The sequence below is a fragment of the Aethalodelphis obliquidens genome, unplaced genomic scaffold (genome assembly GCF_003676395.1).
Source record: "Aethalodelphis obliquidens isolate GAN/ISIS:26980383/991018 unplaced genomic scaffold, ASM367639v1 scaffold6, whole genome shotgun sequence".
Lineage (NCBI taxonomy): Eukaryota > Metazoa > Chordata > Mammalia > Artiodactyla > Delphinidae > Aethalodelphis > Aethalodelphis obliquidens.
This window is the reverse complement of record NW_020837950.1, coordinates 759,587-903,765: the sequence shown is the minus strand read 5'-3', so window position 1 is coordinate 903,765 and position 144,179 is coordinate 759,587. Positions and strand designations below refer to the sequence as shown.

Sequence of the window (144,179 nt, the reverse complement as noted above, 5' to 3'; positions counted from 1 at the left end):
TTCAATACAATATATTTTATTCTATTAAGTCCAGAAATGTGCTTACTTCTTAAACTTACAAATGAAAAAAATCCTGTAAATTTTTCCTAGCTAAATATGGTTATACTTATATCAGGATGTTACTATGTTTTTTCTGTTTTCATTTTAGTGGAGAAAGTAGCTAATGAAAGCCAGAAGACGCCCAGGGATGTAGTCATGATGGAAAACTTCCACCATATTTTTGCAACACTTTCTCGTTTGAAAATCTCATGTCTAGAAGCTGAAAAAAAAGAAGCCAAACAAAAATACACAGATCACCTTCAGTCTTATGTCATTTACTCTTTAGGACAACCTCTTGAAAAACTAAATGTAAGTATATTTTCATTCAGTATATATTTCCTGGTTTTGAACCTGTGTACATATGAATAACACAACAGACATTTGTTTTAAATTTGCTCATATATTGATGCAGGAGGATAAGGAAGGAGAGACTCAGATACTTAAGCTGCCAGTGTGCCCAGACACTGCTAGATGTTTTATATACATTATTTCTTTTAATTCCTATGAACAGTGATGTGGAGTAAGATGGTATTATCCCCATTTTACAAACGAAGAAACTGAAAGTAAATGAAAAGTTATAATAACTGGAAAGTAGCAAAGCTGGGGGGTGAACCGTAGATTTAGGCTTTTCCATTATACCAGACTTTTATTTCTTACCTCATAAATGGCTAACCTTTATCCCTAGTTCAGATGAAGATTTTGAAAACTTTATCAAGATAAAAGGAAAACAAAAAATTGTTTGGTTCGTTGCCTTTTCTTTTCGCTTCTTTTCTTGACTTCTCATTCCCCAGAGCAAGTCTGATCATTAAAAGTGAGAAATGAGGGACTTCCCTGGTGGTCCAGTGGTAAAGAATCCGCCTTCCAATGCAGGGGTCACGGGATCGGGGAACTAAGATCCCACATGCCACGGGGCAACTGAGCCCGCGTGCCACAATTACTGAGCTCGTGCACCTCAACTAGAGAGCCCGAGTGCCGCAAATTACAAGAGCCCACGTGCTCTGGAGCCTGTGCGCCACAACAAAAGAGCCCGCATATCACAACTAAGACCCAACACAGCCAAAAAATAATAAACAAAATAAATATTTTTAAAAAGTGAGAAATGATAGTTTTAGAGAATTGTGCAACATAGTAGAAGCTTAAATGAACCCTTCTAACTAACTTTGTCCACAGTATGATTAGTCATTTTCTATAAGTTTTTAACTTGAAATGAGTCAAATAAAAATTATGTATCTGTTGTCAATAATTCAAATAATTGTTTTGATTAAAAGACATTTAATCAGATGCAGAACCAATTCTTTCTAAAATTTAAGAACTGACAGATATTCCTTTAGGGTAGAAGGTTGGTCTCAGACCTAAAGCCTGCATGATACTTACCTGCAACATAGAGGCACTTCCTTTGAAATCAAATTTAAAGCAGAAACATTGATAGACCCCTTATTATTTAACATCGTTATGGAAGATTTAGCCAATGCAATAAGACCGAAACATAAAGATATACAAAGGAGAGTCAAGGTTATAATTACCTGTATATAATATGTTGGAATTATTTTATCTGGTAAAGTAATAGGATTCAAGATACATATATCAAAAAATAGTTTATTTCCTATATGTTATAATAACCAATTAAAAGTCTCTGTAGAAACAAAATTTTAAAATTACCAGGGATAGACTTGTCCAAAAATTACTGTCAAAAAATTAATAATTTATAAGAATAAATAAATAATAATTGCTAAGAAAATTTTAGAGAAAAGTAATGACTGGATTTGGCTTGTCGGTATTAAGTCATATTGTGCTCAAATAAAGACTTGCCAGTCAATATGCATATTAAAAGACCAATTATAATTAAAAGACAACCTGAGGAGAATATTTGTAACACCATGTCAGTATATTTAATCTAAAAGATCTTTTTAAAATCAATGAGGAAAGCACCAAGACCTCAACATATAAATGGGCAAGGGTTCTGAATGTACCACTAAGCATCTGAAAAGCAGGTTAACTTCATTTATAGCCAAAGAATTGTGAAATAAAATGACAAACTTTTTTCACTTTTTAAAGTGGCAAAGATTTGTTTTTTAATTGTGCTAATGCTGATGATAGTATGGTAAGGTAAAAGTCTCATATACTGTTGACAGAAATATAAACCGATTGATATATAAATATAAACTTTTCTGGGAAGCAATTTGTGTATGTATATGAAGAGTCTTCAGAATGCTTAACAATTATACTCCTCAACTGAGGAATTATAGTCTAGAAATTTATGCTGGGTAGTAATCAGTAATGTGGGTGAATACTTACGTATAAAAGTTATTTGTGACAACTGTATTTATAAGAGATTTTTTTTTTTTTTTTGATGAGTAGATTTTGCCAACTCCAAGAAAAAAGAGTGAAAAATATTAAATACCCAATACTGGAGGAATGAATAAACAAATTATAGTTCAGTCATTGGATGGAACATAATGCAGCCATTAAAATGTATACTTTGGGAAAACATATAAAATATTAAGTGGAAAAGCAGCGTGCAAAATTATAATCTCATTTATGTACTCACATCAAAAGACTAGCAGGAAATCTAAAATGTTGATAGTGGTTATCTCAGAGTGGCATGATAATAGCTGATTATTATTTTATCCTTTATATTTTCACACACTGATTTTTACATAATGAATATATACTATTTTATAATCAGATTTTTTTTTAATTTAAGTGGTAATGAAAGCAGTTCTTAGCCATTATTTCTTTTCATTTCCTCGAAGCATTTCTTTGAAGGCGTTGAAGCTCGGGTAGCACAGGGTATAAGAGAAGAGGAAGTAAGCTATCAACTTGCATTTAACAAACAAGAACTCCGAAAGGTTATTAAAGAGTATCCTGGAAAGGAAGTAAAAAAAGGTCTAGATAACCTCTACAAGAAGGTTGACAAACATTTATGTGAAGAGGAGAACTTACTTCAGGTATGCTTTAGTTTTTTGAACCATCCTAGATTGCACATCCTTACATATGTCGCTTTTCTCCAAAATATTCCTCTAGAAATACTATGCATTTTCTAATTTTAGGAAATTAGAAAAGGAGGAAAGTTCCACAAGGTACAGACCAGATTAATGAATTGTGAGGGGAAGAAAGGAATAATATTTATATAAGTTTATATGACTATTCCTGTTTATTTTGTATTTCTTTCTTATTGTTTTGAGGCATTAAGTTGTTTTTCTTTTGTTTGGGGATGGGTTTTTTCGTTGCTTTTTTGTTTTGTTTTAGTTTTGAGGGTGGCAAGGAAATGGAATGGTGTATAGTACAGTGGAGTGATTCTGAGCATAGGGGTTGGAGCTGGAAATGGTTTCATAATCTGGCTTCAGATAAAGCTTCATGGTTTGGGGCAAATTACTTCACCTCTCTGAGCCTCAATTTCCTTATTTGAAAAGTAGAAATAATACCTCTCCTGTATACTGGCCACTACTATTACTGTCATTGCCATTTTATACATGAGAAAATCAAAGCTAAGAGAGGTGGAGTAATATGACCATGATCCTATAGCTAATGAATGGTAGAGTCAGATTTAAACTGCCAACTGAGCCATCATTCTTTATAAGTCGTACTAAAAGGCCCAGAGATGAGTGAGAATAATTCTGATTTTAACACCATGGAAGGCTTCATGAAGGAAAGCATTTGCGTTAGCCTCTGAAAGTCAGATACTAACTTAACAGATAAAGTAGGAGAAGTGGCCTTCCAGGTGGATGAAATACCATGAGCTAAAAGATGAGAAGCAAAAAAGTGTAAGTAGAACTGTTTAGTAAATCATCTTAAGTTGTCTATTAGGAATTTAGGGTTTATGAGATTTAGGGTTTATAAGGAAAAATCCCCTCAACTGGCAGATAGGGATGATTTCATAGTACCCACCCTCACCAGGTTGTCATGAGACTTAAAAAGGATAATGTATACATAAAGCACTTTGTACTGTGCTGATATGAAATAAGTCAATAAATATAACCTATTAATATTAGCTCATATGTCAATGTGTGTATCAGATTCTATCTTGATAGTTGTCTGCATCGTGATTTCCACTTCCAGATTATAAATTCCTTTGATGGCAGATGATTGGTCTGACTCATCTTGGTGTCCTCCATGGCATCGAGCAGTGTTTTGCATCATCAATTTTAGATAAAGAAATTGTTAAACTTTCATATGAAATGAAATTCAGGCATTCAGTGTTGCATTTCATTGAATCATTAGTCTTAGTTTCATACATAGTTGTGCATATCCACATCGGTGTTGGATATTGGAGTAAATATAATAACAGCTAGATGTAATGAGTGCTTACTGTGTCACACTGTTCTGAGCACTTTACATGTATCCACTCATTTAACCTCACCTGAAGCTTGTGAGGAAGGTATTATTATCATTACCCCAGTTTACAGATAAGGACCTTGAGGCACAGAGCAATGATGTAATGTACTCAAGGTCACAAAGCTTATAAGTGGAAGGAACCAGTTTCTATCTCCAGAATGTATGTTTTTAACTATTATTCTAAATCCTTAGAATATATCCTGACATTATTTCTACATACTTGACTGTATTATTTCCATTCATAGTTTAACGACTCTTATTTTCATTTTTATTATAGGTGGTGTGGCACTCCATGCAGGATGAATTTATACGCCAGTACAAGCATTTTGAAGGTTTGATAGCTCGCTGTTATCCTGGATCTGGTGTTACAATGGAATTCACTATTCAGGACATTCTGGACTATTGCTCCAGCATTGCGCAGTCCCACTAAACCTTGCAAAAGAAGAAAAGATAAATGAAAAAAGCACTCTGAGTACACCAGACACTATTCAAAAACATCAAGCAACCGTTTTGAGAACCAGACTTAAAATTTTATGTATGAATGTCAGATAAATGGGTAATACCATACCACAAATATTCAAATGCGAAAGTACCAACCTATGTGGCAGTTTCATTTGCCCAATAGGTTGTGTACTAAAAGCATTTATCTCGGGCTTCCCTGGTGGTGCAATGGTTAAGAATCTGCCTGCCAATGCAGGAGACATGGATTCAAGCCCTGGTCCAGGAAGATCCCACATGCCGTGGAGCAACTAAGCACGTTTCCCACAACTGCTGAAGTCTGCACACCCTAGAGCCCATGCTCTGCAACAAGAGAAGCCACTTCAATGAGAAGCCTGCGCACCACAACGAAGAGTAGCCCCTGCTCGCTGCAACTAGAGAAAGCCCACATGCAGCAACGAAGACCCAGCGCAGCCAAAAATAAATAATTAAAGCATTTATCTCATCATAAATGCCTTTATCATTTTTCCAGACTGTCCAGGAAATTTTCCTGTATTGCCTCGCTTCTTATATTTAAGAGTGGTTATCCTGGACTTCCCTGGTGGCGCAGTTGTTGAGAGTACACCTGCTGATGCAGGGGACGCGGGTTCGTGCCCCGGTCCTGGAAGTTCCCACATGCCGCAGAGCGGCTGGGCCCGTGAGCCATGGCCGCTGAGCCTGCGCGTCCAGAGCCTGTGCTCCGCAACGGGAGAGGCCACAACGGTGAGAGGCCCGCATACCGCCAAAAAAAAAAAAAAGAGTGGTTATCCTATGTGTAATGCATTGGGAGTTCTTCAGCTTTCACTAATTCAGTATTGCTTACAAATGTTACTACTAAAATTTTGTATAGAACTTTTTCCCTCTAACTAATGTATATATGGATAGGGATCTTGTGATGATCAGTTGTAAACTTGGAATTTGAGGATTATGTGACTCTGTGTAGCAGTGAATCTAAAATAAAGAAGTTTTCAAAAAAATTAAAATTTTGTTGTATTATTCTTAGATCTATCATGCTATCATTTGTATAAAAGCAAGTTCTTATAAAATCAGTATATAAAAATGAATTACATGTCCATTTACCATAAACCACTTAAAAGTATAATAATAAGAAAAATAAAGGCATTTATAATAGCATTAAAAACATTTAGTATTTAGGACTAAGTCTAACGAAACATGTGCTATGGACTGAATTGTGTCCCCTCAAAATTGCTATATGGAGGCCCTAACCATGCCCTGCCGTGTGACTGTATTAGAGATAAGGCCTTTAAGGGGGTGATTGAGGTTAAATGAGGTCATAAGGGTGGACCCTGATCCAGTAGAACTGGTACCCTTATGAGAAGAGACACCAGAGCCCTCTCTCTACAATGTGAGGACACAGCAAGAAGGCAGCCATCTGCAAGGCAGGAAGAGAGAGACCACCAGAACACAGCCATTCTGGCACCCTGATCTCAGATTTCCAGCCTCCAAAACCATGAGAAAATAAATTTCTGTTGTTTAAATCACCTGATCTCTGGTATCTTGTTATGGCAGCCTGAGCTGACTAACACAAGATGAGTATAAGACCTTTATGGAGAAAATTATAAAATTATTAAAAGATATTTTAAAAGTCTTAAATAAGTAGAGGATGATTTCATGTTTCCAGATAAGAACACATAACATGGTAGAAATGAGAGTTATTCCCAAATTTAAAAATTCAGTGCAAACTTCCAGTTTCCAGTCCAGCAAGTAAGAAGCTTGAAAGTCACCTCTCCATCCTAACAATAAGTGAAAAGCTGAAAAAACTTAAAAGCAACTTCTTAGATCTGTAAGAGAAGCAAGGTCACAGGGCAAGCCACTGCCACAGTTGGAGAGATTAATAGGAGAACAGGGAGAATTACAACTTACTGAAACCTCCATAGGAACCAGTGCTAAAGTAGGAAAAAGAACTGTAATTGACAGCTTGCTGGAGATGAGTGTGGATAAGTCAGAGAAAAACTCTGGGGGAACACAGTCTTTGGGGGTAAAACTTTTGTGAGTTTTACCTCCTATAGCTCTACCAAGTTCTCACATTGAATATCGGAGAAAAATTCCCTTGTGCTTCTAGCAAAGGGAGGGAAAAAGGAACCAATTCGAAATATGCCAGAATATTCTACTCTTAACAAAGTCTGCTGTCAGGAGAAATTATTTAACCAGAGCCTAACTGATCTGGGAGAAGGGAAATACCCAAATACAGTTGGCTCAAGCCTTCCACATGGAATGGAAGAGAAATACCCAACTTCAGCCCACTCTAGTCATCCTTTCCCACCTAAAGGGGGAGAGGGCATTGAAAAGCACAGGTAAAGTTCACAGTCAAGAGTACAGGCTCATTAAAAGACTGAGACCTTATCTTAGGGCTATAGAGTGCTTCATCTCCCTCTACACCTCACCACCACATTACTAAGACCTATTTACAACATTTCTTTTTACCCAGTACATCATTATTTGACTACCAAGAAAAAATTATAAGACATACTAAAAGGCAAAAAACAGTTTGAAGAGACAAAACAAGCATTAGAACAGACTCAGATATGGCAGGGATGTTGGAATTATCAGATCAGGAATTCAAAATAACTATGATTAATATGCTAAGGGGTCTAATGGATAAAGTAGAAAACATGCAAGAACAGAAGTGAAGAAGGCCTTTGATAGGCTTACTGGCAGACTGGACACAGCTGAGAAAAGAATCTCTGATCTTAAGGATATCACAATAGATACCTCCAAAATTGAAACACGAAGAGAACAAAGATTTTTTTTAAAAAAACAAACAATGTCCAAGGACTATGGGACAGCTACAAAGGGTATAATGTGCTTGTAATGGGAATGCCAGGAGGACAAGAAATACAGAAAGGAACAGAAGAAATCTTTGAAACAATCATGACTGAGAATTAACCCCAAATCAATGTTTGCCACCAAATCACAGATCCAGGAAGCTCAGAGAACTACAAGCAGGGTGAATGCCAGAAAAACTATACCTATGCATATCATTTTCAAGCTACAGAAAAATGAAAGATAAAGATTAAAAAAAACTCCTGAAAGAAGCCAGAGGGAGAAAAACATCTTAGCTATAGAGGAACAAAGATAATTACATCCCACTTCTCAGAAACCATGCAAGCAAGAAGAAAGTGGAGTGCAATATTTAAAGTGTTGAGAAAAAAACCAACCTAGAATTCTGTAACCTGTGAAATTATTCTTCAAAAGTGAAGGAGAGGGCTTCCCTGGTGGTGCAGTGGTTGAGAGTCCACCTGCCGATGCAGGGGACACGGGTTCGTGCCCCGGTCCGGGAAGATCCCACATGCTGCAGAGCGGCTAGGCCAGTGAGCCATGGCCACTGAGCCTGAGCATCCGGAGCCTGTGCTCCGCAGCGGAAGAGGCCACAACAGTGAGAGGCCCGTGTACCGCAAAAAAAAAAAAAAAAAAAAAAAAGTGAAGGAGAGAGAAAGACTTCCTCAGATAAACAAAAATTGAGGGGATTTGCTGCCAGTAGAACTGCCTTGCAAGAAATGTTAAAAGAACTTTAGAGGGAAAATGACACAGTTCAGAAACTCAGATCTGCATGAAGAAAGGAAGAACATCAGACAAGGAATAAGTGAAGGGAAAATTAAAACTTATTTTTCGTATTCTTAATTGATCTAACAGATAACAGTTTGTTCAAAATAACAATAGCAACAATGTATTCAATTATTTATGCATATATAAATATGCTTATGTATAAGTGAAATGAATCATAGCAGTGCTAAAAAAGGATGAGAGGGAGGAATTAGGATTATTTTATTACTATAAGCTACTCTTACTATCCATGATACATTGTAGGGTTATTTGAAAGACTTGGATTAGTTGTAAATGTATATTGCAAACTCTAGGGCAAACAATAAAAAAGTTTTAAAAGAAGTATAACTGATATGCTAAGAAAGGAGAGAAAATGGAATCATATAAAGTGCACAGTTAAAACTACAAAAGACAGAAAAAGAAAGAATGACAAAGCTAGGAACAAAGAACAAGGGCAACAAATAGAAAACAGTAACATATATGGGTAGCTATTAATCCAACTATATCAAAAATCATTTTGAATATCAATGGTCTAAATGCACCAATTGAAAGACAGAGATTGTCAGAGTGGATCAAAAAACAAGACCCAACCATATGTTTTCAAGAAATCTACTTTAAATATAAAGACATATACAGAATAAAAGCAAATGGATGGGAAAAAATATACCATGCTAACACTAATCAAAAGAAAGCAGGAGTAGATATATTAATTTCCGACAGAGCAGACTGCAGAGTAAGGAAAGTTATCAGGGATAAAGAAGGGCATTACATTAAGATAAAGAGGCTAATTCTCCAGCAAGACCTAACAATCCTTAATGTGTATATGCCTAACAACAGAGCATTGAAATATGTGAGGCGAATACTAATAGAATTGCAAGGAGAAATAAACGAATCCACTATTATAGTTGGAGATTTCAGTATACCTTTATCAGAAATGGACAGATCCAACAGACAGAAAATCAGTAAGGACATAACTGAACTCAACAGTACCATCAATCAAATGGAGATAATGGACATCAATAGACTACTTCATCCACAACAGCAGAGTACACATTCTTCTCCTGATCATATGGAACATTCACCAGGATAGACCACATTCTGGACCATAAAAAATGGTTCAGAATAAATTTGAAAGAATATAAATTATCTAATGTCTGCTTTCAGATCACAGTGGAATTAAACTAGAAACCAAAAACAGAAAGATAACGGGAAAATCCCAAAATATTTGGAGATTAAAGACTCAATGCAGTTCCAGTCAAAGTCACAACTGTTTTGGTTCGGTTGGTTTTCGTAGGACCCAACAAGCTGTTTCTAAAATGTATACAGCAAAACAAAAGGCTAATAGCCAAGACACTCCTGAAGAATGAGGTAGAAGGAATTTCCTTATCAAGAATTATAATTAAAGCAGCATTGTATTGGTGCAAAGATAAATAAATAAATAAACAAGTGGAACAAAACCAGGAGTCCAGAAACAGACCCATACAAATAGAGACCCTTGCTTTATTACAGATGTGGCATGGCAAATCAATGGGGGAAAGATAGGCTTGGAATAAATAGTGCTGGAACAGGTTGTCCATAAGAGAAAAGGTAAAAATCGAGCCCTTATCTCACACCATGTACAAAATGAACTCCACGTGGATTGGATTCCTAATTGTGAAATGTAAAACTATAGAACTTAAGAGAGTATCGTTTTACCTCAGGAATGGGAAAGATTTTGTTAAACAAGATGCAAAAATGCAAATCATAAGGGAAAAAAAGTTGATAGATTTGACTATGTCCAAATTAGGAACTTGTGTTCATCTTTCATGAAAATGAAACAACAGGCCACAAACTGAGAGATGATAACTGCAACACATATGACAATCAGCATCCAAAACTTATAAGGAACTCCTAAAAATCAGTTTAAAACAAAAAAGACAAACCAGGGAATTCCATGGCAGTCTACTGGTTAGGACTCCGAGCTTCCACTGCAGCGGGGAAGGGTTCCATCCCTGGTCGGGGAAGTAAGATCCTGCAAGCCACACGGTGCAGCAAAAATAGAAAAAGACAAACCAATAGACAAAAAGGACAAAAAAAAAAACATACAGGCATTTCACAGAAGAAAGTGACAGTATGACTAATAAGCACATGAAGCGTTCACTTGACATTAGGGAAATGTTTTCCCTGATTGAATTTAAATTAAATTTAAAAGGATGTGAGGTCAACAGAACACAAATGCTTCTGGAGGAAGCATAAGTTGGTATAATCACTTAAACAATTTAACACTGTCTAGTAAAGTTAAAGATGAGTGTAACCTATGACTCAGCAATTCCACCCCTAAGTCTGTGCTCCAACGCAGTCAATCTGAATCCAAACTACACGTTAGAATCACCTGGTGTGCTTGTGTAATACGGATGCCTGGGACATTAAATTTCAGCTGAGCCAGGGTGGAGGGCAGGCATCTATAGTTTTTCAAAGCTCCCCAGTGATTCTGGTACTCAGTGTGGATTGAGAATCACTGCCATAAAGAGACTCATGTACTTAGGCATTAGCACAAAGTCTTAACAAAGACCCTATCAGTACAGTTTGTAATAGCAAAAAATTGCAAATATCCCAAATGTCCATTAACAGTAGATGGATAAATTAAGGTATCTTCATTATATGCCAATACAGTAGTGAAAAATAGTGAATTTTATCTACATACAACAGTGCAGATAAATGCCAGGAAAATAATGCCAGATTAAAAAAAAAATCAAAGAATACATACTGTATGATTCTATTATTATAAAAGTTCAAAACCCAAAATTAAACTATATGTTGTTTAGAGTTGCAAATGTGGTAAAACTGAAGAAAAGCAAGGAAATGATCATAAAATTCTGGAGAGTGATTAGGGACCAAGAAGGGAAGTTTATGGTACCTAGCAGGGACAGGATTTTTTTTTTTTTTTTTTTTTTTGCGGTACGCGGGCCTCTCACTGTTGTGGCCTCTTCCGTTGGGGAGCACAGGCTCCGGACGCGCAGGCTCAGCGGCCATGGCTCACGGGCCCAGCCGCTCCGTGGCATGTGGGATCTTCCCGGACCGGGGCACGAACCCGTGTCCCCTGCATCGGCAGGCGGACTCTCAACCACTGCGCCACCAGGGAAGCCCCGGGGACAGGATGTTAAAGGCATATTGTCATGTTCTTTTACTTACCTGGGTAGTGGCTACATGGATTTCATTGTACCATGACACTTTATACCTTACATATACCTTATAAATCTTATTTTATATTAGTTCAACATTTAATTTAAAAACAAAATCAAACTCACATATATGTGTGTATATATCTTTATTGATATATAATAAAACTTGAACATTTATAGATGGTGATCTGGAGCCAAAGAAGATCGAGTGACTTGCTCAGGGTCTAAGCCAAATATTAACAGAGCTGATATTCCACACAACAATAACCTTCCTCTCAAAGTGCTGGCCTTTCTTTTACCCTGTTGATAGCAGGAATGATACAAATATAAATATACTTACATCTAAGGACCAAACACTATCTAATATCTCCATTAGCAGGCAAAGCTTAATTTTACCTGAGGTGGTATGGCAGGTAAAAGAAAGGAAAGGCAGTGGATGACTCCCATCAGCTATAGTTTTCTGGATCTTAAAGATCTATACTATTGTATACTAGATGGGATAGGGAAGGAGAAACAGAGAACTTTTAAACAAACTACTGAAGATGATAACTTAGAGCAGGGATCCCCAACGCCCAGGCTGTGGACTGCTACCAGTCCGCGGCCTGTTAGGAAACGGGCCGCACAGCAGGAGGTGAGCGGTGGGCAAGCAAGCGAAGCTTCATCTGCCGCTCCCCGTCGCTCGAATTACTGCCAGAACCATCACTAGCATTACCATCTGGACCATCCTCCCACACCCCAGTCCATGGAAGAATTGTCTTCCACGAAACCGGTCCCTGGTGCCAAAAATGTTGGAGACCGCTGACTTAGAGAATATAAATAAATGAAAAAGTGCTGAGAAAGTAAAAATGGCTATGCCAGGAAGGTTAAATGTGCAATATTAGAGTGGTGTCAAAGACGTAAGATTATTTTCTCATAACTATCTGCTTTGGGATCCTCTACATCGGCACTTCTCAAATGTTAATGTACATAGGGAACAACCAGGAATCTTGTTGAAATGTAGTTTCTGATCCAGCAGATTTTGTGTGGTCCAAGATTCTGCATTTCTAGCAAGATCCCAGGTAATATCAATGCCGCTGGTCTACAGCCCACAGTTTGTGTTGCAAAGCTTAACAGTGATGTAGAGTTACATCATTCATACCTGTGAACAAATCAGGATAATTTGGGTTTTTTCACCTTTGGGAGACAGCTGACATCTATGCTTGTGGTTTTAAAAGAGTTCTCAGTTTGTAATGTTTGGTGGCACCGTGATACCATGGTATACTGCTCACTTAATCCCTGACTGAGTATAGTACTAAATGCATTTAGGAGGGGGAGCATTCAAAAGACAGTGGGGTAGATGGAAACGGGGAGAGGTATATATGAAAACGGACAGGGAAAGCAGGTGCTAACAATGAAGAATACAGCAAGCAAGACAAAGCAACGTCGATCTATGAGCAAATCACTTGCCCAACCATCTTGAGAAAGCAGCTTCTGTGAGATCAGCATCTCAATCAATTTCACTTGCAAGATGGTGAGTCCTTCAAGAAGTTCCAGCCTAGTTAGCTAGAGGAGAAGGTAGTGGAAAAGAAATTAAGAAATTGAAGGAATGTGCTCTAATCTGAATTTTATACTTGTCTCCATTTAATTCTAAACAGTTAGCCTTTCCGAATCTCCTGTAAATTACATTGCCCTGTAATTCTCTCATAAGAGCCTATTATTTTACTTCATGGCATTTACCATAATATGAAATATGTTTAGTTGTCTTTCTACTTCTTCAGTGTCTTATCTCCCCTACTTAGCCTGCAGTCTTTATGACTAGAATCAAGATTGTTCTGTTTACCAGTATCTATCTAGCACACGTAAGTACTTAATAAATGTTGAATTTAAAAAGTAAAAAGTGGGACTTCCCTGGTGGTCCAGTGGCTAAGACTCTGAGCTCCAAATGCAGGGGGCCCGGGTTTGATCTCTGATCAGAGAACTAGATCCCGCATGCCGCAACTAAGAGTTCACATGCCACAACTAAAAAAAGAGCCCGCACACCACAACTAAAAGGATCCCACAGACCGCAAGGAAGATCCCACATGCGGCAACGAAGATCCCATGTGCCGCAGCTAAGACCCCATGCAGCCAAATAAAAAATATTTTTTAAATAATAAATAAATAAAAAGTAAAAAGTGAACAGGGAGACCTGAATTGTTAATGCATGAAAAGAGGAAACCTTCACGTGTATTTCTTTACGATTCTCTTCCATGTTTACAGTACAACCATATTCTTGAAAGTAAGTTGCATTAGGGCAGAGGCTCTGCCTGCTTTGTTCACTGCTTGAGCCCAGCACTTAATGTGCCACCTTGCTTTAAGTGCTCAGTAACTAGATGTGGAAGATAATGTTCATTCTAGGTGCTGAGTGAAGGAACTGTTATAAGGAAATTGAGCCACAAGATAAAGCAAAAAGAAAAACTGCTCTACTCCCTGTTTTTATACAGGGTCTTGCACAGTGATATAAATTCAACAAAGACTTGATGAATTAAATTCATGGAGGACCTAAATCAACAATGTCTTCTGTAGATTTCAGATATGCTCTTTTTGGGAGGAGGGTTTTCTAGATCTACTGTCAATTCCTCTGGTAGATACTGTGGGCTATGGCGTCTGCCTACTCTTCCTTGCTAACAGAGCTCTGCTTGTTACAGAGTAGGAACATGCCAGAAAAAGTGAAAAATCAAGGTTGGCGTAAACCCTTGGATCTCAACCTGCTGCATAATACAGTTGTTGGGGAAACGTTTAAAAATACTGATATCTGCACCCCACCCCGGCCAAATAAATAAGAATCTCTGAAGGTGGAGCCCAAGTTTTTACAAACCTCCCGGGTGATTATAATGGGCAGCATGTTTGCCCTGGTCTAAGCCTGCCATGACTATCCAGCTCTCCTTTGCCTGTAGTTAATTTAGGAATATGCATCCATGCGACCCAGTTCTGGTCAGTGAGATGTAAGAGAAAAATCTGCTAAGGGGTCCAGAAAAGATTTTCCACCCTGACATAAGAGGAAGTTCATAAGATATGCAGGGTCTTTATTCTCTATGTCTTCTTCCTTCTTGGTACGTTGTGATATGAAGAGATCATGAGGTAGGATCATGAAGGTAGGAGGATTACCTGAGCCATCAAAGAAAATGTAAATCATGGAATGATACATGTCAAAAAATAATATGTATATAAACAGTAGAGAGAGTAGGTACAATTATTTGAAATTTTAGGGTATTGAATTTAATTTCTTTAATGATTATCTAAATGTTACTATTAATCATTAGAGGTTTCTATTTAATTTTCACTGCACAATCATGATCCTTTTAGCTTTGTAGACGATTTAAATAATCATATTGCAAACAGGTCTGAGAGTTCTTTGGAAGAAATTTTGTGTTGTTTTATTAGAATTTAATATTTCTTTCATTTGCTATAGTTTAAAAGAGCCCTTTATCTTTGGATATTTTTCTGGACCAACAGTTCTTATTTTACTCCCCCAGACTTTGCCAAGCTGTAACTAAGCCAATATCGATTCTCTGCAACTACTTTGAGGTCAGGTTGACAGTCAATATTGTAGCACTTAGGGAAAGAGAACTTTCTAAAAGGATTTCTAAGTAGTGGAATAATATAACATTTAATCCAAAACACCACATGCTTTTCTGAGACAGTTTGTAGGCCCTAAATTTAATTTGAAAAAACAAAAAATCTTGAAGTGGTTTGTATTAAAATTTACTCATTATAATTTTACTTACTTTTTTAAGCCAAGTTTACTTTAAATTAACTACAGCTATAAATGTACTATATCTAACTTGTGCTCATAAAAAGTCATTCCCATATTTGTTTATTCAGGAGGAGTAATCTGCTGTAAGATTGCTCAATCCATAACATTTATCACCGGGAACAGTTCTCTAAGTAGAAGAGAGAGGAGCAACAGTTAATGAGAGTGTAATAGATGAATACTTTAACCTTTACTGATGTAGCCTGAAATTATGCACCTCTCCCTAGGGCATCACCTTAAGAATTGTGATTTCTCTTCTTATTCTCAGGGTCCCTTGTCTTTTAAATAATTTCCTGCCTCTTAGCCTTGTCTTTGGACCACAGATTTTTTTTTTTCTGCCTGAAATATTATAGTATTGCTGTTCATCAGGGGGTATAAAATTTATCAAAATAATCTAGAAATGAATTGAACTGTTTCTCCTTCTATATAATAGTAGAATCATTCTGGATCCTGGTAAGACTATCCATCACAGTCTCCATGCTCTACAAAGATTAGGCAGATGACTATATTAGCTGGACCAATCAGGCTGTCTTTCTCTGCCAGGAATCTGAATCTTGGGCAGAGTGACTCTGAGTGGGATGAAGGCACTTAGAGTTAAATCATTCCAATGGTCACACCAAAAGAGACCACCCATAAATGTCTTCTATAAAGATCTCCAAAGTTGTCCTGGTTTCTATTCCTCCCAAGATCAAGTGGTTCTGTTTTCCTCTGAGTCTGTGAATCACCCAATATTCTTCCCATATTGCAGTCAGGGAGTGGTAGGGAGCCCTTAAGTTAGCTGAAGTTAGTTTCTGTAGCTTGCAACCAAAGAGCCCCAATTAATGCAGACTGAAACATGTATGTACACAAAATCAAACCAACTATATAAGACAATAAATGATAGATGCCAAATGTACGATACAGACAGTAAGTGTTGTTATAGCTCAGAGGACTTAGATATATCTGTGGTCTGATAAAGTCAAGAAAGACTTTATAAAGAAATTGGGATATGCATCACTGAGTTACCTTCACCCACCCATTGGGCAGCACCCATGAAGATAAATAGTAGTGTAACATTGAGCTAAGAGCTCAGGCTCTGAAGTCAGAGAGAACTGGACTCAAATCCTCCTCTCTCTGGCTGTATGATCTTGTTCAAGTAAGTCAGCCTTTGTGCCTCATTATCCCTATTTGTAAAATGGAAAGAGTAGTACTCCTCTCATAGGTTCATTGTAAGGATTAAACCAGATAATGTTTTTAAAATGTTTAGCACAGTACTAATAAAAATTCAATTTTAAAAGAAACAAATCAATCATGCATTTCTTTGCAATGGTTGAGAAATCGGACTCATCTCTCCAGGGTGAGTGGATGACGCACTCACATACGTTCTCAGGACAGAGGGAGTCTCATCGAGTCTTTTGTCTGTGAAGCCATTACCCACAAAGTCTTTAGTAACTTGCTAATGTTATTTCATTAGCCTTTCGCGAACCTGTGAGACAAAGCACAGAAGAAAGTTTCTAGCTTCATCCAGACTTCCAAGAAAGTGGTTTCGAATTCCCCCAAATGACATGGAAAAGAGGCTCATTCACGGATTCTGGAAACTAGATATGAACTGGGTCCTGTTTCTTATTCCTACACCAATAAGCCATTCACTAGATTGGCATGTCTCTTCTGCCATTTTAATCAGACCGCCAAAGTTACATCCTTTTTAATTTAAAAAAGAATTATATTACTACCTTTTAAAACATTGATGAATCCAATTGATCAATCGCCACAGTTCATTTTACTTGAGCACATTAGATAGCAGAGTATATACTGGCTATACTTTATAACACATCAAAAATAAAATAAACCATGAAGCTGTGGACATTACTGCTATGGTATCAGGTATTCACACAAAAACCCAAAAGCCTTGATGAATTGCCTTGTCATCATCCAAACTCCTCATTCTATTACTCAGTATAAGGTTCCTTAAGTATAATGGGAAGCATTTAAAAGAAAACTGTAAATGAAGCATCATAATTTAATTGCTGTTCTATTTTAATCAGATGTAATCCTATGAAGAAAGCCCAAAAAGTAACTAAACTAGCATCTTAACAAGTTTACATAACAGCAAAATTTTAAGACGTTTCATTTACTTATATTATTTGATAATTCATTATTCAATCATTTATTCATTCGTCAAACACTTACTAATGGCCTGTGGGGCTACAGAGACAAGATCAAAAAGCGCATAGTGTAATGGTAGAGATGGGCAAGTAAAAATATCCAACCCAAATGCTTACAGTCATTATCTTTAGAGAAAAGAGTAAAATGGGGGACCAGAGCAGGGAAAATATTAGAAGTTTCTTGTGACTTTTGATTTGTAATCTCCTGTATGGTTTGAATTCCTCTACAAGCATATACTAGTTGATAAATTTGAAACATGGTAAAATGAAATGTTAATAAGGTTAATATCCTAGACATCATCAACATAATTTCTCTCTTTTGCTTTTCCTAGCACATATTTTTCTAGTTGGCCCAAGACATCAACCAGTCTCAGAAGGAGACAAAGAGATCTGTTACAGAATGAGAACACTGATTGCTTACTGGGTGCCAGACACCGCTGTAAGCAATTTACATGTAATGCAAGGAGAAAGAATTAATACTCAGCTTCTGGCCTTCAAAATAAGATTGTGCAGCCAAACAATAGTTCAAAAGCCAGGCTATTGTATTGGGAGGGGATATTCTAAATTCTTTTATTCACCTTCAGCCCCCATCCATTAGGTACTAAGCCTGGATGCCTTGGCTCAGAGAGTTCTCACCTGGGGTAGAGAAGACACCCCTTAGAGAGGGTCTAATTACTCTATGGTGGAAGGAAGGTATGATACAGAGGGATGGGAAGGGGAGCCATTCCCCTTCAGCCCCAGGATTGTGGCAAGGAAAGAGCAAGAGAGGAACAGAGTGGTCAGACACGCATCCTGGCATGTAGTATTAGCTGGGGAAGACGTCAAAGGCGGAAGGGGGTGCTTATCTCCACTCCCCATTTGAGACTTGGAGAAGAGGCCTCATTCCAGCCTGCTTCATATCAACCCTAGTGGGGCCAGCATGACCAGGCAGAGGGAGGTCATGAGGTTTAACTTTAGAGTCAGCTATACTCTCTTCATGGCGCCCCTGTGACCAAGACTCTCCAAGAATCTGGCTGGGGACTCATAGTGCCAGTGAGGTGGGTGACGGCCTGCGACATGGGCTGGGACGAGTCACAGCCAGAAGTCAGAGGAATAAGTTGTGTTGGGAGGAGCCCCAGGGAGGCAGAGAGAGAGTGCCACCAGGGAGACAAAGAGAGACCCATGCCTCACACCAGCCACAGGCAGCTGCAATGCCGGCGACGGTAAGAGCAACCAGGCAGACAAGGGTAGAAGAGGTTCCCAAGGCCCACAGTCTTCCCTCAGCTACAAGGTGAGGCAACTCCACACCTCCCCACATGCATACACCCAGTTCAGGTCTTGGAGCCCAAAGGGTGAGAAATCTGACAGACTGAGCTTTTATTTTCCTAGACATACTAACAACCCCCTTTAAAGGAAGTGTTTAAATTACTGGGTCAGATCTAAACATTAATTATTTTTACTCCTTACCAGCAGGTGCGGACCAGGGAAGAAGGCTGGATCAGTTAACAAAGGGACCACAGTTTCTCCAAACTTCCGAGATGTGGTGTGAGTTAAATTCACAATCCTGCTAAGTCAGTCTAAAAATCAATTACAATTCAGGGTATTAAATGCTATGAAAAGACGCTGCTATGGGAGCTCTATGCAGCAGAAGTAATTAATGTATTAGATCAGACCCATAGAGCATCCCACCCAGGATTCGGTCCTCCCAGGGGAACCAGCGCACATGTGCTGAGGGGCCGAGCAAGGGAGCGTGGTTGATTTTGACTTGGCATTTCATTAACTGGAAACTTAAGGGCGTTCCTTAAAATATCACCAGTTTGGCATCCAGTGATTTCTACAACTCTCCTTGAACATTTTCATACATCTGCACCATTTCTTGGAGGCTTTAAATCTCTGTTTAGAGGCTATTTTGGAAAGTTCTGTTCGTCATCACCCAATTTTGGTGAGTTAGGAAGAGTGAGGCAAGGCAGCTTCTCTGTGTATCAGCATCTTCCTCTTCAGATGGTTTTTCCCCTACTTTGAGAAAAAAGGAAGCCACCATGTTTATTTATGTTTGAGGTTTAGATAGTAAGCATAGTTTGCTCAGAATGGCTCAAAACATAAGTTTTATTTCCTCACGTCCAGTTCTTCCTCTTGCCCCTGGATAATAACTCAGGCAGATCCCATGACTTTTTTGGTGTCTCTGAAGAAGAAGAAGTCCTTGATTAGTAATTAAAATACCCACAACAGTTCCCTGTCATAAGCAGAACATTAAACGTGGCTTGGTGGTCAATGTTCTCACCCTTTTCCAGCTTGGGTCTGCTGCTGGCAGAGAAACAAAGGGAAGTGGTCCCTTGTTTTCCTCTTTTCCCATTCCCACTTCAATTCCTCCTCTACCCAAATTGCTACAGGAGGGAGAGGAGGGAAGAGGCAGGGAAGATCTTATTGACCAGTGTTTCTGTGCTCCAACGTCTGCTCTCAGGTGTTTAAACCTGACTCTTTCTTTGTTGTTGCAGATGCTTTGGAGACCCTCCTCCCTGCTCTGTGGGTTTCTCACCTACAGCTCATTTGCCAAGAGTCAGTGCATCTCAATTCCCAGCGGGCTCTTACTTCTTCTCTGCCTCCCGAACTGGCACCAGCCCCAGCTCCCCTCAGCAGAAGACACCTCGTCTTCCTGCGGGCCTTCCTAGACAGGACCTTCTTCTATTAGGGTTTAGTTGCAGACCAGAGAAACCCCTCTAGATTGTTTCAATGGAAATGGACTTACAACCAGGTTGCAGGAGGCTTACAGAATTGTTTGGAAGGGATAGAGGAACAGGGTCTAGGCAAAGCTTCTAGAAACAGCTCTCACTCCCAAGATCACATCTCCTTTGTGGTCAGGAAAGCTTCCACCAATGCTGCCGGCAGCTCCTGAAGCTACCTGCTCCACGACCCATCCCAGCCAAGTGGATGCCTCCGGTCCCCCACTCTCCTTCCTTTATCCCATTCCTAATGTGTCTCACATGAGTGCAGATGATGGTGGAACTTCAGCTGCAGGCAATCCAGGAAAAACAACACTCAGCTTTCCAGCCTCTCAGACAGGAAGGCATGCCAGGAGCCTGGAGTTGATGCCAAGGGACCCAGTTCACAGGATCTGGTACAGGAACAGAGATCTCTCACGTGAGGCTCATACCTGATTGTGGAAAAGATACGGCAAAGTCTGAGAGGGTGCCCTTAACTCAGGATTCTCTCCTTTGTTCAGGGGACACGAATTAAGTGGTCTCTTTAAGTGCCCTCTCTCTTGATTTGAGATGAAGAGAGAAGTCCTCCAAAAATTCCTGGATCACTTCTAACATTTGGTTACACTTGTTAATAGAACCCTAATTTGGTATGAGAATAGGTCATAAATTATTCAGGCCTTCTTTGCCAGTGACTGCTCTAGGAGGGGGCCTGGAACCCGGTTCTGGCCAGTAAAGGGAACTTTACCAGTGGATTCTGGGAGATATTTCTCTTTGATGAGAAAAAGACCCATGAGGAAAAACCTTTTATTTTCTTGCCATGAAATCCCTGCTCCCTGCCCTCGCTTCTTGTTTTGGGTGTTGATGCACGTGGACCTGTTACTTAGACTCGTGGCAGCCATCCTGTGACCATGGGGCAAATGGTCTGAGGATGAAAGTCATCCACTGAGGAGAGAGAGTGGAAGCATGAAAAGTAGTCAGGTCCTTGATGGCGCCATTGAACGACAAACCAAGACAGGACTCACTTCTGTCAGGTATTTTGTCAAGTGAGACCACGAAATGCTTTTATTACTTAACCAGTTCTTAGTCAGGCGTTCTGATACTTGCAGCCAAATGCATGTTGACTGACACTCAGGGTGAATCACTGGAACCCATGATAAGTGAGAGAGAGAGAGAGTGATTCGGAGCCCAAGTCAGCAAGTGAGTATTTTCATGTTTCTGCACAGTCAGGACTTTCTGAGTAAGATTTACCAGAACCCGGGTTAAAGAACAAGGCTTGGAAGTTTAATTATGACTATGACAGAATAGATAGTGAGAAAACTCTGGAAAGAGTTACCTCCCTGGAGGTATGTGTTTACATTTCAAATGGGGGCAAAACCTGGAACTAAGGAAACCTCCCAGGATATGTAAACCAGGAGAGGTTTCACTTGTCTTCCCCGAGACATCTATTTATATTCCAGAAGGTCAGAGCCCAGGACCTTTCCCTTATCTTCTCAAGGAAAATTAGTGTTAACTAGGCAGCAAAGCTTTCTCTCCCTTTCTCAAGAGAGGAAGGAAGAGAGCTATTCCTCTCATACATAAACTGTCAGATTCTTATTTGCGGGGGGAGTTCCTCTCCTGCAGTACAGAACCCGGTACATATATGGCAGCATCTGACTCCCTTCACCTCACCCTGGGGGGTTGAGCAAGGATAATTATTGATGTAAGTAATAAAAACTGATCTCTGCACCAGAAACCTCATATTTGCATTCAGGATAATAAATATAGATATTAAAAACCGGTCAGCTGTAGAAAGAGGCTCGTGCATGGTTCTTCACTGGAGAATGTGACTCAGTTACTAAAAAGACTAATGTGATACTAAGACAGTATTAGGATACGTTGAATGTACTGTGCAGGTATCACAAGGGAAACAAATATATCCCAAGCTTCAGTCCTAATCTGATGCAACCATTTCTGGGTATAAATCTCAATAAGAAAACTGAGAAACTACAGTGTTTCTACTCCAGAGGAAGTAGCCAGATAAGTGATGGGCTTGGAGACCCTGTCATGTGAGCAAAGGTGGAAGGATATGAGTATTCTGAAAGGTCATCTCACGTATGAGGGAAAAGATTCACTTTCTTTTGATTGCTCAGAACAAATTGCTCACACACAAGGAGAGGCAGATTTTGGCATCATATAAAGAAGTATTTTTCTAACAAAGATTTCAGCAATAAAATGAGCTGCTTTGAAAAGTAGTGAGTCCTCTTGTCATTGTCAGGTGGCAGCTGGGATGGCCATCTGTTGGAGGCATTGCGGAAGAAATCTGTGTTTGATGTGGGAAGTTGGTCTAATTGACATTTTAGGACCCTGACAACTCTCTGTCTCCACCAAGTTTAACTGATCATCATCTGAATATTCTCCTTTTAGCCGTTGTCCTATAGCGTTCCCCTCCTTGATAGTCTGCCAAATTCAGAGTTGTTTTAACTTCCAGAGTTAAAGTCAAGGCTCTGTCACTTACTTTGTGACTCCTGGTAAATTACTCAATCTCATCTGTAAAATGGGGACACCAATACTTCCTGCTTCATAGGGTTAGTACGGTGATTAAATGAAATAGTACCTGTGAAGCATGCACAGCACTTAAAATAGAACCTAACAAGCACTCAATACCCAATGGTTGTTATTAGTTTCTTAGCATCTTCACTATTGTCTTTCTCCACCTTTCACTTGGCTACCTACTCATCCTTCAAGTCTCTGTTGGTTTTAATGTATATGTCTCTTATTTTCAGTGAGTTTGAGTCTCTTGTCACATGATAAAGAGCTCTTTGAGCAATTACATTTTCATACCTTTTTCATTTAAAAATTAATTTCCTGATATATTCTATCATGTGTTAGTCATTTTACTAGCAATTTGTAGGAGCTTTTTATATATTAGGTCTATGATAATAGTTGTAACATTTTCCCCAGCTTATCCTTTGTCTTTTGGCCATAGAACTTTTGAAGTTTCCTTTGAAGGTTAGAGCATGTAGAAGGTTTTTAATATGTATATTAGTATTTATTAATCTTTTTATTCATGCAGAGCCCCTGTCTTATCTCTATGCTTACTGACTCCAAAAGGTGTAGTTCCTTGCATTAAAATTATGAAATGAACATTCTGATGTCTTTGTAGACACACAAAATAAACTACTCCATCATCAAGATGCTTCAGCACTGTGCTTTTAAAAGGGACTCGCCCTTTCTTGCCAATAATTTTCCAGTGTCTCTGCTGCTAAAGAATAGCTTTTCATAGCACCTGATTATTTTGTAGCCAAGTCACTACAGAGGCTCCACTGCAAGGCTCCAGACAGACTGGAACTATCATAACCATTATCCTTATTTGCCGGTAAATAATGAACTTGCCAGCCAAACTATACACCTCTGGCAATAGGGAAATTGAGTCCCTGCTGTTTAAATAAAAGGACCTGAATTCGTTGACAGTAATGTTGATATTTCAGCCCCATCTTTAGGCCAGTCACTGAAAGGAGGCAGCTCTGTTATACTGGACTTGTATCAGAAGGCCTGGTTCATTCAGTTCAGTTCTGTTCAATTCAATTCAGTTCATACATCCTGATCTTTTGTTAAGTGCCAGACACTCTGCCTGGGTTATAGGCACAAAAAAGAACACATTAGTCTTCTGTGTACTGTCCTGAGCTCACAGTCTAAAAGGGGAAACAGGATAATCTGTGACTACAGTAGAGTGAGTTAGCAACATCCAGGTACACAGAATATGTTTTGAATATACAGAGCAGAAACCTGAAAAAGGAACCTCAAGTTATCTCTCAGTTTCTCCTAGATGTTATCTGCATACACCCAGCTGTTTCCTGGTGAATTTTCTTTACTCACAACACTTTAAACACCAAATGAGAGGGTTTTTTCCTCCTGATACCCAAATATGTGGTGTCTTTTCCAAAACCACTTCTCCAACTCTCTTGGACACCAACTGGTCCAGAATTCAACTCATTTCCTTTTTGAAAAGTATTTATTTATTTTCCTTATTTTTTTGGCTGACTCAGGTCTTAGTTGCGGCATGTGGGATCTTCATTGAGGCATACAGGATCTTCCATTACGGCACGCGGTCTCTTCACCACGGCCCTTGGGCTGTGGCATGCGGGCTTCTCCCTAGTTGTAGCGTGTGAGTTTTCTCTTCTCTAGTTGTGGCGCGCGGGCTCCAGGGCACGCAAGCTCAATAGTTGTGGCGTGCGGGCTTAGTTGCCCCGCAGCATGTGGATCTTAGTTCCCCGACCAGGGATTGAACCCGTGTCCCGTGCGTTGGAAGGCAGATGCTTTACCACTGGACCACCAGGGAAGTCCCCAGAATTCAATTCATTTCTGACACAAACCACTTACTACTTGTTAGTAGAGACCCCACAGGTTAAGGGCTCAGTCCCACAAGACTGTCCCTATTTCAGATCCCAGTCACAAGTCCCAGGCCTCCCATATTTCTGACTGACCAGCTATACGTTGGATATTCCCATAACCCCCTCTCAGGTTAGATAATTTACTAGAACAGAACCCAGGAAGACACTTTACTTACTATTACCAGTTTATTAAAAAGAATAGAATTCAGGAACAGCCAAATGGAAGAGATGCCCAGGGCAAGGAAGCGGGGAAGGGGCACAGAGCTTCTGAGTCCTCACCAGGTGCACCACCTTCCAAGCACCTGATGTGTTTACCCACCTGGAAGCTTTCTGATTCCCTTAGTTTAGGGTTTGTTTGTTTGTTTGTTTGTTTTTTAAACATCTTTATTGGAGTATAATTGCTTTACAATGGTGTGTTAATTTCTGCTTTATAACAAAGTGAATCAGTTGTACATATACATATGTTCCCATATCTCTTCCCTCTTACGTCTCCCTCCCTCCCACCCTCCCGATCCCACCCCTTAGTTTAGGGTTTTTACAGAGTTCCGGTGGGTAGTCATGATTGTTTAAGTCATTGGCCATTGGTGATTAACTCAAGCTCCAGTCCCTCTGTCCTCTTTAGAGATTGTGGGTGGGGCTGAAAATTCCAAGCTTCTAATCAAGGCTTGGTCTTTCTGGTGACCAGCCCCATCTTGAAGCTATCCAGGGCCCTGTTGAGAGTCATCTCATTAGAACAAAAGATGTACCTCTCACCCTTGTCACTCAGGAAGTTCCAAGGACTTTAGATGCTCTGTTTGGGGAAAAAGACCAAACATCTCTCCTATAATGCCACCCCAAGATACTTTTGCAATATCACCTCAAGCCCCTTATCTTACAGGCCACGCTTACCATCCACCCCTTGTCCCCTTCCTGCCCCAGCACCCTTCAAGATGGCCTCCTGATTATACACCCAGGGGTCTGCACGACAACACATTCTTCAGTCTCTGAAACTCAAAACCTTGACATTTACCTGGATTCCTTCCACTCCTTCTCTTCTAGAGGCTGGCCCCTCACTACGCCCTGCCCATTCCTCCTTTGTAATATTTCTCACATTTCCCTCAGGCCTTTATCTCATCGTTAAAATAATCTCTTGTCCTAGATAATATTGCTTTCTGCACCATTCACCATTCCATCCTTCTACTACCCAAATTAACCTTCCCCAAACTAATTTCATTGTGCAATTTTCCAGTTTAAAAGATGTTCAGTAATTCTCCATTATATACTGGATAAAATTCAAGCTCTGAAATCTAACATTCAGTGACTGTTTTAGTCTTTTGATATCACTTTTTATTTAATTCAGTGCTCATTTTCATGTCTTTTTAAATTTTATTTATTTATACAGCAGGTTCTTATTAGTAATCTATTTTATACATATTAGTGTATATATGTCAGTCCCAATCTCCCAATTCATCCCACCACCACCACCCACCCCCCGATATCACTTTTCATTTCCAGTGTTGTCATATATGCCACTCTGCCCGTCCTTGCCCCCATCAGTTTGCTGCCTTTGTTATTACTGAAGCAATCATCTTCCCCATAAGTATCTTTCTCATCATGTTATCTCCTCTCCTCCTTTTCTCCCCTCTCCAAATTTGTCTCTCCCACTTTTCTTTTCTTTTTTTTTTGCATCTTTATTGGAGTATAATTGCTTTACAATGGTGTGTTAGTTTCTGCTTTATAACAAAGTGAATCATTTATACATATACATATGTTCCCATATCTCTTCCCTCTTGCGTCTCCCTCCCTCCCACCCTCCCTATCCCACCCCTCCAGGAGGTCACAAAGCACTGTTTTTTGTTTTTTTTTTTTACCGCTCTTCTTTTTTTAATACTCAAGATCTTTATTGATTTAACTATAACAGCAACTACTGGTGAGAATTTAATTTTTTCCCTAATTTCCAAACACCTGCTGGTTCGGAAGGACAGTTACAAAAACAAGACACAAAAATACTGATCATGGAGGAGTCACACAGGACTGCCTGGTGCCCTCTGCTATCCGTCCACAACAGAGAGATGAATGGGATGGGTAGGGGAACTTCCAGATCAACAGAGATGAAGAGAAGACCAAGGAAAGTACTGGCAGTCTCTGCTTTTCCATTCAGAATGGATGGAACTGGGCCACTGGTGGCACTAAGACAGGAAAGGGTGTTTAAAAAAAAAAATCTATATATATATATATAATATTTATGGGGCTTCCCTGGTGGCGCAGTGGTTGAGAGTCCACCTGCCGATGCAGGGGACACGGGTTCGTGCCCCGGTCTGGGAAGATCCCACATGCCGCGGAGCGGCTGGGCCCGTGAGCCATAGCCGCTGAGCCTGCGTGTCTGGAGCCTGTGCTCCGCAATGGGAGAGGCCACAACAGTGAGAGGCCTGCGTACAGCAAAAAAAAAAAAAAAAAAAAAACATCTATATATATATATATATATATATATATATAAAATATTTAAAAGATGCTTTAACTGGACACCTGCAAATGAGAGTGTCCTCTAGGCTCTGCAGGACATCTTTCGGATTGATCCCTGGGGAAGCAGAGGGTCTCCTCACCCAGGTGGAAAGAGATGGGCTCCATCCTCAGGTGAAGGAGAGGCACTGGCTCCCAGTCCTCGGAGACTTGGATACAGACAATGGGTGCAGGATGGCTCACCACACTTCTTGCCCCTTATCTCTACAGTGTCCCTCCCCAGCTGTCCTGATTTCCTGTAAAATTACCCTTGGTCTGGGCTAGAGGTTTCGCTTTGTTTTGTTTTGTTTTAACATTAAGATAGAGAGTAAGTGGGTACATTGGAGCAAGAATGGATATTCTGTGCTAGATTCATGGGATTCTCTAAGTTTGAAGTGTCCAGGGATTTGGGTTTCAAGCACTGGCAAGTGCTCCCTTTGGAAATCTCAGTGTGGCCAAATGACTATCAAGCATTTCAGCTCCTCTCTGCCAGCCTCCCACTCTTAGAAAGATGGCAGGGTGAGAGTTTTTGTTTTGTTTTTTAATTGAAATATAGTTGATTTACAATTTTGTGTTAGTTTCAGGTGTACAGCAAAGTGATACAGTTATACATATATATGTATCTATATTTTTTTATTCTTTTCCATTATAGTTTATTACAAGATATTTAATATAGCTCCCTGTGCTATACAGTAAATCCTTGTTTATTTTATATATGGGAGTGTGCATTTATTAATCCTATACCCCCAATTTATCCCCGCACCCTCCCCTTTAGTAACCATAAGTTTTCTATGTCTGTGAGTCTGTTTCTGTTTTGCAAATATGTTCATTTGTATCTTTTTTTTTAGATTCTGCATATAAGCTATATCATACAATATTTGTCTTTCTCTGTCTGACTTACTTCACTCAGTATGACAATCTCTAGGTCCATCCATGTGGCTGCAAATGGCATTATTTCATTCTTTTTATTGGCCGAGTAATATTCCATTGTATATATGTACCACATCTTCTTTATCCATTCATTTGTCAATGGACATTTAGGTTGCTTCCATGTCTTGGCTGTTGTAAACAGTGCTAGCAGGCTGCATTCTAATGGAAATGTTTGAACTGAGACAGTAAATTCTGAGAGTCCCAAAAAGCTGGTAACCCAAACAGTTAAAATAAATAAATAAATAAAAGACCATCTATTTTGACTCCATCTCAAAATCAGAAGGAAAAACAAAATTTATTTAAAGGTGCTTTAAAGATGAGCTCTTGACTTGTGGAAGAAGTACTTTTTTTTTTTTTTTGAATAAGCTGCCTCAGCAGCAATGCTTCTTATTCAAGTGTATTCTAAAGCAACAAGGCTATAGATAAGAATATGGTAGGAAGAGGCAGAGCATAAATCTAAACAGAAATTTGCATCTTGAAGATGCCTGAAAGCTCTAAAAACTTGGTTGGTCACGGGTGCCAGAAATACAGTAGACATTCACTAAGAATGTGTTGAACTGACAAGCTTCATATAAGTTTCTCTTGAGGGTGAAGACAGGACTGGTTCTCTTCAAGAACACATTTCCATCAGGAAGCCCAGGACAAGGGGACCCCATAGAGTTAAACTGCACACTGGATTTAAAGGAGCAGTCAAGCACAGATAGACATTTCTAGTTCCCAGATGTTCCCTACTTTATTGAGAAGTGGCTTCTTGGATGGGAGAGCCTGCTCAAGTCCGTTTAAGCTAGTGTGGTTGGAGAGATTAAGTACCCAGCATTGATTCTGGTGGGGACCTGACTTCCAGATACTATCATCTATTTCACCCTGAATCTGAACTGTGAACTTTTCTTCAGCCCAGTAACCTAACATCTAATTCACATTTGCTCCCTTTGCTTGACAAATCCTTACTCCAATTAAATCAGCTTTAGTGGCTCAGCTAGAAGGATCCAATTCCCTTTCTTTGTCAATTCCTTCTAAGGGAGACAGCAAATAATTGAGTCTCAGAGACACCAAGCCAAGGACTAGCAAATAAGCATCTTCGGGCTGCTGGCAGTCAGGCAGATGTACCAACATATCTCTATGTATCGTCTGGTTTAAACCTACCCCTGTTGACCTGGTTTCATCCTCTATTGGGAATGTGATGGTTTTAAGAGATATCCACAAATGTTTGACACTGCTCCATTCAGTAGGTGGGGTATAATTCCCCTCCTCTTGAGTATAGGCTGGCTTAGTGGCTTGCTACCATGGAATACATGACGATGTGATGATGATGATGTGATGATGATGATGACAACGATGATGGTGACAACGATGATGGTGACGATGATGATGAAAATAGAAGAAGTGACTGTGGGTGCTTTCGGAGACTGTCATAAAAGGCAGTGCAGATTCCTCCTTGACCTCTCTCTCTCTGGCGGCAAGCCAGCTGCCATGGTGTGAGGACACTCCTGCTGCCCTACAGAGAGACCCACATGGGAAGAAACTAAGCCATGCTGCCAACAGCCACAAAGAGAGGGCTTGGAAGTGGTCTGTTCCTGTTCTCTATACATCTAAGTTCTAATTGTTTCAAGGTTCAACTCCAAGTTCCATCTGATCCATGAAATTTTGGTTGTCCTTTTCCTCAAAGGATTTTTTTTCTTTTATGAATTCCTGAGACAGTTATTCTGTGCCATCAACTGGTAGTTAAAAATATATGTATTAGTGTGCTAAGACTGCAGGAACAAAGTAGCACAAATTGGGTTGCTCAAACCACAGAAATTTATTGTCTGGAGGCTAGAAATCTGAGATAAATGTGTTGGCAGGGCTGGTTCCTTCTGAGGGCTGTGAGGGAGGATCTGCTTCATGCTGCTCTCCTAACTTGTGGTTTGTTGGCAATATTCGGCATTCCTTGTAGACAGCATTCTCCCTGTCTTCATATTGTCTTTTCTCTGTATGTGTCTCTTTCTCTTTACATAGTGTGTTCTTTTTATAAGGACACTAGGCATATTGGATTAGGGGCCCATCCTACACCAATATGAATTCATCTTAATCAATTATATGTGCAATGACCCAATTTCCAAATAAGGTCACATTCTGAGGGGGTTAGGACTTCAATATATGAATTTTGGGGAGGACACAATTCAACCCATAACAATATATAAAGTTCTAACACAAAGCACTCATTTAAATTCAGCAAAATGCTCTCAGCCAAGAACTATAAAAATAGGAAGAAAGGAAAAAGCACAATTTGAATAATCTAGGCAGCTTTACCCACTATTTTATTTATGCTCCCCAGGGGAAATTGAGATGCAAGATGAGATTCTGCTGTTCACTCAGTCAGATGCAATTTCGTTTTGCTTCTTGGAAACTCAGCATCTAGTCACTCTGAATGTGATCTAATGTTTAAAAATATGTATTTGATAATACGTGATATTTGCCCTATAGTCTGGCTTTATAATCTCACTTCCATTGAGATGCTATCTCTTATTTTGCTGGGCTGCTCTATTTCACTATACAGCAATGACAGAATAATGCTTTTACACTTCACTGAATTCTTTCACTTTTACCTGGACAGCCCTTTCCATCCCTCTCCCACCTCAGCCATAACTAAACAAATAAGCAAATATAGAAAGTTCTCAGCTTTTAAGTGAAACAGAAAGGGAGAGAGTGAGGGAGGAAGAAAGGAAGGAAACAAAAGATGAAAAACCTTATGCAAGTGTGAGGCTCTGTAGAATACATGACATGGTATTTTGTCTTTCCCCTCACCCAGACTAAATAAAAATGTCAAAAGCTAGGGGAGTGTGGTGGGTTGAATGGTAGCCCACCCAAGAGACATGTCTACACCCTAATTCCCATGACCAGCAAATGTTACCTTATTTGGAAAAAGAATCTTAGCAGGTGTGAAAAGTTAAAGACCTTGAGATGAAGAGATCATCTGGGTGGGCCCTAAATCCAATGATAAGTGCCTTTATAAAAGACACACATGGACTTCTGGCCTCCAGAGCCATGAGAGGTTACATTTCTGTCGTGGTAAGCCACCCAGTTTGTGATCATTTATAATGGCAGCTGGGAAACTAATACAGGGAGTGAAAGTAGGGGAGGGATCAGATGGACTTAACAGAATCAATATCAAAGCCCAGAGCCTAGGAAATCCCTGCCTTCCACAGCCCCACACACTGAACAAGCAAGTGCCAAGGAGCTTCTGGGGGACAGGTTAGTCTGTGCGTGTATATCACTGTGTCTAGGAGCTTTCTCAGTTGTCTTTCTCATTACTATCTGGAGAGCACCCCACATTGATAGCAGCCAGCAAATAGCTTGCTGAGGGCCGGCATGAATAATTCCTGTCTGTACCCACAGAGTTTGCTCAGCCTGCATCTGATCCATCCTGCTGGGGGACCTGTAATGAAGTAATGAAGGTGAGGGGGCAAAGCATCTACTCCTGATGAAGGTGGAGCTACATGGAACTAGCTCCAGATTGCCTACAGAGCAAGACAGTAGGAAACTACCAAGAACAAGTCTGCTGCTGTTAGCCCCCTCAGGGCTACCTGATACTACCAGTTCCTGGGTCTTTGGGGTTTCTGCAGAGTAGTTAGCTTACTTCTTAGCTTTTACCACTGCTGTTTGGGATTCAGATTTTTCAAGGCTGAGAAGTCTGTTTTCTGCTGTCCAACTGCTTGCCAGTCCCCAAATTTTACTGATCTTGTCTCCTCCACTATTCTCTTGGTTCTAAAGGCTTTTAAAAAGTACTTTTGGACTTCCCTGGTGGCACAGTGGTTAAGAATCCACCTGCCAATGCAGGGGACAAGGGTTCGGTCTCTGGTCCAGGAAGATCCCACATGCCGCGGAGCAACTAAGCCCTTGAGCCACAACTACTGAGCCTGTGCTCTAGAGCCCAAGAGCCACAACTACTGAAGCCCATGCGCCTAGAGCCCATGCTCCACAAGAGAAACCACTGCAATGAGAAGCCCGCACACCACAACGAATCGGCCTGCCAATGAGGGGAAATGGGTTCGAGCCCTGGTCCAGGAAGATCCCACATGCTGCGGAGCAACTGAGCCCATGCGCCACAACTGCTGAGCCCGTGTGCAACAACTACTGAAGCCCGCGCACCTAGAGCCTGTGCTCCGGCCGCAATGAGAAGCTCGCACACCGCAATGAAGAGTAGCCCCCGCTCGCCGCCACTAGAGAAAGCCCATGCGCAGCAACGAAGACCCAACACAGCCAAGAATAAATTAATTAATTAATGAAAGTAACTTTACTGTCATTTTAAAAGGATGAAGGAGGGAGGGAGGGCGAGAGGAAGGCTGAAGCTAATGTGTACATTTAATCTGCCATCTTTAATTAAAATGATGCAAAATTTTTATCTGAAGATTTGTACCTTGATTCAGTTCTGGAAAATTCTTAGCGATTATCTCTTCAAACATTGCTTCTTTGCTGAATTAGTTTTTCTCTTCCTACTGTAACAAGTCACCATAAACATAGCAGCTTAAGACAATACAAATTGATTATCTCATATTTCTGTAGGTCAGAAGTCTAGGTAGGCCCTGCTGCCAAAATCAAGGTGTCAGTAGCCTGGCTTTTATCTCAAGGTAGGAGAATAAAGGAGGAAATCTGCTTCCACATTCACTTAGGTTGTTGGCAGGAATTCCGTTCCTTGTTCCTGGAGGGCTGAGGTTCATGATACTCTGCAGGCTCTTAGCCTCCCTCAGCTGTCCTAGGATCCCCGCATTCCTCATCACACTGCACCCTCCATCTTCAAACCCCCAACAGCCATCAAGTCCTGCTCACACTTGTCTGTTTTTAAGGGTTTGTGCAAATGCATTGGGCCCACCTGGAATATCCAGGACAATCTCCCAGTTTTAAGGCCTTTAATGACCTTAATTATGTCTGCAAAATCCCTCTTGCCATGTAATATTCATAGGTTCCAGAAATTTGGGTGTAGACACCTTTGCGGGGGGCGTCTGCCTTTCATAGCTCTGGGGCCTTCTTTGAGTCTCTCAAGCTATTATTTGTATTTCTTAATTGCTTTCTAAATATATTCCTTTGCACTAGGTTCTAGGTAAATTTTCTAATTCTTTTCACTATATCTAATCTACAGTTCATCCCACGTAATGTAAAAAAAAAATTTGATGACTGTATTTTTAATTTCCAATTTTTCTGATTGACTCCCTTTCATATGCATCTGTTCTTGTTTCATTTAACAATTCTTGTTCTTTCTAATGGCTGTTATTCCTTCCATCTATCTAGACCAGTGGTTCTCAACCAGGAGTGATTTATCCTCCCAAGGGACAGCTGGCAATGTCTGGAGAGATTTTTGGTTGTCACAACTTGGGGGATGCTACTGGCATCTAGTGGGTAGAAGCCAAGAATGTTATTAAACATTCTACAATACACAGGACAAGCCCTCTAAAACAAAGAATTATTCAGCCCAAAATGTCGAAAGTGCCAAGGTCGAGAAACTTCGATCTAGATCACCTTACACATATTCATTTTAAAGGCTTCATCAGACTCTTTCATTTCATCTAGAGAGAATTCATGTTTTGATGTTTTATTTTGTTGGCTATCCTTGTTAGCATTAGATTTCTTCATTGTTTTTGGTTTGTAAGTGCACTTTCAGTGAAAGGTTATTTTTTTTTCTCTCTGCATCTGGCTCTCCCTCCCCCCAGTTATCAGTTTTGAGGGTGGCCCCAACAGGATTGCCCCACAATTCATAAAACAACTTATTAAAGCACGTGGGAAAACAGACAAGGCACACACAATGAAAATGTTTAAAGCAATATATGAATGAGTACAAAGTATTCACAACCCACAGAGCAGTTGGGTGATACCCAAAGATTAGGTACATTTTCAGAACGGAAGTCCTACTTGAGAGAGTAGTAAATAGAAAGGAGGAAATGAGCTTCTCTCTGATCATCTAGAAGTTTTCACGCGAGAAATGGAATTCTAGGATTTGACCATGTGTTTTCTATATATGAGCAGGCTCTCTATAACCAGTTGATTTAAATGTAATTTCATTCACACATGTTTACTGCGGTCGGTGCCAGAGAAACTAGCTGAGTAAAATAATCTTGACTCAAGGAATTCAAAATTGGAGGAGGCAGGGAGAGACATATAAACAAATAATTACCTTTTGACGGGATGAGTTTTAACTTATGGGATCAAAACATAGTGATATTATACTCATCATAATGGGATGAATATAATATAAGGGTCTACGCATCGGGGACGTGGGTGTCGGTGGTTCTCAGGGAAAGTTGCACAGACAACTGGCTATTTAAGCTGGAGTTTACGTGGTGAGTAGGCGTCCCCCTAGCAGGTGAAGGCCAATCCGCAGCAGGGACCAGGGCTGGGCAGGGTTTTAACGCCGCGTCCAGAAGGTTAAGGCACACGACGGAGAGGATGACACAGTTTCTGGCGCCCGCTGAGGTTCGGGGTTCGCCCGCCGCTAGGGGATGCCGCGGCCTCGCGCCGTGCGGGCCGTTGCGTTTCCGGGCCGGGCCTAGCGTCGCCATCTCTGTCGGGCGCGTCCCCGCCGCGCGCGGCGAAACGACTGCGGCTCCCGTTACCGAGGCAACCGCGGCGCCTCCTCCGCGCCGGCCCCGGTAGTCTCTCCGCGCCATTTTCAAACTGTCCTGGAGCCGGAACCAGTGTCTGGGGCGGAAGGAGCCAGCAAGGGAGGCGAGGCGCGAGGGAGAATGCGACCGCAGGCGGAGGGAGCAGCGGCCGGGTCTGCGGGTGAGCGCGGCGCGGGGCGGAAGGGCCGAGCTGGGCAGTGCCTCCGCCTCCCGGGCGGTCCCGGCGGGCCGGGCCGGGGCGCGGCCGGGAGGGAGGCCGCGCAGCCTTGGGAGGAAGTGGGGCCCGGGCGGGCTGGCGGTCGGGGCGCAGAGACTCCCCGCCGCCCCGCTGCTGACACCCCTTCCCTTCAACACCCGACTGCGGAGCTGCGGCCCAGAGGTCGGCCTGGGGCCGCGGGAGCCCCCTGTTTCCTCCTACCCCTCTCGCCGCGAGCGTCTGTGCGGCCCCCGCGGACCCGCCTCCTACTGACTGATGGGTTGATTTAAAAGTTAAAATGCTCTTTTCGTATAAGAATCATACAGGCTCTTTGTAAAAACAAAAGTGCCCAAAAGCGGAGGACGAGAGTCGTTTATTAACCCTTGGCTAGCACCTTAGTAAACATCCCCTCTTGCTTCCACTCTCTGAAATGAGTGAGGATTCCCGCGATAAACTCAGTTAAGGTTGGTTTGGGGGTTTGTTATGTTTTGTTTTTTTGGCCCCTGTGCATATGTACGCACAGGATATTTTTGTAAAAATAAGATGTACTGGCTTTCAGACGTCAACCCCCCAGAGTTAAGCAAGTGGCTGGTTCTAAACACGTATGTGTGGAGGACCTCCAAACCTTACCTTTTATGTTGTTTTGCTAGAAATTTTCAGTATAGCCACAGTGTTTGGGTAATGGAGATGGTGGTGGAGGACAGTAGCCTATGGGTGGGGAAAGCCTAATACGTGTTTTTTGTCCTTGTTGGGAGGATTTTAATCTTTTTCATCTGTCCTGTGTGTGGATGATTTTTTGATTCATATTCATATTCTCCCTCTCTCTCAGAAGGATGTGAGGAAGTATTATTTCTGGGTAACCAAAGTGGGTACCAGACAAAATGGAGACATGTTTGAATGTTGAGGCCCTACTAGTTCTTGGTTTGACAGGTGAATTTCTGATGTCTCCAGGACTTTTTCTAGAACACCCTGCATCAGTCAGGTCCCTCTTGTGGAAGGAACCTAGAAAGAACCTAGTATAGAATGGGGACTCCATTCAAAGAAAAGGCTAGCAAGAGTGTGGAGAAGGAAAGATTTGTAGAAAGGAGTAATCAAGGAGAGGTACTAATTTAGGAGTGATTGATAAGTTGAGGCAGCATAGTACAGAAACCAGAGTGCTGGATCAGGACTCAGGGGACCTGAATGCCCACCTACTTCGTGGCCTTGTGGTTTGAGAATATAGTTACTCTTTTTATTTATTTATTGGCTGCCTTGGGTCTTCATTGCTGCGCTCAGGCTTTCTCTAGTTGCGGAGAGCGGGGGCTGCTCTTCGTTGTGGTGCGTGGGCTTCTCTTGTTGCGGAGCATGGGCTCTAGGTGCACGGGCTCAGTAGTTGTGGCTTGCAGGCTTATTAGTTGTGGCATGCGGGCTTCGTTGCTCCGCGGCATGTGGGATCTTCCCGGACCAGGGCTCAAACCCGTGTCCCCTGCATTGGCAGGCGTGTTCTTAACCACTGCGCCACCAGGGAAGTCCCGAAAGTTACTCTCTTGAGGCAGTCTTACCTCATCTTTGAACAGGGAGGGTGTCCTGCACCCTGTCTCCCTCACAGGGTAGTTGTGAGGACCAAATTTTGCATGTATTCATATACTTGCATGTTTTATAAATTGTGAACAGTAGAGATACATAACAAAGTTTTTATTTGGTTTAGAAATATGAGTATTAGGACCATATTTACCTGGCAAAATTAGAAAAGAGCACACTTTTCTAAAGAAGTGATTTTTTTTTTGCGGTACTTGGGCCTCTCACTGCCGTGGCCTCTCCCGTTGCGGAGCACAGGCTCCGGACGTGCAGGCTCAGCGGCCATGGCTCACGGGCCCAGCCGCTCCGCGGCATGTGGGATCTTCCCAGGCCAGGACACGAACCCATGTCCCCTGCATCGGCAGGCGGACTCTCAACCACTGTGCCACCAGGGAAGCTCAAGAAGTGATTTTTGAATGACTCCATTTTAGGGCAGGTTGATAGATAATATATTCATAAATATTTAAAAAGACAAGGATAAAAACATGTACAGAGATGCTTATGCGTTTGTGTCTTTTTTTTTTTCTAATATAAGTAAAATTTACATGGTGAAATGCACAGATCTTAAGTGTGCTATTTGAGAAGCTTTGATAAATGTATACACTGATGTGACGTCTGTCCCCATCAACACAATATTTTCATTACCTCAGAAAGTTCCCTTGTAGCCCTTCCAGTCAGGCTCTCCTCACACCCGCATAGCCCTAGGCCACTGCTGTTCTCATTTCTGTGCACATAGTTTAATTTTGCCTGTTCTTGAACTTCATATAAATGGAATCATACAGTATATGTATGTTATGTAACTTATCTTTCCTCTATTGATGGATAAATAGGTTGTTTGCAGTTTGGGGCTATTATGAATAAAGCTGCTTCGAATGTTCTTGTAGAGTCTCTTTGTAGATGCTTATTTTCATTTCCTTGAGTAAATACCTTGGAATAGAATTAGAGAGTCGTAGGATAGAAGTATGTTTAACTTCATAAGAAGTTACCAGGCTTTTTCCACAGAGATTTTACACTCTTGTCAGCAATGTGAAGATTCCTGTTACTCCAAGTCCTTAATGACATTTGATATTGTACCTTTAATTTTAGCCATTCTAGTATGGGCATAATTGTATTTCATTGTGGTTTCAATTTCCCTGATGTCTAATGGTATTAAGCAACTTTTCATATGATTATTCCCATTCAGGTATCTTTTGCAAATCTTAGCCCATTTTCTTATTGGGTTGTCTTTATTATTGAATTGTAAGGGTTCTTTATCCCATATACAAATCCTTTGTTAGATATTATGCATATTTTTCTCCTACTCTTTTGTTTTTGTTTGTCAAATAAAAGGGCATATTTTGATGAGCAGACTTTTTAATTTAAAGAAATCCAATTTATCAAGTTTTTCCTTTGTATTTAATGCTGTTAAAAGAGGCTTTTCTAAGTATTCTCTGCCTGTCTCAGGCTTGGGAAAACATTTTTTTTTTCCTAGAAGCTTTATTGTTTTAACTTTTTTTAAAAAAATTATTTATTTTTTGCTGCATTGGGTCTTCGTTGCCGCATGCGGGCTTTCTCTAGTTGCAGCAAGCGGGGGCTACTCTTCGTTGTGGTGCGTGGGCTTCTCGTTGCGGTGGTTTCTCTTTGTTGTGAAGCACGGGCTCTAGGCGTACAGGCTTCAGTAGTTGTGGCACGCGGGCTCAGTAGTTGTGGCACAGGGGTTTAGTTGCTCCGCGACATGTGGGATCTTCCTGGACCAGGGCTCGAACCCATGTGCCCTGCATTGGCAGGCGGATTCTTAACGACTGCACCACCAGGGAAGTCCCTGTTTTAACTTTTCTGTATAGGTTTATGAGGAGATGTTTATTTTAATGCAGCAATGTGAATATCATAAACATTGGATTTAAATCAATCTAAATATTCCAGAAGACTGCCTACCGGAAAAGAAACAAAGAATAATTGCTTCATATTAAAAGATTCTTTTCTTCTTAACGTGAAACAATAATAATGGCTGATAGCAGAATGATGTTTCATTCTTTTCTTTTAGGATTTTAACTTTTGGAAATGAATAAAACCAGTTTGGAAGACAAGATGACTACAGCTGCAGAAAGAAAATATATGAATATTAGGAAAAGATTGGATCAGTTGGGATACCGCCAGACTCTGACAGTGGAGTGTTTACCTTTGGTAGAAAAACTTTTCAGGTAAAGATGAAAATACGGTTCTAAACCTGTGTGATCCTTAATCCCATTTATCTAGTTTCTGATTGAACTTTATCCTTCAGTAGAGAAATGGGTAGATTTTTTTAAAAGTCCTTAAGTCATCTGAAGTTTCTCTGTTCTTCTTAGATTCTACTCTGCTGTCGTCATTCAGGGCCTCCACATTGCAAAACTCTAGGGTCACCATTCACACTATACTATTCAGAGTGAATGTTTCTGCAGGTTTTGTCTGTGAGTAAAAGTACAATTTTTAATGTGATTTTCTGATCTAGTTGAGAGTTTGTAACTGCTTTATTCACTGATCATTAATTTTTTATTGAAATATAGTTGACATTATGTTAGTCACTGGTCTCTAATTACTGTTACATTTATAATGTTTCTCTAATGTGGTTGACCATGACTTTAGCTGTTACTTGTTACTTTAACTGAAAGAGTCTTTGTGATTTTTGTTCTTTTCCGCATGAATTCTAGTACTGTGATTTGAGACTAGAGCAGGGAAGTGGCCTAGGAGGCTTTTGCAGTAGGACTATAAGTGATGATGATGGAAAGGAGAGAATGGATGAAAGATACTTTATGGTCTTTAGCATGGCCTGCAGAATCCTTCATGATCGAGTACTAGATCGACAATTCGGAGTTATAGGGTAGAAGTATATTTAACTTTTCAGGAAACTGACAAACTTTTTCCACAGTGATTTTATACTCGTACACCTTCATCTCCCCTGTATTAACCACCTGAAGCTCCTAAACATGTGTTCACTTTCTCCCTTGGTCTCTCCATATGCTATTCTATCTGCCTATAAAGTCCCTTTCTCCTCTCCCTCCTGCCTTGCCCTTATGTTCAGTTAGCCATATGGCCTGCAGGACTCTGTCACATCTGCTGCATGTTATTAGCTATTATCATTGTTGGAAACTTGTTTTATCTTCCCGATAGAATGCAAACTCCATGAGACTAGAGACTGACTTTATAACTGGCATACCTAGAACAGGCTGAACACATTGTTGGCACTGAAATATTTGTTGAGGTTATCACATAGTATTATAACTTTTGACAAATTGTTAGTAGAATATAAAATCCTTGATAGTGGGTTCTTTACCATGTGCCCTGCTCAATAAATGTTGATGGAATGAATATTCCATGGTCTGTGTTCTTAGAGGTCGGGAACTGACTCATTATTTGTTGCGTCCCTGACACAGCATATAGCAGGCATTCAGTAAATGTTTGCTGAATGAACAAATAAATTTCACAGATTCCACCGGATTAGGTGACTAATTAGACATGGGGGGGTAAGTTAGAGGGGAGATTGAAAGATGATTCTGCCTGTGTGTATATGTTTCATAACTTTTTTTTTGCGGTATGTGGGCCTCTCACTGTTGTGGCCTCTTCCACTGTGGAGCACAGGCTCCGGACGCGCAGGCCCAGCGGCCATGGCTCACGAGCCCAGCCGCTCCGCGGCACATGGGATCCTCCCAGACCAGGGCATGAACCTGTGTCCCCATTGGCAGGCGGACTCCCAACCACTGTGCCACCAGGGAAGCCTGTTTCATAACTTTTAATTAATCTTGCTTTGGGACTTCACTGGTGGCTAAGTGGTTAAGAATCCGCCTGCAAATGCAGGGGGCACAGGTTCGATTCCTGGTCCGGGAAGAGCCCACATGCCGCGGAGTGACTGAGCCCACGGGCCATAACTACTAAGCCTGCGCTCTAGAGCCCGCAGGCCATAACTACTGAGCCCACGTGCCACAACTACTGAAGCCCACGTGCCTAGAGCCCGTGCACCACAACAAAGAGTAGCCCCTGCTCACCGCAACTAGTGAAAGCCTGTGCACAGCAACGAAGACCCAATGCAGCCAAAAATAAAATAAATTCATGTTAAAAAAAAATCTCTAATCCTGTTTTGAGAAGTTTTTGAGTACTTTCTGGTACCTTGAAAGACTCCTAGTGTTTGTTTTTGTTTGTTTGTTTTTAGATTTGAGCTCACTTAACATTAACATTTATTTTAAGTCTTTTTACAAATATGTTTTTAGTTATTAAAAGTTAATGGAATGTTTCCTTATATTTACATTTTCTGTTCTTGAATATTAGTGATCTAGTTCATACAACAGAAAGTCTTCGGAAATCAAAATTATCTGCTGTGAAAGCTGAAAAAGAAAGTGCCAATTTTGATTTTGTATTGGAACCTTATAAACTTGAAAATGCAAGATTGAGTAAGGAAAATAATGAATTATACCTGGAATTAATGAAACTGAGAGAACAATCAGGCCAACACATTAAAGGTAAAATATTGTGATTTTTTTTTTTTTTTTTTTTTTTTTTTTTTTGCGATACGCGGGCCTCTCACTGTTGTGGCCTCGCCCGTTGCGGAGCACAGGCTCTGGATGCACAGGCTCAGCAGCCATGGCTCATGGGCCCAGCCGCTCTGCCGCATGTGGGATCTTCCCGGACCGGGCCACGAACCCGCGTCCCCTGCATCGGCAGGCAGACTCTCAACCACTGCACCACCAGGGAAGCCCAAATTTTGTGATTTTTAAAATGCAATATTTTTGCCCTTTTTATTTTATATGTAAGAAAGCCTAGTCTACCTTTAAAACTGTTGATTAGAAAATGTGACAGTCATCCTATTGACACCTCTTGAAATATTGTAGGGTGTGTTGAAGAGTTTCCAAGAAGGAAAGTAAATTTGCATTCCATAACTGTATTCATTTTTACTTTATGTGGATTAAATTTTTAGAATTAAAATTGCTATAGAGGGCCCTCCCTGGTGGCACAGTGGTTAAGAATCCACTTGCCAATGCAGGGGACATGGGTTTGAGCCCTGGTCCGGGAAGATCTCACATGCCGCAGAGCAACTAAGCCCGTGCACCACAACTACTGAGCCCATGTGCCACAACTACTGAAGCCCACGTGCCACAACTGCTGAAGCCTGTGTGCCTAGAGCCCATGCTGTGCAACAGGAGAAGCCCGCACACCGCAACAAAGAGTAGCCCCCGCACGCTGCAACTAGAGAAAAGCCCGCACACAGCAACAAAGACCCAACGCAGCCATAAATTAATTAATTAATTTTTTAAAAAATTGCTGTAGAAAATATTAAATGCTGGAACTGAAGAAATGTTCTTGAAATAACTTTTGTTTTTCTCTTAACTGAGAGAAAGCCATGTATCTGTCGTTCTGATTCTTTAATATCCCGTCTTTGATCTGGAAGGTAGAATTAGAATGATTTCAAAGGTACTGGGCAAAAGGTAATTATATGGCTAACTTATTATAAAATCTTCTCATATTCAATAGGAAGCCCTGTCTGATACCTGGCATGAATTCATAATCCCTTAGCTTCATATTCAATTTACTGGATCAAAAGTCATGATTTATATTAGGCTCATACCACAGAAGAAAAATATAATTCCTTTTTGTGCTTAGTGACTTATTTGCAGTTTGTTAATAGTGGTAGAAAAGGTATAGCCTTTCTAACAAAGCATTCATGAGAATCAGGTGGAGCCTTTCAAATTACTATGACTTTGTATTTTGTGAAATGGAAGAATTTCTAGATTGTAAAATACTCTTTGAATCTTTTTCATTTTAAGAGTTGAAAACCACATTGAAAAAGTGTGCACGTGAAACAACTGATCTGAAATTTCTAAATAATCAATATGTTCATAAACTCAAACTTTTGGAGAAAGAGAGTAAAGCTAAGAATGAAAAAATTCAACAACTTCAAGAAAAGAATTTGCAAGCTATAGTACAAACTCCAGGTGAGTCTGTTCCCTCTCAAAACAAATTGTATGTATGTAATATTTTAAAGATGTTAGAACTGTTGACTGAAATGGGACTTTGGATTTTCATGCTTAGACTTTAGTATTTGAAAAGATGTACTTGGCTAGTCACAAAAACTTTTAAATTTATTTCTGAAGATCCAGCTTATATTCTATACATGTGCTTAGAAATTTATGTAATAATAACTTCTTAGATACAAGTAGTCTGGCTTCAGTGCCCAGAGTTTTATTTCCTTAATCATTAATTTAAATTCTTTTTTCTATTATTTTTATCATTATTATTATTTCAGTTATAAAAGTAATTCATACTCATTAAAGAATTTGGAAATGATGTACTTTCTTCTTTCTTAGTTTATTTTACTCTTTTTTTTTTTTTACGGTGTGCGGGCCTCTCACTGCTGTGGCCTCTCCCGCCGCGGAGCACAGGCTCCGGACGCACAGGCCCAGCGGCCACGGCTCACGGGCCCAGCCACTCCGCAGCATGCGGGATCCTCCCAGACCAGGGTATGAACCCGCGTCCCCTGCATCAACAGGCGGACCCTCAACCACTGCGCCACTAGGGAAGCCCTACTTTACTCTTTTTAGCTTTTATGCTCAGTAGTTCTCAAGCAAGAAAAAAGAATTGATGGGGTATATGCAGAGTTGGTGGTTGTCTGGTCATAAAGTCAGTGGAACAATCTCCAGTACTAGTAACCAGATCATTGAGATGTCTAAACCATGGGATTAAGATTATGGAAGTAAGTGAGGTGTAGGAAAGTGCTGAATTATGAGACTAGGTAGAGACTGAAGTAATTTGGTCAGAATGAAAATTGCCATCAGAAGAGAGTTGAAGATCTGGGCACTGGCACAGTTCTAACCAGTGACAAAGTCCAGGCGTAATCATGTTATTGTGTGCCTATAGCTGAGTGAAGAGGAGACTCATGAGAGTTGAGGAATTGTGAACCGAGGGGTCAGGGTCGGGGAGGAATCAGTGGGATTTGAAATGGCAGGAAATGAGATGGAGAGGGAGGACCGTGAGCCAAAGGCAGAAAAGATGGAGAAATGTGGGAGAAGATCTCAGAAGTACCTAGAAGATTAAGAAAACAAAAAAGAGGATTTTCTGAGAAAAGAGTGGGACAGATTCAAGAAAGATTTAGGAGGTGTAATCTCTAAAATTTAGTGACTGAATATGGTAGACTTGGGAAGTAGAGGAATTCCTGAATTTCTGTTTGAAGGGAATGAGTGGGTGGATGATGGTAATATTTCTTAAGGTACAGAATGTGGAAAGCAGAACAGGAGTCCACCCTCCACAAAGGGTGTGTTGAGTATGTTATACCTACAGGACATTCACACTGAGATTTCTAGTATGCAGTGGGATATGTAGATCTGTTCTCAGCAGTATGATCCCAGATGGAGATTCACATTTGGGAATCATTGGAATATCATGAGAATTGAAGCTCTGAATGTGGCAGGAATTATCTAGTAAGATTATGTAAACTGGAAAGAGAGGAGAACCAAAGACAGACCCTAGGAAAATTGGCATTTAAGGCACAGGTGGAAGAAGAGTGTCTTTGAAAGAAACTGAGGAGCAACCTAGGAGGAAAACCAGGAGATAAGGGAAGAAGAAAATGGTTTACCTGTTCAGGTGTGTATACAAGCAGGTCATTTAAATACTTTTGACCCGGTTTCTTCATCCTCAAAACAAAAGATTAGGAGTATAAAAAATTTGTTAGGATTCTAATGAAGACAAAGTTGAGAGTTATGTTTGTTCTTTGTGAGGGTCGATTAGTTTTTCAAGTACATGTCTAATCTTGGCCAGATACTGGAAAAGGTAAATTATCCATGTGGCTTGGACCAAGGCAGGATATATCTAACCATAAAAATAAATTACTCCTGCTAGTTTTAAGGATAATTGAGACAATTTACTAATTAAGAAATTATACTAATTCAGGGTATACATTCCACTATATACTAATTTGGCTTCTTAAAGTTTCAGTTATCTTCTCCTTTGGCATTGCTTAATAAGCATGTTTATTTTAGTTATCACTACCTTAAGCTCCTCGTTTGACAGTTTTCTGCTGGTGATGATTTCTTGAGCTCATAATAGCGAATACCACAAGGCACACTCAACTTTCATCTTGCCGAAGGCTGGTCCTCATCTCTTGGAGGAACGGATTAAATCTGGGCATATGTACCAAGCATGCAGAAAATAAAGCTTGTTTTATAACCATATCTTGTTGAGGTTTTTAGGAATGCATTGTTTAAAGATCAGGTGGGTATTTATATATAAGGGAGAAAACATTTTATCAGTATGTAATATGAGCTAGAGACACACTTTATAACTAAAAGGCTAACCTTCTGAAATATTTAATTCTAAGACAGTGTTTTGTTTTGTTTTTAATTTTTTTTTTTTTTTGAAATACACATTTGCTTTTTTTAGGTGGCAAGAAAAGAAGTATTGCTTTCAGGCGCCAGCGTATGCAAATTGATGAACCAGTCCCTCCCTCTGAAGTCAGTTCTTATCCAGTTCCTCAGCCAGATGACCCTTACATTGCAGACCTCCTGCAAGTGGCTGATAACAGGTGCATTAAATAATTCTTTGTTGGCTTCAGTTAATTGATCACTTGGTTCCCCTTCAGTCTCTTCATAGTAGGGCTTCTGTCTTCTTAACTAGCGTATCTCTGGTGCTTAGCACAGAACTTTGCACAAGCACTCAGTAAATGCTTTCTGAGTGTATTCTGAATATAGAAGGTTTTTACTTGTTTTGAAACTTTTGATTTCAAAGAGATCATATATCTGATGTTTCTGTCCATATTTGATTTAAAACAATTTAGTGCCATCTAGAGCCTATTTCAGTAGAGTTGCTTTGACATTTAGTTTCATCACCCAGTAAATCTTTTACAGACTCCTTATTACTTCAGATTTTTGTCAAATACCAGTAGACATGAGTAGACTTGTAACTGGCTTTGAAATTCTGCTTCATGATTCTCTAGCTGTATATGTTGATATTTCCTTAAATTAGAATCAGAGGGCTTCCCTGGTGGCGCAGTGGTTGAGAGTCCGCCTGCCGATGCAGGGGACACGGGTTCGTGCCCCGGTCCGGGAAGATCCCACATGCTGCGGAGCGGCTGTGCCCGTGAGCCATGGCCGCTGAGCCTGCGCGTCCGGAGCCTGTTGCTCTGCAACGGGAGAGGCCACAACTGTGAGAGGCCCGCGTACCGCACCAAAAAAAAAAAAAAAAAAATTGGAATCAGATATAAATTGTTTTAATTAAAACTTCATTAAGTTCTCTGGAAAAGGCACTATGTAACTGTTCTGGGGATGTAAAGATGAATAAGGTGGTGTTGCAGCTTTTGAGAAGCTTATAACCCAGTATAATAAAGATGAGACAGAGAAATACACAAAATGGCATTAAGAAAATTATAAGAGGTACAGAGGAGTGAGAGAGCACTAGTGACAGCCTCTGTGGTCTTAGCTGCAGAAACAGTTTAAAGTACGGAACACACTAGTGGAAATGGTTAGTGCAGTTAGCTTTTTACTTTGTAGATTATGCAGAGAATATGGGGGAGTTTTCTACTTTATTAATCTCAATATAGCAAAAAAAAAAAAAAGACATTGATTGAGGGACCAATTAGGATCTTTTAGCTCAGTTCATCTCACACAGTATTATGTACCTGTATTTATATAGTTATCTGACCTTACCCATGAAATATCTCGTGTTTTGTTTTTATGGTACAGTTATAATCTAGGACTTAGACAGTGTGTTAGTATTATGCAAGAAGTTTTTGGGGGCTACATGTGTTATCATTTTCTGTCTTTTTCTTTCACCTTAATGTTCTTCTTCATTCTTCTTTTCTATCAAACCATCATAGGTAGCATTAGTCTCTTGATTATCTTGTTTGTTTTAATTTGCATGTGCACATTTAACTGTATTCAGAGTCATTCGTGCATATGTAAGTGTGGTTGCATACATACTCCTCTCCTACACCTAGATTAGTAGGAAATATTGGTTCCAGTAATGGCAGGGACGAGCAGTGTTTAGCCTTACTCACCCCTACTCCATGGAAAATCTCTTTTTTTTTTTTGCGGTACGCGGGCCTCTCACTGCTGTGACCTCTCCCGTTGTGGAGCACAGACTCCGGATGCGCAGGCTCAACGGCCATGGCTTCACGGGCCCAGCCCCTCTGTGGCATGTGGGATCTTCCTGGACCAGGCCACGAACCCGTGTCCCCTGCATCGGCAGGCGGACTCTCAACCACTGTGCCGCCAGGGAAGCCCCTCTCTTAAAAGCAGACCTGGCTTCAGGCTTTATTTTTCCAGTATGAAAGTGGTTGTGTCATATTTATGTTAATGCGTGCAAAGTTTGATGTAAAACAAATACATTTGGGCAGTTGCAGAATTCAGATAATTTAGACAAATCTTGTTTCTCTTAGAATTAACGAGTTCTGGAAAGGAGTAGGTTTTTTACTGTAGTTACTTGGAAAGTGGTAGTATTTCTCAATATTTTTCTTTTTTCTAGGATTGCAGGATAGTTCATTAGAAAATACAGGGTCATGTAGGATCCCTTATTTCACTTTATAATATTGTGAATTTTGAACTAGACGCTTAGTTCCCTGAACCTGAGAATTGGCAACAGTACCTGGAAGAGTTGTCCTGAGGATTAAAATACAGTAGTAGGCATAATGTATCTGGGTTTCAAATTATTTACCACTCAATTTTTTATCTATTCTTGGAAAATTAAATCTGCAAGATGATGTACTCTGTGCTGTGGCTTCGGAACCCTTTGGCACAGCACCTCCTACCTCACTGAGAAACAAAAAGTAGAGGGTTTTTAAGAGAAGGCATCTAGTTTCATTTCTTGTTATTTTGTATTTCTTAACAAAAGTATATTGACATTAGTTATAAATGTGTTTCAGAATTCAAGAACTTCAGCAAGAAGTCTACCAGTTACAAGAAAAGTTAGCAGTGATGGAAAGTGGACTGAGAGATTATAACAAGCAGGTAGGATTTTTATTTACTTGCATAGTAGGTGTGATTGTAAGTGAAATTAAGTTATATTTGATATTACTGATACTGAGTTTTTAATACAGCTCTTCTTTTTCATAAATTTGTTAATATTTAGAATTAGTAGATGGAATGGCTTAGATGGCTTCAGGGCATTCAGTCCATTCCCTTCATTATGCATGGAGGTGAATAGTAGTTTTTTGTTTTGTTTTGATTTTTTTAAGGTGAATCACCTGTCTCCCCAAATATAACCATATTAACTGTTTCCATCTCAGGAGGTATTTTATTAAAGTGTGTTATGCTTTGTAATGGTATTTTAAATAATTTTTTAATCTTACTATAGATTTTGTCATTTTGAATATAAGGCTCTTCGAAAGTTACTTTTCTGTGTTACCATATTTGTTGCATGTTTTTGCTACAAGCACTAGTACCCCATAACACAGTTTTCTGAAGAAGCAGGGGAATTAATAGATGCAGAGTTAGATTATAACTTTAACAAGCTTTGTTCTTTCCTACTTTCTGTTGACGTCTTGGCTAAATTCTGACTTGGATAATTATAGGCTTTCTTTCTTAACAGCTTACTGAAGTTTAAATTGGGTAACATGTTTTTCATTTTCTGCACATGACTACGTTTTTTTGGAGTGAAGAAATCTGCACATACAAATATAGATGTAACTTATGTGTTGGTGTAACTGTTAAGTTTATAAAGTACTTTGAAGATTACTTGGATAAAATGGAGTTAAAAGGAATTGTTATAATGTCAACCAAAAAACTTACTTCATGGAGATGAGATGAATTGTATTGATATTTTTCAATTTATATTCAGACATTCTTTCATCATATTTTTTTCCAAGTACTTTATGAACATAAACTGACCAATCTTTACTATCTCTGCATGAGGTGGCTGGGGTGTTTGGAGAAAATAACCTGACCATTCTGATTGAAACCACCAATCTATTGTGGTTATCAATCTTGATTGAGTCCACTGTGTTCCCTATCAGTTTTTTTTGTTTGTTTGAACTTGTTCTGTTTTTCTCAGCATATATTCCAGATTTTACTGTTCTCTTCAAGCTCTTTCCCTGGACTATAAGACCCTCCTTCTCAGGATGTCACCTTTTTCTCAATTTCCTATCTCTGCCCCTTAAAAATGAGCAATATTCACACTCAGGCTCTCCTTAAGACTTAGTGGGTAGGTTGGTGCTTCTTCCTGTTTAAGGTTTAGTCTTTCTGCCTGTGCACTTGGCCCCATTTCCTCTCTTCTCCTTAGGATATTGCTTTAATCAATTATTCTGCAACAAGCTTACATGGCCGCTTTACAATTATAAATTTTTTAGTCTTCTTAACAGTCCGGTGAGGAGGCACTAGTGTCATCACTAATATCCCGTTAAAAATCTCTTTTAACTACTTTTCCCTCTTGCTAATTAATGTTTTCTCCCTCATAAGTACTTCTCTAAAGAGTATCTTATTCTTCTTTCTCTGCTTCTTCACCTCCTGTTCACTCCATAACCTTTTGCATTCTGGCTTCTGTCCCACACTTTATAAATTGACCTAGTAATTGATACCACTGACATCAATTGCTACCTCCAGAAGGATACTTTAAGTCTTCATTTTTGTGACCCACTCTGTAGTATTTGACATCATTCATAATTTTTCTTTGAAACTCATCCATGGCTTCATTTTCTGTTGGTTTTCCTTTTCTTGCTTTTTTTTTTTAACCTCTTATAATATCTTCTTTGCTTTTTTCCTTTGCCTGCTCCCTAAAGTATCACTGTCTCTCAAGACTCTGTCTTTGACTCCTCCTCTCCCTCTGTGTTTTCTCAAATAGTCTCATCCACTCTCTTAGTTTATTACCTGAATATTGATGACTCCCCAGTGTCTCAGGCTCAGACCTCTCTGCTGAGGTCCAGACCCATATACCCAACTTGACACTGGGCATTTTCACTTGGATGAATGCTCTCTGTACACATATGCCTAGTACTGAACTTCCCAACTTCTGTCTCAAATCTATTTTTCCTCCTATATTCTCTACTTTGGTTGGAAGCATCAGCATTTGCCCAAGCCAACATTCTGTAGTCTTTCTAGATCTCATTCTCCTCCTGTCACAAACCACTCCCATGCTCTGTCAGTTCTGAGTGCTTCTTAAACTTACTACTTCTGCTCTGCCCTATCCCACTGGCCCTAATCATCTCTCATATATTTCTACAATGGTCTTCCTGCCTCTGGTCTTATTCTTATCAAATTCATCCTTTAGTCCAGAGTAATATTTCTCCCAGCGAAGTATTCAGTGCTTATCATAATTAGTTCCTGCCTAATTCTTCAGACTCATCTCCAGCTATTAGTTTCCTCGCACATTACAGTCGAGTCATACTGAGTCATTTCTGCTCCCTCAAACATATCGTGTTGCTTTATGCTTCTCTGTCACTGCCTGGAACATCCCTCCTTTCTTCTCTGACTAGCATCATTTATAAGTTTTTTAGACTTGTTTATTTGATAAGGCCTTCATTAATTTCGATAGAAATGATTGTATAATGGAGTCTAAATCACTCTATTCCCTTGACTACTTTGGTACCATATACCTATTTCTATTTTTCTACCATTGAATAACATATTAAAGCAATTATTGGTTAGCTTGCTTGCTTTTCCTGTAAAGCTGTGTGTTCCTGAAAGTAAGGGACTGTGTTTTATTCATCTTTGTATACTTAAGAACAAAGCTCAATAATTGTTTGTTAAATTGAATACTTGGTTTTTGTTTTCAAATTTTTTGGAAAACAAAACCAAATATTGAAAGTGTGTGGGGTTTTCTTTTTTTTTTAATATTTGAATTTTATTTTATTTATTTTTCTATACAGCAGGTTATTATTAGTCATCAATTTTATACACATCAGTGTATACATGTCAATTCCAATCGCCCAATTCATCACACCACAATCCCCCCACCCACCCGCGGCTTTCCCCTCTTGGTGTCCACATGTTTTCTCTCTACATCTGTCTCTCAACTTCTGCCCTGAAAAATGGTACAGATGAACCGGTTTTCTACGTTCCCATACATGTGTTAATATACAATATTTGTTTTTCTCTTTCTGGCTTACTTCACTCTGTATGATAGTCTCTAGATCCATCCACGTCTCAATACATGACCCAATTTCGTTCCTTTTTATGGCTAAGTAATATTCCATTGTATATATGTACCACAACTTCTTTATCCATTTGTCTGTCGATGGGCATTTAGGTTGCTTCCATGACCTGGCTATTGTAAATTGTGCTGCAATGAACATTGGGGTTCACATGTCTTTTTGAATTATGGTTTTCTCTCGGTATATGCCCAGTAGTGGGATTACTGGGTCATATGGTAGTTCTATTTTTAGTTTCTTAAGGAGCCTCCATACTGTTCTCCATAGTGGCTGTATCAATTCACATTCCCACCAACAGCACAAGAGGGTTCCCTTTTCTCCACACCCTCTCCAGCATTTGTTGTTTGTAGATTTTCTGATGATGCCCATTCTAACTGGTGTGAGGTGATACCGCATTGTAGTTTTGATTTGCATTTCTCTAATAATTAGTGATGTTGAGCAGCTTTTCATGTGCTTCTTGGCCATCTGTATGTCTTCTTTGGAGAACTGTCTATTTAGGTCTTCTGACCATTTTTGGATTGCGTTGTTTGTTTCTTTAATATTGAGCTGCATGAGCTGTTTATATATTTTGGAGATTAATCCTTTGTCCATTGATGTGTTTGCAAATATTTTCTCCCATCCTGAGGGTTGTCTTTTCTTGTGTATGGATTCCTTTGCTGTGCAAAAGCTTTGAAGTTTCATTAGGTCCTATTTGTTTATTCTCGTTTTTATTTCCATTACTCTAGGAGGTGGATCAAGAAAGATCTTGCTGTGATTTATGTCAAAGAGTGTTCTTGCTATGTTTTCCTCTAAGACTTTTATAGTGTCTGCTCTTACATTTGGGTCTCGAATCCATTTTGATTTTATTTTTGTGTATGGTGTTAGGGAGTGTTCTAATTTCATTCTTTTACATGTAGCTGTCCGGTTTTCCCAGCACCCCTTATTGAAGAGACTGTCTTTTCTCCATTGTATATCCTTGCCTCCTTTGTCATAGATTAGTTGACCATAGGTGCGTGAGTTTACCTCTGAGCTTTCTATCTTGTTCCATTGATCTATGTTTCTGTTTTTGTGTCAGGACCATATTGTCTTGATTACTGTAGCTTTGTAGTATAGTCTGAAGTCAGGGAGTCTGATTCCTACAGCTCCGTTTTTTTCCCTCAATACTTCTTTGGCTATTTGAGGTCTTTTGTGTCTCAATACAAATTTTAAGATTGTTCTAGTTCTGTAAAAAATGCCATTGGTAATTTGATAGGGATTGCACTGAATCTGTAGATTGCTTCGGGTAGTAGAGTCATTTTCACAATGTTGATTCTTCCAATCCAAGAACATGGTATATCTCTCCATCTGTTGGTATCATCTTTAATTTCTTTCATCAGTGTCTTATAGTTTTCTGCATACAGGTCTTTTGTCTCCCTAGGTAGGTTTATTCCTAGGTATTTTATTCTTTTTGTTGCAATGGCAAATAGGAGTGTTTCCTTAATTTCTCTTTCAGATTTTTCATTATTAGTGTATAGGAATGCAAGAGATTTCTGTGCATTAATTTTGTATCCTGCTGCTTTACCAAATTCATTGATTAGCTCTTGTAGTTTTCTGGTGGCATGTTTAGGATTCTCTATGTATAGTATCATGTCATCTGCAAACAGTGACAGTTTTACTTCTTCTTTTCCAATTTGTATTCCTTTTATTTCTTTTTCTTCTCTGATTGCCGTGGCTAGGACTTCCAAAACTATGTTGAATAATAGTGGTGAGAGTGGACATCCTTGTCTTGTACCTGATCTTAGAGGAAATGCTTTCAGTTTTTCACCATTGAGAATGATATTTACTGTGGGTTTGTCATATATGGCCTTTATTATGTTGAGGTAGGTTCCCTCTATGCCCACTTTCTGGGGAGTTTTTGTCATAAATGGGTGTTGAGTTTTGTCAAAAGCTTTTTCTGCATCTATTGAGATGATCATATGGTTTTTATTCTTCAGTTTGTTAATATGATGTATCACATTGATTGATTTGTGTATATTGAAGATTCCTCATATCCCTGGGATAAATCCCACTTGATCATGGTGTATGATCCTTTTAATGTGTTGTTGGATTCTGTTTGCTAGTATTTTGTTGAGGATTTTTGCATGTATATTCATCAGTGCTATTGGTCTATAATTTTCTTTTTTTTTTTTTTTGTATCTCTGTCTGGTTTTGGTATCAGGGTGATGGTGGCCTCATAGAATGAGTTTGGAAGTGTTCCTTCCTCTGCAATTTTTTGGAATAGTTTGTGAAGGATGGGTGTTATCTCTTCTCTAAATGTTTGATAGAATTCACCTGTGAAGCCATCTGGTCCTGGACTTTTGTTTGTTGGAAGATTTTTAATCACAGTTTCCATTCTATTACTTGTGATTGGTCTGTTCATATTTTCTATTCCTGGTTCAGTCTTGGAAGGTTATACCTTTCTAAGAATTTGTCCATTTCTTCCAGGTTGTCCATTTTATTGGCATAGGGTTGCTTGCATTAGTCTCTTAGGATGCTTTGTATTTCTGCAGTGTCTGTTATAACTTCTCCTTTTTCATTTCTAATTTTATTGATTTGAATCCTCTCCCTCTTTTTCTTGAGGAGTCTGGCTAATGGTTTATCAATTTTGTTTCTCTTCTCAAAGAACCAGCTTTTACTTTTATTGATCTTTGCTATTTTCTTTGTTTCTGTTTCATTTTTTTCTGCTCTGATCTTTATGATTTCTTTCCTTCTGCTAACTTTGGGTTTTGTTTGCTGTTCTTTCTCTAGTTCCTTTAGGTGTAAGGTTAGATTGTTTATTTGAGATTTTTCTTGTTTCTTGAGGTAGGCTTGTATAGCTATAAACTTCCCTCTTAGAACTGCTTTTGCTGCATCCCATAGGTTTTGGATCATCGTGTTTTCATTGTCATTTGTGTCTAGGTATTTTTTGATTTCCTCTTTGATTTCTTCAGTGATCTCTTGGTTATTTAGTAATGTATTGTTTAGCCTCCATGTGTTTGTGTTTTTTACGTTTTTTCCCATGTAGTTCATTTCTAATCTCATAGCGCTGTGGTCAGAAAAGATGCTTGATATGATTTCAATTTTCTTAAATTTACTGAGGCTTGATTTGTGCCCCAAGATGTGATCTATCCTGGAGAATGTTCCGTGTGCACTTGAGAAGAAAGTGTAATCTGCTGTTTTCAGATAGCATGTCCTATAAATATCAATTAAATCTATCTGGTCTATTGTGTAATTTAAAGCTTCTGTTTCCTTATTTATTTTCATTTTGGATGATCTGTCCATTGGTGTACGTGAGGTACTAAAGTCCCCCACTATTATTGTGTTACTGTCGATTTCCTCTTTTACAGCTGTTCGTAGTTGCCTTATGTATTGAGGTGCTCCTACGTTGGGTGCATATATATTTATAATTGTTACATCTTCTTCTTGGATTGACTCCTTGATCATTGTGTAGTGTCCTTCCTTGTCTCTTGTAACATTCTTTAAAGTCTGTTTTATCAGATATGAGTATTGCTACTCCAGCTTTCTTTTGATTTCCATTTGCATGGAATATCTTTTTCCATCCCCTCACTTTCAGTCTGTCTGTGTCCCTAGGACTGAAGTGGTTCTCTTGTAGGCCGCATGTATATGGGTCTTGTTTTTGTATCCATTCAGCAAGCCTGTGTCTTTTGGTTGGAGCATTTAATCCATTCATGTTTAAGGTAATTATCGATATGTATGTTCCTGTGACCATTTTCTGAATTGTTTTGGGTTTGTTTTTGTAGTTCCTTTTCTTCTCTTGTGTTTCCCACTTAGAGAAGTTCCTTTAGCATTTGCTATATAGCTGGTTTGGTGGTGCTGAATTCTCTTAGCTTTTGTGTGTCTGTAAAGCTTTTGATTTCTCCATCGAATCTGAATGAGATCCTTGCTGGGTAGAGTAATCTTGGTTTTAGGTTCTTCCCTTTCATCACTTTAAGTATATCATGCCACTCCCTTCTGGCTTGTAGAGTTTCTGCTGAGAAATCAGCTGTTAACCTTATGGGAGTTCCCTTGTATGTTATTTGTCGTTTTTCCCTTGCTGCTTTCAATAATTTTTCTTTTTCTTTAATTTTCGCCAATTTGAGTATTATGTGTCTTGTTGTGTTTCTACTTGGGTGTATCCTATGTGGGACTTGCTGTAGTTCCTGGACTTGGGTGGCTGTTTCCTTTCCCACGTTAGGGAAGTTTTCGACTATAATCTCTTCAAATATTTTCTCGGGTCCTTTCTCTCTCTTCTCCTTCTGGGACCCCTATAATGCAAATGTTGTTGCATTTAATGTCCCACAGGTCTCTTAGGCTGTCTTCATTTCTTTTCATTCTCATTTCTTTATTCCGTTCCGCAACAGTGAATTCCACCATTCTGTCTTCCAGATCACTTATACGTTCTTCTGCCTCAGTTATTCTGGTATTGATTTCTTCTAGTGTAGTTTTCATTTCAGTTATTGTATTGTTCATCTCTGTTTGTTTCTTCTTTAATTCTTCTAGGTCTTTGTGAAACATTTCTTGTATATTCTCGATCTTTGCCTCCATTTTTTTCCAAGGTCCTGGGTCATCTTCACTATCATTATTCTGAATTCTTTTTCGGGAAGGTTTCCTATCTCCACTTCATTTAGTTGTTTTTCTGTGGTTTTATCTTGTTTTATCTTGCAGAGGGTACATAGCCCTCTGCGTTTTCATCTTGTCTATCTTTCTGTGAATGTGGCTTTTGATCCACAGGCTGCAGGATCGTAGTTCTTCTTGCTTCTGCCGTCTGCCCTCTGGTGGATGAGGCTATATAAGAGGCTTGTGTAGGTTTCGTGATGGGAGGGACTGGTGGTGGGTAGAGCTGACTGTTGCTCTGGTGGGCAGAGCTCAGTAAAACTTTAATCTGCTTGAATGCTGATGGGTGGGGCTGGGTTCCCTCCCTGTTGGTTGTTTGGCCTGAGGCAACCCAACACTGGAGCCTATGGTGGGCTCTTTGGTGGAGCTAATGACAGACTGTGGGAGGGCTCACACCAAGGAGTACTTCCCAGAACTTCTGCTGCCAGTGTCCTTGTCCCCACCGTGAGCCACAGCGCCCCCCCGCCCCGCCTCTGCAGGAGACCCTCCAACACTAGCAGGTAGGTCTGGTTCAGTCTCCCTTGAGGTCACTGCTCCTTCCCCTGGGTCCCAGTGCGCTCACCACTTTGTGTGTGCACTCCAAGAGTGGAGTCTCTGTTTCCCCCAGTCGTGTCGAAATCCTGTAGTCAAATCCCAGTAGCCTTCAAAGTCTGTAAGTCTAGGAATTCCTCCTCTCGCTGCTGGACCCCCAGGTTGGGAAGCCTGACATGGGGCTCAGAACCTTCACTCCAGTGGGTGGACTTCTGTGGTATAAGTGTTCTCCAGTCTGTGAGTCACCCATCCAGCAGTTATGGGATTTGATTTTACTGTGATTGTGCCCCTCCTGCAGTCTTATTGTGGCTTCTCCTTTGTCTTTGGATGTGGGGTATCCTTTTTGGTGAGTTCCAGTGTCTTCCTGTCGATGATTGTTCAGCAGCTAGTTGTGATTCTTGTGTTCTCCCAAGAGGGAGTGAGAGCACGTCATTCTACTCCGCCATCTTGGTTCAGGTTGTTTTTCCAGATTCTTGTATGTGAATTCGTGGTTGGTAGTGGTGTTTTTAATCATAGTCTGTTGTTTTCTAAATAATAGATAATTAATTAAATTCACTCCAGCCTCATATCCTTTTTAATATTGAGTTTCAGTAGCAAATCACTTTCCTTTGTGTTTTACATTCATTTGTTTATCCCACATTTATTCCACCAGGCAGTGAAGTAGTTCAGACTCAATTCCAGTAGTTAGTTTCTTTTTATATAAACATTGCCTACTCTTAGAGGAGGAAAAAACAAAACAAAAAAATTAGGAAGAATCTCTTCAATAAAAATACTTATGAAACCTATGTTGACAGTTCTTAGGTTGATATTTTCTGTGTATATTTTTGCTTTGCATAAATGCATTTCGTAATCCTATTTATGTGTGGGTATATATATGAATGTTAATCTTTTGTATATATTGTGGGACCTAAGAAAAATGGAAGTATATCCAAATAAATGTTTGTCCAGTGTTAATCATTTCAGTTGAAAACCCAAGTTTTTAAAATGATAGCACGACTTTATGTCTTCAGATTGAACTAAGAGAACGAGAGATAGAACGACTGTCGGTTGCATTGGATGGGGGTCGCTCCCCTGATATCCTTTCTCTGGAGACTAAAAATAAAGCCAACGAAAAGCTTATTGCTCATTTAAATATTCAGGTAATGAGTTTTATAATTATTTCACTGAGCATATGAAATCATAAGTGTTTATAATGGTCTGTGGGTTTGTGAAAGTGACAGGGTTGTTTTCTTGGCTATTATTTATGGTGGAAAAAATTTGATGGAGTCAAAGTATCCAAAATTGGGTGCAGCTATTGAAAACTCATGTTTTTTAAGAATATTTAATGAGGTAGGAATATATACACCATAATGATAAATATTTAAAAGAAGAGAATAAACCATAGGTAAAATGTAACCTTCAATTTGCTTTAAAAAAAAATGTGTGTGTGTGTAGAATTGCTGACTAATAAGAACCTGCTGTATAAAAAAATTTAAAAAACACTAGGTGAACACACACACACACCAAAAAAATGTGTGTATGCATTCAGAAAGAGAAAACACTAGAAGAGAATACACCAAAGTACACTAGCAATGTTTATCTTTGTGTGATGGGATAGTCTTCTTTATGATTTTCTCCATTTTCAAAATTTTTATGACAGTATTTCTTTTATAATATATAAAAGGTGGTTTTTTAAAATAAATATAAAAATTAAACATATAGTTTTCACTTACCTATGTAGTGGTTTCCCTTGTCATGCATTTGAGCTAAGAGTGAAAGAACAAGAGAATTCTATGAAGCATGACAAATGACCTTTAGGAATTTATTTATTTGTTTTTTAATTGAAGTATAGTTGAGTTACAATGTGTGTTAGTTTCTGGTATACAGCAGAGTGATTCAGTTATATATATTATATATTATTCTTTTTCATATTCTTTTCCATTATGTTTTATTACATAATATTGAATATAGTTCCCTGTGCTATACAGTAGGACCTTGTTCTTTGTTTTATATATGGTAGTTTGTATCTGTTAATTCCAAACTCCTGATTTATCCATCCTCCATCCCCTTACCCCTTTGGTAACCATAAGTTTGTTTTCTATGTCTATGAGTCTGTTTCTGTTTAGTAAATAAGTACATTTGTATTATTTTTTTTTATTCCACATATAAGTGGTATCATATGGTATTTGTCTTTCTCTTTCTGACTTACTTCATTTAGTGTGATAATCTCTAGGCCCATCCATGTGTCTGTAAATGGCATTATTTCATTCTTTTTTATGGCTAGGTAATATTCCATTGTGTGTGTGTATATATTTACACACCACAACTTCTTTATCCATTCTTCTGATGGACATTTAGGTTGTTTCCATGACCTTCAGAAATTTAAATGTCACTGCTGCCTAGACTGCAACCAGAATAGAGTAAGCCCCAAATATCAGCAGTAACTCTCGAGCAGTGCTGTTCAATAGAAATAGGATATGAGCCACATATGTAATTTAAAACTTCCTAGTAGCCTGATTAAAAGAGTAAAAAGAAAACAGATGAGATTAATTTTAATAATGTATCTACCTAAATATATCCAAAATATTACCATTTCAACATGTAATCAATGTTGTCAAATATCATTGCAGCGTTTTGCTTTTTTTGTACTAAGTCTTTGGGATCCTGTTTGTATTTTACATTTATAGCACACCTCTGTTTGGACTAGCCACATTTTAAGTGCTCAGTAGCCATGTGTGGATGCTAGTGGCTACTATATTGGACAGCACTCTAGACTAATATTATCATCGTAGTGATAATCTTGTCATATTTTTAAAACTCTGCATTGGGAAAAAGTTCACACAAATTTCTTACTTATCCTTTCCGTCCATGCTTGAAAATTGAAGACAGTGGATAATATATATTTTTACTAAACCACACATTGTCAGTTTTGCAAATAGAAACAGTATAAGTTTGCAAATGTAAAAGAGCTGGGGTTTTAACTTTTGGTTTTTTTTTAAATATAGTATTTTAAAATATTTTGGAAGTTCAGTATTTTAATAATTTTCCAATTTATATACCTTATGAATTACAAATTCAATTTAGGTTGACTTTCTTCAGCAAGCTAATAAAGACCTGGAAAAGCATATACAAGAGCTTATGGAAACCAAGGAAACAGTAACTACTGAAGTTGTTAATTTAAGTAACAAAAATGAAAAACTCTGCCAGGAATTAACTGAAATAGACCAGTTAGCACAGCAGTTGGAAAGACATAAAGAAGAAGTGCTCGAGACTGCCGACAAAGAACTTGAGGAAGCAAAGGTGTGTCTAGGTTGTGGAGGTGCTCATTAATTCTCCTAGAGTATGGTGAGCTTGAGACCTTTTGATGTCCTATTCAGGCCTTTTGGTTTGTTTTGTAATTCACGTTTTTCTAAGGTGTTGTTTACATCCCCTAAATTCTTGCCCTTTTTCTAGTTGTTTGTCTTTCTGAAGCACATCTCTTCCTAGGACAGCTCTCCAGACTCTATCCTCTTTTTCTACAGATTTTCATCTCTGTCCTTTTATCTCTGCATTGTGAGCAGGCTTCTGAAGTTTGTCCTCTAGGTCATTTTGTGCTCATGAACCTTTAAAGGTATTTTTTAAAACTGTGTATGTCCTTGCACATTTTTAAGTTGATAGCCAACATTTTTCATCTTCAAGTTTAAATAGATGCAAAGGATGTAATTTCTAATCAATTGTAAGTATTGATCTCTTAAAACTGTCATATCATTCTTTTAAATATAGCCAGTATAATCCAAATGACCCTTCTTGAAATCCTCACAAAATTTTATCCTATTTTAACATATTTTATGCTTGAATATCTTTTTATAATAACTCATATCAAATGTCTCTGCAGTTAAAAAAATACATGAATTGAAATTTTTTATTTTAAAAAATGTCCTGCGACTGTAAGTTTCAGAGTGTTAGTATTTTCCTCTAAATAGTGTTATCATTATAATTATTAGTAATCAGTGGATCAAAGTGACAACTGTAGTACAAATGTTGTTAAATACTTATTATTAAAAAGTAAAATTTTATTGGAAATACATCTCTTAGTAAGATATAATGGGAGAAAATAGTGTCTTAATCAAAGGCTTCGGCCAGCTCCAACATTTCAGGTTATCTTTTTGTCTGGTGCTTCGGAAGTTTTTTATAAGTAGAGATAGAATTACATTAGATGCATGCCCTTCTTTTGAAAAGTGGGGAAAAGGCAGTTTTGGAAGGGGAAGTGGGAAAGAAGAACTCACATGATACCTAGAGCACAAGCAGGTTCTCAGGTAGATAATTTTTAAGAAGGACTGTATGTGCAAATTTAAGAATCCAGATATTGATTCCTTGAAACTATATATACATATATATAATATATATTGTAAATAATATATTATTTGTGTGTGTGTGTGTATATATATATATATATATATATATATATATGATAGTTTTACATAATACTTGGATAGTCTTTATGTTATCCCAGGAATGAGTATAACCTAGTTGAAGATCACTACTTTACATCAGTTGAATAATATGAGTTAATTTTATAGTGTCACCTCCACTAATTAGGGGAATAGAAGGAAACTACCTCAACATAATAAAGGCCATATTATGAAAAGCCCACAGCTAACATCATACCCAGTGACAAAAGACTGAAAACTTTTCCTCTAAGGTTAGGAGCAAGGGAAGGATGCCCATTCTTACTACTCTATTCAACATAGTACTGGCAGTCCTAACCAGAGGAATTAGGCAAGAAAAAGAAATAAAAGGCATCCAATTAAAAGAAAGAAGTAAGATTATGTTTCCAGATGAGATGATCTTATGTGTAGAAAACACTAAAGATTCCATTAAAAAGAAAAAAAAAAAACAAAAACAGAACTAATAAATTCAGCAAACTTGCAGGATACAAAATCATTGCATAAAAACCTGGTGCATTTCTATATGCTAGTAATTAAAATACAAAAAGGAAATTAAGAAAATAATCCCATTTACAATAGCATCAAAAAAGAATAAAGTACTTAGGGATAAACTTAATCAAGGAGGCAAAAGACTTGTACCCTGACAGCTATAAAACACTGCTGAAAGAAATTAAGACAGAAATAAATGGAAAGATATCCTGTGTTCATGGATTGGAAGACTGTATACTGCTCGAATGTCCATACTACCCAAAACAATGTGCAAATTCAGTGTAATACCTCTCCAAACCCCAATGGCATTTTTTACAGAAATAGGAAAAAAATCCTAAAATTCATGTGGAATCTTAAGGGACCCAGAATAGTCAAGACAGCCTTGAAAATGAAGAACATAATTATTGCGGTTTTAATTTTGCTTTTGTGGCTTTAGTTTCATTGCAACACTCCTATATCTCATTCCTCTCCTTTTCCACTTCCTTTTGCATATTCTGTGCTGTGCATACAACATATTGAACACAGCTTCACGTGTCCAATTGGCAGTAATCAAGAATGACACCTTGGCTCAATAGAAGATTCCTATTAGGTTATTTTTTTTTTTTTTTTTTTTTTTGCGGTACGCGGGCCTCTCACTGTTGTGGCCTCTCCCGTTGCGGAGCACAGGCTCCGGATGCGCAGGCTCAGCGGCCATGGCTCACGGGCCCAGCCGCTCCGTGGCACGTGGGATCTTCCCGGACCGGGGCACGATCCCGTGTCCCCTGCATCGGCAGGCGGACTCTCAACCACTGCACCACCAGGGAAGCCCCTAGGTTATAATATTTTAATCTTGGCATTCAGCACTCTCAGTTGCAGTGTAGAGGATCCAGGTTGGTAGTAGCACGTGGTGAGAAAGCAAATAAGATAGGAAAGTCAGGAAATGACAGGGCCACAAGATGAATCCTAAAAATCAAGGATCAAGAAAAGTCCTACAAGTATACAGATAGAAAAAGATTTTCAAGTAGCCCTCTCGTTTCATATGTTACAGATAGGTCCCTGTAAGCATTCAGGATACCAAGAAATTAGAGAAACCTAAACTTTGCCTCCTCCTCATTGAAACTGAGGCTTAGCGCTGGCTAATGCCTCAGGTCTCACTGGTGAGAGGGAACATGAACTGCTCGAAAAATGGCTTGGTCTCATTTGCACTGTGACTTAGTGATAAGTATTCTTGACTTTTAGGTATTTACCTAATAGGCTTTTTATTCCTAGAAAGAGATTAAAAAAAAGCTATCTGAAATGCGGAATCTTGAAGAAACAATGGGAAAACTTCAACTGGTAAGTAGGTGTTATATTGCAGGGGTTCCCAACCCTCGGGTCGTGGACTGGTACCGGTCTGTGGCCTGTTAGGAACCGGGCTGCACAGCAGGAGGTGAGCGGCGGATGAGCAGAGCTTCATCTGCTGCTCCCCATCATGCGCATTACCGCCTGAGCCATCCCCACCCCCATCCGTGGAAAAATGGTCTTCCACGAAACCAGTCCCTGGTGCCAAAAAGGTTGGGGACTGCTGTTATATTGAATTGCCAGCATTTTCATCAAGAAAATTTTTATGTTTTATTTTACTTTTTTTTAACTAAGATATAATTAACCTATCATGATATTCACTCTTTTAAGTGAACAATTCAGCGGTTTTGGTATAGGCACAAAGTAGTGCAACCATAGTTTGTCCAAATTATGGAAGACATTCTAAACCATGGCAGGATGTTTGGATTTTATTCTAGTGGACAGTAGAAAGCCATTTAAAGTGTAAGCAGAGTAAGACAAAGGCATCAGAGTTTCAAATGAATGAACTGGTTTCTTAGAAAATGTGGGAAAGTAATTTAAGGTATTAAAATGATCTTCATCTCTCCGGGGTCTCATTGCTACTCTGCTCCCACAGTTTTGTATCCACTCCCTGAGGGGCTGTCTGGTCAGTCTTTAACTTGCCATTGGCAAGGCTGGCGTGGGCAAAAGAGTGAGGAGGAAGATAGGAGGTGCAGTGGTTTTTTTCATTACTACCTAATTCCAGAACATTTTTTCACTCCAGGAAAAAGCTTCATATCCATTAGCAGTCACCCCTCATTTTCCTCTGCTCAGCCTCTGGCGACCACTGGTCTGCTTTCTGTTTCTGTAGATTTGCCTATTCTGGATATTCTGTATAAATAGAATTATATAATATGTGACCTTTTGTGTTTGGCTTTCACTTAGCACAATGTTTTCAAGGTTCAAGCATGTCATAGCATGTATCGTTACTCCTTTTTATGGCTAAGTAATATTCCATTGTATGTATATATTTAGTTTCATTTATATTTTTATAATTCTTTAATATCATATATAATGGGTAGCAAGTTACACTCAAATTTGGAAAACCTCTTAGGAATTTTATATTCTTTAAATGACTTCATGACTTGTCAGTTTACTAATATTTAAACTAAAAATTGATACTTTGTAAAATTTTGTTGACTTATTAAAAGCACTCAGTCATCTTTTAATAATTTTGTTTGGCATTACAAACCGTTTTACTAGTCATATTGTTTGTTCTGGTGGTCTTCAAATGAGAAAACTAATAATCATCCCAGCATAAACCTAGATATAGCATATAGTCTTAGAGTCTAGAACTGGCAGAAAGAATGTCTTACTTACAGGTAGAAATTTCTAGGTGGTCATCCAAAAGATCGTTAAGAATTTTTTTAATAGCCTGTTAAATTGGATGAGTTTCCACTAATAATGAAAAGACTAATACTAATTTCCAAGTTTTCTCATTACTTATACTCTTTTTACAGTCAAGCTGTAATGTTCTGGTGGCAGTCATAAGGCAAATTAAAAAACAAAGCCATTTGTGATATGCTGGCACATAGTAGGTGTTCAAATACTTGTTGATTTTTATATGCTCACTATAAACAGTGCATCACAATGGCTTCCTGTTTTACTCAACTGCAGGTATTCAGTTCAGCTCAATATTGAATAACTGAATTAGCTAAACCTGCTAAATGTTGTCTACTCTTGAGTTTCGTAGATATTTTTAAATTCTCCAGTGAGGTCAATAAATGTAAAGTAGATGTTTTGATGTTTTCACTACAGTGTAAGCTCTGTGAGGACAGGGATTTTTGTTGTTTGTTCAGTGCTGTTTTTATGCACACTGTATACAGTTATATGTGATTCATAATGCTTATCTCAGAACTCTGACCAAATTTTAGTATTGTTGCCTGACAGCAAGATGTTGCTGTACTTTCTGACCTTCTTATTTTTTCCATTGGTACTACATTTTATGTTTTTTTAAGGTAAATACTAATGATATCATTAGCTAACACTTATTAAGTACTTGCCATGTGCCGGACACTGTACAGAGTGCTTCACATTCACAGAGTCATCCATTCATAGATGAATCCTCAGTGTCCAGGTACTGGTCTTATCCTCATTGTGCAGATGAGGCTGAGAGAGAAACCTTTGTACTTATGTATACCTATGGTAGTCTTAGAGCACTGTCTTAACTTCTGCTTTCCTTTAAACATAAAAAACTTTAAAATTTTTTACTGCACAAGTACATATTCATTTTTTAAAAAGACAGTATGCTAACAAATTAAAAGAAACAAATTAAAAGAAAATAAAATCCGATAGTTCTACTACTTTAGAAAGGAGCACTGTTGAATTTGGGTTTTATTGTTGCTTTTAGCCATAATTGATAATTAACTTTCATTGAAACCATATATATTTGACTGACTAAAAGTGTGTATGTGACTTACTCTTAAATAAATGTGCTTACAAATATCTATTTTAAGTGCTATATTCATAAAGTTGCTAGAAATCTTAATTATAGTGTTAAAATTTTCAGGAATTAAACTTATGTCATAAAGAAAAGGAGAGGCTGAGTGATGAACTCCTTATAAAATCAGACCTGGAAACTGTTGTTCATCAGCTTGAACAAGAAAAGCAAAGACTTAACAAAAAAATTGAAAGTTTCGCAGTTACAGGTAAAATATAAAATGTTGATAACTTAAAAAATGATTGTGATGTCTTCTTAATGTATTATTTTTAGTAGTAGATAATCTTTCATTCATTCATTCAATAAATATTTGTTGAGTGCTTGCTGTGTATCAGAAACCATAGTAGGCACTGAGATACAGTAGAAAACCTCTCTGCCTCAGGGACCTTACAGGGGCCTTTTACATTCTGACTAGTTGGTACAGGGAACCCCGTTTGAATATTTTTCAATGTACATATATCCTTCTTTGAGGCATGCAGTAATAGAATTAATTACTATTACGAGGAAGACCATTCTGAAATAGTGGAAAATTGAAGTATAGAATCTTTTTAAGTAAATGCAGTTTTATCACCTTAAAGTACACACACACACACACTTGAAATAGGCTTTCTGCCAGGTACCCCATCCTAAATGAGTTGATTTAAGGAACTTGTAAGAATTCATTCGTTCATTCATTCATTTGACAAGTGTTTATGAACCGGTTTTGGTGCCAGGGTACATAATGGTAAACAAGATACACAAAGGCCCCTGCTCTTGTGGTGGCTTTAATCTAGTTAGGGAGACAAACTAGTAGCACATAAGTGAAGAAGTTAGTTTTAGGTGGTAAGAATTTTCAAATACAATGGGAGGGTATGCTAGAGATCGACTGATCCAAGGGCTTAGTGACAGGACACCAGCCATATGAAGATCTGGGGCAATTTTCCAGGCAGAGGGGATGGCAAGTGTGGAAGCCTGGTGCCATCAAACTCCATGTAGTGAAAGAAAGCCAGTGTGCTATTTTAAGAAGAAGCTATATCCTAGGCTCTTCAGCATTCATGTGGATAATCTGTCTAACCTTCTCTACTTACCAGCTGTATGACCTGAGCATGTTCCTTAGCATTGCTTCAGTTTCCATATCTGTGTGGTTAATGGTGGCACCTAATCCAGAAGGTTGTTGTGAGGATTAAATGGGTTAATATATTATTAAAGTGCTTAGACCTACATATAAAACTTTGCAATTTACTTCCTTTCATGCTAGCTCTATCCTGCCATTTCAGTGTAATTTTTCAGATACCTGAAACTCCCTCGTTCCTTTGTGTTTTGAATATATCCCCCTGCACAAAACCTAGCCATGGATCAACCAAAGTACTCACACACGAGCAGCTAAGCAGTCCTTGCGTGTGCACCCGACAGTATCAACGGCACTGTAACTTGGTGTGGTCCCAAACCACAGCACCCACCCCTCAGTGATGTGTGGAAATCTTACTCTATACTTCTTACTGCTTAGTTGCCCAGTCTCTGCAGGGAACGTTTTCAAGTGTTTTTCATTCTCAGTAAACCCATTCTAAGAGGATGATCTTAACCTTTGATTTCCCCTAAGAAAATGGAAGCCGTCAGGGAGGCATTCTGTCGGTTTCCTGTCCCCAGATCTTGAACCTGTCCATCTTTATCTTCCCTCCTGTTACTTGTACCTCTTATGAAAGACCACTGCCTCCATCTGTTCTCTAGATCCCATTCTCTCTAATTTTAAAACGCTTTCATATTAATTATCTCCTTTCCTAACTTTAGCCTTTGTACTGTTTTTCCCATTAGTATTCAAACATGCTTACCCTTCTCCCATTCTAAAAGCAAAAATTGTACCCATTCCTATCCAGCCACTCTTTCCTTCTCATTATAGCTTTAACACCTTAAAAAGTCATCTGTACTTTTCTGCTTGATCACCAACTACCCTTTATCACCTCAGTCCACTCCAGTTGGCTCTGTCCTCACGTCACCAATAAAACAGCTCTTGTTAAGGTCACCACTCACCTCCATTATGCTAAATGCAGTGGACACTTTTCCATTCATCAGTTTATTTGACTTAGCATTTAACACATTTGCCTGTTCCTTCCACTCTCATACTTTCTTACCTCGCTGGTCACTCCTCAGAATGAATTTCCCTATTCATCCTCCAGATTGCATTGCATGCTGTTCTTTTGTAGCTCTTGTCCTACTACAACTAGAATAATTATTTGACCTTGGCTATGTTTTTCATACTTGTATCCTTAGCTCATGCTGGGCATATAGTAAATACTCAATAATTATTTGTGGAATGAATGAAAGAAAAGATGGGAAGTGAATCAGAATATGTCTTGAAAATCATTTCATGCTTTAGAGTTGTAAAGAATATCAGTTAAATTGAACTATATGAAATTGCCAGTATTAGGCTACTTATGACTCCTGAAAAGGTGATTTCTGTGGTAAAAGTTAATAATTGTGTTTATTTAAAGAAAGACTAGTTGTTTTGACCTCTTTGTATATATACTATATTAAATTCAAGCTTAATGTTAAAATTGCCCACATTATGATCAATTGTTTACAGGTAAATTTTCTTTTAGTGCATTTTCAGGTCATCAGAATGTACCATGTGATGATTTACTGCTTCACTGTGTAGTACTAAATAGTACCTATCCTTGTATATGACAAAAGCAGAGGACTTTGACTTATTGGATTTTATTTAAACTTTTAATTTTTGCTTTTGTTTTTTTTCTCTTTTCCTTTCAGCATTTACCTCTTTGATATCTGGCAGTTATAGGTGATATACGAAATAGCTAATGATTTTTAGTAACTTACATTGTAAAAGTTATTGATACAATTTATTTGGCTGATTATACATTTTATATGCAACATTGTTTTAATATTTTATACTTTAATTTGCAGAAAGAGAACTTACTTTGGAAGTTGAGAGGATGAGGCTAGAACATGGAATAAAACGACGAGACAAGTCACCTTCTCGTTTAGATACGTTTCTGAAAGGTATAGAAGATGAACGAGATTTTTATAAGAAAGAGCTAGAAAGACTCCAGCATTTAATACAGCGAAGATCTTGCTCTCGAAGTCATTCTACATGTGAAAAAATTCCAGTAATTAAGACACTAGAAAAGGTAATATCTCTTTATGAGAGTAATTGATAAGGCAAGAAAGTATCTTTATGAGCAAACTTTTATGGTTTATTATTGTATTAAATCTAACGTTATTCTACTTGCTTTTAAGAAGTCTTTCTTAATTTTGATTTTTGTTTTCTTCCATGACCTGTACTTTAGGAACACTGTATTAATTAGGAAAACTACTTAAGAACAAAGCAAAGCATACTGACTCCTGGAAATTAAGGAAAGATTGAATAGCTCATTATATATATGGGAGGAGTGCAGGGGCATCTGAGCTTCCAGAAACTGGAATCAGGAACTCATGCTATTGGATATTCCCTCTCTTTCTATCCTTTACTTTCTGTATCAGATGCATTTTGTCTCTTGAAGCAAAGTGGCTTTGTTTATATGGCTTCATGCCATTCCCAGCCTTGGACCAGTCAGAAAGCCAGGCCACATTGTACAGACCAGTCATCTTCCATGATAACTATGCAACAGGGGAAGGTACAAAATGTCAGTGAGTGCTGGACAGATCATCCCATTTGTCCACTACAATCACATTTGCAACTCGGTAGTCTAAAGACATATATTACTTAAAGTTAACCATGATTTATAAGAGATTAAAAGCATGTGTCTCTATTTTAGGTCTTAATTATTTTCAACATTTTATAAATATCATTTGGGTTCTTTAGATTTTTCTTTATTTTAAGCTTTGGAGCTATGGGAGTCCTGGAGGCTTATGTGACCCTAATGTTGTCTACACACTAGATAAAATTAGGGGAAGTTAGGAGTAAAATCATTAAAACTCAGAACATTTGATTTCAGACTTGGCTCTATTAACCAACTATGTCATCTTTTTCCTGAAGATCTCTGTCCATTGTCAAATGGTTTTGAGTCATTTTCTGATTAGACTGTTTTTTAACCTCATTGGCTAGTGGCTGAATTTGACTTACAAAGTTTAGTTTAAACACTATGCTGTGTTATCTGTTACAAGCACAATGAATTGGTGGAAAATGCAGTGTAAGTTAATTTATGTGTACTGAGTTGTTTTCAAGCTCCATATATACCTAGGGATCGGGAAAAATCACTGAATTGATCACCTTCATTGTGTCAGACAATCTTCTACAAGATGGTTGATGAGTTTAATCAAGTATTTATTAAATAGAACTGAGTAGATAAGTACCTCAACGCTTTTAAATATTTGATTTGTTTGCTTGGTGTGAATTCATAATTGAAAGACAAATTGAGATGTACTGGTAAGGTACTGGTGAAATTAGGAGAGACTTTCTCCCCCTTCAACTTATTTACTTCTTGAAATATTCTAATGTTACCTGACGTAGATAAAGAATTCACTTTCTAAAGTTTAGAAAGTTGGGACATTGATAGCATTTTAAAGTCCCAGTAATAAATTTCAGGCATGGTGGGGAATAATAGGTGATGTACATGAGTGAAATGGATGGAGTGTAAGACAGTTGTGAGTGCTGGGAACTAGAGTAAATTCCCACCTAAAATTGGGTATTTTAAACGTGCTTAGAAACACTTGTTGGCAGACAACAAAGACTTCTCTAAAGCTGAATTAGGTACAGGCTGTGAGTTTTCAACCCCTGCTTTATGGCAAATTGTTAGGCAGAGTTTCTTGGGATTGCAGCAACTCAGTAAAATATTGATTTTTAATATCAATGATTTTTGTCAACAGTACACCCATTGATTCTCTGTTGTCTGTGTAGGGACGGCACTGTCCTCTTTCACGTTGTACTGACTAGGGTTCCAAATGTGAGTTTTGAGTATAGTGTAGCAGAAAGTGCTTTGGATTTGGAAACCTGATAGAAGTTTCAACTCTGCACACTGGCTTTATGACCTTAGGCAAGTTACCTAACTTCACGTTTCCTCATTTGCAAAGTGAGGAAAGTAACTACAGCCTCTTGTGAAGGTTACATGAGATAATTTGTAGAAGGGTTCAGCATTAACACCTAGTTCCTAGTAAATGTTTCATTTCCTTATTATTTGCTGGTTCAAAGCACATCAGGTCTAGGTAGAAAGTTAGGTTCAGTTCAGTAGACATACACTGAGAATGTACTATGAATGAGACACCCAGAATATGCGATAAAGAAGACCTGTTTCCTATCCTCACAGTCTTTAGCATTGTATGTGTGCCTGTGTGTGTGTGTGTGTGTGTGTGTGTGTATTAGGAACAATGGAGTGGTAAAAGGGAATTATTAACACAAATATAAATGCCTACATACAAGATCTATTTGGAAAAGTAGAGAATTCATTCATTTTACTGGGTACCATGCTAGGTTCTGAAGATGTGGTAAGACCAGATACCTACTGTGTCCCTGATAGAGCTTACATTTTAGTGGTAAAGACACATTAAACACCCAATCATGTAAATAACTTTATAATCTCATGTAAAGTAAGTGTTAATGAGGAAAGAATACAGGAAAGATTCAGAATGCTATGAGAGTACATTGAGGGAGATCTGAATTAGGTTGGAGAATCCTGAAGGACTCCTTAGAGAAAGTGATGTTTAAGCTGAGACCTAGACAGTAATGAAAATAGACTGTCAAATCCTTATTCATTGAGCTCTCCTTTCTAAAACATAGGCAGCCCACCTCCCTTCTGTAAGATATTTTTATTTAGATACTGTTAAGTTACAGATTTTCTTTTATTGTTATTTAAACCTTGATTAAGTCCTCACCCTAATTGCTTTTGTCCTATAATACATCTTGTCCTTTAAGGTGTCCATATAGCTAATCTCATCCATTATGCCTTAATTTTGCTTGTTTAACCAAGAGGATAACTTATTTCCAAGTGGCAGGTGAAGGGAACTTCACAGATATCTACCATTTACCAAGTCTATATTGGTCATGGTATGTGCACAGTAGATACTGAATAACATAGATTAGGATGCTTCCCAGTGTACCAAATTATCAGATTATCACTATCTGGAGCTTCTGCATTTAGTACTTGAACATTAATATACCACAGATCCCAAGTCTACATATACTGTATTTATTTTCTACAATAGCTATGAAGATAGTGGATTTTTTGAATTGTACCGGAATAATAGGCAAAATCTTGTTTTAGAAATGTTGGAAGTAGTTGCTTATTCAGTGAACATCTCTAATGTACACCGTCTGGTAGAAATATTTATATTGGGACTTTCCTGGTGGTCCAGTGGTAGAGAATCGGCCTTCCAATGCAGGCCACGTGGGTTCGATCCCTGGTCGGGGAACTAAGATCCCACATGCCGCAGGGCAGCTAAGCCTGCGCGCGCCACAACTACTGAGCTCGCCCGCCTCAACTAGAGAGCCCGCGTGCCACAAACTACAGAGCCCATGCTCCCTGGAGCCTGCACACCACAACTTCAGAAGAGAAAACCCACACTCCACAACTGGAGAGAATCCCGCGTGCCGCAACAAAGGGCCCGTGAGCTGCAACTAAGACCCGATGCAGCCAAAAATAAATAAATAATAAATCTTAAAAAAAAGAAATATTTATATTTATCTGATTGCAAAAATAGACCTCACATAGGTTTGAAGCTGGGATAGTTGGGGTTTGGTGTGCTAGGGAAATTGATCTTAGATTCAGTCACAGAAGACACTGAGGAATGTGCTAGGCTGTACAGTTACTTGTACTGGATGAGCAGCTATACACATACCCTCTTAATTCCTCCCCTGGAGAGGGTTATAAACTAGGGATTCCCAACAATCAGTATGAATCAGAATCACCTGGAGGGCTTGATAAACCAGTTACTGGGCCCTGTCCCCAAAGTTTCTGATCGAGTAGGTCTGGGGTGGGCCCCAAAACTTGCATGCCTAACAAGTTCCCAGATGCTACATGCTTCTGGTCTGGGGATTATACTTTAGTTACCACCAGTATAAACAACTCAGGGAGAATGACAGTTGAAACATCTCATGGAATCTGATCAAGTAGTATCAGTGGCAACTGGGTCCCTTGCTGGGAACTTGAAGGCCAGGAAATTTGCCCCAGTACTGCCAGCACTCTCTCTCCTTCTCTCCTTATAGATTAAAAATTGTGTTCCTTAATTACATTAAAGGAAGTTGTGTTCTTTTTGTCTGTTAGCATCTTTCAGTCAGTCTCATCATCAGCATCCTTGTGGCAACCAAATGGTGATAATTATAACAAATGATAACTTCTGTTTTTGAATTATGTTTCAGGGTGATTACAACTCAGAAATTCATGTGATCACAAGAGAAAGAGATGAACTTCAGCATATGCTAGAAAGATTTGAAAAACATATGGAGGATATACAGTCCAATGTTAAATTATTGACAGCAGAAAGAGATAAACTAAGTGTCTTATATAATGAAGTAAGATATTGATTATAATTAAGCCAACAGATTATATAGCACCAGTTAACTGTAATGGTACCAGTATATATCCTTTAAATTACTGTAATATATGGACCTTAGTGATTTTCCTTCAGAGTTAGAATTAATAAGTAATAGTTTCTACTATCATTCTGTTCCCAAAGCAGAGATTTCTATTGCTTTTTGATATTTATTCTTCCTCTTTTCTAGCTTATCTATGGGTCAGGTCAGTTAGGGATAATTCCCTATTTCTAAAACTACTGAATGAGTCTCAGCCTGACTCTGAGCCAAGTGTATCCTTGGGATTCAGACATGTTGGGGTATGTCTATGAAACAGTGGGTAGCACTCACTAATTGGATATTAAGGACTTAGCCTCTAGGGATAGGGAGGGGAGATTCAATACAGTTTGGGCTAATTATAAAGCCTCAGTTGTTAGAGGGCAAGGTGAGTCTGAGCAAAGCATGGTGTTTATCACCAAAATTTGTTCCCATACCAATCTCCCATGAAATCCTATTGCTTTTTTTAGAGGGAGAGAAGGACATACGGGTTAAGAGGCCAAGTTGAAAAAGCCGTTTTCACTTCTGGTGCTTTTTTGGGATTCTGCAGTACAAATTGATCCACTTCTGGGCTTTTCCCACTGTTAGCTTAGATTTCTGCTTTCTTGGGACTGCTTAGTTTATTACTAGTTGTCCATGTGCTATTTGGTTTCCCAAATTTTGTGGCTGGCACTTCCCTCAATCTCCTTGTCCTTTGTTTTTATTATTACTGTTATTACATTAATCCTTTTACTCTCATTTTGGTGGCATTTGGGAAGAGAGCAAAAGTAGCATATGTTTAGTTGCCTTTTTTAAACTGGGAGCATGTCCAATGTTTTTTAATTTATATCTTTAATACATTAAGGCTCAGGAAGAATTATCTGCACTCAGACAAGAATCTGCCCAAACCACAGTCTCCCATAATACTGTTAGTCTTATGGAAAAGGAAAAAGAACTTGCATTATCTGACTTAAGAAGGATTATGGCAGAAAGAGAAGCTTTAAAAGAAAAGTTAAAAGTACGTATTGACTTAATTGACTTATTTTTAAAAGATAATTTATTGAGAAAAGGGGAGGTCTTCTTATATGTTTTCCTGTGACATGACTATTTTGAATCTAGATCAGGGGTTGGCAAACAATGGCACATGAGCCAAATCCAGAACGCTGTGTTTTCGTATGGCCCGTGTGCTAAGAATGGTTTTTACATTTTAAAATCATTGAAAAAATATCAAAAGAAAAATATTTCATGAGACATGAAAATTATGAAACTCAGATTTCATTGTTGATAATACTCATTAATTGGAATACTCATTCGTTTATGTGTTTTGTGTAGCTTTTTTTGTGCTGCAGTGGCAGAGTTGAGTAACTGCGATAAAAACTGTATGGTCCACAAAGCCTAAATATTTATCATCTGGTTCTTTATAGAAAAGAACCAACCTCTGATCTCAATAGGAAGTCCTTCATGTGGAGGGGCATTATCTTTTTTTGCAAAACAACTTCATTGAGATATTCACTTTACTATATAATTCACCTATTTAAAGTGTACAATTCTTTGGTTTTAGTACATTCACAGCCTTGTTCAACCATCACCACAATCAATTTTAGAGGATTTTCATTACCTCGAAAAGAAACCCTGTACCCAATAGCAGCCACTCTTAATTTTCCCCAGCCTCCTCAGGCCTAGACAACCACTAATCTACTTTCTATCTCTAGATTTACCTACTCTGGACATTTCATATAAATTGAATCATTCAGTAAGTGTTTCTTTATGTCTGGCTTCCATAGCTTAGCATAATGTTTTCAAGGTTCATCCATTATGTAGTATGTATCAATACTTTATTCCTTTTTATTGTGGAATAATATTCCATTTTATGGATAGAAAATATTTTATCATTGGGGTGGTTTCTACTTTTTGGCTGTTATGAATAATGGTGCTATGAACATTTGTATACAACTTTTTATGTGGATATATGTTTTCATTTATCTTGGACATATACCTAGATTCATATGATAACTATAACTAACCATTTGAGCAACTGCCAAGCTGTTTTCCAAAGTGGCTTTACCATTTATATTCCCACCAACAGTGTACAAGAGTTCTAATTTCTGTACATCCTCACCAATACTTGTTATTAGGTTTTTTATTATCATCATGCTGGTGGGTGTGAAGTAGTATCCATTGTGGTTTTCATTTGCATTTCTCTGTTAGCTAATGTGCTTACTTTCAGTGCTTATTTGGTCACTTGTATATCTTCTTTAGTGTCTATTCAGATCCTTTGCCCATTTTTAAATGGGGTTGTCTCATTATTATTGAATTATAAGAATACGTTGTATCAATATATTCTCAATATAGTCCCCTTATCAGATATATGATTTGCAAATACTTTCCCCCATTCAGTGGGTTGTCTTTTCATTTTCTTAGTATTGTCCTTTGAAGCACAGATAGTTTTTAATTTTGATGAAGTCCAATTTATCTATTTTTTCTTTTATTGCGTGTGCTTTTGGTATAATATCTAGGGACAGTATTTTATATTTTATAATCTCCCCCAAAATTTTAATATACATAAAGCACTTCATACTGCTCAGTACATTATAAGAACTCAATATTAAACTATTACTGTTAACTATTACAGAGTCCATAGTTTACTTCCAATAAATATTATTGAATTAATGCTTAGAAATTAGTCGCTAAGATTAAGAATAAAAACATTTTAAGTATTATAAGGGTAGTCTTTATGTCATAAATTTTCAGTTAAAGTTTTACCCCTACAAAATACTTTTAATTGGGATCCTTTGGAATATTGCCTTCCAGAAAGTGCTTTTTTATAAAAATAATTGTTAAAATTACCAAATGGAAAACTTCTGTGCAATATGGCAAGTTTTAGTACAAGCTACTGGTTTAGCCTTTTCCATATCATTGAAATGACTAAGGAATGTAAAAACAGGATTAAAAAAATGCACTTGTACCAAAAACTCAGAAAAAGTGACATTCATATGACCAGAATCTTTCTGGATTACAAGAGTCAGGATTTATGAGTTTGCAATAGGTCTTTTACATAAAAACTGAACTAATCCTCTCAGTCTTTAAGTCTTCTCTAGTAGTTTCCTGTTGTTCCACTATCTATCTACCCAGTTGTTGAACCCAGGCACTGAGTCCTCTTTCCCTGAAAGCTCCTATCTCTCATTTAATCACAAAGTCCTATTGATGCTACCTCTTAAATAATAGTTAACATTTATTAAGCCCTTTCCATGTGGGAAGCTCTGTTCTGAGTGCTTTTTACAAGAGCTATCTCAACAAATCTTCACAATTGCCTTTTTAGTCAGGTAATTCTTACAGATGTGGTCTCTGAGTCACAGTGAGTTTAAATAATTTGCCCAGCCAACAGACACGTGAAAAGATGCTCAACATTGCTAATCATCAGAGAAATGACATTCAAAACCGCAACGAGATATCACCTTATACCTGTCAGAATGGCTGTCGTCAAAAAAAAAACACAAATAGCGAATGTTAGCAAGGTGGTGGAGAAAAGGGAACCCTTGTATACTGTTGGTGGGAATGTAAATTGATGCAGCCACTGTGGAAAACAGTATGCAGGTTCCTCAGAAACCTAAAAATGCAACTACTGTATGATCCAGCAATTCCACTCCTGGGTATATATCTGAAGAAAATGAAAACACTAATTCGAAAAGATATATGTTCATAGCAGCCTTATTTATGGTTGCCAAGATATGGACACAACTTAAGTGTCCATCAACAAATGAATGGATAAAGAAGATGTGATATATATACATATATATATATATATATATATGTATATATATACACACACACACACATACACACACACACACACACACACACACACACACAATGGAGTACCCACTCAGCCATAAAAAAAGAATTAAATTTTGGCGTTTGCAACAACATGGATGGACTTGGAGGGTATTATGCTTAGGTAAGTCAGAGGAAGACAAATACTGTCTGTTATCACTTATATATAGAATCTAAATAAAACAAACTAGTGAATATAACAAAAAAGAATCAGACTCACAGATACAGAGAATAAACTAGTGGTGACCAGTGGGGAGAGGGAAGGGGAGAGGAGCAAAATGGGGTAGGAGATTAAGAGGTACAAACAACTATGTATAAAATAAATAAGCTACAAGGATATATTGTACAGCACAGGGAATACAGCCAATATTTTATAAAAACTATAAATGAAGTATAATCTTTAAAAATTGTGAGTCACTATGTTGTACACCTAAGACATATAATATTGTGGATCAACTATACCTTAATTTTAAAAAAGCAGTAATAATAATTTGTCCAAGATCACCTGCTAATGAAGTCACAAAGAATCTGGCTCCTCAGCTCACACTGGTTTCTCTTCAATCAGCCTACTTGTTTCTGTTCCCCTGCTACCATCCTATTCTGGCCATTATTCTCTCTCAACTGCACTAGTGTATTAGCGGCCTCTCAAATCTGTATTTCACACTGAAGTCAGAGTCATCTTTCAAAGATATAAATCCGATCACATCACTTCCTATTTAAAATCCATTAACTGTTTTCAGGGACTTCGATGATTGGCCCTTGCCTACTTCAAGGTCTAGCTTCTTTTCCCCAAGCTCATCCCCCCTATTCCTCACCCCTCAGTTTCTCAACGCTAGGCTTAATGGACTTTTTCTTGCCCTCAACTTTCTAAGGAAAAAATCCTTCACCCCTTCCAGTCCCCTCACCTGGCTAATTCCTGTTCATCCTTTATAGCCAAGTTAAACATCATTTCCTCACAAAGGAAATGAACCCTAGATCCTAGACTCCCTTTCAGTATGTCGCCATAAAGTTCCTTTTCCTAGCAGAATATTCATGGATTTTATTTTAATATGTTTAAGGTTTGTCTTTAATAGACTATAATGTCTATGACATCAGAGACTTTATCCATTTTACTGTATTCCTAATACCTTACTTGGTGCTGGGTATATAGTATGTACTCAATACCAGTTGAATGATTTAATAAACAAAAAAATGCATACAGCACAGTGATCTTTTCAATGAAATATATAATCCAAACATCAGATGTCTTTACTTATTTTTAATGAATAACATGGATGGAAGTAAGAATTTGCACGAAAAATTCTCACAGAACACCAACATGTCACTTGTCCTAGACTTAGCATCAGCAAAAGTTGGATAAGGTAATATAACCAAAAATAACAACACTCGTGTTTACACTGTTGACCAGCTCATTGTTGAAACTGATCACTTGCATGGCCCTGTAGCGTTCTGCTTCCTGTGTCTTTCTGATCCCATCTGTTCTTCCTTTATACTCTTTTCCTCTTTCATCTCCTCTCATGAGGGCATTCTCCTGAGCTTACTTAACCTGCTGGGTTTTTCCCTTTATAGTTGTGCTAATGGATTGATCTGTGCAAATCTTTATAAATGAACCCATACCAATCTGTGTCTTCTGTTATAGTCATACATGGAGGTAAAGCATAAAAGATGAGAACCTCTTGTGTTTTTGTTTTCAACCAAAAGCATTGTTTTGGTAAAATTTCGAATGATTTTCTTTCTAAAACATTTCTATGTTATAAAAAGACAGATAAAATAGTACTGTAGACTTGCATTGCTTACTTTGGTAATTTTGTTTTATTATCTGACGTGAGTGAACATCTATAAAATTCTCTTACAGAATCTCCATGAAATGAGTATTTTGGGAAAATCAGAATTAGAGAAAACTGTTGAACATTTGACATGTGTTAATCACCAGGTAATTTATCAAACTGAATTTGGGGTATATTTTGTTGTATGAATGACTATTTTAATTATAGTTTTAATGTACTGTATGTTTTTTTTGTTTGTTTGTTTTTCTTTATCATTTTTTTTAATTCACATCTTTATTGGAGTATAATTGCTTTACAATTTTGTGTTAGTTTCTGCTCTATAACAAAGTGAATCAGCTATATGTATACATACATCCCCATATCCCCTCCCTCTTGCGTCTCCTCCCACCCTCCCTATCCCACCCCTCTATGTGGTCACAAAGCACTGAGCTGGTCTCCCTGTGCTATACAGTTGCTTCCCACTAGCTATCTATTTTACATTTGGTAGTGTATATGTCCATGCCCTCTCTCACTTCATCCCAGCTTACCCTTCCCCCGCCCAGCCCCCATGTCCTCAAATCCATCTTGTACATCTGTGTCTTTATTCTGGTCCTGACTCTAGGTTCATCAGAACCATTTTTTTTTTTTTAGATTCCATATATATGTGTTAGCATATGGTATTTGTTTTTCTTTTTCTTTTTTTTTATGTTTTTAAAATTAAAAAATAATATGTTAGAGAAACTGTATAACAGTGACTAGGAGTATGTACTCTGAAGGTTGACTACTTAGATTCAAATCCATCTTTGTCACCTGTTACCTGTAGGCAAGTTTCTTAAACTTTTCATCCCTTAATTTCTTTATTTGTAAGATAGAAATGGTGCTAATACTTACTTCTTAGAGTTTTTGTGAAAATTAAATGAGTTAATAGATATCAAGAACTTAGTATAGTTACTGACATATCGTAAGCACTCAGTAAGTGTTAGCTATGATTATTGTTGTTTTGCTCTTGTTTAAAAAATCATGTAATACAGACTTAGAGTAAAAAGTGAAAATCATTTTCATTCCTTATTGCTCTCACTAGAGATAGGGCTTTTAACAAATTGGTATGTGTTCTGATAGTCTTTTTTGCTTTCTGTGTTTTGTTTTGACTAGTTTCTTTTTCCCTGTCTTCATTGTTTTTATTTGTCTGCTAATTCTATCATCTGTTTCTATCAGCTTTGGGCCACTTGATTTTTTTCCCTCTTCCTCATAGGTTGTATTTTCCTGCTTCTTTGTATGCCTGCTAACTTTAGATTGGATGTCAGACATTGTGAATTTTATTTTCTTGGTTGCTGGAGAGCTTGTATTCCTAGAAACGCTCTTGAAGTTTGTTCTGGGATACGCTTAAGTCAGATGGAAGTAGCTTGTTACTTTTTGATTTTGCTTTTAAGCTTAATTAGGTGGGACTAGAATGGCATTTAGTTTCGGACTAATATTGTTTTACTACTGAAACCAAATCTTTTTGAGTACGCTCACTACCAGTTGCCTCATGAATTATGAGGTTTTCAAATGACTGATGGGAAAAGAACCTATTCCTGGCCCTGCATGAGCCCTCAGTACTGTTCCCTCTAATTCTTTGATGGTTCTTTCCCTGGCCTTGGGTAGCTCTCTGTGAGCTGTGCTCTCCTCAGCTGAAGATTCAAGGGGCACCCTTTATAGATCTCTGGTGCTCTTACTCTGTGCAGTTCTCCTCCAGTATCCGCCCTGCAAATTCTAACGGCTTTGGCCTCCCTTGACTCTCAGTCCTGTATTCTGAACTTACGGGAATCACCAGGTCCAGCTGGTTTCTTTCCCTGTGCCACAGCTTGGAAATTCTTCAGGCAATAAACTGGAACAATTATAGGGCTCATCTCACTTGTTTCATCTCTCAGGGGTCACTATCCATCATTGCCTAATGGCCAGTGTTTTGAAAACCATTGTTCCATATGCTTTGCCCAAATTTTTAGTTATTTCAGGTAGAAGGGTCCCTGTCACTCTAGCCTGCCCAGAATCTGAAAGCAAGAATTAATGAACTGGAAAATATATCTGAAGTACTAGAAGTCATTGGAAAGAGACTAGGAGATAGAAAATATAAAATAAGTTAAAGCCTTAGAGAATAAAGTGAGAAGGTCCAACATTTATTTAGTCAAAATTCTAGGAGAATATAATAAAATATGGGAGAAGGCTGTATTTGAAGACATAATAACTGATACTTTTCTAGGTATGATAGAAAACACAGGAATCCTCTGATTCAGGATGTACAGTGAATTCTAGTAGCATGACAAATCCTAAGCAAGATAAAAAGAAAATCCATACCATTTTTGTAGCAATAAATAATACAAGATACCTATGTATAATTTTGCAGGATCTTAATAGAAAACATTTTGCATCCTTACTGAAAGACATTAAGGAAGACCTAAATAAGTGGAGAGATATATCCAATTTATTAAAAAGGTGACAGATATTATGTTTATAAAATAATGTAAATTCTTGCCAAATTCATCTGTAGAGTTGATGTAGTTTCAGCTGAAATCCCAAGAAGATGGCTGGGTGGGTGGATGTGTGTGAGAGTGAACACTGACAATAGATTTTAAAATTTACATGGAAGCAAAGAGCCAAGAATCACAAAGAAATTTTAAAGAAGAACGTGGTGTGGAACTTGTCTTACTAGATATAAAGGCTTTAGAGTCATTAATTAAGATAGGGTGGTAGTGCTCAGGGATTAAGAGAGTGATAAAACCCAGTAGAGAGCAAACCCACAAAATTGTATCTGGGACAATTGTTCATATATATGTATATAAAAAAGTAATTGGGGACTTCCCCCGTGGTCCAGTGGGAAAGACTCTGCACTCCCAATGAAGAGGGCCCAGGTTTGATCCCTGGTCAGGAAACTAGATCACACACGCATGCCGTAACTAAGAGTCTGCATGCCGCAACTAAAAGATCCCACATGCCGCAATGAAGATCTCGTGTGCCGCACCTAAGACCCAGCACAGTCTAGCTAGATGGATGGATGGATGGATGGATGGATGGATGGATGGATGGATGAATGGATAGGTAGATAGATAGCTAGCTAGCTAGATAGATATTTTTTTAAATAAAAAATAAAAGAGAATTGGATCCTACCTAAAATATACCAGACCCAAAAATCAGTTCAAGGTTACTTGCAACCTTGAATGTTCAAGAAATAGCTACAAATTTTAGAAGAAAATACAAGAGAAAAATCTTTTTTACCTTGACAAAATAATAATAATAACAATCATTTATATAGCATTTACTGTGTGTCAGGTACTATTCTCAACATTTTATATATATTTATGTATATAATTTTAATTCTTACAACAACCATAAGAAGTAAATGCTAATATTATCCTTATTTCACAGATAAAGAAACAGAGGGGAAGCTTGCCCAAGATCACACAGCTAGCAGGTGTCAGGTACCAGTGTTTGCTCCTAAACAAGACACAAATAAGTTTATTTCTTTAAAGAAAACATAGATTAAATAGGACCACATTGACAAGAACATCTTTGTTTATCAAATTGCCATAAATTGAAAAGACAAGCCAATAATGCAGAGAACAACTTACTATACATTTAACCTAAAAAAACCTCAACAGAAGATGTGAATTGACACTTCATGGCAGAAGAAATTATAAATGGTTAATAAATATAAAAAGATGTTCTACCTCAATAAGAGGGAAAATACCAATTACAACCACAGCAAAATCATTTCACATCCATCAGAAATTAACAAGTTATAGCTAGTATTATTAGTTTTGTGAAGCTTCTGGGAGTGCAAACTGGTGGTACCTCTTTGGAGAATAATTTGGCATTGTTCTAGGTTAGCAAAGGCATACTCTATTAGCCAGCAAATACATTTCTAGATATGAACCCTGGATCAAAGTCAATAAACTATGGCCTCTAGACCAAATCTGGTCTCCAGTCTGTTTTTGTAATAAAGTTTTTATTGGAACACAGCCATGCTTATTTGTTAATACATTGTTTATGGCTGTGTCTTTGTTACAGTAGAGTAGTGGCAAAGGACCATATGGCTCACAAAACCTAAAATGTTTACTCTCTGACAGAAAAAAGAAAACAATCTGGATGTCAGTTGTGAGGAAAATAAACAGTGGTAAGTCATACAATGGCGTGTTACAGAGCAACAAAAATGAATGAATAATAGCTACAAACATCAACATGCATGAATCTTGCAAATATGATGTTGAAGAAAACATGCAGTATGATTCTGCTTATGTAAAATTGAAAAACATGCTAACCTAAACTGTAAATTGTTTGGAGATTCATACAAATGTGGTGTGCTAAGGAAAAGCAAGAAATGAGAAACAGAAGACTCAGGTTAGTGGATACTGTGGGCAGGAGTTAGAGGATGTCACTGGAGACTGCTCACAGTAGTGTCAAAGGTTCAGGTAATATTTTTTAAGCCAGGTGATGGGTACACAAACGTTCCTGTTTTTAGTCTTTATACCACACATGTACTCTTGTTTGAATGAGAATTCTGGAAGATTTTTAGTGCAAAAAAATTTTTTTTTCCTTTCCCACCTCCATATCCCACAAATTACCATCCACAACTCTCTTTCCTGGTGTTTACTTCCCTGTTTCTAAATAATGTGCTCGTGCTATTTAGTCTTTATTGATTTAAGGTTATTTAGTGAGTCTCCGTGATGGTAGATGATGGATTAGCACTCCCCTTTTCTTCCCCCATTACATAGTTTAATTACATATTTTGCTCACTTAAGTAGTTATTGTTTATATTACCAAGACTTCTCGTGGTTTACGGCTCAGCCAAGTGGGACAGTACTACTCTTACCTTTTTTCTTGTAGACCATTTTCCTGGAGTTAATAATTGCTTTTGTTTTGTTTTGTTTCATTTTGTTTTTTGTTACTTTTCTGTTTTTCATTGCTAATTTTTATCAAGAACTCCATCTCTGCCACATGCCTTTCAATATTTTTTGAGTTTTCAAACTTAACCAGTTGTGGTCTTTTTCCCCCTTTTTCCTCCTTCTTGAGCTTTCTGTCTTGATTCATTATGGGCTATGTCTCTCCATAGCTGTCCTCATAAGACTTTCCCTGTCCCCCTCTCCTGTGTTGAACCTCATGTTTTCTTCTTTTCTTGATTTGTTCCTTCATTATGGTATAGCATCTTCTCCAGCAGTTTCCTGAAAAAGAATACATGGGAGGAAATTTTTTTGGTACTCTACTTGTCTGAAAATGTCTTTATTGAACTTTTATAATTTATGATTTGGCTTAGGCATGTGGCAGTCCAGATTGGAAAATTATTTTCACTAAAAATTTTGAATACTGTTCTCCATTGGTCTTTCAACTTTCTTTGAGATGTCTGATGCTATTCTTTTCTGAGTCCTCTGTACATGACATGTTTTTATTTCTGAAAGGATTTGGGGTTTTCTCTTTATCTTATGTCTTCAATTTACTATACTCTTCTGTTTTCTCTCTCTGGAGCTTTATTTGTTGGTTTTAGACTTCCTAAAGAGATCTAATATTCTTATCCTTTCTCCTTTATTTTCTCTTTGACTTTTTGTTGAACTTTCTGGGAGATTGCCTCAACTTTGTCTTTTTAGCCCTTCTATTGATTTTTAAAATATATTTGATTTCCAAGAGAACTTTCTAGAAAGAGATAACTGGGGTATGAGTGTCCCAGTATATAGACTTTCAGCCAATCTCCTTGTTCAGTTCTCTTTGTGACCCCCCCCTCACGGCTTCATGCCTCCACGTGTTGAGCTTCTTCAGGCTAAGTCAACTGGCTGCGCTCATTGGTATTCCCTACTGTGGCCATTTTAGGTCAGTGATTCTCTACTGGGGCCAGTTCTGCCTCCTAAGAGATATTTGGCAATATCTGGAGAATTTTTGTCTGTCACAATTAGGGGAAAAAGTACTTATTGTATCTGGTAAGCAGAAGGCAGGGATGTTGCTAAACGTCCTACAGTGCACAGGACGGCCCTCACAACAAGCAATTATCTGGCCTCAAAGGTCGTTAGTTCCTAGGTTCAGACCCTGCTTTAGATTGTATATATCTTTCTTCCACTCTGAACCACTCTCTGCTCTGTCTTCCACAAGTTTTTGAAGTCACTTGTTCACCCTTGTTTTCTCTCTTGTTCTCTCTGTCCTTATGAGTATATAACCTTATTTCTTTACTGTCATTTTAGCACTGTTTCCAGAAGAAGGGTGTTAAAAATGTGTGTGGTCAGTCTACAGTTTCAACTGGAAGACTGAAATTTATCACTAATGTTTCTTGGTTTTGAATTTTGTATATAGATCATTATTGCATCTGGAGTTTATTTTTGTACGTAAAATAAAATAGAATCTAGCTAATTTTTTGTCTTCAATGAGTGGCTATCCCAGCTCTATTTTTAAAAAGTTTATTCTTTTCCCACTTTCTTAAAATGCTGCCTTTTCTAAACTTACATCTGTGCTGTATCTGCTTATCCATATGTGAAATCCATACTGTCTTAATTATAGTAGCTTTTTCATTTATTTTGATATCTCATAAAGCAAGCCTAACTGCAGTCTTCCTCCCGCCCCCCATTTTTACTGTTTTTTCTTAACTTTCTTTTTTCCTAAATAAATTTTAGAATGAAATCTGAGTCACCCATCTAATTTTAAAAAGGTTGTGTCAGGATTCTTACTGAAATTTTATTGAATTTACAATTATTTCAGGAAATTTTAATCCCTTTCCAATATTGTGTTCCCATTCAGAAATATGGTGTGTCTTCACATTGTCAGGTTGTGTTTTATGCTCTTCAGGAACATGTTACAGGTTCCTCATGTAAATCTTGTCCATTTTGTGTTTGGGTTACGGTATTTTCTGCTCTGATCTTTCTTCAGTTCAGTCCTAGCTACATTTTTTTTTAGAAATTTCTCAAAATTTTGGCCTGCTAGTGGTTTCCCTTCATTGCTGTTATGGATACATTCTTTTCTTCCTTTCTTGCCTTTCTTTTTTGGTATCTTTTCTTTGATTTCAATGATACTGAAGAGGAGAGAGAGAAAAATGTGTTTGCCTATTCTGACATCTAGAACCTAAAGTGTACACGTGACTTTTAAAGTATTTTTAAATAAATCTAATTTATTTCCTTAGTTTTCTTCCAGAGTGCTTAAGGAAAAGAAACTGAGACATATACCTATTAATTTTTAAAATTTAATTATAGCTTGAAAACGAAAAATGTGAATTAAAGTCTAAAATGTTAAAAATGAAAGAAACAATAGAGTCTTTAGAGAAAAAAGTAAAACTCCAAGCTCAAAAACTTAGCCATGTGGCTGGTGACTCATCTCATCAGAAAACAGAGATGAACTCACTTAGGTAAGTTTATTGGAAGTTTCATTTCTCTTCTGGGAACAAGCTTGTTGCTATATAAGGTTCATAATGGTGGCATTTTGAACTAGGCCTTTGAAAAGCAGTAGTTCTCAAAGTTGGCTTTGCAGCAGAATCACTTGGGTAGCTTTTGTAAAGTATGGATTTAGGGACTGATCTCTGGAGGTTCCTGTTCACTGAGTGAATCTGGGTAAGTTTTGAGTATCTGTACTTCTAAAGACTTTCATAGCTTGATATGATTGCAGGCAAATTTTTGTACCTACCTCCTTCTGAAATCTCCCTAACAGATACAGGTGTACTTTGTTTTATTGTGCTTCAATTTATTGTGCTTTGCAGATGTTGTGTTTTTTACAAATTGAAGGTTTTTGGCAAACCTGCATCAAGCAAGTTTATTGGTGCCGTATTTCCAACAGCATTTGCTCACTTCATGTTTCTGTGTCACATTTTGGTAATTCTTGCAATATTTCAAACTTTTTCGTAATTATTATATTTGTTATGATGATCTGTGATCAGTGAGCTTTGACTATTACTACAACTCACTGAAGGCTCAGATGATGGTTACTATTTTATAGAAATAAGGTTTTTTAAATTAAGGTGTGTGCATCGTTTTTTTCAGACATAATGCTATTGCACACCTAATAGACTACAGTATAGTACAGACATAACTTTCATTTACTTATTTTTTTAATGGCTTTGAATTTTTAATTTAATATTTTTTATTGAAGTATAGTTGTTTACAATGCTGTGTTAGTTTCTGGTGTACAGCAAAGTGATTCACTAATACATATATGCACATATATATATATTTATATATATATATATTTATATATATACACACATATATACTTTTTCATATTCTTTCCATTATGTTTTGTAACAAGATAGTGATTATAGTTCTCTGTGCTATACAGTAGGACCTTGTTGTTTATTTTATATATAGTAGTTTGTATCTGCTATTCCCAAACTCCTAATTTACCCCTTCCCCCTTCCCCCTTCCCCTTTGTTAACCGTAAGTTTGTTTTTTATGTTTGTGAGTATTAAACATAATTTTATATGCCCTGGGAAACCAAATAATCCACATGATACACTTTATTGCCATATTTTCTTTACTGTGGTGGTCTGGAACCAAACCCACAATATCTCCAAGGTATGCCTGTACTTCAGATTATTTGTACTCTTTAGTGTAGAATTGCTGGAAATTACAGAGTTTTTTGCTACCTATGTCATTGTTCTTCTCGTTCTTCTTTCAAAGAAATGTAAAATCAGAATATTTATATACAGAGTCTAAAAGGTGATGTGTCTGAAAAATGGTAAAAAAAGTCAGTATGGCCCAAGTAGGCTGTATCTACAGGTTGAAGTCAGGTAATAAAGAACTTGGTATGATAACCAAGAGTGTCTGGATTTTATCTTATAAACATGGAGAACAAACAAATTTTTAACCAAGGGGGTGACTTCCTACCATGCCTCTTAGGAAGTGAACTCTCACAAAAATAGGGAAGGTGAATTTGGAGTCTTAAGAGACTGATGGCAGACAATGGAGACAATGTGTCTGGAGTGAAACAGTGGCAATGAACTTGGAGAACAGTGGCGAGATTTAGGAAACATTTGTTACACAAAATCAAAACAAACTATGTAATAAGACCAAGAACTGGCTGTTTGTCTGTTTAATTAAGGAATACTGTTTAGGAAGAACTAAGGTAGAAGCTTCTTTTTCCGTTTTTTTTTTTTTTTTCCTTGCAAGGCACTACATACATCCTATGAAGGAGAGCTACCTGAATGGAATGGCCTCTCCCCCTCTGGTTCATGTCTATCTATGTTCAACTCCAAAGTACAAATACCATGGTATATTTCTGTCACCCAGAATTACTAGTCTACCCTTTTCCGTTTTGTGTCCAGATGATTGGAGCTGCATTTAGTCCATTTTGCTTTTTCCTTCAAACTATAGCTATAACTCCCCTTTCCTTCCCTCATAGGATACCGTTTCCAGTCTTATAAGACAGAGCTTTCAGTGCCCTCCCTTGGATCCCCTACCGTGCAGCTCCTTGGGCGTTTTCTCCGCTATACTAATACCCTTTTCTCTTACCCAGCCTCCTACTTCCCTCACCTAGGAATAATCCAGTCACTGTGTTATAGGAACGGGTTGTGGAGAATTTTCTCTTTACCTTGTTATAGGAATGGGTTGTGGAGAATTTTCTCTTTACCTTTGTTTGTCTGTAAACAGAGGTAATAATGGGGGGATTGCAGGATTCCATAACTTTTTTTGCTCTGACAAATACCAGACTTGTCTCTGAGGAAGGTGTGTCAGTCACATTCTCCATATCAGTATACATCAGTAAACATTAGAACTATGAGTTCAAGCTGTCAGGTTCACATCCAAAGCTGAACCCAATACAAACATAATACCAAGAACTGTATGGAAATGAAGTCGCCTTGTCCAAACCTCATGCAACTTTTGATATGTTTAATAGAGATCTTGCTGTCGCTTTAATCACATCAAGTTCTGTTTCCCTTAACATGAAGACATTTAAGAAGCTGATACTCAGATAGATAAAGCATATATTCCTTTTCATCCACCTGGTGGGCCCATTTTCTCTTTCCCTTCCTGAGTTAGGCATTTTTCATCAAATTTCAGTGCCACCAAACAGTCTTTTCTATATCAAGCACAGTCTCTAATTGTCCAAATAGAGGATCTTTGGTCTAGTCTCTTGGTGCAGCAGCAGAGGACAATATCCTTAATCCTCACCACTGCTAGCTATGAGCCTCTAAACATTTAGATTTCTGCAGCTGAAAATACCGTCAGACTGTTTTCATTTCACCTTAGTCTTTAGTTATTCTGTGTACCTTCTTTAAAACTAGAGGGTTATGTACTTATCCAGGATCAAATAAATGCATTAGCTGATTTTCCTGGGAAGAGCCCATAAGCTTTAGTTAGAGTTATTATTATGGCAATAAGTATCAGCTTTTATAGTAGAGTGTGTTTGTATATTCAGAAAACCAAATATAACTGGTCTCCTTTGAGAAGTATTTATTTGTTAAGGGAATTGAGAACCATTTTAGATAAGGCTCATAGATTCCTTAGGATGCCTAAGAATTATCTTCTGGGCATGTCTAACATTTTTTTCTACCAAGACAGGAAGAGGAGCCAGGGCCCTAAGTAAAGACAGCTGAGCTCATGGAACTGGACTTAGAAGGGCCAAGGGACCTAGGACCACCAGCTATAAATCATCATCCTTTTGCAGAAATGTGACAGAAAAGCCAGTCCTTATCCCTATTCCCCTCTCTCAGTTATCAAGAGATGATACTTTCTCAGTTAGTGGTGGTCATAACCATAGAGTCTTGAAGACATCTGAAATAAAACAGGGATACCAAAAAAAAATCCAGCGTTACTGGGCTTCCCTGGTGGCGTAGTGGTTAAGAATCCGCCTGCCAGTGCAGGAGACACAGGTTCGAGCCCTGGTCCGGGAAGATCCCACATAACGCAGAGCAACTAAGCCCATGCACCACAACTACTGGGCCTGCACTCTAGAGCCTGCAAGCCACAACTACTGAAGCCCATGCGCCTAAAGCCCATGCTCCGCAACAAGAGAAGCCACTGCAATGAGAAGCCTGCTCACCGCAATGAAGAGTAGCCCCGCTCTCTGCAACTAAGAAAGCCCATGGGCAGCAACAAAGACCCAACGCAGCCAAAAATTAATTAATTAAAAAAAAACAGGGATACCATATCAATCTCTCTTTCTTCTAAGAGGCCATTAAAATTCCAAACCTATGCCTCTTAGATAGAGCTTCAGCTCCATTTTACAACTTGAACACTTCTTATGAATAAAGGACCCTTTATGATGCTGTCTTTGTTTAAAATATACTCTATCATGAAGAGAAGTAATTACTTTTGCCCCCTAAGATGAGAGCATGTATACATCCATGTACTGTAATAAAACTCAGGAATTTGAGGCTCAGAGAGATGGTCTTATCCAGCCACATGGCTGGTAAGTGGAGAGCTAGAATTTTGATTCTAAGTTTTATTGCTTCACTCTCTGGTGGGAAGTCATCACTTCCCTTTGCTTTTTGCTTATAGCACTTTCGAAGCTAAGAAATTAGCTCATCCTAGCAACTTACTTCTCAACAGGTTTTCAAATTTTCCTTTCCAAACACCATGATGACAAATAATATGATAGTCACTCAACTATTCTTTCCTATGAACTTTATACCTCAGTTCTTTCGTTAAGAAGACCTTTATCTTAGCAGCAATCCTTCTGTCAGAAAGTTACTGCCGAGGTCTGTGTGGAATCTCTATTATTCCCTTGCCTGCCTACACTAGAATATGAAAAGGCAAAGCTATTTTTAAGACTCACTAAGGGCCTCCTTTATATGTATAATCAATCAAGATGTTATCCTGCCTTCATTTATCAACCCTACTTTCATTAGGAATTAACCCTGCTAATGAACTTAGATGTAAAAAAATCTTTACATTTCTACTTAGGATTTCAAGCACTGCCAACTACTCAGTGTCCTTCAGTAGGAACTCTGGGAGCCATTCCAGTTTTGAAAGGATTCTTTATAGCTTACTGGCAGACATTTTCCCTTCCACACGGAAGATGTCCTGTGCTCTTCGTAGTAGGCAGTGTGATGTAGTAGAAAAACATTGATATCAGGGTAGACTAAACTGGATTTGTATATTTTCTTTGCCTTAATAGCTTTGCCATCTTGAACAAGTTATTATTTGTTTCTATAATATCAAGATAATGGTTCTAATTATGGAACTGTCCTAGGAATAAATGAGGTAATGTCTGTAAATTATCAGTACAGTGAATATTAGCTTTCTTTTTTCTCCACTCCGTATAGTTATATCCCTCAGAGTAATAGTTGTAGCTTTTACAAGCAGCTTGAATACAGTGAGTCACCTGGACCTCACATATGATTTTATGAAGTAAAATTGCTTGAACCGAGAGTCTTTCTGACTTGGTTTTATTTGGTTGTGCAATTCTAAAGAAGTCAGCCTCACCTTGACTTCCCTCGCTGCCTCTGGGTCATCATTCATTTGCTGTTAGAGCAGTCAGGGTCATGTCTTTTGTGTTTCAGAATATCTCAGTGTTGCATGTAAAACTTTTTCATTTCTGTGGGAGATGTCCCATCTTACTAGTGGTTTCAGAATCCAACCTCCTCCCTATTAGGCAATTCTAAACTAAGCCACCTTTAGTATCTTCTACTATCTCATCTTCAAACAAACCCTAAAAGGAACCTGTGGAAGTCCCCAATAAATAGCCTAATGTGAGAGCCATGTTTTTCCAGCAAGGCCAGACTAAGAATTCCTAGGCCAGGACTAAAAGCTTCCAAAGACCCTAGATGACATGAGAGCAAATTCTTGTTACTTCTGAAAAAAAATTAATCTTACTGATCAGTAAGGGATTCGTCTGAAATTGTCTTTATTTTTGCTGTATGTCTTTTTTTTTTGCTCCCTGAAACCAATCTTTAGTCTTAAATCCTCATTGCACTACAGTTAATACCTATTTCCCTGTTTACTGTGACCTCCCATTGACTACCTATCAAAAAAAGTCAGAATGGGAAGCAGAATTCAAAGCTTGCTGGTCAGGATGGTCAGGATGTTGAAGTGCTAGGCCATTCTGTAAAAGCAAGACTTTTCCTTTGCCTTGACTATTGAAAATAGATTTTAAGAGAAAGAGGGTTGTGATTAGGAAACGGAGAAAAGCTTTAAAACTACTAGGAAGCCTCTAGAAAAAAGTATACAATTAATTTGATTTTTACACTGTATTATTTTGAGGAAGATGGAACAGTTTTGAAGAAAGGAATAATATATATAGTATAATGCCATTGATTATACTGGAAGAGCTTTAAAATAAGGAATAAAAGAAACTTTAAAAATAAAAATATTTTTTAAGATCTTTCATTTAAAAAAAATTATTTCTACCAGAGATAAAGAATACCATTTGTTTTTGTCCACTGACTCTTTAGGCTAGTAAATGAGCAGCTACAGCGGTCACTTGAGGACCATCAGCACCAACTTTCCATGAAAAGAAGTGAACTTGAATCAGCACAAGCACAAGTTAAAATACTGGAGGAAAAAATAGGTAAGTATTCTTCAATTTTGTTTTTGCAATCCTAATTTACTTTGTCTAACAAACATTTCTTTTTCATTTATAGATAAACTACACTTCCAGATGACTTCACAGAATGAAGAGGCTCATGTAATGAAAAAGACCATTGGTGTTATTGATAAAGAAAAAGACATTCTTCAGGAGACTGTAGATGAGAAGACAGAAAAGATTGCAAACTTGCATGAAAACCTAGCTAATAAAGTATGTGACTGTTAAGTAATGTTATCCAGCATCTGAACAGAAAAGCTTATTTTATTCTCTGTTTTAGACATGCAGTTCTTATTGCCTGTGTACAAGCTCCTAAGACCCAAAGCCATATCTTCTAATGTGTTTAAATTTCATTTTATACCAATAATTTGAATCTTTAAAAGTTCTATTTCTAGAAGACAGTTTTATCATATATGATTATAGCAAACTCCAGGAACAATTCAAATTCTTAGTGAGTAGAAATATGCCAATATATGAAATATAATTGGTACATGGAAATATGTTTACTTGGAGGTTTCTTTTATAATATAATTTATATAATTGGATTTAAACTATATAAATGTGACATTGTATCAATTCAAATGAAGACATTTCTATATGAATGGTTTAGAATCTTACATATTTTTATAATTTCTATAGGAAAAAGCTATTACTCAGATGAAGATAACAGTCTCAGAGTATGAATCTTCTATGAAGTAAGTAATCAATGGAACGGCATCCAGTTTTGTTTTGTTTTGTTTTGTTTTGTTTTTGCGGTACGCGGGCCTCTCACTGTTGTGGCCTCTCCCGTTGCGGAGCACAGCCTCCAGACGCGCAGGCTCAGTGGCCATGGCTCACGGGCCCAGCCGCTCCGTGGCATGTGGGATCTTCCCGGACCGGGACACGAACCCGTGTCCCCTGCATCGGCAGGCGGACTCTCAACTACTGCGCCACCAGGGAAGCCCCGGCATCCAGGTTTTTTTAGAAATTTTCAGTGAATGCAGCTTTATCTATTTGAATAGCAATCTGGCAATAGGAAAATTTCTTTTTCTATTTTCCTTTTTTTATCAGTAGCAGTTATTTTCTCAGTCTCCTGCATGGAAATGTTATCCTCTTTAACTTTCTTCCCTCCTCTGTCATCCACATCTAAACAATTATGTCTTATTAATTATTCTTTTACATACCTACTTGCTCCTTATTTCTACTGTAATTACCCTGTGCAGGCCCTAATCATTAAAACTTAGATTACCCTAGTAGCCAGTGTTTAATTTATTCCACATCTAAACCTTTTTGAACATTGTTACAAGACTTTACATTTTATGTCTGGTCTCTACTTCAAGACGAAAGTCACTAATTGTATTTATTTTATACACCCTTACATATTATATAATAGTGGGGACTTAAACATTAAATAAGTGTTTGCCAATTAAATCGTTTATGTTCTCCTAACACTTGAAAGTCTTCTGTTTTTACTTGACTTTTGGAATAATAAATTTATTTTATGACTTTATTTGCACATAATGATTGGTAGAGATCTAAAATATCTGCTTCACCTAATTAATCAGTATCTTAATGCAGTAGTTGTAATTTCTTTTTTTAAATTTTATTGCAGTATGGTTGATTTATAATGTGTTAATTTCTGCTATACAGCAAAATGATTCAGTTATATATATATATTCTTTATCATATTATTTTCCATTATGTTTTTTTTGTTTTTTTGGCTGCATTGGGTCTTCGTTGCTGCGCGCAGGCTTTCTCTAGTTGCGGTGAGCGGGGGTTACTCTTCGTTGGCGGTGCGCAGGCTTCTCATTGTGGTGGCTTCTGTTGTTGTGGAGCACAGGCTCTAGGTGCGCGGGCTTTAGTAGTTGCAGTGCATAGGCTCTAGGGCACGCAGGCTTCAGTAGTTGTGGCACGTGGGCTCTGGAGCGCAGGCTCAATAGTTGTGGGACACGAGCGTAGTTGTTCTGAGGCATGTGGGATCTTCCCGGACCAGGGATTGAACCTGTGTCCCCTGCATTGGCAGGCAGGTTCTTAACCACTGCACCACCAGGGAAGTCTCCCATTATGGTTATTATAGGATATTGAACATAGTTCCCTGTGTTATATAGTAGGACTTGTTGTTTATCCATTCTGTAATACTAGTTTGCATCTGCTAATCCCAAACTCCCAATCCTTTCCTCCTCCAGCCCCCTCCCCATTGGCAACCACAATCTCTGTTTGTGAGTCTGTTTCTTCGATATGTTCATTTGTGTCATATTTTAGATTCCACATATAAGTGATACCATATGGTATTTGTCTTTCTCTTTCTGACTTATTCGTTTAGTATGATAATCTCTAGGTCCCTCCATGTTGCTGCAAATGGCTTTATTTCATTCTTTTTAATGGCTGAGTAGTATTCCATTGTATATATGTACCACATCTTCTTTATAGATTTCACTGTCAGTGGACATTTAGGTTGCTTCCATGTCTTGGCTATTGTAAATAATGCTGCTATGAACATAGGGGCGTGTGTATCTTTTCAAATTATAGTTTTGTCTGGGTATAGGCCCAGGAGTGGGATTGCTGGATCATATGGTAACTCTCTTTTTTAAGGAACCTCCATACTGTTCTCCATAGTGGCTGTATCAATTTAGATTCCCACCAACAGTGTAGGAGGGTTCCCTTTTCTCCACACCCTCTCCAGCATTTGTTATTTGTAGACTTTTTTTTCTTTTTTGCGGTACTCGGGCCTCTCACTGTTGTGGCCTCTCCCGTTCTGGAGCACAGGCCCAGACGCACAGGCTCAGCGGCCGTGGCTCACGGGCCCAGCTGCTCCGCGGTATGTGGGATCCTCCCGGACCGGGGCACGAACCTGTGTCCCCTGCATCGGCAGGTGGACTCTCAACCACTGTGCCACCAGGGAAGCCCTATTTATAGACTTTTTAATGTTTGCCATTCTGACTGGTGTGAGGTGGTACCTCATTGTAGTTTTGATTTGCATTTCTCTAATAATTAGCAATGTTGAGCATCTTTTCATGTGCCTATTGGCCATCTGCGTTTCTTCTTTGGAGAAATGTCCATTTAGGTCTTCTGTCCAGTTTTTACTTGGGTTGTTTGTTCTTTTGTTATTGAGTTGTGTGAGCTGTTGGTATACACCCTTGTTGGTTACATCATTTACAAATATTTTCTCCCAGTCCATAGGTTGAGTAGTTGTAATTTCTTGCATTCCTAGTATACTTAAATCAGAGTACAACAGTTAAATGAACTAAATTTTCCAAAAAGCTTTCTTTATTATTGCTATACCACCCATGTAACAGCCACCTAAAGGAAACATTGATTAATCGGGACCGTGAGATAAGCAGCCTCCGGCGCCAGCTTGATGCAGCTCACAAGGAACTTGATGAAGTAGGAAGATCTAAAGAAATGTCTTTTAAGGAAAACAGAAGATTACAGGATGATCTGGCTACAGTGGCAAGAGAAAACCAGGTATGAGCATAAAGCATAAACTTTGATAGTTTTATAGTATACAGTTATACAATGTATTCGTTGTTTGCTAAATTTTAAAGCTTTAAATATGCTTTCTAAATTTTAATTATATAAATATCAACAACAAAAGAAATAATTCTTTAAGGAGAATAGTGTTTATAAGGGTATTTTAAAATGTGGTTTAGAATGCTGCGGTATATTACAGGGTGTGTAATGGGTACAACTGTAGTCCCCTCACCATTGTGGTCTTTGTTGCAAGGAATCCTGAAGCTGGGAGTATGGTGTTCTCTATGGCAGAAATCGGTGTTACTCTACTGGGTGAGGACCTCAGCATCACTCCCAGGGCAAAGTTGCTGTGTTTTAAAGACCCATGATAGATTTTAATTATTCGTACTTACTTCCAGTGGCTTAGAGATATGCCTGTAAGTTAATTAATGAATATTTTAGAATGGCAAATACTAAAAGGTATTGGTTTTGTTTGTGCTGGTTTATTAAAGGATTACACCAAGAAAACCAATAATTTTCTTATTTTAAATATTTTATTTTTAAACATTATTCATTATAGAGTATATTGCTGATATATAAATTTTTAAAAATGTCAACCCCTGAGTGTAGCTAGCCCTTAGTTTAAATACCAGATATGTGGTCACATATGTTGTGGGAGATATATGGTAATATTTGGTTAAAAAGTCAAGATCAGTCCAGAAAAACATGTGAAAATAATGGTCAGGAACAGTTTTCCTTTTTTCCTACTCTCACTTATTCCCCAAATTCAGAAAGAGCTATTTGAACATAAATAGAACTCATTAGGTGCTACATTCATTTTAGATTTGTCTTCAATTTTCTGATTTATAGCAAATTTCATTGGAATTAGAAGCAGCAGTGCAAGAAAAAGAAGAAATGAAGAGTAGAGTTCATAATTACATAACTGAAGTGTCACGATGGGAGAGTTTAATGGCTTCTAAGGTGAAAAAACATTGTTTAGGTTGGATTTAAGACTGATTTTTTTTTTAACTTTTTCATGTTTCTTTATTCTGTCTCCTCTATTAGATATTAACATATGAAAGTGGAGATCTTGCCTACTGTCTTTGTATATTTTCTTACAGATCTTACTTAGTATAGTGTCTGCACAGATAGCTTATGCTTCCTAAATTAAAACAAAAATCCCAGTGTGTGTATATGTTTATGACATGGATATTCCAGTGAGTAATGATGACTAATTTAGAAACAATTTAATTGTGGTTAAACCAGGAAAGAGAAAATCAAGATTTGTTAGATAGATTTCAGATGCTTCATGACCGTGCTGAAGACTGGGAGGTCAAAGCCCATCAAGCTGAGGGAGAAAGTAGCTCAGTTCGACTGGAACTTCTTTCTATTGACACCGAGAGGAGACACCTTCGAGAAAGAGTGGAGCTACTAGAAAAAGAAATTCAGGAGGTAATATATTCATTTGTCTTGCACAGACAGAATTTAGTGAAACAGAAAACATTCAAAGGCACTTTATTGAAGTGAGGTTTAAGCATTGGTAAAAATCAAGTTCAATGGTAATCTGTCATTCTGATAATTTGCTTAGGAGAGCCCCATTACTTTTATATTGTAAGTAAAATATACATAATATCGAATTTACCATTATAACCATTTTTAAGTATACAATGGCAGTTAGTACATGCATATTGTTGTGCAACTATCACCACCATCCTTCTCCAGAACTTTTTCATCTTCCCCAGTTAAAACTCTGTACCCATTAAATACTAACTAGCTCCTCGTTCTCCCCTCCCCCAGCCACTGACAACCACCATTCTACTTTCTCTCTATGGATTTGACTACTCCATGTCCCTCTTATAAGTGGAGTCATACAATATTTGTCTTTTTGTGACTGAATTATTTTACTTAGGCCTAAGGTTCACTTAAATCTCAAGGTTCACCCATGTTGTAGCATGTGTCAGAATTTCATTCCTTTTTAAGGCTGAATAATATCCCACTGTATGCATATACCACATTCTAAACATTCATCTGTCAATGAACATTTGGTTTGTTTCCATCTTTGGCTATTGAAAATAATGCTGCTATGAACTTGGATGTACAATATCTATTCAAGTCTTTATTTTCAGTTCTTTAGGATACATCCAGACATGGAATTACTGGATCATATTATAATTTTATGTTTAATTTTTTGAATAACCACCATACAGTTTTTCACAGGGGCTGCACCATTTTACATTCCCATCTGCAATGTTAGGCTTCCAGTTCCTCCACATCTTCACCAACACTTGTTATTTTCTGGGGTTTTTTGTTTTGTTTTTTTTTGTTTTAATAATGGCCATCCCAATGGGAGTGAAGTGGTATTTCATTTTGGTTTTGACTTGTATTTTCTTAATGATTAGTGATGTTGAGCGTATTTTGTGTGTTTATTGGCCATTTGTATATTTTCTTTGGAGAAATATGTATTCAAATCCTTTGCATAGTTTTTTTTTTTTTTTCAGTACGCGGGCCTGTCACTGTTGTGGCCTCTCCTGCTGCGGAGCACAGGCTCCAGACGTGCAGGCTCAGCGGCCGTGGCTCACGGGCCCAGCCGCTCCACGGCATGTGGGATCTTCCTGGACCGGGGCACGAACCTGTGTCCCCTGCATCGGCAGGCGGAGTCTCAACCACTGCGCCACCAGGGAAGCCCCTTTGCCTAGTTTTTAATCAGGTTGTTTTCTGTTGTTGTTGAGTTGTAGGAATTGTTTGTATATTCTGGATTTCAATCCCTTATTAGATATGTGATTTGTGAATATTTTCTCCCATCTCATGGCTTACCTTGTCACTCAGTTTTATCCTTTGATGCACAAGAGTTTTAAATTTTGATGAAGTCCAATTTATCTATTTTTTTCTTCTTGCCTGTATTTTTGGTGTCATATCTAAGAAATCGTTGCTAAATCGAACATAATGAAGCTTTTCCCCTGTTTTTTCTATGCGTTTTATAGTTTTAGCTCTTATGTTGAGGTCTTTGATCCATTTTGAGTTAATTTTTATACATGATATAAGGTAAGGTTCCAACTTCATTCTTTTGCATATGGATTTAAATAAGCTTTTGTCATAAAGACAGTCTAATAAAAGTCTCTTAGAGCTTCCCTGGTGGCGCAGTGGGTGAGAGTCCGCCTGCTGATGCAGGGGACGTGGGTTTGTGCCCCGGTCCAGGAAGATCCCACATGCCGCGGAGCGGCTGGGCCCGTGAGCCATGGCCGCTGAGCCTGCGTGTCTGGAGCCTGTGCTCCACAATGGGAGAGGTCACAATAGTGAGAGGCCCGCATACTGCAAAAAAAAAAAAAAAAAGTCTCATGATAAAATTTTGAGTTTAGTTAAAATATAGGGACCCTAAATAAGTTAGATTGATAAGGAACAGTTGGCTATTAGTTCTACTTTTGTTTTGTTTTGTTGGTATAGTATCGTAGTTGGTCTTTATTTTTTAGAAGAAAGTATTGATTATCTGTAGTGCGTAGAATTATGCACCCCTCCCCCCAAAAATATATTTAGGTCCTAGCTCCCAGTACCTGTGAATGTGACCTTATTTGGAAATAGCATCTTTGCAGATTTAATCAAGTTAAAATGAGGTGGGCTTCCCTGGTGGCACAGTGGTTGAGAATCCGCCTGCCAGTGCAGGGGACACGGGTTCGAGCCCTGGTCTGGGAAGATCCCACATGCCGCGGAGCACCTAAGCCCGTGCGCACAACTACTGAGCCTGCACTCTAGAGCCCACGAGCTACAACTACTGAAACCCGTGAGCCTAGAGCCCGTGCTCCGCAACAAGAGCGCCACCGCAGTGAGAAGCCTGTGCACCGTAACGAAGACTAACCCCCGCTCGCCGCAACTGGAGAAAAGCCCGTGCACAGCAATGAAGACCCAATGCAGCCAAAAATAAATAAATATTTTTTAAAACGGTTAAAATGAGGTGACACTGGGTAGGATGGACCCTAATCTGATAACTGGTGTCCTTGTAAAATAAGGGAGATTCAGACACAGAAGACACAGGGGAGAATGCCATATGAGGATAGAGGCAGAGATTGAAATGATGTGTCTACCAAGGCAAGGAACCCCAAGGATTGCCAGCAATCACTTGAGCTGGGAGACGGGTGTGGAAAAGATTCTCATTCAGAACCTCCAGAAGGAACCAATCCTGCTGACATCTGGGTTTCAGACTTGTGGCCTCCAGAACTGAGAGGGAATACATTTCTGTTGTTTTAAGCTATCTAGTTTCTGGTAATTTGTTATGGCAGTGTTAAGAAACTAGTACAGATTTTGGTACCAGGAAGTGGGATGCTTTTGTAACAAACCTAAAAAGGGTCTTTGGAATTGGGTACAGGCTGGAAGAGTAATGGGTACAGGCTGGAAGAGTTTTGAGGTGCGCGATAGAAAAGTCTAGACAACCTTGAAAAGTTTGTAGATAGAAAGATGGATATTAAAGGCAATTCTGGCGAGAACTCAGAAAAAAAGAGGAGGGCTTCCCTGGTGGCGCAGTGGTTGAGAGTCTGCCTGCCGATGCAGGGGACGCAGGTTTGTGCCCTGGTCCGGGAGGATTCCACATGCCGCAGAGCGGCTGGGCCCGTGAGCCATGGACGCTGGGCCTGCGCGTCCAGAGCTGTGCTCCACAGCAGGAGAGGCCACAGCAGTGAGAGGCCCGCGTACCGCAGAAAAAAAGAGGAAAGCTGTAGAGAAAACTTCTATTATTTACAAAATACATAAATCGTCATGAATGGAATTTGTCCAGAAATAAGAATGTTTCTTCTAGTGAGGTCTCAGATGGAATTGAGGAACATGTTATTGGACCCTGGAGAAAAGGTAATTCTTATTATAAAATGTCAGAGAACTTGACTGAATTATGGTATACTCTTAGGAAGGTAGAACTTATAAGTTATGAACTTGGATATTTAGCTGAGGAAATTTCCAAGCAGAGTATGAAAGGTGCAACCTGGTTTCTCCTTGCTGCTTATAGTAAGATGTGAAGGAAAGAGACAGATTGAAGAAGGAATTGCTAAGCAAAAAAAGAGCTGGGACTTGATGATTTGGAAAAGTCTTGTCTATCCAGATAGCGTGTTCTGGAGGCAGGGCCGAGAGTGTGGCTAGGCAAAGAGAGTAGGTGAGTGACTCATAGACCCAACCAATCACCTCAGCAGAAACACTGCCAGCTTGGGCTGAAAGGGACAGAAACAGGATACAAGGAAAGAAGGTTAAACTTCTTGGATCCTACTAGCAGAAAACAGGCCACTAGAGTTATGAACATATGTTCTCCTTCAAGAAAAGGGAAGAATGAAGGTGGCTCAGAGATCAGCAGGGCTGCCAAGGGCAGCTCAAAAGCTGGTGGACCTGCTACGCTACCATAGGCCCAGGGGACTGGGCTATTTCTTCCTTGATTCCAGAAAGCAGCGCCACTGCCACTGTGAGCCAAGAGATGGAGCTATACCTGAGGGCTGAGAAGGTGGGGCTGCCCTAGCAGGTCCAGAGGACAGAGTATCAAGGCACAGATAATTATTTTTAGGCCTTGAAATCTAATGGAATTTGCCCTACTTGGCTGCAGGCTTACTTTGGACTAGTAACTCCTTTATTCCTTCTATTTTCTCCCTTTCAGAATGGGACCATTTTATGCCTTTTCCACCATTTTATTTCAGAGGGAGGTAACTTGTTTTCTAGTATCACAGGTCTGTGGAAGGAGAGGAATTTTGCCCCAGGAAGGACCATACCCAGAGTCTTACCCATTCTGACTTAGATAAGATTTTGGACTTAGAGTTGATACTAGAATGTTGGGATAGAATGAATATATTTTGCACATGGGAAGGACATGAATTTGGGGGAGCCAGAGAGTTGATAGAATTATGCCCCCCCGAAATATATTGAAATGCTAACCACCAGAACCTGTGAATGTGACCTTTTTGGAAATAGGACCTTTGCAGGTGTAATCAATTTAAGGTGAGGTCATACTGGACTAGGGCAGGCCATAACCTAATGTTTGGTATCCTTATGAGATAAGAGAAATCTGGACACAGAAGACACAAGGAGAATGTCAAGTGAAGGTGAAGGCAGAGATTGGAGTTATGTGTCTACAAGGCAAGGAACATCAAGGATTGCCAGCAATCACCAGAAGTTTGGAGAGAGGCGTGGAACAGATTCAACCTCAGAACCTCCCGAAGAAGCCAACTCTGCCAGCATCTAAATTTCAGACTTGTAACCTCCAGAATTGTGAGGGAATAAATTTCTGTTGTTTTAAGCCACCCAGCAATTTGCAGTAATTTGTTACAGCAGTCCTAGGAAACGAATACACTATTTCTGTAAGTTTTTCTGTTAAGAGTATAATAACTAAAGGAATGTTTTTCAACCTTCAAAATAGTTCTCGGGAGAAACTATTCTTTAGTTCTTTTGTTCTTTGTCATTGTTCATGTACTTATGTGGTATATAAGATTGACTTACATATTTATATTTCTTTGGGGGAATTTTGATTAATTAATTCATTAATATTTGGAAAATCCAAGTACTTTTCTACAATTGTTGAAATTTATTAAATCTTCATAGCAGTGTATTAGATTTTTAATGTTGATTCATTTTAGTAAAGCTTGTTTAATAATTTAATTTTCAAATGTGGAATTCTTCCTAAATTCTAGAAGTAGAGTTTATATCTGTTTGTATTTATCACTCACATTTTAAATTGTGAAAAATTTTAAATGTGCATTACTTGGGACTTCCCTGGTGGCCCATGCAGTGGTTAAGAATGTGCAGGGGACATGGGTTCGAGCCCAGGAGTCCAGGAAGATCCCACATGCCACGGAGCAATGAAGCCCATGCACCACAACTACTGAGCCTGAGCGCTAGAGCCATGAGCCACAACTACTGAAGCCTGTGCGCCACAACTACTGAAGCCTGTGTGCTGCAACTACTGAAGCCCGCACGCCTAGAGCCCGTGCTCCGCAACAAGAGAAGCCACTGCAATGAGAAGCCCGCACACCGCAACGAAGAGTAGCCCCTCCCTGCTCACCACAACTAGAGAAAGCCTGTGTGCAGCAACGAAGACCCAACGCAACCAAAAATAAATAAATTAATTTTTTTTAATGTATATTACTTTAGGAAAGAAGTGTTTATCAGTATTTCAAATTTTGCTCGTCATTTCAGTTATTAAAATCTTATAAAGTTGTATACTATTATTAGGTTAAGTTAAATTTAAATATGAGTTTAGGTATATAGTTTTAAAGCAAACTCCATTTTTGAAATTCAGAATTTAAAGGCAGTTGAGGAGTGATAAGTATATATGTTACTTTAAAAAGCATTATTATAACAGAGTTTATAAAGGAAAAATTTAATATGACTTAAAAGATCTCTCATGTTCACAACCCTAAAGCAGTAATTTTCATCTTCCAAATATATACATGAGGTACTTAGTTACCATGATTAATAATTAAACACAGTTTATTTTTTTAAGCATTAAATAGGCCATCTTTAAATAGAAGACAGCTTCCTGAGAGTATCTTAAAATTGCAAAATTTTTTAAATTGCAAAAATTGTCTTTTATAGTTATATAAAGGGACGTTGTAGTTACACAGATTCAAACCTTTAATATTACTGGGTTACTTTAACTTTTTACCTGTTTTCTTATTTTCAGCACATAAATGCACATCATGCTTATGAATCTCAGATCTCATCCATGGCAAAAGCCATGTCTAGATTAGAAGAAGAGCTGAGACACCAAGAAGATGAGAAAGCAGCAGTATTAAATGATGTGTCATCTCTTAGAGACCTTTGCATTAAGCTTGATTCAGGCAAAGATATTATGACCCAGCAATTGAATTCCAAAAACCTTGAATTTGAGAGGGTAAGAACTTAAAAGATAATATTGTAGCATATTTTTTTTTATATATGAATTTACTTATTTTATTTATTTATTTTTGGCTGTATTGGGTCTTCATTGCTGCATGCGCTCTTTCTCTAGTTGTGGCGAGTGGGGGCTACTCTTCGTTGCGGTGCGCGGGCTTCTCATTGCGGTGGCTTCTCTTGTTGCAGAGCATGGGCTCTAGGCGCGTGGGCTTCAGTAGCTGTGGCACGTGGGCTTCAGTAGTTGTGGCGCACGGGCTTAGTTGCTCCGAGGCATGTGGGATCTTCCTGGACCAGGGCTCGAACCTGTGTCCCCTACATTGGCAGGCGGATTCTTAACCACTGCACCACCAGGAAGTCCCAGTAGCATATTGTTTTATTCAGCCCTACTCTAATTTGACTACTACATTTTTTGTCGAGGTTTCTTTGGCAAACATGATGATAAAATTAGGTGCTGTTTTGAAGCAGATGGGTATTTAGGAGAATATAAGTCTTCTAATTATAGAATAGGAACATATCCCAATACATTCTTTCTCTGCTTAAAAGTAAGACTTATATGAAGAATTGAGCAGTTGATTCCTTTCTAAGTGGAATATTTTCCTGATAAAAATCTTACTTAATTTTAAAAGTCGAGTTAACTGGAACGTCCCATTCCCAAACCGAAGCATTACTTTAAACAACCCAATGTGTGTTTTTAAACATGGGTGTTTCCAGTTTTCACTTATTTAGTAGTAACTTTATTTTCAGGTACTGAGAAGCTTCAAGACTGGTTTGACTATGTAAACAGAATATACATATTTAATAAACCAGAAGGGCCTCCTTACTGATAGGGTGGCCACATTTTAGGATTTTACGTTAATTACCCCCTCTTGACAAGGTAACATGAAAGAAAACTATTTGAGGGTTGGGATAGGTCTTTGCTAAAAATAACAAAGATTATTTTGAAAATAAGATGTTTTTCCTATATGTGAAAAGTATTACAGAATCTTTAATCAGTACCCAAAATGAAGCAACTGATGTGTGTATAGCTGTGCAGATAATTTTTCAGAGTAAGTCTAAAATTATACTGAAGTAATCTTGCTTTGTTTTTCTTGTAGGTTGCAGTGGAATTAGAAAATGTAAAATCAGAATCAGAGCTGTTAAAAAAACAACTGTCAAGTGAGAGACATACGATTAAAAACCTTGAATCATTGTTGGCTACAAATAGAGATAAAGAATTTCATTCCCATTTAACCTTCCACGAGAAGGATACAGAAATTCAGCTACTTAAAGAGAAGTTAACCCTTTCAGAAAGCAAATTGTAAGCGTCATGAATCAACTTATGTGAGGAAAATAGCTTGTCACAAATAATTTTTCAATATGAATAATTTTTTATAGATTTGTAGCATAAAACAAATGATAGAAAAATAGTGGAGGAACGAAAAAAATTTTGTTTTCAAAGTGTTGGGGGACTGGGGGATGGGAGTGCAAAGCAAAGTATTTTGATTACATGGCCGCTGCTTTGGGAAACTCAGGGGGTTTAGCTCAGAAGAGACATCATGTTTGGGCGTGTAATTTGTATATGTTCTCCACAGAGGTGGTACCCATGGAAGTGAACGAGTGGACTTTAGAAAAATACCTAAATTTGAGGACTGAAGAGAGAAGTCAGCGAAGGGGAGAGCATTTCAGAATGGGGAGAACTGGCTGTGTTTCATGCTATGAATTAGGAAAAAGACTTTGAAAAGGCCATGAAATTTGACCCTCATAATATTGATTACCTTTTAGGAGATTGATAATGGAGAAGTTTGGACATATTTTTGGAAGAAGGGAGGAAACATAGAGTAGATAGTATGAGTGGAATAATTAACTTTTAAAAGGAATTAGAAATATATCTCTTTCTGAGGTAGGAATCAAGAAAGAGCCAATAAAGATACTTTACTTTTTGATGTTACAATTCATGTCTTCTCACATTGGTATCTCCAGCATTGCTGCAGTGCCTAGCACATACTAGAAGCTTAGTAAATGTTCGTTAAATAAATGAGATGAATGAAAAAGAAAACTTTGTGATAGAAGCTCCAGACGTTTATGGAATTATTGTTGGAAAGTCTTCTCTTTTTTTCATCCTTATATGTCACCTCCATTTGTATTTATTAATAACAAAAACAAAAATCCATAGCACTTGATGCTATAAAACAGAATATTTATTATTTATTTGATTTTCTAAATTTGTTTTTAAGAAATAGTCAAAGCCGGGAAAACACCATGCTTCGGGCTAAAATGGCACAATTACAAACAGATCTTGATGTTCTGAAAAGGCAGATTTCAACTGAAAGATATGAACGGTAAGAATATATTTTTAGCATTGAACAGCGTTTTTATTTATTCCCTATTCTATTCCAAAAGGATTTAATATGGCTTACAAATAGCAAACTTTTCTTAGCATTAATACGTAAAATAAATTTCTTTGGTAATTCTTCCTAAAAAGGCAACAAGTGTTGTAGAAGATAATATCCCCACAATAAAGTAGCAAGTATTGTATGAATGTTTGCTGTAGCATTCCTCAGGACAAAATTAGGGCATTATTTCAAAGGATATAGTTAGGGAATCAGCAAGCTAGTAAGGATTCTACAAGAGCCCAAAACATTATGGTCCAATAGGAAATTCCAAATACAAATCATCATGAAAGCGATGATACTGATGATCTTAAGGGCACTTAACAAATATATGCCAGATACTATGTATGTATCTGATTAATCCTATTAACTATCTATTATTGTGCCTATATTGTTATTAAAAACTAAGGTCACGCAAATAGTAAATAGCAGAGCCAAGACTAAAATCCATATAGGTTTGTCTAATTTTAAAGCCTGTGCTCTTAATCTTTTCAATATATTCCCTACAGCTTAGGAATTTTTATAGACACTTATATTTCAGTTCATTTGCTTTATTATGTTGAAAATTTTAATCTCCAAGTGTTACAGACAGGAATGAGACCTGCTTTAACAGTTAAAATCCAAGTCTAATTTGTGAATCAACTTGTCAATTTACTTTTCTTCCATTATTCTTTCCTACTGTATTAATACCATAGGCATCAGCATTCCTAAGATTTCATTCTCAAATAGTGGTCAGATTGCTTATTTAGGTCAATATTTTGAGTTCTCTAATCTTATTCTTAACCATTTGCTTCAAAACTTTTAAGTGATGTGCAATTTGGATTATAGATGGAATTTGCTAGGAAATCAGTATTTGTGATTTCAAAGAGAAATGAAGCCTGAGGTTGCATCAGTGTCATGAAAGCAGTGTTGTTATTTTCTTGTTATTTAGAAGATCTATTTTCTGAATGTACTAAACTGTATATATGTAATGATTTTCATTTATTAATGACAACTGAAATTCTCTTCAATTCAAGGGTCCTAAACCAAGCCCTCTGTTGCCTAGGGTTATAGACTCCCTTAATTCTTCTCCTTTTTCCTTGCCCCTGGTCCCCAAAGAAACCTTGACCCACCTAACCATGTCTTTCCTTCTGTTTACCATGCAACTAAATCTTGCATTTTTAAAGAGGCAATATTGTCCCTGCAGGGAACAATATAGATTCTTGGGGAAGAGGGAATGGCAAAGAAACCTTAGGTACTACAGTGATTTATGGCCCTCGGAAGGGCCACAGTGTATTAACAGTGTATCTATGTATTAAAATCTGATGTATTAAAATTGGACGGAGGGGGAGTAATTTGGGGAGGGGCATCTAAAAAAGTTTTTGTAGGGGATTATAATGAAAAAAGTTTGTGAAGCACCCGTCTAGGTAGAAATCCTAGGTACTGAAGAGCTCAAGTCAGAAAGTCTGGGCCAGGGACTGTGAATAGCCCACAGTAGAGGTGGCAACACAGTCATCATGCTTTGTGGGGCAGACCCAGACATAACAGAAAGTAGATTATTTTACTTCTAACATTTGGGCGTTTTGAGACAGGAAGGAAGAGGACTAGATTTATGTGCAAGAAGAGGTGGGAAAGGTAGGGGCAGAGAGGGGAACCAACCAACTTTGAAAATCTATATTCAGAAGGGCTTTGAACAATCTCTTAAAGTACATATTCCTTTTATTGACATCTTTTATCCTCAACTTAGAAATGATATAAAGACATAGGATTTATTTATTTGTTTATGGCTGCGTTGGGTCTTTGTTGCTGCGTGGGCTTTCTCTAGTTGCCATGGCAAGCAGGGGCTACTCTTCATTGAGGTGTGCAGGCTTCTCTATGCGGTGGCTTCTCTTGTTGCGGAGCACGGGCTCTAGGCGCGCAGGCTTCAGTAGTTGTGGCACGTGGGCTCAGTAGTTGTAGCTCACAGGCTCTAGAACGCCGACCCAGTAGTTGTGGCACACGGGCTTAGTTGCTCCGCGGCATGTGGGATCGTCCTGGACCAGGGCTCAAACCTGTGTCCCCTGCATTGGCAGGCAGATTCTTAACCACTGTGCCACCCGGGAAGTCCCTTCAAAGGATTTAAATTTAGTAGAAATACTAATTAATCAATTGAGTAGAAATTACTTAACAACAATAACAGGACCTTTTATTTGTTTACCACTTTTTGGTATAATCTCTTATTTTGTCTTTATTGACAGAGAACGAGCAATCCAAGAGATGCGTCGGCACGGTCTTCGCACACCACCCCTTAGTTCTACTCTGAAGTCTCCTTTACATTCTCCTGAACATACAAACTGATTATCAGAAAGGTATGTATGTAACACCAAGTACAAGCAAAACTTATCTCTGGTTATAAAAATTACAAGAGTTGTTTTCTGTGTGGGGGGAGAGGAGATTGCCTATAAAGGTGGTAGGGAACTTTCAGAGGTAATAGAATGTGCTGTGTCATGGTGGTGATGGTTACATGGCTGTATACAATTGTAAAAATTCGTTGAACTGAACGTTTACAGTCCATGTATTTTATTGTACATAAATTATACATTAATTAAAAAAGAAGACATCTGGGGACTTCCCTGGTGGTCCAGTGGTAAAGAATCTGCCTTCCAATGCAGGGTACGTGGGTTTGATCCCTGATCGGGCAACTAAGATCCCACATGCCGTGGGGCAACTAAGCCCATGCACCACAACTGCTGAGCTTGCGCGCCTCAGTGAGAGCCTGGGTGCCACAAACTACAGAGCCCTCGTGCTCTGGAGCCCGCACACCACAACTAGAGAGAGGAAACTCACGCACCACAACTAGAGAGAAGCCCACGCGCCGCTACAACTAGAGAGAAAACCTGCACACCACAACTAGAGAGAAGCCCATGCGCCACTACAACTAGAGAGAGAAAACTCACGCTCCACAACTAGAGAGAAGCCCATGTGCCGCTCTAACTAGAGAGAAAACCTGCACGCCACAACTAGAGAGAAGCCCATGTGCCACTAAAACTAGAGAGAGAAAACCCACGCACCACAACTAGAGAGAAGCCCGTGCACTGCAAGGAAGAGCCTGCACGCCGCAACGAAAGATCCCGCATGCCTCAATGAAGATCCCACACGCCGCAACTAACACCCGGTGCAGATTTAAAAAAAGAGAGAGAGAGAGAAGACATCCACAACAAAAATTAAATGACAATGTATCACAGGGTAATATTTGATAAAGTGCCAAACTCAAGGTACAAATAACAGATAGTGAAAGTGTGGACAAAGACATAGAAAATATTATTTAATATTGAAAGCTAGATATTTTAAGATAAATTATTATATACATACAGAAAAGTGCTATATCGTAGGATATACAGCTCAATGAATTTTTACAAACTGAACACACCTATGCAACCTGCACCCGGATCAAGAAACAAAACATGACCTCTCTTGGGTGTCCTTCTGGTCATAAGCCTTACTCTAAAAGTAACTGTCTCAGTTATTAAAAGCATAGATTTCTTTTGTCTGTTTCTGGACATTTTATAAATGAAATCATATATTTCTGGCTTTTTTCTCAATAGTACCTCTGTGACATTCATCCATACTGCTGTGTACTTGTAGTTGGTTCAGTCTTGTTGCTGTATAGTATTCCATTATGTGAACATACCACAGTCCATTTACTCATTCTGTTTTTGATGGGCATGTGATAATTTCCAGTTTGGGCTATTACAGATAGAATTATGATGAACATTCTAGTACCTTATGTTGGCGAACAGATGTGTGCATTTCTTTTGGGTATACACTTAGGGGTGAGATTGTCAGGTCACTGGACGTGCATGTGTTCGAGCTTGAGTAGTTATAGTAAGGCAGTTTTCCAGAGTGATTGTAAAGAGCTAGGACACATTTGGCTGAGGAAGGGTCAAAGTGATGTGCTCATTCATTGGAGATGGGAGTGAATGGGAAAGAAGCATGTCAGACCCAGGGTTTGAAAAGTAGATGACTGAAAAGTGCAGGCTTATTGACAGAAATAGTAAAGTCAGTCCTTTTAAAAATTATTCATTTTTTGGCTTCTCTCAATAGAATTTTATAGGAGATAATTAAGCATTTCCTTGGTGACTTCAGAATCCTCATAAGAGTATCAGCTATGTTCTATTCTTTAATATACTGATGCCCCAGGCTTTATTGGTATTTGTAGGGCCTATGTTTAAATGATTCCTGATTGCTGTGCTTTTTGCTTTTGTGTTTGTTTATTTGACTAAAACATTTGACTTCCTCTTTCACTTTGAGGACCACTTCCTAGTGCTGGCAGCAGTCACTTTGTCCTCACAACTTCGAAGCTGCTGCATTAATTTGAATGTGATTAGATGGAGGTTCTGCTTCTCATTATAAAGCCTCTTGGCAGTTGTGACACAAGCATTTTTTTCATGCTTGATTCACAGCTGCATTTTAGATCAAGGGTTGGTAAACTAGGCCCCTGTAGGCCAAATCCACACCACTGCCTAATTTTGTAAATTAAGCTTTATTAAGCCACACCGATTTGTTTACATATTGTCTCAGACTGCTTTTCTGCAGTGGCAGAATTAGGGAGTTGTGACAGAGACCCTGTGGCCCACAAATCTGAAATATTTATTTACTAACTGGCCTTTCATGTCACATAGCCCCTGGAAAACTTATCTGTATACTTGTGAGATAATATGAGTGAAAAAGCAAGTAATTCCTTAGTTTATGAAAAGAGGCTTGACTCCCAGGGATCCCCAAACTATAATTTAAGAACCACTGGGGGCTTCCCTGGTGGCGCAGTGGTTGAGAGTCCGCCTGCCGATGCAGTGGACATGGGTTCGTGCCCCAGTCCGGGAAGATCCCACATGCCGTGGAGCGGCTGGGCCTGTGAACCATGGCCGCTGAGCCTGCACGTCCGGAGCCTGTGCTCCGCAATGGGAGAGGCCACAACAGTGAGAGGCCCGCATACCGCAAAAAAAAAAAAAAAAAAGAACCACTGATCTAGAACATAGTGCTTTCCAGCAATCTCTAAAGCTGTAATGAATTAGAAAACCTTTTAAAATTATGATAAAATATATATAACATGAACTTTGCCTACTTTTTTTTTAAGTTTTTTTGATGTGTACCATTTTTAAAGTCTTTATTGAATTTGTTACAATATTGCTTCAGTTTTATGCTTTGTTTTGTTTTTTTTCTGGCCAGGAGGGATGTGGGATCTTATTTCCCGTACCTGGGATCGAACCCACACCCCCTGCATTGGAAGGCAAAGTCTTAACCACTGGACAACGAGGGAAGTCCCTCAACTTTGCCTTCTTAACTATTTTGTAAAGTGTACAACTCAGTGGCATTAAATTCACAATGTTGTACAACCATCACCACTATTTCCAGAATTTTTTATCACCCCGACAGAAACTCTGTATCTATTAAGCAATAACTCTCCAGTCCCCTGTCTTCACTTCCCTGCCCCTGATAACCTCTAATCTACTTTCTATCTCTATAAATTAGCCTACTCTAGATTTTCATATAAGTGAATTTATACAATATTTGTCTTTTTGCATCTAGCTTACTTCATTTAGAATAATGTCTTCAGGGTTCATCTGTGTTGTAGCATGTATCAGAACTTCATTCCTTTTCATCCCTGAATGATATTCCTTTGTGTTTATACCACATTTTGTTCTTTTGCTCATCAGTTGATGGACACCTGGGTTGTTTTCATCTCTTAGCTATTGTGAATAATGCTGCTGTGAACATTGGTGTACAAGTATCTGTTTTAGTCTGTTTTAATATCTTTTGTGAGTACCTAGAGTTGCTGGGTCATAAGGTAATTCTATGTTTAACTTTTTGAATACCTGCCAAACTTTTTCCACATAACTGTACCATTCTCACCAGCAGTCTAAGAGTTCCAGTTTTCCAAGTCCTTATCAACACTTGTTATTTTCCATTTTTTTATTATAGCCATTCTAGTAGATGTAGATTAGAAAATGTCTACAACCATTAACAAATTCCCAGAGTATCCTAATGATGTTGTTAATTGGTAGCACATTTCCATTCATATTTTCTAACGTTGTCACCAAAACTAATTTTAAGGGATATCCCCATAAGTACCCAGAAATGAATATGAAATATTCATATCAAGTCGTATTTACAGTGTCTCTAATAGTTAACATATATAATCCAGTTTTGCTTTTACTGTTTTGATTATTGCATCTAAAAAATGCTCACTGAGAAAACATAAAATACAAAAGTAGAAAGAAGATAACCAAAATCACTTCTTTTTATATTTTTTTTATTGGAGTAAAATATACATAAGGTCAAATTTATCATTTTAACCATTTTTAAGTGTACATTTCTCTGGCAGTTAGTACATTCACACTCTTGTGCAAAAATCATCTCTACCATCAATCTCCAGAACTTTTTCATCTTCCCCAGCTAAAACTCTGTACCCATTAAACACTAACTCCCCATTCTCCCTTTCCCCTAACCTCTTGCAATCACCGTGACAATTTCTGTCTCTATGAATTTGACTATTCTTTGTACCTTAAATAAGTGGAATCATGCAGCATTTGTGTTTTTGTGACTGACTTATTTCACTTACTATAATGTTTTCAAGTTTTATCCATGAGGGAGGGAGTATGTGTCAGAATTCCCTTCCTTTTTGAGGCTGAATATTATTCCATACTATGTATATAGCACACTTTGTTTATCCATTCATCACTTGGCTTGCTTCCATCTTTTGGCTATTGTGAAAATGCTGCTGTGAACATGGATGTACAAATCAAAATCACTTTTAATCCTACAACCCAGAGAAAATAGCAATTAGCCATTTGGTACACTCCCTTCTTTTTAAAAAGAAAAAAAAGTTTATTTATTTACTTTTTTTAAATTTTATTTATTTATTTATTTTGGCCGTGACACGCGACATGCAGAATCTTTGCAGGATCTTAGTTCCCCAACAAGGGGTCAAATCCGTGACCCCTGCATTGGGAGGAGAGCATGGAGTCTTAACCACTGGACCACCAGGGAAGCCCTTACTCCTTTCTTATGTTTAATTTGTAATAAATATACACACAAGCATAGACATACATGTATAATTCTAATAGAAATCATACTCAAAATAGTTTTTATCAGTTTTTTTGTTCTGTTCTGTGGGGTTTTCCCCTTAATATAGTTGCATACATTTATTCTTATCATTAAAAGCATTTTCAAAAATGCCATTTTAAAATAGTGATTTAACAGTTGATCACATGGATATTCCATAAATTATTTAATCATTCTCCTCTTATGGAACATATATCGATAGTTTGTTTCCAGCTTTTTTTTTCTTATAAACAATGTTTTACATCAGTATTTGACAACCTGCCTGATAATTTCTTCTTAAGTATGTCTTCCTCAATATAGAAAAAAATAATTACTTTCTCAGTGTTTCCATTGTGTGATTTTTTTATATTTTAATGTCTGTGTTTTTTAATTGGGAGGGTGGTTAGATAGCACGTAAGGTCAAAATACTTGGAAAAATATTTGACTATCCTTAACATGCTATTTTAAGACTCAGACAACATAATTTACAGTACTTGTTTGTAATTTTATGAAACCTATACATCATAGTATCCCTTCTTTTGAACGATTTTTCTCAATTAACATTCTATGTTACCCCATTCTTTTCACTGTGTATCATTCTTTCAGTACTCTTATACTTTGAAATGCTTTTGTATAATAGTTTAAAGGGAATATCTTTTTGAAATATAGAACAATACTTCTTGACTATTAACTATAATTTGTGGGCAAAGATTTTATTAGAGATTATAATTTCAGTTAAAACATTACTGAATTGCAATTTTTCATGAAAGTACTGAGTAATTTTATCATTTTTTTCTTAATCCACCTTTCCCCTCCCCGCTTTTTCAGAATGATGGCTTTCATGAGTTGGCTATATGGATTTTTTTAAAGGACAGACAGTAATGAAATATTTGAAGCACTTGTTCCTGAAAATTATGAACATTGACACAAATTCTACCTCTGTCAACTTTTATTTAAATCAGTGAATATTTATGTAAAAATTTGGTTTAAAAGAGCTATATCCATGTATATATTTTCATATATATGACAGAACAGAATATGTATGGATAGTGCTAATGTTATATCTGTATTTTTATTATTCCTGACTTAAATTACTTCTCAAAGTGTGTTTATACTGTGAATTATTATGATGTATTATTCACATTATGCTTTAATAATTTTTTTCTTAATGAACCATGATATATGTATATAAATATTCTCATTTCCATGCCTGTGTTTATAACCCATATCTTTAATACATTCATAAGGGATGATCAACTTTGATACTATGCTGTCATGTTTAACTTTTTTCTTCTAAATGTAAAATTAATTATGCACCAATATGCTGTCTATCATTGAGGGGACTATATTCAGGTCTATTCTTATAATAGCAAAGGTCTTGATAAAATAATGGTTGCCATATATAATTTGTTATTGCCAACTAGAAGAACTGTGATAGAAAAGATACATTCATATATTATATACAATATACTATTTTGGCTACCACATGGACTCTTCACATAATATAAACGCTATCAAAATTAAACTAAAAGCTGTATTTAGAATTTTGTAAAACGATAGAACAGAAATTTGGGATACTTTTCAGTAAATAAAATTTATCACTGTACGAATCTAAAATTTTGAATACAAAAATATCAATATATAGGGTAAATACAGTAAAACATTTTGTTAAAATTCCATTATACATTCAATAATATCCAGTTTTTTGCTTCTAAACCTGTGTGTTGTAATTTATCAGTCTTCCAGAATAGTATGTAAACACTGACCTGTTGTGGCATATTAGATAGAAAACAGCTTTTTACAGTGAATTTTCAAAGTTGTAACTTTAAAGGATTTAGATATATACAGATATTAATAAAAGAACAAAAGTACAAAATAGATTGTCATACAAAAACTAATCGTGTTTAAACCATACATTTGAAGAAAATCCTGTTCTTAATAGATTTCATTATGATCGAAAAAGAACTTAAAAACTAGCATTGGAAAATGGAAGACCAATTATTTATGATACATTTTATTTCCTCCTGTGGTTTAATAAAGTGGAGCTTATGTGTGAGTGTTTGTGTGTACCTGGGGGTGGACAGCACTCTTTTTCTAAAACTAATATTCCTTATATGTTCTCATTATGCCCTTTGCAGTAATTGTATATTTGGTGTGATGTGGCTTACTTTTTCACCATCTATGTAATTTTATGTATTCTATCTCCTGTGTGTGAATTCATGTATTACAGCAAAATACAATAGAAATGGGACTATTTACAATGTCATATGGAAAATCTTTTAATAAATATATGTAAATAAAATTTTAAAATTTGTCCCCACCTTTTCCCCGAAACAACAGCAAGGCATATTTTGTTCAATATTTTATTTTTAATGTTTCTATAATTTAAAAATGTATAGTTTGCCGTAATTGTTATTTTCATAACCATGATACAATTTTTTAAAGTAGTTTTATCTTGAAATACTGAATGTTCTGACCTTTTATAGATGTTTTTAATTTGTTTTAAATAATTTTAAATTATGGAGCTTGACATAGATTTTCCAATAAACTTTCCAGTCCATTTATTTTCTCTTTCTTACAAATAATTTTGTATAATGGTAGCAATATTCTTAATTCTAAAGTTAAGTGTAATTTATTCAAATCAAATTTTATCATGGTGGGATATGGAGAAGTCTCTGAACTCAGATTCCAGGCACTTTCTTTTTTTTTTTTTTTAACATCTTTATTGGAGTATAATTGCATTACAATGTTGTGTTAGTTTCTGCTGAATAACAAAATGAATCAGCTAAACGTGTACATATATCCCCATATCCCCTCCCTCTGCGTCTCCCTCCCACCCTCCCTATCCCACCCCTCTGGGTGGTCACAAACCATGGAGCTGATCTCCCGGTGCTATGCAGCTGCTTCCCACTAGCTATCTGTTTTACATTTGGTAGTGTATATATGTCAGTGCCACTCTCTCACTTCATCCCAGTTTACCCTTCCCCCTCCCCGTGTCCTCAAGTCCATTCTCTACATCTGCGTCTCTATTCCTGTCCTGCCCCTAGGTTCGTCAGAACCATTTCTTTTTTTCAGATTCCATATATATGTGTTAGCATAACGGTATTTATTTTTCTCTTTCTGACTTACTTCACTCTGTATGACAGACTCTAGATCCATCCACCTCACTACAAATAACTCAATTTCGTTTCTTTTTATGGCTGAGTAATATTCCATTGTATATATGTGCCACATCTTCTTTATCCATTCGTCTGTCAGTGGACATTTAGGTTGCTTCCATGTCCTGGCTATTGTAAATAGAGCTGCAGTGAACATTGTGGTACATGACTCCTTTTGAATTATGGTTTTCTCAGGGTATATGCTGAGTAGTGGGATTGTTGGGTTGTATGGTAGTTCTATTTTTAGTTTTTTAAGGAACCTCTATACTGTTCTCCATAGTGGCTGTATCAATTTACATTCCCACCAACAGTGCAAGAGGGTTCCCTTTTCTCCACACCCTCTCCAGCATTTATTGTTTGTAGATTTTTTGATGATGGCCAACTGGCACAAAAACAGAAATACAGATCAATGGAACAAGATAGGAAGCCCCAGAGATAAACCCACACACATATGGTCACCTTATCTTTGATAAAGGAGGCAAGAATATACAATGGAGAAAAGACAGCCTCTTCAATAAGTGGTGCTGGGAAAACTGGACAGCTACATGTAAAAGAATGAAATTAGAACACTCCCTAACACCATACACAAAAATAAACTCAAAATGGATTAAAGACCCAAATCAAGGCCAGACACTAGAAAACTCTTAGAGGAAATCATAGGCAGAACACTCTATGAGATAAATCACAGCAAGATCCTGTTTGACCCACCTCCTAGAGAAATGGAAATAAAAACAAAAATAAACAAATGGGACCTAATGAAACTTCAAAGCTTTTGCACAGCAAAGGAAACCATAAACAAGATGAAAAGACAACCCTCAGAATGGGAGAAAATATTTGCAAACGAAGCAACTGACAAAGGATTAATCTCTAAAATTTACAAGCAGTTTGTGCAGCTCAATATCAGGAAAACAACCCAATCCAGAAATGGGCAGAAGACCTAAATAGACATTTCTCCAAAGAAGATATACAGACTGCCAACAAACACATGAAAGGTTGCTCAACATCACTAATCGTTAGAGAAATGCAAGTGAAGACTACAATGTGGTATCACCTCACACCAGTCAGAATGGCCATCATCAAAAAATACCTCCCATTTTTAATCTCCCATTTTAAAACCCTCTTGAACCATACCATTCCATTTTTCATACTCTTTGTAGCAAAAGTTCCTTGAAAGGAGTTATCCATACTCACTTCATGCCACCCTTCCTTCTTGAACTATTCTAATCACCTAATCACAATTTATTCCCGTTACTCCAGTCAAACCATTCTTATCAAGGCACCAACAACCCCCATGTGTTCTTTATTTCCACTATTACCTTTTTCATACCTAATCTTTCCACTTAGTGCTTTTTCGTTATGTTTGATACTGCTCCTATTTTTCTTTGAGGAAGGATTAGGTACAGATATAGCTTTAAAATAGTGCATTTGAAGATAAGATTGAGGACTTCTTCCAGAAGGCATCAGAAAAAGAGATTGAAAATGTAAAAGAAAGGATGAGCATCATAGAGGATATGTGTAGGAGTGCCAACATCCAGGTAATAATGAGCCTTAAAAATGAGAAATATTAGACAGGAGTGTAGAAAATAGTTTAAGAAATAATGGAGATAAATGTCCCCAAATTAAGCATACTTTAATAAAGTCTGAGGTCTTTATTAAAAGGGCTCAGAGAAAGCCAAGTAGGAGAGAAGGAAAAACCCACATTTAGACACAATATTGAAGACAGGAGAGAAATTATAAAAGCTTCAGAGAGAAAACAGGTCACCTAAAAAGGAACAAGGGTCAGATTTACATCTGTTGTGGACTGAATGTGTCTCCCAAAATTGCTATGTGGAAACCCTATTTTCTAATGTGATGATAGGAGGTGGGGCCTTTGGGAGATAATTAGGTCATGAGGATGGAGCCCTCATGAATGGGATTAGTACCCTTGTAAAAGGAATCCCAGAAAGCTCTTGCACTCTCTGTTGTATGAGGGTACAATAATAAGTCAGCAGTCTATAACCCAGAAAAGGGCTCTCACCAGAACCTGACCATGCTGGCACCTTATCTCTGACTTCTAGCCTCCAAAACCATGAGAGATAAATTTTTATTGTTTACCAATCTATGGTAAATTATTATAGCAATTCCAACAGACTGAGACAACATCAACCTTCTCAATAATTACACTGGAAACGAGCAACATAGTATTTTCAGAACATTGAAAGAAATGAATTTTGAACCTATTTTATAACTATGCTGTCATTCAAATCTGAAGGTGTAATAAAAATGTTCTTAGGCATACAAAGTCTCAGAATGTCAAGTGAAGATCAACACTGAAAAAACTTGAAGGAAGTAATCAGTTAGAGAAGTAGGTATAGAAGATGCTGCAAGAGATGTGATAATTAAAGATAATCAAATAGCTTGGTAAAGCATATTAAGAAGAGGAGGGACCAAAAAAAGAAACAAAATATATCTATAAAAATTAAGACCAAAAATTTTAGAATCTGGATAATACCAACATGCTAGATAGTGGGGAGGAGGACCGAAAGAGAAGAAAGGCACATGAGGTAAAATACCTGTCAGGAGAACATACAAATCTCGATATTTCAGAAATCAACAAGGAGGGGTAACACAAACAGGTGTCTTAAGAGCAACTATCAAAATGATATAACAGTAAACACATAGAACTTTATTCTTACCAGGCACTTTCTCAAGAGTTTTACATATATTAATTAATTCCCACAACAACCATATTCTCCTTTATTCTCATTTTACAGATGAGAGCACAGGCAAGACTTGCCCATGACCACTTAACTAACAATGATGAAGTCATTTTGGGATGCTTTCAAAAGTGATTTAATATTTAAACCAGCAGAAGAACACTTGACGTCTGCAGTGGAAAGCAGGAAAAGAGAAAAAAAATCAAAACAAGAAAACGAAATTGAAGTACAGTAGATGGAAAATATGAAACAAAATGGCAGAAATAAATCCTTATGCAAGAGTAACCACAATAAATTGTAAATTGATGGATAAAATCCATCAATAAAAAGAAAGAATCAGGGGCTTCCCTGGTGATGCAGTGGTTAAGAATCCACCTGCCAGTGCAGGGGACACAGGTTTGATCCCTGGTCCGGGAAGATGCCACATGCTGCGGAGCAACTAAGCCTGTGAGCCACAACTACTGAGCCTGTGCTCTAGAGCCAGTGAGCCACAACTACTGAGCCCACGACCACAACTACTGAAGCCTGCGTGCCTAGAACCTGTGCTCCACAGCAAGAGAAGCCCCCACAATGAGAAGCCGACGCGCTGCAACGAAGAGCAGCCCCCACTTGCAGCAACTAGAGAAAGCCCACGCATGGCAACGAAGACCCAATGCAGCCAAAAATAAATAAATTTATTTTTTAAAAAAGAATCAGGTTTAAAAGACAGGGGACTTCCCTGGTGGCGCGGTGGTTAAGAATCCGCCTGCCAATGCAGGAGACATGGGTTCGAGCCCTCGTCCAAGAAGATCCCACATGCCATCTAGCAACTAAGCCTGTGTGCCACTACTACTGAGCCTGCACTCTAGAGCCTGCGAGCCACAACTACTGAGCCTGTATGCCACAACTACTGAAGCCCGCGTGCCTAGAGCCTGTGCTCCGCAACAATAGAAGCCACTGTAATGAGCAGCCTGCGCACCGCAACAAATAGTAGCCCCCACTCACCGCAACTAGAGAAAGCCCACGCGCAGCAACAAAGACCTAACAGAGCCAAAAATAAATATTAAAAAAAAATAAATTTATTAAAACAAAAGACAGTATGTGCGTTACAAGAGGGATATGCTTTTTAAAATTTGAAAATAGAAGGAAAGAAAAAGATTCACCAGGCAAGTGGGAACCAAAAGAAAGCTGGAGTACTAACCTTATTATCTAAAAAGATAGAATCTTGGGGTGGAAAAAAAGTGTGAAATAGTGGTGAACAACAAGAAGAATAACAAGTACAATAGAACAAGAAGATACAGCCAACATAAACGTATGGCTATATATGTACATACATGTATAAAACTCCACACCCTATAAACTGAGAATACACGTTTTTCAAGCATATCTCTTACATTTGAAAAAATAGACCATATAGTAGCCCTTAAAGGAAGCCTCAGATTCAAAAGAATTATATAAATCATTTCTCTGGCCATAATGCATAAAATTAGAAAATAATTTTTCAAAAGGATAGAAAAAACTTCAATATGTCTGGAAACTAAAAATGTCTTTCTAAATTACCCTTTGTTAAAGATGAAAATCATAAAGAAAGTAAAATAATTTAGACTGATAATCAAGTAATAAACCATTAAAATCAAAATTGTGGGACACAGCTAAAGATGAGTAATTAGAGGAAACCTGTAATTTTAAATATGTTAATCAGGAAATAAAACTGTTCACAAATGAGCAAGCATTTAAATCAAGAGATTGGAAAAAAGTAACAGTAACCCCTGCTCCTCCTCCGCCAAAAATAACAGAAATAATAAAGGACAAAAAACAATGAGTTGGAGAACAATAATATCAACCACAAAAATTGAGATTTACAAAATTAAGAGCTGGATCTATAAAAGGACTGATTAATGAACTTTACTTGAAACAAGACAAATACATAGTCAAAACACAGAAGGGGGAAATAACTACAAATATTTTAGATATTAAGAAAATAAAAGTATGAAGAGTGAACATATGTTAATATATGAAATGGATAAATGCAATGAAAACTAAAAATGCTGAAACTTGGTACAAGAAATAAAATAGAACTCAGCGAGAACAATATGTACTAAAGAAATTGAGAGACAGTCAAATATAATGGTTGGGATTTTATTTTACCTTAGTTGCAAGCTAATAAGTTAACCTATTACTGTTTCCTAGATGCAGGAATAAAATAGGAGACTCCTGGATCAGAGACAGAGGCCTTTATTACTCATGGCACAGCAAGCAGCATAAGCATCATGTTTGCACTGGTTCTCCTTACCTCCTCAATCCCCACAGGGGCAATGTGGAGGGGCCCAGATGAATACTAAGCATGCAGAGGTTCACGTAGCAGCCTAGAGCACTGAACTTAGTTAATCCATCTCTTTTATAGCAAGCAATTAGTAAGCCTGCTCTTTGTCCCAGAAGGATGCATCACTTCATCCCCCAAGGTTGTTCACTGCAAACACAATGCTGAGAAATGGCCTGGATGAAGATAAATCAGGGCCTTGCATTCTTTGCATACCCACAACAAGAATGTACAGGGAGGGGCTTCCCTGGTGGTGCAGTGGTTAAGAATCCGCCTGCCAATGCAGGAGACACGGGTTTGAGCCCTGGTCCGGGAAGATCCCACATGCTGTGGAGCAACTAAGCCCGTGCACCACAACTACTGAGCCTGCGCTCTAGAGCCCCCGAGCCACAACTACCGAGCCCATGTGCCACAACCACTGAAGTCCGCACACCTAGAGCCTGTGCCAACAAGAGAAGCCACCACAATGAGACGCCCGCACACCACAACGAAGAGTAGCCCCCGCTCACCGCTACCAGAGAAAAGCCCGCGTGCAGCAACGAAGACCCAATGCAGCCAAAAAGAAATAAATTTTTATAAAGAAAGAATGTACAGGGATACTCAGGGGTGTATGGCACATTGCCTCTCCCAAGGATATTCTATCCCTTGATCTTAATACATTCTTGGCCGAAGTTGAGTATGCCACTCCATTGACCACCTGCTGAAAATGCCCAACAGAGGCTGGGACCAAACCTGTTCAATGTGTCTCATATAGCATTAATTAAGGCTAATATCAGTAAGATCCCAAAAGCAGAAGGAAGAAGCTAACCAGCAGTACTGATCTCAATTGTGCCTTCCAGGATCCCAGACGTAGCCCACTATAGTTATCATGGGGAGCAGAGGGTGTTATTTTAGACATGAAGGATGTGGTCTAAAGTCATTCTGTTATCCATTATGACTCATGCAATTTAGATTGACTGGTTAATCTCTGGTGTCATTGCCAATGGGGCAATAGATGAGCAAAAAAGCAACCCTCATCCACAATGGAGAGTCCATGGCCATCTCTCCCCCACATACAAACAGATAGCCCAAAGGTCACAGGTCACTCCAGTTTGGGGTTTGTGGTTAAACTTGATTGGGATCATCATCGCACTGGTTTGGTTGAGAAACCTGGGCTATGTCACTGGGTAGTGATAGCCTTGAGAGTTGTACGTGGCATAACCCAAAGCTGCTCAGCAGTCAGGAGAAGCATATGAATTTGTACCGATCAGATTTTTAAAAGATTGTGTTGGTGTGTGTGTTTGTACATGTACAAGGCGGAGTCCATGCCTGGGAGCTTCCATCGATGGCATTGGGCGAAGCAAAATAAATGGTTCAAGAGTGGATGAGTTTTTCTGTTTTCATAGCCTGTGGACAGGGGTGACAGACACAGCAGCAGGTCAGATTGCCAGCCACTGCAGTTTCTTGCTTCAGGCAGACCATATGATTTTTTGCAGGCTGCAATGTAGGCTTTTTGTAGGGGACAAAGAGAGCATTCATTGCTATTGGTTTGGGCCCTGCTCAAAAAATGCTGATTTGTGGGTTAGCTGATATAAAGGACCAAATAGAAAGCCCAAGTGGGCACATACTCTCTCCAGTTCCCCAAAAGTCCAACAAGAAGCTAAACCTCAAAGGTTTGGTTGGAGGAAGACGGTAGGTGGAGCAGATATACAGCACTTTTTCCTGGGGTGCCAGAGAAATAGAGGGTTGTGAATCTGCCCATTTAAGTCCAAGAAACTTCACTTGGAAAGCCAGCCTCTGAATTTTGTTAGGGTTTATCAGCCACCCCGCTAGTGTAGGTGTGATAGGGGCCTTGAGATGGAGGCTTCTGACTTGCCAACCAATAGGATGTCATCTATAGGGTGAAAACTTTGAAATCAGAGGGTAAAGGCACACCCACTAGTGACAAATGGCAGGGAGTTCATCTCACAAGCATGTCTCTACTTTCTATACTTCCCTGATTGGGATAATCCCCTCTGATTCTTACAGGATGGGAGTATAAGCCTATAGCACCTCAATTCCTACTATTTATTCAGATGTACAGGCAACAGCAGCACATGGAATTAGTTCCATCCATATGGTCAAATTAGCTTCTCTTCCCCATTCAGAACCCTGTCCTAATCCCATCAATTAAATTTGAGCATCAATGGACCAGGTAGGATGGTGACTTGGGTGCCTATATCCAAGGAAGCCATAGAAATTTGAGTCCCTCCCCTCCCTGAGGTTCCTAAGTATATTTGTACAGAGTGTGTATGGCCTTCAGTCCTCCTTTGGGACAAACCCAAACATTTGGTTTCTTAGAGTAACAAGACTTTCCTGAGGTCAGAAAAAAGAAGGAGGGGGAGATTGGAGGGCGCAGAGAGAGAGAGCAGCTCCTCCCTTTGGACAAAGAATGTCGCCTGCCATATCAGTAAGCTAAGGATGTTGTGGCCATCAAGCCATCAGTGACTGCATCAGGGACTGCATTTCAGGATGGACAAAAGCAGGATCCTGGCCCTGGATAGCTAAGGTTCATATCAAAGGGATGATTTCAATGAGCCCAGACCCTTGCATCCTCCCATACCTAGAAAAGCACCAAATTCATTAACTTGAGAGGTCTGTTTTTCTTTAATTAACAGTAACATTTTGATGTTCCAACTACCTGGTTTTTGTTGCAAAGAAAACCGGCCCCTCCCTTATGTACCCGGGTCCCTCCCTTACCTCTTTGGAGCAGTCCCTGAGAGCTGAGAGGCTGTCTTCCAGGCTTAAGTCCTCAGTTTGGTCCACCAAATAAAACATAATTCCCAACTTTTAGGTTGTACCTTTTTTTTTTTTTCAGTTGACATCCCCAATAAGCAAAGCTTTGCACTGACTTCTAATTTCAAGTGGCTGAACCAAAGTTCTATGTCCTTATTGCTGACACCATTTATTTCAGCAGCCACAGTGTATTGCCTTTCGACTGGGGCTGTAGGGCTTGCTGCCCGTTGTCACGATGACATCTCTTTCCTGTCCCACCTGAGCAGAACACCATTCCAACAGCTTGTTTCAATCCTACCTCTCATGGCTCAGCTTCTAAATATTCACTAACAGGTAGGACAGTCCGGGACGCCTATTTCCTCGCCTTCACTCAACACTTGGGTGAGAGCGTTCACTACAATCATTTCCTGCGCAACCTTCTCCTGTCCCCTAACTTCATCCTTTCTCTTCAGAGAGCCATGTCTGTCAGCACCCATCCTTTTGTGGCCCAAACTGGAGAACCGTGAGTGATCTGAGACTTGGTTCTGCTCACAGCCTGTTATGTAGCCTGCCACAGGTTCACGAGCGCCAGCAGAGGACAAGAGACTCCTGGGTCAGGGAGGAAGCTCTTTATCACTGCACAGCAGGCAGTGTGAGTTTTACACCAGTTCCTCCTGTCCCCATATCCCACAGGGGGCATTCAGGCAGACCTAGATGGATGCTGCACATGCAATGGGTTTATATCCCAACTGAGGAATTGGAATTTAGGAAACCTCAGTCTCAAATAAGGGGCTTCAAGCAAACCTGCACAACCTTTGCCCTGGAAGGAGATGTTATCTTTCTTATATTGGATGGTAAACAAAGCTGCCTTGTTCTCTGGGGTGACATTGTCTCTACCTCCCAAAGCTTTACAAGCATCCTTGAAAAGATTGTTCAGAACAAAAACTGTCCCTACCTCAGCGAAAAAAACATGCAGAAATGAGAGCTCTGTGTAGAGTTGTCTCCAACATCTGTAATGTTATCTTTTTTTAAATTCTGGTAAGATGTACATGAAATGTACCATTTTAACAATTTTAAGTGTACAGTTCAGTGGCATTAAATACATTCACAATGTTGCAGTACTATCACCACTATTCATTTCCAGAGCTGTAATATTATTTTTAATGCACCGCTGGTTTTGCATTTAATTTGAATTTTTTATCTGTGTTCATAGGTGGGACTGGCCCATAGTCATCTTTTGTGTGAAAGCAGTGTTGTCTAGCTTTGATGTCATAGTCATCCTTGCTTACCAGCACATTATTGACGAGGGGATTTTTGCAGAAACTAATGCCTGTGTCCGGTGATGTGTTATGTAAGTGAATATTAAAACACCTGCATTTGAGTAAATATCAACAACATTTTTTGCACTTCATGTATTTATTTGAAACTTCGTACATGTCATACTAAGGCATTTTAATATTTTGTTAGAGTGTGATAGGCATTATAACAGGCACCTTCGTGCAGGGGAACAGAACATCTATTACAACTATACCGTGTTTCACTGCCCTTTCCCTGGAAGAGCAGACTACACTTTCTGGCGGCACTTTTTTTTCTTAGTCCTGTGGGTATTATTTCCTCTAGAATATATTCCTTTATTTTACCTGATAATCGGCAAGGTGAATCTTTGCAGGGGGCTCTTTTAGAAACTCCACAAGAAGGACCAGGTGTTGGACTACCATTACATTCACAAGAATGGTCAGTTACCCATTCTCTAGCTAGTGCTAACAAAAATTGCTTGTAAGTCATTTTATTCTGTGCATTAAGGCTACAATAAATTTTAAATGCATTGAATAAACTGCAATTACTCAAATAGAAACCCACTTTCTTATACCATTTTCGAGTTTTCCAGAGGATATTGAAGTTTGCCAGATATTGATAGGATCAATCAACTCCTTCCATATATTTATTATACTCTAATATACAAGTGGGCTTAGGTATCTGATGGCCAGTCCTCCTGTCTTCCTTTCCTGGAGATGCTATGGAGGTGTCATGAATAGTTGTCACCATGTGGACTAGCCTCTTGTCTTTCCACATGAGAAGAATCACTTCTCCCTTCCGTAAGAATGTCATTTCTCCCCTCTGTAGATTTTTAGATTTCTCCTTTAATTGATTTGGTAGACCACTATTCTCTCTTATAATCCCACAAACTCTGGTTTTATTTTTCAACAATATTTCAGATGTGGACACACTGTTGTAATAATTGTTTTGGTAACTATGGTGCCATGAACCAAGATAAGGTTGTAGGACTGATAATATTGTTTCTTGCAGTTTCTTTCCTTCACCCGTGTAAATCTCAAGCTTGCATATATATCCAGTTCCACTTTCGCTAACCATCCTGGCCAAAGCTCCATATTTTGTAAGTTTTCCAGGATTATAGGATTTTTAAAAAAATATTTATTTGTTTGGCTGTGCCGGGTCTTAGTTGCAGCATGCAGGATCTTTGTTGGCGCGTGTGGAATCTAGTTCCCTGATCAGGGATTGAATCCGGGCCCTCTGCGCTGTAGCGTGGAGTCCACTGGACCACCACGGAAGTCCTCGAGATTATAGGTTTCGAAACTGAGTTGTCCTCTCCACTTTATCATTGCCTCATCAAGCGATAGCTCTTGTTTGGGTATATAGATCAATTGAAATTTTGGTAGAAAAAATAATCCAAAAGAGGTTTAACTTTTGAAATTCTGTCCACAGGAAGTGGAGTTTCCGAGTTATTGTTAAAGTGAAGAAATTATTGTTTGAAACTTCTTCTCGTCATAATCTTTGGAAAGATAAGTGTTTCAAGTAAGGGATCAGTTGACCAATATTTTTCCAGTTTGACTTTCTTATTTTTTCCATCAAAATTATTAAACCAAGAAACTTCTTCATGTCACTGTTGGCTACATCAGTCCATTTTAAAGCCTTATCATACTTTTTATATGATTCTTCATTCTGTTGGCGATACAAGTTTGTTTGAGAAGCAACCAACTCAAAAAAGTCATTACCGGGACTTCCTTGGTGGCGCAGTGGTTAAGAATCCGCCTGCCAATGCAGGGGACATGGATTTGAGCCCTGGTCCGGGAAGATCCCACATGAAGTGGAGCAACTAAGCCCGTGCTCCACAACTACTGAGCCTGTGCTCTACAGCCCTCAAGCGACAACAACTGAGCCCGTGAGCCGTAACTACTGAGGCCCAGGCGCCTAGAGCCCGTGCTCTGCAACAAGAGAAGCCACCGCAATGAGAAGCCCGTGCACCACAACTAACAGTAGCCCCCGCTCACTGCAACTAGAGAAACCCTGCGCGCAGCAATGAAGACCCAATGAAGCCAAAAAAAAAAGTCGTTACCCAAAATTAATTCTGTTATTTCACTAACACTTTGCGGGTTATTACATTCAGTAGTTACACCTGACACACCTGTAAAGTCTTCTACTTTTCGTGAAATGTTCAATCCATTCTTCTGTAGAAGCAAAGGAGCATTCTCCAGCACCATGAGTTTCATTTTCACTTTCTGTATCAGAATCAATCACTAACGTTTTTTGTCTTTCTCTTGGTCTAATATTCACATCGTCTGAAGAACTATCATCTTCTGAGACATTAGTATATATGTCACTTGGACAATCAGAGAAAGTATCTGCATAAAATTCACTGAAAAATTCTTCACTCAAAATTTCATGGTGTCATTTTTGAAAATTTTATGGTAATAAACTTGCATTTATAATACACACAAGGTTGGAACAAAAACCTAACAGAGCGAAATATGAATGATAACGACAATCATAAGTTGTATAATTAACTCTTGATCAACTTTAAGCTCTAACAGCTTCACAAGGTGATGTTAATTAAGCACTCTCTAAAATACGTATTGATACGTCTCCGGTCAATAACGTTTGGGTAACAAAAGACGTATTAATACGTCTCTGGCCAATAATGTCCTGGAATGGGTAGTGAAATTTCTCTTTTCCCATGCCCTGGAACCCTTTGCCTTACATGGGAATTGTTGACTCCTTGAACGTTTGTTAGAGCTGACTAATGAAATTACCTGGGTAGGTGTCTTTTTTAGAAGAAAACATTTGACCACCTTTTTGATTTCTCCTATAATATTCATCTATTCTGATTTTCTTCCCCTTCTTAAGTCACTTTTGGAAATTCAGTTTTTCTGGAAAATCTATTTCATCTAGATTTTTAAAAATCCATACCTTAATTGTTTCTCTTATGAAACGCTTATTTTTTGTGTCTCTTCACTGACTGACCTTTTCCTAAGAATCAACATTTTATTTTGCTGATCACATCTACTGTTTGTTTTTATTTCATTACTTCTGCTTTCATTTCCTCTTTTCTGCTTTCTTTGCCTTTATGTGTTTTCATTCTTGAGTTATATACTTAGTTTACTTTTAATCTTTCTTAAATTTCCTCTAAGAACCTTGGGCTGTACCCCCAAAGGTATTTTGTCATTGCTTTCTAAATAGATTCCTTTTTCTCTTCTGGATTATTCATTAACTGGGGTCACTATATAATTCACCATCCAAACTGGGATACTTTCGTGAGTGAAATATGCATATTATGTCCAGACAATAAGTGTAAGCTGGGACTGTTTAGGGTGAACCAGAAAGGTTCTGGTGAACCACCCTATTTTTAACATGAGTTATTTAAAAGGAAATTAAAATTTTTCACATAGGACATAGGATCTTTTTACAACTTTGTAATGTACTGAATTTTAATCACAGAATGTGGTCTGCAAGGATTTTTTTTTTTTTAATTTATTGAGCTTTTGGGGGTGTGTGGCGCTAAGACTTGGTAAAGTTTTGTGACTGTGCCACATGGTGCTGTATGGAATGTGCATGTTTTCTGTTGGATACACATTTCTTGACATCTTTTAAATCAAGCTTGTTAATTTTCTGTGTAGTTATCTTTGTTTATGTGATGTGTCAATTTCTAAGAAAAGTTGAAAGCTCTCCCACTATGACAGCAGATTTTTAACCTTTCCTTTTATTTCCGTTTTTGGCTTAAATAATTCAAAATTTCTATTCTTAGATACGTAAATTTTCAAGACTGTTTTTTTGTTGTTGGCTTGTACCTTTTAGCATTTGATACTTTTTACCTTAAAATCTCTTTTATCAAATATTAATATTGCTGCTTATGCTTTCTACTCTTTTTTGAACAGCTTTATTGAGATATACCTTATATATCTCCATAAATGCACCCATTTAAATTGTATGATTTGATGATTTTTAGTATGTTCACAGCATTGTACAACCATTACCACAACCAATTTTAGAATATTTTCATCATCCTAAAAAGAAACCTCATACCTATTAAGAGTCACTCTACATTCTCCCCACTCCCCCTCGCCCCAGCCATGAATCTCCTACTGTCTCTATAGATTTGCCTGTCTGGACATTTGATATAAATGGAATCATGTGATATATGGTCTTTTGTGCCTAGCTTCTTCCATTTAGCATAACGTTTTCAAGGTTCATCCGTGTGGTAGCATGTATCAGTATTTCATTCCTTTTTTATTGCCAAATATTCCACTGTATGGATAATACCACCTTTTGTTTAATCCATTCATGAGTAGATGGACATTTTGATTATTTCCACTTTTGGCCATTATAAGTAACGCTACCATAAACATTCATGTACATTGTTTGTGCCACATATCTTTCATTTCTCTTAGGTGTGTACCTAGGAGTGGAATTTCTGGGTCATATGGTAGGTAACTCCATATTTAACATATTTCAGAACTGCCAACTATTTCCCAAAGTGGCTGCACCATTTTACATTACTACCAGCAATGTGTGAGGGTTGAATGTTCCTACATCCTCACCAACAATTGTTATTATCTATCTTTTAAATTATTGCTATCCTAGTGGGTGTAAAGTGGTATTTCATTGTGGCTTTGATTTGCATTTCCCCGATGGTTAATGGTGTTGAGCATCTTTTCATTTGCTTATTGGCCGTTTGTATATCTTTACTAGAGAAATGTCTGTTGAGATCCTTTGCCCATTTAAAAATTTGGATATTTCTCTTTTAAACTATTGAGTTGTACAAGTTCTTTATATATTTTGCCTACAAGTCCCTTATCAGATACATATATGATTTGCAAATACAGGTATCCCCGGATTTTCAAAAGTTTGCTTTATGCCGCTTCGTTGTATTAGTACCTGTTTTTGCTAACTGAAAGAAATCCAAAGAGGATTTTCTCTTTACAGAAAAAGTCAAAAAGCAAAAATAGTGGTCAGCGTTCTACAGCAAGCTGTTATAGAGAAGATGTGCATCCCAAGCAGTGAGAGTGGTACTGCCAAGCTCTTTCCCCAGAAACTACACTTAGCATCTCAGCATCAAGCTGCCATAGTTTGAACTGTGTCTGTATGTATCTGTGCCTTATCTTTTTAAAATTGTGTTATTATTTTTTTATTGAAGTATAGTTGATTTACAATGTTGTGTTGATTACTACTGTACAGCAAAGTGATTCAGTTATACATATGTATACATTCTTTTTTTATATTCTTTTCCATTATGTTTTGTCATAGGATATTGAATATAATTCTCTGTGCTATACGGGAGGACCTTATTGTCTAAGTGCTTTACCCTGATTTATTTTGTGCATCTGTTAGCAAGCTGTGTCCTAAGGTAATTGCTTCTTTGCTTTACACCACTTTGGATTATGAAAGTCTTCATAAGAATGCTCTGCTTTCAGATAGCAGGGGAAACCTATATATCTTCCCACCCTGTGGGTCATATTTTCACTTTTTTTTTTTTAAATTTATTTTTGGCTGCATTGGGTCTTCATTGCTGTGCACTGGCTTTTCTCTAGTTGCGGTGAGCCAGGGCCACTCCTCGTTACGGAGCACAGGCTCCAGGCGTGCGGGCCTCAGCAGTTGCAGCACACAGGCTCAGTAGCTGTGGCGCACGGGCCCAGCTGCTCCGCGGCATGTGGGATCCTCCTGGGCCAGGGCTCGAACCCGTGTCCCCTGCATTGGCAGGTGGACTCCCAACCACTGCACCGCCAGGGAAGTCCCACTCTCTTGATGATATTATTTGCAGCACAAAAGCTTTGAATTTTGATGTAGTCTTGTTTTATTTATTTTTTCTTTAGTTGCTTGTGCTTTTGGTGTTGTAGCTAAGAAACCATTGTCTAAGCCAAGGATGTGAAGATTTACTCCTATGTTTTGTTTGAAGAGTTTTACAGTTTTAGCTTTTGCTTTTAGGTCTATGATCTATTTTGAATTAATTTTTGTATATGGTGTGAGATGGTGTTTCATTCTTTTGCATACTAATATCCAGTTGTCTCCATGTGCTTTCTTTTTGTTAGTGTTTGCCTAGTATACTTTGCTGTTACTTTATTTTTAGATACCATTATAACTTTGTAATTTATTTTTTAAAATTTATTTTATTGAAATATATTTGATTTACAATGTTTTAATTTCTACTGTATGGCAAAGTGATTCAGTTATACATGTATATACATTCTTTTTCATATTCTTTTCCATTATGGTTTATCACAGGAATAACTTTGTAATTTAGATGTAAGAAATGTAACATGCAACAATTATCCCCATTTTACAGACCTGAAGAAACGTCTGAAATTAAGTGAATTATCCCATGCACAGAACACAGAGCCAGTACTATGGATAGGGTAGGTGTTATTCCGAGTGTCACCCCATCCCAAGAGCCACTGCCTGCCCTTTGAGTCTTTTAAATAAGTCCACCTCACTCACCTTGAACTCTGAATATTCACAACAGCCCATCCCCTGGAGTGGTCAGAAGGGAATTACTAACCTTATCCTTGACTAATAGAAATTTGCAAAATGATGTCGTACTTCAATTTTCTCACTTTGGAGGTTAAGGCTGTTGGGAACACAACAAGGTTCTGAAGAAGTTGCAAGGGAGAATCACGATACTTCCTACACCACAGTATTTCTACTACTTTAGCTTTTTCCTATCTTTATTTATTTATTACCTATATAACTTTTATTTGCACCATTACTTTTTGTCCTATTCAGTTCATTGGTCTCTCCTCCCAGTGAAAGATTTTACTATTGTACTCCTTTCCTGAGCACTAAGAAAATTCCATGTGAATACACAGGGAAAGGGATGTTAAGCAGACATGGTGGAGTATAGTATCCTGAGGTTTTGGAAGTCCATGATCTAATTCAGGGTTTCTCAGCCTTGGCACTGTTGACATTTTAGGTTAGATAATTCTTGGTTGTGGAGGTAGTCCTGTGCATTGTAGAATGTTTGGCAGCATCTCTGGCCTCTACCCACTAGATGCTCATAGTAGCACCTACCAACCAGTTGTGACAACTAAAGATGTCTCCAGAAACTGCCAAATGTTTCCTAGAGGAAAAATCACTCACAATTGAGAACTGTTGGTTTAACTATATAATTTCTTTCTTATATCCTTTAACCTGTATCCTCTAATACAGCAGTTAAATGGTTAAATATTTTAAAAATTCTTAATGTTCTGCATCTTTCTTTTGTATTGTATTATGGTCTCTGAAAATCCATGTCTTACATGTCAAAAGTGGAATAGTGGACTGATACCTGGTTTGATGTGCCACATTGTTATTATAGCCCTGAATGTAGTAACTAGGAACCAATGTGTTTGAAAAGTGAGGGAAAAAACAGCACCTGTCAAAAGTGGTGCCTGATTGCTGCTGATTTCTGAGGCCCATGAGACAAAAAGTCCATTAGAGCTAGAGAACTCTAACATAAGCATAAATCCTCTAGAACTCTTTCAATATTTTAAGGGTGTATAATTTGGTATTCCTTGCCCTGCAAAATTAAAAGACAGTAGACCTACACTTGATTTATGTAAATTTGAATATTTATAGTGTGTGTATTCATGTCCTTGGCAAGACTATAATATGTCAAGAAAAAGACCCCAGTTATATGTTCTACACAGATTTAATTTTTGGCTTCTGAGAACTTCTAGTGCTACTAGATCAAATCAAAGAGAACTTGCTCAAGCCTTTATACAACTCTTCATTATGCTTATTTGGAATAAAGCAGACATCATTTAGAATATGCAGACACTGAACAATGATATCTATATTTACAAAATTACACAACCATATTCTGTAGTTAATTGTTTATCTAGAAAAACTCAGTTGGATAAGGCAATATGCACTATTCTCCCACTATCAAAGTTGCTCTTGTAAGTCAGGCACCTGCATTTAAATTAGTAGCCCTGGTTTTGGCATTGGGACATCCAACTCAAGATGGAGCACCTATTAAGTTTACCCCTCATCTTCTGCATCTTTTGTCACAGAAATTGTTTTTTTTTTTGCTTTGTTTTCAACTTCTTGATTAATAATGATACAAAATTGTTTTTAGCATCTTTGCATGCATACTGAAGGAAAAGATCACTAGAAACGGATTTCCAAGTTCCATCGAAATAGTCATAGCAAAACATATGGAGAAAAAACCTTAGTGTTTCCAGTTAGGCCAAAAAAGGAAAAGATAAATAGTTTTCTTAAAATATCAAAGTCAATATTTAATTATGGCTAGGGATAATAATGCCCAATGTCAGTGTCAGTCTGTTCAGACGTACAGCGACTCAGCAAAGCAATTTTGAGCCTTTCTATTTGTGTAGCATCTTTCAACTTGACTTTCAGGAGTCCACTGCCATTTCTCACTGTCTGGGCTCTGCAGGGCGCAACTCCTTCTGGAGTCCAGGTCGTTCCCGTGAGTCTCTGACTCATCCAGGTACCAGGGGCCAGACTTGCATCCCGTGGGGTGGTGACTTACGGTCCCCGGTTCTTGCCCCACGTGAGCCTCCCTGGGAGCTCACCACAGTAACCTCCGACGCCACGGGTTCAGCCGGGACATCCCTGCAGTGGTAGGGAGGGCACTGACCAATCCCACGCCCTTCCCTGTGCCTGGCTCCGGTTTTTGGGCCCCCCCCCCCACTTCCCCGGGAAGGGAGCCGTCCGGCGCCTGTCTTTCCTGGAGGGCGCGAAAGGGAACTCGGGGCTCCCCGCGCCCCGCAGCAGGGCCCGGCGGTCCACGCGCGAAGCCAGGCGGGGCCGCGGCGCGGGTCCGAGCGCCCGAGGCGCGGGCGGAGCATGTGACCACGCCGCGCGGGGCCGGGAGCGCAGTGCCGCGCGCTGGCAGCGGCGGGGAGAGCAATGGAGGCCGCGGCCGCCTGAGAGGCGGGTGCGCTGCCGGTGCTGCTGAGGAGTCTGCTGGTGCTGCGGCAGCGCCGCGGGCTGTGCATCCGCGCCCGCCGCCCGCGCGGGACCGCCCGTCGCCGTCCAGCCCCTCTGCCAGCCCCGGCTCCAGGCGGGGACCTCAGGTGAGCGCCCTCCCGGCCCGCGGCCAGAGCCAGACAATGGGTGCAGCGGGCGGGCTTCTCCCTTCCCCTCGCGACCCGCGGGCCAGGCCCCCGCGGCGTCCCGGGGTCCCCGACCTTGCCTTTGCCCTGGGGGCGTGGGCTCGGCGTGGCGGGCCGTGGACTTTGGGGCGGTGTCCCCGCGCGTTTTGCGCGGACCCTCCCTGAGGCACCCGCTCGTGGTGTGCGCCGCTTTAGATCCCACCCGAGGAACCTGCGGACCGGCTGTGCCCCCGGGAACTTGCAGAGAGCGTGGGACCTTCTAATTCCCTCTGTCCTTCCCGCGCCGCAGCAGCCTGTCCCGGGGTCCCCGGCTCGGGTCCCGACTGTGGCGGGGGTCAAAGCGAGACCTCGCCGTCTGGGATCTCGGACGCTGACCTGGCTCAGCCCTCTCCCCGGGCCTGAACTGCATTGCTTTGTTTAACCTCTGCCGAGCCATTTCGCACGAACTCTTGTTGCTCCAATTCTGATGAGCCACCAGTTTGATGGCTGAGGCAAGACAAAGGTTTTCCCTGTTTACAAGGGCTGGAATCGGGAGACTGCACGCTGCCAGTGGTGTAAAATGTGTTTTCCTTATCTCCTCCCAGAGGTTTTTCTGGTTCTATAACCCTCCTTTCTTGCAGAGCTCTGTAGTGGCGAGATTGGACCTCCTAACCCTACCGAGACGGTGGGTGGGGTATGGCTTTTATTCCGGCTTATCAGTAAACAGAAGGGCAGACGGCTACATTTGAGATAGTCTCAGAATAGAGGCATCGTAATCATCTTCTGAATTTTGCATTTTCAGAGAAAATATGTATATTTAAAGACACAGTGATTCAGTGAATGGGCGGGGTGGCAGGGGGCAGAAAACCTAGTAACTACCACCGTGTGTTGTGAAATTTTAATATGGTTTTAAGAATAATGGCCCGGAAACTGATCTGGTGTAGGTGAGGGAGTGCGTGTGTGTTGGGGGTGGTGGTGATGGAGAGGGAGTGGTTAGAATACAAAGGATAAGGCAATTTTAGTAAAGGCTTCTTAGTATCATGTAGCAAATTTTCAGTTCATCAAGTTGTCATTAAATCATCGTTTCCCTGTAAAAATCACCTGTAGTAGTTGTTGAATTATATATAAAAAGGCTAACAATTATTTGGTGCTGTATGTGACTCAGGAATCTGAAAACAACAATTTTGAGTAATTTTAAAAAGTCAACAAAGGAAAGACACTTCCACTACTCCCTCCTTTATGCTATGAGAAAACTGAATCCTAGTTCAATATATTCAACAGAAAATTAACTGTAAGAAAAAAAGATTTCAAAGGCAGGTTTTTTAAGAAACATTTTGAAAAATGCATCTTATGTAGGCGATATGGTTGCGTTACTTCAGCTCAGACGTGTGAAGGGAGGAAATTCAGGCTACTAGATTGCCCCTTTCCAGAATTAAAAGGTAGCTTCTTCAAATCCGATATTCAGAAATGGGGAAACTTTCACTTTAAAGACTTAGCAGTCATTTAGCACTGAATTTGGAGTCAGGAAGATAATAATACTGACTTGACACACTTAGGCAATTGGTGTGAGAAACAAAAGCTTCCACATGGTTCTTTCCAAAAACTGTAAAGCACTGTAATAAATATAAGTTATTATATTATACAGCTAGGTGAAGAAGCTGTATTTTACAGTTTTCTCTTACACAGTTTTGGGAAAATTACTTGAAATTAATATGAACTTCTCCAGGGTAAGGGACAGTCTGGTATATACTAAGTGTTCAATAAATAGTTGCAGAAAGAATGAATTAATGAAAAATAAAATGCAAATGGATAAAATATGCATACAGATCGAATTGGTTTACTTCTTTTAGTTTAATGAACATTTACTGAAGTCCTACTGTGTGCCAAGAACTGTACAGACTGTTTCCACACACAGTTTATAATAAAAGCCTGGTGACCTTCCTTTTTTGATCATGTGTGATGTATGTTTCTATGAAGACTGGGGCCCCTTGGGTCATGTTAATGATCATCTCATGTAACTGAGTAGCACAATAGAACATTTCACTTGTTATATGTACAAATACTTTCTCACAATGGCCTGTGGGGAGGCAGGGCAGATACTATCATTCCCGTTTTGTAGGTGAGGAAATCCAGACACAGCGAGATTAAATGACTTGCCAGCTCCTCGCCACTGAAGCAACAATGCCAGGGACAGAAGCTCGACCTCACGCCTGGTGCTTTCATCTCTGAATCACACTGTCTTCTCCAAGATACGCTGCACCTCCAGAAAAATCTCTCTTGAATTAGGCCTTATTAAAGTCTACCTTTTGAATAACTTTTACATAAGGAAAAGTTACATCTTATAACCCACTACTTAGTGAAGTGGTTAAATGTGCGAGTTCTGGAGACAGGTGACTAAACTTGAACTCTGGATTTACCAGCCACTAGTTCTGCATCTTTGGCAAGTGACTTAATCTAAGTCTCAGTTTTCTCATCTGTAAAATGGTGAAAGTAATAGTGCCTACCTACCTTACAGGATTTGGGGGAGGATCAAATGAAACAATGTGCTTAGCATGATGCTTAGCACAGTGTCTAGTAGAAACTAAGCATTCCGTGTCAGCTAATTACTTTTATTCTCATTATTGTAACGAAGCAGTGGCTTTTAAACTTTTTTGGGGGGCACAGTAAGAGATGAGTTTTACTTTGCCATCCAGTATACAGATACATTACAAGTGTGTTTAATTAAAAAAAATTCATTAATCAGTGCTCATACTTCCTATGTGCAATGCATTCTTATATTTTTCATTCTGTTTTATTTAGAAATGCTGGTTGAGATACACGAAATAATTTCATATCCCGTTAATGCAACCAGGACCTGCAATTTGAAAAGCACTAATGTAAAGGATAATCAGGTTAATGAGTGCCTTAAATCTGTTATTGAATCTTTGTTTTTCCCTCTAATGATTTACAGCATCTTTTGGAATTTGAATATTAAATTACACTGAAAATAGGTTTTTAAACATTTCTTAGTAATTATAACCACATATTGAGTATTTAGTACCATCTAGGTACGGTGCTAAGCAGTCTATTTTTGTATGTTATCTAATTTAGTGCTCATGACAGCCTTGTAAGAAGGTCTTCTGTTTCCATTTGGTAATTGAAATTAAGACTCAAAGTGGTTTTAGGAACTTGCACAAGGTCACAAAGTTAGTGAGAGTTGAAGCAAGAATTGTTCTGTTTGACCCCAAAGCTCTATACTCTTTCAGCCTCAACATTGTGTTCTGAGGTTCTCTCACAGTGATTTCTGAAGACATATCATTCCTTCTTTTGCATAAATTTGAATGGTAATATTGAGAACTTACCGGTTGTGGTACATCTTTTGTAGTTTCCTTTGAAAGGACCCATTTGAAGAAAATCTTCAAGTTAGTAAAGTAAGAAAGTATACTGCATAGACTAGTACTTCATTTTGACTTTGGCTGGTCTTTGATGTAAACATTTTGGAATAATTTCTCAGGTTTTTATGACAGAGTCACTCAATTGGTCAGTTTTATTGTGTACCCAAAGGTTTAATACATATTCAGAAGAGACATGAAATAGCTGTGTCACTGTAAAAAGATTTCATTACAAATGAATGTCGGCTTTTGTTAAGGCACAAAATGAAGACTTAAGAGCTACGAGAGTACTTTATAGTATATTGATTTGTTTCAAACTCACCAGGCAGTGAAAGTATTTATTTATTTATTTTTGAAAGTATTTATTTTGTAAAGTACTTGTAAGAAACCACCACTAACTGTACTATTAATTTTTTGGTTTTGTGTTTCACTTCCTTGCAAATGTTTCTTAAATTTTTAGCAGTGTTTTAATTTTAATTTTTTGGTAGTTCTGGGACTTTCCTCCTCTTTTAAAAATATTGTGAAAAAAATATTGTGAGAAAGAATTTAGGAAATATATTTTATAAAGAGTACTTTGAAACACAAATAGATAATTTTACATGACAATGGAAAGGCAAATTTCACTGTTTCTTTCACACTTATGTCTGACAGATTCAGGCTTTTTCAGTGTCTGGTTGAACGCGTAGGAGTGTATCTTATAAATAAGATAAATACCAGGTGCTTAAAGATATATAAATACGCTTTTGCTTTTGCATTATAGCTTCCGTGTGTATGGAGCTTTGAACTTTCACCAGTATGTTTAACTAGTTTATTTGTTGAATTAAGGTTGGTATTTTCAAAACTGACAATTTTTTAAAATCAGAGTTTGTGTAGTTCATGATGCTATATTAGACAAAGATCAGCAGTTTCATGGTTTATGTGAAACCACATATTTTTCATAAACCATCATTTTCTGTTAAGATTAGATAAAAGTGAGTATATTGTTTCATTTATTGTTGGACATCAGATTTTATCCTTAGATGAGCCCTCAAAAACTTGTTTTGCCCCTGACGAAATTGTGTACAGTTGTCATAAGCTTATGTTTTATGCTTATTTTATTAATTTATTCCTTTTGTCTAACACTTGACCCTTAGTGGATTGGTATAGTTTTTATGAGCATCAAGAAACATTACAGCTATTGAATGGTCACTGTGATGTTTTTACATTCAGGCAAGTAAACTGGGTTCCCATTACATTTTGTACTACTTTTATTCTTGATGTGAAAATTCTTTGAGATAAAAAGAGCAAAATCAATTTAGATATGTACTTGTACTAGTGCCTTTGAGGCGGATACATAGGCATATTTTGAATCTACTTATATGTATGATTTCCACAGTTACATGAGAAGTGCAAGATTACAATTTTAAATTAATCCATAAATTTAAAAATTATCTTAAGTAACTTTGTGGAAATGAAAAAACCGAGTAAAAACATTTAAGAGATGTTGAATGCTTTAGTCACATGTTATCAGAAATATTTAAGAAGCCAAATAGAACAACTGTACGTAATAGCTTTTATATTCTAGTGAGTTTGCATGTGGAAAGATGATTCCATTTAAAATGTCAAAAATGAAATGCAGAAATATTTTCAGATTTTAAAATCTTCACCAGCTCTTCCAGATGTTTGTAGAATTTTTCAAATAGTATTCTTTGAGGCTTGCGTGGAAATTTTAATAAACTTACTTCTGAAACTGGTAATATTTTAAAAATGTGTCTTTGAGGAAAAGATACAGAAGCTGCATCCCTGAAACACTTTGGGAAATATTTAAATTGGCAGCAAGTACTCAGCTCACTAGAGACAGGTTTTTAGAGTAGAATTTAGAGCTGATACCAGCTGCTAAGAATTATTCTCATTAACAAGAAAGGAGGGAGCACTTGTAAAAAAGGTGTTGGGCTTTTCACCAGGGAGAGTAGGAATAAGCCACCCAGAGGTCCACGGGCCTGTCTCCACTCCCCTGGTCAGGGATTGGCTGGCACTAATAGGGGAGAAGGGGAGCAGGCGGGGGCAACAGAGAAACTCAGTTATTGTTTAAATCAGGGATAAGCCGGATTCAACAAATAATCTGTGAAAGTTCTTGTATGTAATTGTTAACCCACACTTTCCCAACTTGGGAGAAAAAAAAGGAAAGTCCATGGCCCCAAGATCATGGTTTTTGGAAGAGGAAACATCAGGACCCCATTGTCAAAGCCATTTGTGATCTCAGGCCAGGGCCACTGCTGAAGTTCTTAGGGAAGCCTGCGACGGATTCAGCAGAGCTGGTAAGACACTGCCGATGAATTCCAGCTGCCCTCAATGATTGCATTCCAGCTTTTCTTCATTTTGAAAAGTTCTTAATAGATGTAGAGTGACTTTTTCTCTACCAGAGTATTATTGTGACAGATGCAGTGGGCTTGTTTGGCACGACTTAGGATGCAGCTGCCCAGGCATGTTTGTGATGGGTTAACTGTTTTCTAGAGTTAATGAGGTCAGGGTCACAGGTTCAATTCCCGGGAAGGCCAGTTAGCTTTGCTTTGTTCTCTGATCTCATATTGTGCTCTTAACGCAGACCAGCCATCTGGCGAAGGCAGATCATTGATCACAAAGGGACTAATAAGCAAGACCGGTGTGGGAGGAGTAGCATGAATCTTCCTCAGTGGATGTTGAGTAATTAGAGAAACAATTCCAAAAGCACGTGCACGTTTGGTGTTTCCTGGCATTATCTTAATATGTGGAAGATAACATGGTTGTCCCATAATTTTCTTTGTCATTTCTGTTGAACTCCCATTTTAACAGTTGTTTTTTCTAGTTCTGAGGTTTTAGAAGTCTCATTTATTTATCAGTTATACATTGTCTTGAATGTTAGCTTTCCTTATAGGTTTGAAAGACAGTGTCTCTGTTAGTGAGAACAGGGTAAGTCTGACAGTAATAGATTAGACCACCTAGTCAGTTGTTTACAAATCCAACCCCATTTGAATTAAAAAAATAAAAGTTAAAAAAAGCAAAACACCATTTTGAATGAGAATGAATAGACTGAGAATATTCGGAAAACACTTTATAGTTTTTTAAAGCATACCTTCATCTCCAAATCTCTTATTCTCTTTATTAAAATTACTTCTAGTGTCGAGAGAAATAGCCAAGATCATCTAGACCAGTGCTGTCTCATACAGTAACTGGTCCCCCATGTGGTTATTGAGCATTTGAAATGTGGCCTGTCCAAATTGGGAGGAGCCCTACGTTTGAAATACACACTGGATTTCAAACTCTTGGTATGAAAAAAATGTACAATATATCATTGATAATTTAAAAATATAACATGTTGAAATAATGTTTTAGCTATGTTAGATTGACTAAAACATTATTAAAGTTAATTTTACCTTTTTTTTCTTTTACTTTTTAAAATGTACCTACTAGAAAAATAAAAGCTACATATGCGGCTTGCATTATATTTCTATTGGGTGGTGTTGTTCTAGACCAACCCTTCATTTTACAGATGAGAAGGCTAAGTTCAGAGGTTAAGTAACTGAGCTGAGTTCTTTCCATTGCCTGTAATCTCTCCCTGCTAATAGGTTAGGTGTTCAGGAAGATGGGAACCCTTTGAACCATTAAAAGACCATTTAGTGCATGGCAATTATCATATGTTGCAAGATCTGTGCCTGAGTCACTGCATATTAGGTATTATGCCAGGTGTGTGTGTGTGTGCATGCGCGTGCCTGTGTAGGAGGGGGGCTTTGTTTTGTTTATGGTGTTGATTTTTAGGCTCAGTTTTACCTTCCTATTATAGGCCAGAAGCCCTATGGCTTTATTTAGTTATGAGAAAAGCACATTAAATTATTAGACATTAACAGTTGTAACTCTGGAATAAATATGGTGCTCAATTGAGTGAATACTTTAATATACATTGTGAAGATTTCAGACAGTTTTGAATGACGCTTGAGGACAAAGCAGCAAGATTTAAAGGCTGTATTCCTTTTGGAGGGAGGAGAGCTGAAGTGAAGAGAGATTGCTTAGCTGGTGTTCCACAGGAAGAGCTTATGAGCTGGTAGTGACTATCTCTTAACCATGGATGTGACTGATGTTCCAGTCAAAGAAGAAATAGCTAGGATCAGGTGGTGCGAAAGCCGTGGCCCCCAGTGGGGGCTTCTTGTCAATTTTGTGACATAATAGTCTTTAATTGGCAAAGATAGAAAGGAAGAAAACCTCAGGACCAAATTTGTTATTTTTAGTTGAGATTTTTGTTTTCCTAATCCACATAGGCAGCTCAGATTAACATCTTAAAGATGTTTTCATTATGCAGCTCAAATCTAGTCTGTCTTTTTCTCCCCCTTGCCCATACAGAGCTGTAAGTTACTATCAGTTTGTTATCAGTGACAACTCAAGAGCAGCAACTTTGTCAGGCAACCTCTTTACACTTCAATTACTCGCATCATCCCTACTAGCTAGTAATGTGCACGAACTTATCCTTTTACTAGGGGCAGTGTGGAGGTTGAGAGAAGATAGGCAATTACTTCCAGAAGGGTGGCTTATAAAAATATATCAAGAGATCATTTTTCTATGCTTTTTGTCTGTTGCAAACAGCCGAAGTTGATCGGAGGAACAAAACAAGATAGCAGTCTTAAATGCTTACCTTGGAGTAGGCCAGAAATAAGTAACTGTGTCCTGCGGTATGAAGCTTAATGAAAAGTACCATGACCATCCACATCCCATGCAGCCTGAGTCATCGTAAATCCAGTTTATCTCACGTCAGCAGACGTGTGTTGAGTGCTGCGAACCGTGGGCTGGGCACCATGGACATAGCGTGAAAAGAACAAAGATTAGGGAAGTACAGGTCACTTGAATGAGAACTTTTCTTGTAGTTTCTAGCTTGAGAAAAGAATGTAGCGTTTTTACATTGCTGCAGAATGAATGAATGCATTATGATTTATGTCATACAATTCACTAGTTGATTTCATGTGCTGTCACGTCCCATTTCTAGTTGTAACCGATTTTTTTTTTTTTTAATTTGGGTCATTGGGACAGTCAGTTGGGGTGCTGGGAGGCTTGTTGTCATGTTGGGAATCATATTGAATATGGAAAGGTAGCGTATGTCCCCTGTATTTCTCCTTCTTTCCCTGATCCAGCTGTTCATACCAGGCACTGCCAAAATGAAGAATTCACAGTCTAGTAAAGAAGAAAGACAAGAATGTAAAATGTGCTGTGATAGAAGGTCCAAGTGCTATGGTGACTCAGAAGAAGGAGTGACTGTTCGGGGGAAGGAGGATAGAATGAAGAAAGATAAGGAGGTTGCTTACAGAGGAAGTGATAGTTGAGCTGGGTCTTGAAGGGTGGGTAGAATTTTGACAGATCGAGAGGAGATGGAAAGGTATTCCAGAGGTAGGGAACAGAGTAAGCAAAGATATGGCAAGCATGAGGCCATGGTATACTGAGGTGGCAGGAACATTCAGGCATGGTAGGGAGTGGCAGGAGAGAAGACTAGAGGAAGGGGATCAGGCAAAATTTGGAGAGATTTGAAAGGCTGAAGCATACTGACAATTTTTAGGAGCTATCAAAAGCAGGGCGTGGCATAATTGTATCTACTTTGGAAGGATGACTGGGAGTTAAGCTCGGCTCTAAGGCCAACTTTCCCTCTAATTAGTCTAGTGACCATGGGCAAGTCACTTTACTCCTCTGGGCCTCGAATAATCTCGTGTATAAAACAAAAGGGTGGGCCTTCCCTGGTGGCGCAGTGGTTGAGAGTCCGCCTGCCGATGCAGGGGACGCCGGTTTGTGTCCCGGTCTGGGAAGATCCCACATGCCGCGGAGTCTGCGCGTCCGGAGCCTGTGCTCCGCAACGGGAGAGGCCACAGCAGTGAGAGGCCCTCGTACTGTAAAACAAAAAAAACAAAACAAAAAAAACCCAAAAGGGTGTGGCAAGAGTTATCCGGTCAATCAGTAAACAAAGACGGGACTTACCAAGGGCCTGGTCTGTGCTAGGTGCTACTTTTGGTGCTGGGATACAAAAGCAGACATACAGCCAGGGCTCCTGTGCTGTGAAGATGATATTCTGGTGGGAGAGAGGGACAAGAAACAGTATATAGTATATAGCATATAGTATATAGTATATAGCACGGTGTCATGTCGTGATAAGTGCTTAAGGAAAGTCAAGCTGAGCGAGTGGAGTGAGAAGTTTCCACAGAGCAGCCCAGAAAACTTTGGATGAAGTGAAAGAAGCCATGGGACTCTTTGGAATCTCTTCCAGATCTCAAATCATAGGTATAATTAAGTGAAAAGCTATGGGAGTTCAATCTCTTCAATATTGATTAAAGTCAGTTTCCAAATAGATGTTGTTCTTACAGTTTCCATTAGGTCCACTGGTATGGCTGTCGATGGACAGACTCTTTTTAGTGCTCCATCTTTGAAAGTACAGCATAGTCGACTAAGTACAGCATAATCGCATTTTAGAAAACAATTTCTTCAGTGTTTTGGAAAAATGCCCCTTGCATGGGTAATTCTGCACGTTATCCCTCAGCGCATTACCCATCTCAAAGCTTATGGCTTATGAAAGGGGAAGATGCTCCTGTTTAAGCCACTAGATTTAGGGTGGTTGTTCAGTATATTGAATGGCTCTTCTATTGTAATATAAATTAAAATTAAGTGGGAGCCCTGGGAAAGCTCTGTTTTAATTAGAGTTGGAATGCATCTTAGGAGACCATTTCTGCCAGTTATAATCGTAACAGTGGCATGATTTTTTAAAAGAATCCTTAATAAGCTGAGTCTTTCCTGAGGTCTTAAAGTTTATTTTATAGATGATTCTTGTCAAATCAAGTGAAAGGCAGAAGAATACAAACATTCTTCTTTGGCCCTAAACCTTTTTCTTGGAGATGTGAAACAGCTGAGCAGTAATCTGCAGAAGAGCATGCTTAAAACTGGCTTGTTGTTGAACATGAGCTATGAGCTTGGGAAATCTGGACTTACTATTTAGTGAGGACTATTCACATAGAGTTGGGTTTTTTTTTCCTCACATAGAGTTTTTTTTTTTTTTCTTTTTGCGGTACGTGGGCCTCTCACCATTGCGGCCCCTCCTTCTGCAGAGCACAGGCTCTGGACGCGCAGGCCCAGCGGCCATGGCCCACGGGCCCAGCCGCTCTGCGGCACGTGGGATCCTCCCAGACCGGGGCACGAACCTGCATCCCCTGCATCGGCAGGTGGACCCCCAACCACTGTGCCACCAGGGAAGCCCCCTCACATAGAGTTTTAAATTGATTTCCCACAAATTATGTCTGCAGTGTTGGGAAGCTAGAGTGGTAGACTGTACTTTCAGAGATGGTGTAAGATGTGATCCCTGGCCTCCGCTGGCATGGAATCCAGGCTGTTGCTTTGTCTCCTTGCCTAGTAGTTCACAGCCAGTGAGACTGGCCCCACCTGAATTATTTAACTCATCCTTTAAGATAATTACAAGGAGTTGTTCTAGAACTAAATGACTTACAAATTTGGGGCTTGCATATACATTTTTGTCTTTTCTTCATTTTCACTTTTACTGAAGATAGAAATACCTCCTGGTCTTTGGTTCTGCCTGCTAGTTTTTTATAATCCCTGCTCTGGATTACCTCATTCTGCCAGTCTCTGTTGCAATATGATTTATTTTTTTAAAATTAAATTTTCATTATAATTCCCTCATGCATCTGTCTTCCTTAGAATGTTTTGTTGTTTGGTATAGCTTAAGAAAGAGAGAGGAAGGCAAGGAAGGAAGGAAAGGAGGGAAAGAAGAAAGGGAGTTCTGTTTGGACACTGTACTAACAGGTCATGTTAGTATTTGATTTGCTCATTATATATGAATTACAATATTCTGCTTTTTTTCCTTCAAATGTTAAAAATATTTTTTATTATGGTAAAATATTTATAATGTATCATTTTCTGTATCATTTTAACCATTCTTAAGTGTACAGTTTATTAGCGTTAAGTACATTCAAAATGTTATGCAAAAAAAAAAAAAGGTTGGGGGGAATTCCCTGGTCCTCCAGTGGTTAGGACTCTGTGCTTCCACTGCCCGGGTCCCAGGTTCCATCCCTGGTCGGGGAACTAAGATCCTGCAAGCTGCACTGTGTGGCCAAAAAACAAAAAACGTCATGCAACTATCACCTTTATCCATTTCCAGAACTTTACATTACAAACAGAAACTCTGTATCTGTTAAACAATAACT

General features: G+C 38.5%; 2 protein-coding genes across 13 annotated transcripts in view; both read left to right on the top strand.

Annotated features, from left to right (window-relative positions):
• EXOC1 (exocyst complex component 1) overlaps nt 1-5,122 on the top strand; it is a 60,644-nt gene extending 55,522 nt beyond the window's left edge. For 4 of the 5 annotated variants that reach the window (XM_027102884.1, XM_027102882.1, XM_027102883.1 and 1 more), the window contains 3 exons: nt 149-348; nt 2,793-2,987; nt 4,652-5,122. In XM_027102884.1, coding sequence (XP_026958685.1) covers nt 149-348; nt 2,793-2,987; nt 4,652-4,804 — 548 coding nt within the window. In that variant the 3' untranslated portion in view covers nt 4,805-5,122. The remainder of the gene's footprint in view (nt 1-148; nt 349-2,792; nt 2,988-4,651) is intronic. The other variant, XM_027102886.1, reaches the window with a different exon arrangement.
• Nucleotides 5,123-34,425: 29,303 nt separating this feature from the next.
• CEP135 (centrosomal protein 135) lies at nt 34,426-113,966 on the top strand. 8 transcript variants are annotated; one of them, XM_027102879.1, is made up of 27 exons: nt 34,433-34,701; nt 38,318-38,474; nt 38,619-38,720; nt 40,573-40,763; nt 42,066-42,233; nt 44,674-44,815; nt 47,150-47,234; nt 56,500-56,628; nt 58,553-58,768; nt 61,633-61,698; nt 64,232-64,370; nt 67,061-67,284; nt 71,448-71,600; nt 72,502-72,654; nt 77,323-77,400; nt 84,433-84,584; nt 90,564-90,679; nt 90,753-90,907; nt 91,334-91,389; nt 93,970-94,138; nt 94,994-95,104; nt 95,390-95,575; nt 101,763-101,972; nt 103,069-103,271; nt 104,188-104,292; nt 106,560-106,670; nt 112,231-113,966. In XM_027102879.1, exons 4-26 carry the CDS (start codon nt 40,727-40,729, stop codon nt 106,657-106,659), a joined length of 3,153 nt encoding a protein of 1,050 aa, XP_026958680.1. In that variant the 5' UTR covers nt 34,433-34,701; nt 38,318-38,474; nt 38,619-38,720; nt 40,573-40,726; the 3' UTR covers nt 106,660-106,670; nt 112,231-113,966. The 8 variants fall into 8 exon arrangements, with proteins under 8 accessions (XP_026958681.1, XP_026958676.1, XP_026958678.1 ...); XM_027102875.1 differs by lacking the exons at nt 38,619-38,720; nt 112,231-113,966 and adding an exon at nt 106,974-106,992 and having other exon boundaries at nt 34,431-34,701; XM_027102873.1 differs by lacking the exon at nt 38,619-38,720 and having other exon boundaries at nt 34,432-34,701.
• The last annotated feature ends 30,213 nt before the right edge of the window (nt 113,967-144,179 follow it).

Bases quoted from the DNA above. Each gene is read 5' to 3' on its own strand.
- CEP135 (XM_027102873.1), top strand. From the start codon at position 38,335: ATGAATAAAACCAGTTTGGAAGACAAGATGACTACAGCTGCAGAAAGA. The intron at 94,139-94,993 runs GTATGAGCATAA...TCTGATTTATAG, and splicing joins CAGTGGCAAGAGAAAACCAG to CAAATTTCATTGGAATTAGA. The intron at 95,105-95,389 runs GTGAAAAAACAT...TGGTTAAACCAG, and splicing joins AGAGTTTAATGGCTTCTAAG to GAAAGAGAAAATCAAGATTT.